This window comes from Heteronotia binoei, chromosome 17 (genome assembly GCF_032191835.1).
Source record: "Heteronotia binoei isolate CCM8104 ecotype False Entrance Well chromosome 17, APGP_CSIRO_Hbin_v1, whole genome shotgun sequence".
Taxonomy (NCBI): Eukaryota; Metazoa; Chordata; class Lepidosauria; order Squamata; family Gekkonidae; genus Heteronotia; species Heteronotia binoei.
This window is the reverse complement of record NC_083239.1, coordinates 55,343,751-55,482,944: the sequence shown is the minus strand read 5'-3', so window position 1 is coordinate 55,482,944 and position 139,194 is coordinate 55,343,751. Positions and strand designations below refer to the sequence as shown.

The 139,194-nt window shown below is 52.2% G+C and overlaps 4 protein-coding genes across 4 annotated transcripts; 2 read left to right on the top strand and 2 right to left on the bottom strand.

Annotated features, from left to right (window-relative positions):
- Positions 1-5,700: 5,700 nt before the first annotated feature.
- RTN2 (reticulon 2) lies at positions 5,701-37,251 on the bottom strand. Its single transcript, XM_060257856.1, has 10 exons — positions 37,194-37,251; positions 34,053-34,097; positions 31,233-31,709; positions 27,779-28,042; positions 14,538-14,745; positions 14,238-14,376; positions 10,206-10,275; positions 7,461-7,507; positions 6,359-6,417; positions 5,701-5,975 (listed from the first exon to the last, which is right to left on the bottom strand). The coding sequence occupies exons 1-10, from the start codon at positions 37,222-37,224 to the stop codon at positions 5,933-5,935; spliced, it is 1,383 nt and encodes a 460-aa protein (XP_060113839.1). The 5' UTR covers positions 37,225-37,251; the 3' UTR covers positions 5,701-5,932.
- Positions 37,252-55,274: 18,023 nt separating this feature from the next.
- Positions 55,275-69,015, top strand: LOC132586312 (4F2 cell-surface antigen heavy chain-like). The gene is made up of 8 exons (XM_060258337.1): positions 55,275-55,618; positions 56,586-56,733; positions 57,684-57,780; positions 58,768-58,845; positions 60,328-60,386; positions 61,324-61,498; positions 64,868-64,993; positions 68,664-69,015. The coding sequence occupies exons 1-8, from the start codon at positions 55,291-55,293 to the stop codon at positions 69,012-69,014; spliced, it is 1,362 nt and encodes a 453-aa protein (XP_060114320.1). The 5' UTR covers positions 55,275-55,290; the 3' UTR covers position 69,015.
- A 4,728-nt stretch (positions 69,016-73,743) lies between these two features.
- On the top strand, positions 73,744-118,264 carry VASP (vasodilator stimulated phosphoprotein). The gene is made up of 13 exons (XM_060258368.1): positions 73,744-73,794; positions 98,385-98,556; positions 98,849-99,017; positions 99,954-100,023; positions 104,269-104,330; positions 104,861-105,168; positions 105,985-106,082; positions 106,321-106,381; positions 108,117-108,150; positions 110,763-110,808; positions 112,633-112,717; positions 114,661-114,718; positions 118,137-118,264. The coding sequence occupies exons 1-13, from the start codon at positions 73,790-73,792 to the stop codon at positions 118,172-118,174; spliced, it is 1,206 nt and encodes a 401-aa protein (XP_060114351.1). The 5' UTR covers positions 73,744-73,789; the 3' UTR covers positions 118,175-118,264.
- Positions 118,265-126,029: 7,765 nt separating this feature from the next.
- On the bottom strand, positions 126,030-138,065 carry OPA3 (outer mitochondrial membrane lipid metabolism regulator OPA3). Its single transcript, XM_060258174.1, has 2 exons — positions 137,827-138,065; positions 126,030-126,605 (listed from the first exon to the last, which is right to left on the bottom strand). Exons 1-2 carry the CDS (start codon positions 137,966-137,968, stop codon positions 126,277-126,279), a joined length of 471 nt encoding a protein of 156 aa, XP_060114157.1. The 5' UTR covers positions 137,969-138,065; the 3' UTR covers positions 126,030-126,276.
- Positions 138,066-139,194: the final 1,129 nt, after the last annotated feature.

The following is a 139,194-nucleotide window of genomic DNA, read 5'->3' as shown; positions in this document are numbered from 1 at the left end:
AAGGGAAAGGAGATTCTGAGCCGCTCTGAGACTCTTCGGAGCGGAGGGTGGGATATAAATCCAGTATCTTCATCTACCTCACAGGGTGTCTGTTGAGGGGCGGGGGGAGGTAAAGGAGATTGTGAGCTGCTCTGAGACTCTTCGGTGGAGGACGGGATAGAAATCCAATATCTTCATCATCTTCTTCAGTTAACTCTGGGGACAGAAACTGGTTGGGCTCAGCTGTGATGGGCAAGTGCCAGGGCCATCACCAACCCTGCCCCCCCAGTTCCTTGCACTGCTGTTGTATTTAGGCAATTATTTCTTTTTTGAAAGGGCTCATACATCACTTCTGAGCTATTGCTATATGATGCACATACGCTCCTTTAACAAATTAAAAAAAAAAAACCATGACGGAAGAGCTGAAAATCAAGGCAGTCTCTAATGCACTGGGCTGAAAATTTAAACAGCATCTAATGTGCCGGTATATGTGTCTGGCAATGAGGGTAAAGAAGGCCAACTCCTTTTCCTGAGAGGATGACCCCAAAACAGACCCGTGGCACTGCGGGTTCTTGCTGCCTCTGCAGCTCCTGTTCCCGCCAGTGCTGCTGCGCTTTCCCAAAAACAGCCACACAATTTTTCTGGAACAGCCAAGAATTCTAACAGCTGAAAGAAAAGAGAGCAAGATCTTTTATTCCCTCTAATCAGGGCAGAAGCTGTGCAAAGCGAGGGAATTATTACTGGAAAATGAGGAACAGGGAACTGCCCAGAGGCAGGGCTGAAGCAGAGTGGCTGAGCCCCCACTCGGCCTACAGAAGGCCCAGCTTTGATTGGTGGCACTGCCATCCATCTTTGGTCCGTTTCCTGCCCGGGATTCTGGAGAGCGGCAGCAGGGTGGAATGGACGAGGGGTAATGGCTTGCTTTGGCACATGGCTCGGGGTAGGGGCCTGGCTTTATGCACCGTGGTCTGATCTTGGCGTCTCCCAAGATGGCTGGTGGCGGGTCTTGGCTCTGGAACTGCTGTACAGAATGGGAGTTCCGCTAGACAAATTGCACAAGGCTGTGAGGGTCATGAGGGCGGGGGGGACGACCAGCAAAAGCCAGCCGGGCTCTGGCACCCGGGCACTGGGAGAGTGGCATGGCCCAAGCAGCCGGGCTGTCTTTCGCAGAATCATGGAGATTGGTGGGTGCGCCTCTGAATTGTATTCTGCTTGAGCAGCGCCCAAAATAGACCATGGCCGGACAAACCTCCTGTGAGCCTTTCTGTCTTGGTCCCGAAGTCCTGGCTGGTGCCCAGGCCTGTAGCCCAGATTTCATGTTTGGTGGGGCCCAGCAAGAATTGTTGTTGAGGGGGGGGAGGACCCACCCAGTTTGATGAACCTGGCCTCTCCGCACTGTAAGCTGCCTTGAGTTCCACAAGCTAACCCCCCCCCCCCCTTTGCTCTGTACACTGTATGGGAAGAGGGGGAAAGCGCAAAAGACCAGCGGCAAGGCTATCAGGCACGCAGTCCTGGCTGGCTTGGCATAAGGGGGTGTGGGCTAATTTGCAAATGAGTTCCTACTGGGCTGCTTTGGCAGAAAAGATTGGTGCAAAATACTGGGGGTGTCAGGGGGTGTGGCCTAGTATTCAAATGAGTTCCTGCTGGGCTTCTGCAGAAAAGACCCGTGTGGGATATTGGTGGTCTCAGGAGTTGTGGCCTAATATGCAAATGAGTTCCTGCTGGGCTTCTTCTGGAGAAAAGATCTGTGCGGAATGCTGGTGGTGTCAGGGGGTGTGGCCTAATATGCAAATGAGTTCATGCTGGGCTTTTTCTGGAGAGAAGACCTGTGTGGAAAGCTGGTGGTGTCAGTGGGGGGACCTAATATGCAAATGAGTTCCTGCTGGGTTTCTTCTGCAGAAAAGACCTGTGTGGAATACTGGTGGTGTCAGGGGGTGTGGCCTAATATGCAAATAAGTTCCTGCTGGGCTTCTTCTGGAGAAAAGATTTGTGTAGAATGCTGTGTCAGGGGTGTGACCTAATATGCAAATGAGTTCCTGCTGGGCTTCTTCTGCAGAAAAGACCTGTGTGGAATACTGGTGGTGTCAGGGGGTGTGGCCTAATATGCAAATGAGTTCCTGCTGGGTTTCTTCTGCAGAAAAGACCTGTGTGGAATATTGGTGGTGTCAGGGGGTGTGACCTAATATGCAAATAAGTTCCTGCTGGGCTTCTTCTGGAGAAAAGATTTGTGTAGAATGCTGGTGTCAGGGGTGTGACCTAATATGCAAATGAGTTCCTGCTGGGCTTCTGCAGAAGAATACTGGTGGTGTCAGGGGGTGTGGCCTAATATGCATATTCTTGCTGGGCTTTTTCTGCAAAAAAAGACCTGAACCTACTTGTTCAGAGTGGTGGTGAGCAAAGGGGACAGATGGGGAGCCATACAGTTGGAAGGGGTGTGTGGAAAGATGGGCCTGCCCCCCCCCTGTAGCTACAGGCCTGCTGGCGCCATTTTAATCAAAGGTCCAACATCACCGTGTGTGTGTGTATATATATATAGAGAGAAAGAGACAGATAAAATAAAGCCACGTAACCCGCTGACATTTCTTTCAAAACATGTACTAAAATTTAATATTTGGATGGGAGTTCCCACTTTCCAGCTTGCTCGCTGGGGAGGTTGCAGTCTGCCGACCAGCCCCCAGCCGTTCTATGCTGCTTTGAGACCAGAGTCTTGCTATCGTTCCCCCCCCCCCCGCCCCAAAAATCCCAGGCCTCTGCAGGTGGCTGTGGAAAAGGCGGCTGCTTCTCTTCTCTCCAGAGCTTCAGGAAGGCCTCTCTCCCAGGGTCGCCCCACAGGGCCCAGTTCTGAGTCGCGTTGGCGGAGGAAGAGGTGGACCGGCTTCCATGTCACGGTGGTGCCCCTTGGCCGGTTGGGGGCTGCCAGTCCCTCAGTCTCCCCTCCATAGGCTTGCCAATCCCCAGGTCCAAGCAGGGGTTCTTCCGCTTTCCCGGGCTCCTTCCCGCCCCCACTCAGCTGACCCATGTGACTTTCCACCTCCGGAGGCTTCAGTCTCCCATTGGAAAGGCTTCCTCTTGGGATGCTGTGTCTGTTACTTTGAAGAAGCTGGCAGCAACTCGTGAGTAGAGAGGCCAATCCCTCACTTCAGAGTCGCCAGAAACGCCTGCTGAGCACTTCATTATTCCCTGTGTGGAGATCGATTCTCATAGGGTATAATGGGGAATTGATCTGGAGGTTTCGGGGGCTTTGGGGGAGTTGTTTTTTGAGGTAGAGGCACCAAATCTTCAGTATAGTATTTAGTGCCTCTCCCTAAAGTACCCCCCAAGTTTCAAAACGATTGGACCAGGGTTCAATTCTATGAGCCCCAAAAGAAGGTGGCCCTATCCTTCATTATTTCCTATGGAAGGAAGACATTTAAAAAGGTGTGCTGTCCCTTTAAATGTGATGGCCAGAACTCCCTTGGAGTTCAATTATGCTTGTCACACCCTTGTTCCTGGCTCCGCCCCCAAAGTCCCCAGATACTTCTTGAATTGGGCTTCGCAACCCTACCCCTCCACCACTTGGGCACACGGACGGGCCCTTCCCCCTCGTATCCTTCTCTTCCCCTCGGTGAGCTTGCGGAACCAAAGGAATCCTAGCTCTACTGCACAGCTCTGTGGAGCCCTCACCAGGCATTCCTCAGGGGGTGTGCAAGCCAGAGAGGGGGCCGGGAACCTTCAGACTCCCAGAAGGTCTGAGATCCTCAGCTTTTGATACAAGGGGGGGCGGGTAGCTGTGGGTTCTTTCCTCCCCCAATAAGCCGCGCCATGTCCCCCACACAAGTGGAGGAGCTGAGAGGCTGAGGGATGACTTTGTGTCTTGTCCTTTGCAACTTTTAAAAAATTCAAGTCTGAATCCAGCAAGGATCGAGTCTGGGGTTCTGCTACCATGCCAGCTGAGGCCCAAATGGGCCTGTGGAGGGAGGGGGGCAGCTAGATCAGTCCAAAAAGAGGGGTGGAGGGAGAGATCGGCCTCCAGTTTACAAGTGAGGAAGCAGAGCTCTTAAGGAAGGGCTGCCCATGCTGACCTCGGAACAGAAGAAGAAGACTGCAGATTTATACCCCGCCCTTCTCTCTGAATCGGAGACTCAGAGAGGCTTACAATCTCCTAGATCTTCCTCCCCCACAACAGACACCTTGTGAGTCAGGTGGGGCTGAGAGAGCTCTGACAGAAGCTGCCCTTTCAAGGGCAACTCCTGTGATAACTATAGCTGACCCGAGGCCATTCCAACAGGTGTGTGTGGAGGAGTGGGGGATCAAACCCGGTTCTCCCAGACAAGAGTTCGCACGCTTCACCACTACACCAAACTGGCTCTCAGAAGGGCGAGGGGCTTGCCAATACTGTCACGGCCAGCTGAATGCCATCCCTGGGCTCGGAGGGGGAGCCCTGGTTAGGAAGGGCCACCCAATATGCAGCTGGGCCAGACCATGACAAGGCCATCCTGGTCAGTTTGGTGTGGAGGGGCCAACCCCCAGCAGGCTCCGGCAGGGATAACTGGCAATTGCCACTGGCGTTGAACAGAAGGGAAATTAGTGGGAACACAAAGGGCCCCCTTGCTTTTTGTCCTCCCTGCTGAGGCGCTTTCTTTTCTACCCTCCCGGAGGCCGTCAGAGGTGGTGGGGGGTGCAAGTGACCAAATTCTAACCTGGGGTGGGGGACAAATGATGAAGGAGTTCTGTCCATGTACTGATGGCCACAGGGATAAACAGCTTGAAAAGGAGATTAAATGGAGAAGTCTATCAACACCTACTAGTCATGGTAGCTGAAGGGAACCTCCACTTCCAGAGGCACTAAACCTCTGAATTCCAGAGCCAGAGGCAGCATCAGGGGAAGGCCTCGGCCTCTCTGCCCTGTTGTTGGCCCTCCAGAGGAACTGAATGGCCTCTGTGTGAGACAGGAGGCTGGACTAGATGGACCCTCCCTGGTCTGACCCAGCAGGGCTCTTCTGATGCTCTTCTCAGGGGAAGGCCTCGGCCTCTCTGCCCTGTTGTTGGCGCTCCAGAGGAACTGGCTGGCTACTGTGTGAGGCAGGAGGCTGGACTAGATGGACCCTCCCTGGTCTGACCCAGCAGGGCTCTTCTGATGTTCTTCTCAGGGGAAGGCCACAGCCTCTCTGCCCTGCTGTGGACCCTCCAGAGGAACTGGCTGGCCACTGTGTGAGGCAGGAGGCTGGACTAGATGGACCCTCCCTGGTCTGACCCAGCAGGGCTCTTCTGATGTTCTTCACAGGGGAAGGCCTCAGCCTCTCTGCCCTATTGTTGGCCCTCCAGAGGAACTGGCTGGCCACTGTGTGAGACAGGAGGCTGGACTAGATGGACCCTCCCTGGTCTGATCCAGCAGGGCTCTTCTGATGCTCTTCTCAGGGGAAGGCCTCAGCCTCTCTGCCCTGTTGTTGGCCCTCCAGAGGAACTGAATGGCCTCTGTGTGAGACAGGAGGCTGGACTAGATGGACCCTCCCTGGTCTGATCCAGCAGGGCTCTTCTGATGCTCTTCTCAGGGGAAGGCCTCGGCCTCTCTGCCCTGTTGTTGGCCCTCCAGAGGAACTGGCTGGCCACTGTGTGAGACAGGAGGCTGGACTAGATGGACTCTCCCTGGTCTGATCCAGCAGGGCTCTTCTGAGGTTCTTCTCAGGGGAAGGCCTCAGCCTCTCTGCCCTGTTGTTGGCCTTCCAGAGGAACTGGTTGGCCATTGTGGGATACAGGAGGCTGGACTAGAAGGACCCTCCCTGGTCTGATCTGGCCGGGCTCTTCTGACATTCTTATGTCCATTTGCTGGGAAGGGGAAGGTGACCGTAGAGCTCTGTTTCTGGGTGAGGGGGGCTCTCTTGGAGGCAGACATGGGATGAGCAGGCAAATATGCAAAAGGAAGAAGGCTGAGAGAATGTGTATATGTGGGGGAGACAGAGAGGAGGGGTTCCATTCATTCTGCTTTTGCTTTGGCTGTCGGGAGCTTGGCCAGCATCCTAGAGAAAAAAAAAAGAGGGAAGAAATTAAGGCTGAAACACTTCAGTGGTCCCCAACCTCAGAAAGGATGACCACAGAGCACAATATTTATGCAGTAACTCACAACTTTAATGGCAGTAGCTCACAAAAGAGAATTTTGGCTCACAAGACTCTGCAGCTTTGAGGGAACATGGTTGGCCACACGTACCCACCACTGGGACAGGACCTCTTTGACCTTCCAACACTCCCACATTAACACCCTAAAGGTCACACAAGGCTGTGCAGAGAAATCAGGAGGAATTCCTTGCCAACAAATCAAGCTGCTTGCCCTCACAATGTGAGAACCCAGGCAAGAACCCCCCACCGCCCCGGGGCAGAAGGGAAGAAACACACACACACTTACTTTGCTCGGAGGTTACTCAACTGGTTCCTCACCAACCCTACGTACTGGTCGATCTGTGCCTAGAAGGAAAAAGGAAAAAAGTGACCTTTGGCCAATGGCAGACTGGGTCTAAAAATATTGGTTGCCAGGAGACGTAGGGGGCGTACCCACAACTATTAGGCTATCATTTAATTGGTGTAAGAAATAAACAAAAATTTCAAAAAAAAAAAAACGTGGGGAAAAAGTACAATTAAAACTTGTGAAATATGTATATGTAATTACAGTGTACATATATTGTACATATTACTGCCAGTATACAGTAGGTACTAAATGTCAATCCAGACTGCATTTCCTCTGGGGAAGCTGATCTCTGCCAGCTGGAGATCAGTTGTAAAAGCGGGAGATCCCCAGGCCCCACCTGGAGGCTGGCAGCCCTATATACAACGTCAGTTTTAGTTGCATTACAGTAATAATGCTGGAACCTGTTATATTTTCAAGCTACTAAAAGGTCGTTAACATTTTTAACATATTGCCTAAGGTTTAAGGGGGCCCACTGCCCTTGGCTAGAAAGGGCACCTTCTCAATTATTTGAAGCATGGCACAAACCCTGGTGGTTTTCTCCTTGCGTCTGTCATCTTCCCAATTCATTACAACTCTGGGAACTGGATCGGAGCTGGTTTGGTGGGGGTATCAGAGGCACCGCACTAGGGCTCCCTGTTTGGAGCACTGGGCACTTGGAGATTTGAAGGTGTGTTGGGGGCTGGGTGCATCTAAAGCAATGCCGTGTCACTCTTTTCTCCTTCCTTTGAGTAACAACCATCCAGAGGTCAGCTGCAGCCCCCTCCTTTCTTGTTTAGGAATCAAACTCTTTCTTAAACACACATGAAAACTGCTTTATACTGAATCAGAAAAGGTCAGTATAGTTTGCTTTGGCTGGCAGCTGCACCCCAGGGTCTCAGGCAGAGGTCTTTCACATCACCTGACTCTTTTAACTGGAGACGCCGGGGACTGAACCTGGGACCTTCTGCCTGCCAAGCAGAGGCCTCTCCGCAGAATCCTAGCCCCTCCCCAGTCTTCAAGAGAGCTTAGCAGCTCCTGTACCCTCCTCTTTCTAAACACCCACCTGATGTTGCCTGTACAGAAGAGGAAAGGTAAATGCACTTATAACTCCTGGGGAAAGAGAGAGAAATAGAGGTTCAGGCAATGATGTTGTACATTTCCACCCCAGTGTCCCTTACTAAGAACATAAGAGAAGCCATGTTGGATCAGGCCAGTGGCCCATCCAGTCCAACACTCTGGGGCACACAGTGGCCAAAGAAACCAGGTGCCATCAGGAGGTTCATCAGTGGGGCCAGGACACTAGAAGCTGTCCCACTGTTGCCCCCCCCCCCCACAAGCACCAAGAATACAGACCATCACTGCCCTAGACAGAGAGTTCCAACAATACGCTGTTGCTAATAGCCTCTGTTAATAATAATAATACATTTTATTTATATCCCGCCCTCCCCGCCGAAGCAGACTCAGAGCAGCTCACAACATGTAAATCTCGGTTTACAATAAAACATCAGTACAATTCAATAAATAATACATTAAATAAAAACCATCATTTAAAGCCAACATTTCTATTAAAATTAACATTTATGGTGCTACATCTCAGATCTTCAGTGAGTTTTGCAGCTGGAAACGTCTACAGCAGGTCTATCTTAGATCTATATTTACGCAAAGGCCATCTTAAAAAGAGTGGTCTTGCAGGCCCTGCGGAATTGATCAAGACTCCGCAGGGCCCGCACTTCATCCGGAAGTTGATTCCACCAGTGTGGAGCTGCGATTGAAAAGCGAAAAGGCCCATTCTCGTGTGCTCTTCAATTTGGCCTCCTTCAGCCCAGGGATTGTCAACCAATTCTTTCCTGCTGACCTCAGTACTCTCTGGGGCTCATATGGGGAAAGACGGCCCCTAAGGTAGGCAGGCCCTCAACCATATAGGGCTTTAAAGGTAACAACCAGCACTTTGTAGCATCTGCTCCAGATGTTTATCCAATCCTCTCTTGAAGCTGTCTATGCTTGTAGCTGCCGCCACCTCCTGTGGCAGTGAATTCCCTTTGGGGGAAGAAGGACTTCCTTTTATCCATTCTAATCCGACTGCTCAGCAATCCCATTGAATGTCCAAGATTTCTCGTATTATGAGAAAGAGAGAAAAGTACTTCTTTCTCTACCTTCTCTAACCCATGCATAATCTTTATTTAATGTATTTAATTAATTTAATCAGATTTATATCCCGCCCTCTTGTAAACCTCTATCATGCCACCCCGCAGTCGACGTTTCTCTAAACTAAAGAACCCCAAGCGTTTTAACCTTTCTTCACAGGGAAAGGGTTCCAACCCTTGACTCATTCTATAGTTGCCCTTTTCTGGACTTTTCCCAATGCTATGATATCTTTTTTAAGGTGCAGTGACCAGAATAGTGCACAGTATTCCCAATGAGGCCGCACCACTGGTACCTGACAAGAGAATATTAAGAGGAGGCACCATCCTCCCCAGGGTTTGTGCTTTAGAACTCATCAGAAATTCCGGACTCAGAAGTAAGGTTTTGCCAGCTTCCTTTACGTGCAAGCCAGCCTCACACAGCTACTGTTTCGTTTCACGCCACCCGGAAGAAACAGTTTTAAACTATGCTGGATCACCCATACCTGATTCTCATCCATAGTGCACGTTGTAAGAGGCATTTGAAGGAATAACATTCCCAGCCAGGGTAACACTTTTTAATCAAAACGGTTCCAGCAGAGCTCTTGTGCCCAGAACTGCGGGAATTCAACAGATACAACCTTTCCTCTGGCACAGCAATGCCACAAAGATTCACCTGCTGAGATTATAGTTGGGGGGGTGGTGGGGGTGGGAAGGAATACCTCTGTTGGTTTGCTACAAAGATTCACCTGCTGAGATTATAGTTTGGGGGAGGGGAGTGGGAAGGAATCTCTGTTGGTTTGCTGCGGCCCAAATAACCAAGAGTCCTGTGGTCCCATAAAAGCTGGGAAATTTATGTAGTGAGTCAGAACAAACTGTAAACCCAAGAAGCTGCCTTCTACTGAATCAGACCCTCCTTGGTCCATCACAGTCAGTATTGTCTACTCAGACTGGCAGCCGCTTTCCCGGGCCTCAGGCAGAAAAGGGTCTTTCACATCCCCTTCTGTCTGGTCCTTTTAGCTAGAGATGCAGGAATTGAACCAGGGACCTTCTGCAGGTCAAGAGAATGCTTTGCCACTGAGCCTTGGCCCTCCCGATGTCCCTTCATGCTGTTGAGGATGTGAATTCAGACGCCCTTGAAAATGTCAGCCACAATAAATGGGTCAGCCTTTAAGGCACCACCAGATTGGGGGAGGGAAAGACATTGGGGTTTGCTTGTTTATTTTAATCTTAATAGCAAATGGTTTTAACAATTACCAGGTCTTTTTTTTCCTGGAGGAACTTGGTGGAACAGAGTTACAGAACCTCTTTGTGGAAACAAAATTCTCCAAAAATGTTTAAAAGTTCATGAAGGGCACCTGTGTGTTTCTCCTTCATTTCCCTCTTGAGAGTTCCAGCACCACTTTTTTCCAGAAAAAAAGCTCTGACTATTGCTATAAGCTGCACTGAACAACAAGAAAAAGTGGGAAATAAGATTTTTAATGAACAGAACCAAAAAAAAAAAAAAGCTATTTTGGCTTCTGAATGGCTGCTTGCTGTGTGGCTCTTGAAGACACCCACCCCCAGAGATGCACCAGAAGAGAATAGTGGAAGCCTTTGGGGTGGCTTCCAGGCAGGCTTGGCCAGCAGCACTCAGAATCACTGGAACTAGCCAATCCATCCTGCACGCATGCAGACGTGTGCCTTACCCAGAATAAGCAGAGTCATCCCGTTGAACACTGCTCCCACATACGTGAGGATGTAGAACAAGAAAGCAAACTAGAGAAGAAGAAAGAAAGGAAGAAAGAAAGTGAGACGGGATCTTGCCTCTTGCTTGGAACTAAATCCAGAAAGTCCAGAGAGCGACCAGATAGCCAACAGCTGGCCACTGAAGGAGACGCCGCCCTCTTCTGGCAAGAATGCATCTCTGCGGAGGCCATAAGGGCCCTGTGGGATCTTTCACAATTCCGCAGGGCCTGTAAAACTGAACCATTTCGACAGGCCTTCAATATCTGAATCCAGGATAGAACCAGCTACGAATATCATGGGATCATCAACAGAAAAAGAAAGATCTCATCATATCAAAACGTATAGCACCACAAAATGTCTTAAATGTATTTTATTGGTTTTAAATGGTTTTAGATAATTGATTGAACAAAGCAGTAGACAAGCGGCACCTTTAAGACCAACTAAGTTTTATTCAGAATGTCAGCTTTCGTCCGCTCTAAGCAGACTTAATCTGCTGTCTTAGAGCATATGAAAGCTGACATTCTGAATAAACTTAGTTGTTAGGGTTTGTCGAATCTTTCGGGATCAAGTGCCGTGTTCTACTGGAGAAAGTTTTCCTTCCAGACGTTTCGTTCTCAGCTGCGTTTCCCTCCAGCCTATAAATAGCAGCTCTCCAGCAGCCCTGGCCCCACTCAATGCACAGCAGCCGAGAAGGTCTGAGCGCCTGCTCCGGCTGCAACGCCACTGAGGATGTTCTCCGCAGCTGAGAACGAAACGTCTGGAAGGAAAACTTTCTCCAATAGAACACGGCATTTGAGCCCGAAAGATTCGACAAACCCTAATGATGTTACCAGCCGTGAAAACCTGAATTCTTTGAAAACTTAGTTGGTCTTAAAGGTGACGCTTGTCTACGGCTTTGTTCTCTGGCTTCAGACCCACACGGCTGCCCGCTGGGATCTATATAATTGTGAGTCCGCTTGCAGAGAGGGCGGGATATAAATTTAAAGTAATGAATAATAAAGAGTAATAAATAAATAAATGTCCCCAGAGCCAGCCAGGGATCCCCAAAGCAACCACTGATTCCTTTTGCTTATTTCAAACCTTCATCGGCCACTTTTCACCACTGCAAACTCAAGGGACCACAAAAGTAAAATATTATTTAAAAACACAATAATTTTTTTTTTAAAAAAACAACAACCTTAAAAGTCACAGTTTAGCAACGCCAGTTAAGAAGGCTGCCAATAACAAAAGAGAAATCAATCAAATACTGTCCTAAATAAAATGGCTTTAAATAGCCTCCCTAAGGTTGGCATGAGGCGGCCAGGTGTCCCTGCCTGGGGAGGCTATTCTGTTACGGAGGGGCTGCCACTGAAAAGGCCCTCTCTCATACACCCACCAAATGAGCTTCGAATGATGGGACGGTCAGGAGGGCCTAGGGAAAAGATGCTCCTTCAGGTATCCAGGTCCTAGCCATGAACAGCTGTATTTGCTACGCTGAAGCTGAGTGGGTCTGCATCTGGAAGGGAGGCCGCTGGACTCTCTTTCCTTGGAGTTTTTTAAGCAGAGGCCACCTGACAGCAATGCTGATTCTGTGAACTTAGGCAGAGCATGAGAGGGAGGGCTGGAAGGGCTGCATGAGTGATTAGAATCATAGAATCATGGAGCTGGAAGGGACCTCCAGGATCATCTAGTCCAACCCACTGCACAATGCAGGAAACTCACAAATCCCTCCCCCTAAATTAACAGGATCTTCATTGCTGTCAGAAGGCCATCTACCCCTTGTTGTAAAACCTCCAAGGAAGGAGAGCCCACCACCTCCTGAAGAATCATAGAGTCCTAGAGTTGGAAGGGACCTCCAGGGCCATCTACTCCAACACCCTGCACAATGCAGGAAACTCACAAAATCCCTCCCCCTAAATACACAGGATCTTCATTGCTTTCAGATGGCCATCCAGCCTCTGTTGAAAAACCTCCAAGGAAGGAGAGCCCACCACCTCCTGAAAAATCCTAGAGTTGGAAAGGACCTCCAGGGTCATCTAGTCCAACCCCCTGCACAATGCAGGAAACTCACAAACACCTCCCCCTAAATTCACAGGATCTTCATTGCTGTCAGATGGCCATCTAGCCTCTGTTGAAAAACCTCCAAGGAAGGAGAGTCCACCACCTCCTGAAGAATCCTAGAATCCTAGAGTTGGAAGGGACCTCCAGGGTCATCTAGTCCAACATCCTGCACAATGCAGGAAACTCACAAACGCCTTCCCCTAAATTCACAGGATCAGCATTGCTGCCAGATGGCCATCTAGCCTCTGTTGAAAAACCTCCAAGGAAGGAGAGCCCACCACCTCCTGAAGAATCATAGAATCCTAGAGTTCGAAGGGACTCCAGGGTCATCTAGTCCAACTCCCTGCACAATGCAGGAAACTCACAAATACCTCCCCCTAAATTCACAGGATCTTCATTGCTGTCAGATGGCCATCTAGCCTCTGTTTAAAAACCTCCGAGAAGGGAGAGCCCACTACCTCCCGAAGAAGCCTGTTCCACTGAGGAATCGCTTTAGTGGTCAAGAAGTTCTTCCTAATGTTGAGCCGGAAACTCTTTTGATTTAATTTCAACCCATTGGTTCTGGTCCTACCTTCTGGGGCCACAGAAAACAATTCCACACCATCCTCTATATCAGGCGTGGCCAACGGTAGCTCTCCAGATAATTTTTGCCTACAACTCCCATCAGCCCCAGCCAGCATGGCCAATGGCTGGGGCTGATGGGAATCATAGGCAAAAAACATCTGGAGAGCTACCGTTGGCCACCCCTGTGTCTATATGACAGCCCTTCAAGTCCTTGAAGATGGCGATCCTATCACCTCTCAGCCGCCTCCTCTCTAGGCTGCTTAGGTCTTGTGGCCCTTTCTTACACACCCAGGGAAATGCTGATGGCCACTTTGGAAGTCAGGCAGTCATTTTTGTCCAGATCTGATTGGCAAGGGATCCTGGAGGGTTTTACCATCTTCTGGGCTTGGATGGGCAGGAGTTACTGTGTGGGGAGGGAAGATATTTGTGAGTTTCCTGCCTTGTGCAGGGGGTTGGACTAGATGACCCTGGAGGTCCCGTCTAACTCTGTGATTCTATGAACCCCTGCCCCCTTGTACGCTGCTTGAGCCCTCATGGCAGAAGAAAGGGTGGTGAATAAATAAAGATGATGATAGAAGATATTGGATTTATATCCCACCCTCCACTCCTAAGAGTCTCAGAGGGACTCAGAATCTCCTTTATCTCCCCCCCCCCACAACAGACACCCTATGGAAGATATTGGATTTATATCCCACCCTCCACTCTGAAGAGTCTCAGAGCGGCTCACAATCTCCTTTACCTCCCCCCCCCCACACCACAACAGGCACCCTGTGAGGTAGATGAAGATATTGGATTTATATCCTGCCCTCCACTCCGAAGAGTCTCAGAGCGGCTCACAATCTCCTTTACCTTCCTCCCCCACAACAGACACCCTGTGAGGTGGGTGGGGCTGAGAGGACTCTCACAGCAGCTGCCCTTTCAAGGACAACCTCTGCCAGAACTATGGCTGACCCAAGGCCATCTCAGCAGGTGCAAGTGGAGGAGGGGGGGAATCGAACCCTGTTCTCCCAGATAAAGAGTCCGCGCACTTCAGGACTACACCAAGCTGGCTCTAAAGTGCATAAACCTTAAAGGTCAAGGATTGCTTTGATGGGTCAGACCTAAGAAGCCCGCTTGCTCCAGCTGTGTCCAGGCAAACTCTGGATAACCTACAGGCAGGACCTGTGAGTGACAGTGTGGCCAAGATGTGCTGCCCGACTCATGAAAGGACCCCCACTTACAAGGGGCTCCCCATTTAAAAAAATCTGTTATGTATTTGGCCAATCAGGGGACGATGCTGGGTGAAAAGCCTTAGATATCCCTGCCTACTTTCTAAAGACATTTGGGTGGCAGGAAGGGGGCTGGCAGACAGCACGTTGGGAGACCCCTGGTCCAAACCAAGCTCTCACCTTAATGGACTCCACCAAGTCATCCACCAGGAAAAGGCGCTGTATGGACCGAGTGCCTGAGGTGGAGTAGAAGACAACCCGCTCCGTCAGACGCTCCAGCTGCTCTTTCGACAGCCCCAGGTCGGCATCCAGCTGAGCCCTGCCCAAAGGGGAAGGAGAGAGGAGGGGAAGGCCAGAGTCAGAAGACCTGCCAGCTCCACCACGCCAAGGAGGAGGCTCACCTGCACAAGCCCCTCGGAGGGGAAGAGGAACCCAGCTTTCCCTCCCCCCAACGCCTTGGGGCCCCCCCCCCATACTCACTGGAAGGGGTTGGCGCCCTCTCCCCGGTGGATGGCATGCAGCACTTTGCTGTAGACCCTGAGAGAGATGGTGACCGCCAGGACCGCCAAGGAGATGTAGGAGACGACGGTGACGATGCTGAAGTGCAGCAGGCACAAGAGCGCCACCATCAGGCTGGTGAAGACGAACGTCGACCTGCGGGTGTCCCGCCAGTACACCAAGTCCGCCACTGGAAAGAGAGGGGCAGTCAAGTTTCTAGTCCACAGGGTTGCGCCTGTGGAAGCGCCCGAGCGAAATACGCCACAAGGTGATTCCGACCGACGGGGCGATGTTTTCCCACGATCCCTGAACCGCAATCTAACATGGAAATGCCCTTGCCCTACTTGTGCCAAAGCACGTTTCCTGTCACCAGGGTGGCCCCGGCTAGCCCAGTCTCCTCAGATCTCCGACGCTAAGCAGGGTCAGCACCGATTAGTATGTGGATGGAAGGCCACCAAGGAAGTCCAGGCAGCTGAGGCTAGATGGCCACCTGACAGCAATGAGGATCCTGTGAATTTAGGGGGAGGTGTTTGTGAGTTTCCTGCATTGTGCAGGGGGTTGGACTAGATGATGCTGGAGGTCCCTTCCAACTCTATGATTCCTGACCCTTAGAGCGGTTCCTCAGTGGGACAGGCTTCCTCCTGGGGAGGTGGTGGGCTCTCCTTCCTTGGAGATTTTTAACAGAGGCTAGAGGGCCATCTGACAGCAATGAAGATCCTGTGAATGTAGGGGGAGGCGTTTGTGAGTTTCCTGCATTGTGCAGGGGGTTGGACTAGATGGCCCTGGAGGTCCCTTCCAACTCTAGGATTCTAGGATTCTAATATGTGCCCAGCTTAGCCGCCATTTATAATTAGTATGATCTGTCAAACTGTATTGTCCACATTGCTCTGGTTTTAACTGCTGTTTTTAGAATGCTGTTATCTGCCCTGAGCCCATGCTTGGGAAAGGGCAGACCATAAATTGTCTAAAATTAATTTAAAAAATAAATTAAACATTTCCCAGGCCAGCCTGATCTCATGTCTTGAAGGGTAAACAGGGTCAACCCTGGTTGGTATTTAGATGGGCAACCACCAAGGAACATATGAAGCTGCCTTTTACTGAATCAGACCCTCGGTCCATCAAAGTCAGTATTGCCTACTCAGACTGGCAGCGGCTCTCCAGGGTCACAAGCGGAGGTTTTTCACGCCTATTTTCCTGGACCCTTTTGAGTTGGAGATGCCGGGGATTGAACCTGGGACCTTCTGCTTGCCAAGCAGATTGCTCTGCCACTGAGCCACCGTCCCTCCCCAGGCAATGGCAAACCACCTCTGAGTGTCTCTTGCGCGGCAAACACGGAAATAATTCCGTTGGGACTTGTTGGCAGAGGTGGAGCCAGCCCCAAAATGGCCGTCGCCGCTTCCTTTCAGTCACGCGGTGAAGATCCTCGTGCTGTGATGACAGCTGCTACCAAAGCAACATTTCGAAAAAAATCTGTTCGGTTTTCGAAAGCCCCCAGCCCCACATGCACAACACTCTTCAGCTAGGCTATCGCTCCCAAAGATCTGGCCAATGTGTGAAACTTGACCCTCCTTGGCTCTCCAAAGCTCCTCTTTGAAGAAGGGCAAATGCCCCTTCAGATTTCATCCCCCGCCCCTCAAAAAAAAGATCCGTTCCCTCAGCCTCACAGCTTCAGAGGCCTCCATCGTCTCTCTTTCTGCCCATCCTGATTTTTTGTCCCTTCCAGAGCCACAGAAATGCTGTGAGGCCAAGGCAGCCGGGAGGTACGAGCAACCTTTTACAAAACACCACAGCCACTTTTAATCCTGAGAGGCATACGGCACCTATTTTTGCACAACATATTTCAACGTCGAAGCAGAATGGATCAGCGCCAGGGCCACAGCTATTCCCAGGCAGGAGGCCTCCGTTAAAATAAGCAAACCCAACGCCGAGAAGACGAATGTGAAAAACCCTCTTCTGAGACAGTGAAGCAGCCTCGGAGAAGCACCCAGCCTGTGCAAAAGACCCTTCCCCACGCAAGAGCCTCCCCCTTCTTGCAGCAGCTGCGACACTCTTGTTCTGCCGCCCAAGTAGCCCCTTGGTGGAACGCCGCCCCTGCGGAGAAGCCATGGCACTGCCATGTTAACTCTCTGGCCCCTCTCCAGGTTTCTTCAGCATGGGCGGGACGAAGCCAGTCCCATGATCCGATGAAAGGGAAAGGTGAGAGACCTCGGGGTTACCTTTGGTCAGCTTTCAAAACTGCGGCGCCCAAGAAGGCCCTGCCCAGAAAAATGCCAGTCTCAAAGGACAGATGCCAGGCTGCAAAAGCTGCCATCTAATCCCAGGTGGACTCAAGTCCGGGGATCAGATAAAGGCAGCTTCAACTCTTGAAAGTTCATCTCCGAAAATCTTGGTCTCTTAAAACTCGTCTATCCTGTACAAAACCTGTCTCTCCTTTTACAAGTTAATCTTCAAAACAAGAGCGCCTTAAAGACTAACAAGTCTTTACTTTCTTAATGTAATGTCATACTTTCTTAATGTAAGAGCCACATAGAATAAACATCATGTTTGAGAGCCACAAGACATGAACATCAGATGAGGAAGGAAGGAAGGAAGGAAGGAAGGAAGGAAGGAGAAGGAAGGAAGGAAGGAAGGAAGGAAGGAAGGAAGGAAGGAAGGAAGGAAGGAAGGAAGGAAGGAAGGAAGGAAGGAAGGAAGGAAGGAATATGGGGAGGGAGAGGTGCAAAGAAAGCAACTTTAACTTTTAATGCATTATCCAAGCTGCTGGCTGACTCAGCTTGGAGAAGTGATTTTAGGAGAGAAATACCTTCTCCAAACCAGCTGGTGGGGTGGGTTGGGCCTGAAGAGCCACACAATATGTGTGAAAGAGCCACATGTGGCTCCAAAGCCACAGTTTGGCCACCCCCTGGCCTTTAAGATGCTGCTGGTCTCTTGCTCTTTTCTCCCGCTACAGGCGGACTCACACGGCCACCCACCCGGATCCATCTTCAAAGCAAAATAGCTGGATTCAAACCCAGGAGCCTCTTACACACCAACAAGCTTTTCAGGGGGTGAGCCTCCAAAAACCAAAGCTCCCTTTTTGCCAGGAATCTGGTTCTTGAAGGATCATACCCCAAAAATCTTGTTGCTCTCTCAGGGACTGTCATGGTTGCCCTCCGACACTAATCCCAGATATGGTTTATTTGTGGGTACTTGGTGGCAACGAAAAGGTACTCTGCACCTGCCCAGAGGCATACTTGATCATTTCCTCCCCAAGTTCCACAGCAAAAACTCTGCATGGGGACCCACAGTCTCTGGGGCCACCTGAAGGTTTGCAGAAATCTGCGGCAGAGCTTTCGAGACGGATCTGAGCCCGGATCTCTCAGCCCATCCCTAACCACTAGATCGGGCTGTCCCAGGTCTCCCCACTTTGCAGGGGCCCTGCAGGCAGGCCCAGTCGCTTCTGGGGAAGAGGAGGGGCCAAACGAACGGGAGAGGCTGATTCCTTGCAGCTGTCGGCAGCCTGACACTGCCCCCGCCCCCACCTAGGCCCCATAACTGACCGTGGCAAATGCCAAGCTGGCGCTGCAATGAATCCATGGAAGCAAAAGCTTTTGGAATGGGGGGGGGGCACAGGCTGATTTGGGGAGGGGGGAGCCAGTCATCAATTGCCACCCCACACATCTCTCCCTCCCGGTCCCCTGCTAGGTCTCACACACACACACCCCTTTCCTGCCCAACACACGCCGAAGCTGCGACATCCTACTCTCCATGTCTGTTTCCCCCACTATTTGTGCCCCCTGCCCCCATGCAAGTAGCCCAAATCAAGGCCTTCCGTAGCCACTGGTCCCTGGGACAATCAAATTCACCCTCCTCTCTAAAAACTTCCCCTGAGTTTCTTCCAGCCATGACACTCCCGCCCGGAGGAGGGCGAGGGGGTCAAAAGGAGAAAAAAGGGAGTCCCACCTTTGCTAGCCATAGCAGCCCCCTTTTCCGACAAGGGTTCTTCAGGAACCTCGCTGCAAGCCAAGCGGGCAGGCGTCTGGCCAGAGGAAGAGCACTGAGTCTTGGGAGGGGGCCTAGGAAGAGCGTGGATGGGGGATGGGGGGGGGGAGAAGCTATTTATAGCTGGCAAATCCCAGCTGCTGCCTCCCATCATGGAATCCCCATCTCGCCTGGCTCCGGAGGCAGGAGGTTTGGACAGGGGGGCCCTCAAAGGGAGGGGGCAGCGCCAGCAGTTGCGGCTGTGGGTGGGGGAGATCCTCCCAGCTTGTTATGGAAGAAACCAGGAGCCCCAGAAAGGATGGAGTGTCCTGCTAGGGGAAAGTCAGGTTGCCACCTCTGGGTTGGGAAACTCCAGGAGATTTGGGGGGTGCAGCCTTGAGAAGGAGGGGTTTGGGGTGGGGGTCCACCCTCCGAAGCAGCCCCTTTTTGCCCCGAGGAAATTGATCTCTGTTGCCTGGATATCAGCTGTAATTCCGAGAGATCTCCAGCCACCCTCTGGAGATTTGGCGACCGCAGTGAGAGTTGCGGTAGAGTTTGCTGAAGGAATGTTGCGACTTTCTCAGTCACTCGTCCAATGCAGAATCCTGCAAAAATCGCAAGCAGCTCTTAGGACAACCTACATGGGTAAGATGGAAGATGCTCTCGGACGTGTCTTGGAATCACCTGCTTTGTAACCAGCATGATCCTTACAGTCAGCTGCAGAAATAATAAACAGAATGCTTAGAATCATAGAATCCCAGAATTGGAAGGGACCTCTAGGGTCATGTAGTCCAACCCCCTGCACAATGCAGGAAACTCACAAACACCTCCCCCTAAATTCATAGGATCTTCATCGCTGTCAGATGGCCATCTAGCCTCTGTTAAAAACCTGCAAGGAAAGAGAGCTCACCACCTCCTGAAGAATCATAGAATCCTAGAGTTGGAAGGGACCTCCAGGGTCATCTAGTCCAACCCCCTGCACAATGCAGGAAACTCACAAACGCCTCCCCCTAAATTCACAGGATCCTCATTGCTGTCAGATGGCCATCTAGCCTCTGTTGAAAAACCTCCAAGGAAGGAGAGCCCACCATCTCCCAAGGAGGAAGCCTGTTCCACTGAGGAACTGCTCTAATGATCAGGAATTATAGAGTTGGAAGGGACCTCCAGGGTCATCTAGTCCAACCCCCTGCACAATGCAGGAAACTCACAAACGCCTCCCCCTAAATTCACAGGATCCTCATTGCTGTCAGATGGCCATCTAGCCTCTGTTGAAAAACCTCCAAGGAAGGAGAGCCCGCCATCTCCCAAGAAAGCCTGTTCCACTGAGGAACCGCTCTAATGGTCAGGAAGTTCTTCCTCATGTTGAGCTGGAAACTCGTTTGATTTGATTTCAACCCATTGGTTCTGGTCCTACCTTCTGGGGCCACAGAAAACAATTCCGCACCCTCCTCTAGATGACAGCCCTTCAAGTCCTTGAAGATGGTGATTATATTGTTAGGGAATTCTGTTTGAAATTCTATTTCTTTATCTCAAATAGTGCGATGGATCACTGGATCAAATAATCATTGAGAGGGATTTAACATGAAAAAGCAAAAACATATTTCTACAGGGAAAGGGTACTGGGAGGTGAAAATAACAAACACTATAGAACAGGGTGGCCAATGGTAGCTCTCCAGATGTTTTTGCCTACAGCTCCCATCAGCCCCAGCCAGTATGGCCAATGGCTGGCGCTGATGGGAATTGTAGGCAAAAAACATCTGGAGAGCTACAGTTAGCCACCCTAGAAGATCATGTGCTTAATGGAGACTACTTCCTCCTTCTTCTTGAACTCTCTGCCTGAACAAAGGAAGTCACCTGACTAACTGACCAAAGAGACAAAACAGGTTTTCCTGCTTCTAGACCTTGATTGACAGCAGTCGGTATCTTCTTCCCAGGTCATGCAGACAATAGGGAATCAGGCACAGTGTTAACCCTATAATGACTGGAACTTTAGAACATTGCAAAGGACATACAGAACAGATACATATTTCCAACAGGTATCATCTCTCAGCTGCCTCCTCTCAGCTGCTAGAAGCCCTTCCACTTTGCCTCCCCTCTCCAAGCACCAAGAATACAGAACATCACTTGCCCCAGACAGAGAGTTCCAACATTAAGCTGTGGCTAATATTAAGAGCTTAACAACAGAAGGTCTTAGCAACTTCGAAGGCCGGACCAGAACCCACAGGTTGAAATGAAATCAAAAGAGTTTTCGGCAAACATTAGAAAGAATTTTCTGACAGTTAGAGCGGTTCCTCAGTGGAACAGGCTTCCTTGGGAGGTGGCGGGCTCTCCTTCTTTGGTGGTATTTTGCAGCAAAGACGAGATGGCCATCTGACAGCAATGCTGATTCTATGACTCACTGAATTTAGGCAGATTGTGAGAGGGATGCAGGAAGAGCTTTCGTGGCCCTTTCTTATAGGCCTGGGGGAATGCCAATCACCACCTTGGGGTCAGGATGGAATTTTCCTCCAGGAAAGATTGGCCCAGGGATCCTGGAGGGTTGTACACCTTCTTCTGGGCACAGAGCAGGGGTCTTGGGGGTGGGGGGGGGGAAGGCAGCTGTGAATTTCCTGCACTGTGCAGGGAGACGTACTAGATGACCCAGGGGATCTTCCCAGTTCTATGTTTCTAATACCTTCTTGAATAAGAATAGAAGAGAAGCCATGTTGGATCAGGCCGATGGCCCCTCCAGTCCCAACATTCTGGGGCACACGGTGGCCAAAAAACTCAGGTGCCATCAGGAGGTCCATCAGTGGGACCAGGACACTAGAAGCCCTCCCACTGTTGCACCCCCCCAAGCACCAAGAATACAGAGCATCACTGCCCCAGACAGAGTTCTATCATTACCCTGTGGTTAATAGCAACTTATGGACCTCTGCTTCAGATGCTTATCCAATCCCCTCTTGAAGATGTCTATGCTTGTAACTGCCACCACCTCCTGTGGCAGTGAATTCCACATGTTAATCACCCTTTGGCTGAAAAAGGACTTCCCTTTATCCATTCCAACCTGATTGCTCAGCAATTTTCATTGAGTGCCCACGAGTTCTCATATTGTGAGAAAGGGAGAAAAGGACTTCTTTCTCCACCTTCTCTATCCCATGCATAATCCTGTAAACCTCTATCATGTCCCCCCGCGGTCGACATTTCTCCAAGCTAAAGAGCCCCAAGCTTTTTAACCTTTCTTCATAGGGAAAGTGTTCCAACTCTTTAACCATTCTAGTTGCCCCTTTCTGCACTTTCTCCAATACAATGGCCGTTGTTTTGAGTCCCAGAGGAAAGCAACACGGGGGCAGTGGATTAATGTAAGAGCCCTTAGAGAGGTCTAATGACTCCCTGCGGCATCTCTAGGTGGGCTAGTGGGGGAGTTGGTGGGTTGGTTGGTTTTCCTTTCACTGCAGGACAGCCTGGCTCTTTTTTGGATGCAAGTTCTGCTAAGCATGTACAGAAATGGCTACTGGTGTTTGGTCTGCCTGCAAAGGAGAGCCAGTTTGGTGTAGTGGTTAAGTGTGCAGACTCTTATCTGGGAGGACCAGGTTTGATTCCCCACTCCTCCACTTGCACTTGCTAGGATGGCCTTGGGTCAGCCATAGCTCTGGCAGAGGTTGTCCTTCAAAGGGCAGCTGCTGTGAGAGCCCTCTCCAGCCCCACCCACCTCACAGGGTGTCTGTTGTGGGGGAGGAAGGGAAAGGAGATTGTGAGCCGCTCTGAGACTCTTCGGAGTGGAGGGCGGGATATAAATCCAATATCTTCTTCTTCTACCTCTTGTGCAGTTCAAGGATAATCTTAAGAGACCTTCCTTCCTTCCTTCCTTCCTTCCTTCCTTCCTTTTTTTCTTCCTTCCTTTTTTTCTTCCTTCCTTTTTTTCTTCCTTTCTTCCTTTCTTTCTTTCTTCCTTCTTCCTTTCTTCCTTTCTTTCTTTCTTTCTTTCTTTCTTTCTTTCTTTCTTTCTTTCTTTCTTTCTTTCTTTCTTTCTTTCTTTCTTTCTTTCTTTCTTTCCCAAATGTAGCCCCTGGTGATAATATTTCAAGGGGAGGGGGGGGGGGTTAACCTCTACACCCCCGGAGTACTTTTGCCCACACGGGGCCCAAGGTTTCCCTTCGCCAAGGAGAGTCTGGGGTGGCATATCAGGGTTAGAAAGCCCCTCTCCGTTCCCTGCCATTCTCTTAGGGTTGCCAGTCCTCAGGTGGTGAAAAACGTTAGGAGGCTGTGAAAAATTACTTGGTTCAGGAGAACCATTTTGCCTGTGTCAGTGTTGGAATTGATTTCCTTATAATGCTATGAGCCTCGGTTCTAGAGGCATCACGTGGTCAAAGAAGAAGATGTTCGAAACACACAAAGATAAGAAAAACTTAGGAAGCGTGTTACCATGTTATTGAATCTATATATGTGGACGATCCAAGAAAAACAATTTCTGATTCATTCTTCTAAGTCTACGCTTAATTCAAGGGCTGCTGTCTGTGTCGGTCGAGTATCCTGCAACCTTTGCATGTTGCATGCAGAAGTAATTGCTGTTCAAACCTGGCAAACCTTGTATGTTTTTCTTAGAAGTGTTGTGTTGATTGTGGTGTTTCCCCTTTAAACGCCGTTAACATAAATACAATATATTGCAGAGTGAGATTAAGCACTGATAATAATGTTTGTGGAGAGTGTGTCATTCTTGTATTAAGCTGTGTTACACGAGTTGCAATTGTTCCTTGCACAGTAATTTTTCACCGCCTCCTGCGTTTTTCTCAGCCTTGGCTGTGTTTCCCTTGTTTGGTTGCCAATCCCCAGGTGATAGCTGGAGATCTCCTGGGATAACAACTGATCTCCAGGCAACAGAGACCAGTTCACCTGGAGAAAATGGCTGCTTTGGCAGAACCCCCAGAGTGGCTGAAATCACTCTACTCTCATCCATTTTAACCTTGCAACAACACTGGGGTGTGTGCCAGGCTAAGAGTGTGTGACTGGTCCAGGGTCACCTGGCAAGCTTCTGTGGCATTAGAGCCCACGGACAGTCCCTTTCTCTCCCAAGCACCTGCCTTCCTCAGGCTCCACCTCCCAAATCTCCAGGTATTCCCCCCTGGAGTTGGCAACCCCAAAGTTCTCCCCTCCCCTGAAATAGCAGCCCCTGCAGCTTCATTCGAGGCAAGTAAAAAGCCTTTTAAAATGATCACAGAACCACCTCTAACACCGAATTCTGCTCCAGGTACATCTTTGTGTGAGGAACATAAGAGAAGCCATGTTGGATCAGGCCACTGGCCCATCCAGTCCAACACTCCGTGTCACACAGTGGCCAAAAAAACAGATGCCATCAGGAGGTCCATCAGTGGGACTGGGGCACTAGAAGCCCTCCCACTGTTAAGGACATAAGAGAAGCCCAGATGGATCAGGCCAATGGTCCCTCCAGTCCAACACTCTGTGTCACACAGTGGCCAAAGAACCAGGTGCCATCAGGAGGTCCACCAATGGGGCCAGGACACTAGAAGTCCTCACACTGTTGACCCTCCCAAACACCAAGGATACAGAGCATCACTGCCCCACACATAAGATCATAAGAGAAGCCATGTTGGTTCAGGCCAATGGCCCCTCCAGTCCAACATTATGTGTCACACAGTGGCCAAAAAGCCAGGTGCCATCAGGAGGTCCATCAGTGGGGCCAGGACACAAGAAGCCCTCCCTCCCACTGTGCCCCCCCTCAAGCACCAAGAATACAGAGCATCACTGCCCCACACAGAGAGTTCCAACAATAAGCTGTGGCAAATAGCCACTGATGGACCTCATAGAATCAAAGAGTTGGAAGGGACCTCCAGGGTCAACCTCTGCTCCAGATGTTTAGCGAAGCCCCTCTTGAAGCTGGCTATGCTTGTAGCCGCCGCCACCTCCTGTGGCAGAAAGAAGAAGTGTTCCTGCATAGGTGCTCTGGCCTGATGTGTGTGTGTGTGGGGGGGGAATCTGTGTGTAGGGGGAAAGCAAGCATCTCTCTGTGCTCCAGTTTGTGCTGTCCTCAGCACAGCAGCTATTTTTACCTGCTGACTCGGCTGAGCTGCAATTCTGCTCCGGGCGCCTTGCCAGGGGCCGTGAGTGGGACAATTCCTGGGTGAAGCAGGCCCTGCCAGGCCAGCAGAATGGAGCTGAGAGAGAAAGAAGAAAAGCACACGCATTCTGCATTTGGGAAAGAGGTGGCAGTAGGCGAGAAGCCCGGGTGCAGGGCACCCAAAGGACGACAGCCTCTCCACAAGAACTGAGAAAGCTTTCCTTCTTTCTTGCTAATAAGAAGAGGCAAGGTTCTAGTCCTCAGGGATGGAAAAAAGGGGAGGAAATGGCACGTTACCAGTGGGTTGGATCCTATCAATTATTTTTGCTGGGGAAAAGAAGAAATTAGCTCCAGGCATTTCAGTTTGTTCCTCATTTCTCAACCAAAATTCGTTTCCGACCTGACAGGGCCATACATTTTTCCAACAGTGGAGAAAGGCAGGTTGTTTCCAAATAACGGATTTACTAAATAGCGGCAATCTTATAGAAAAACAACAATGGAAAAAAAAATACGGGGGGAAATAATGTGGTTGCATTATTTACCGATAAAAAAAAATGTTAAACACTCCGTTAGTAAAGGAAACTATTAATCATCCAAGGTCAGAATTTGAACAACTTGTAATGGATATAAAAGATAATACTAGAGGATTACTGTCTAAAATATGTAAAATACTAATAAAAATATCTGAAGAGAACAGTCTCCCTTACCAAAGAATGGAACGGAGGCTGTCAGAAAGAATCTGAGAATGTAGAATGGAACACTATTTGGAGGTCTTATAGTAAGAATTCACAAGTCTTCAGTATAAAGCTTCAAGTTATTAACATTTTAATGAGATGGTTTTGGCCTCCTACTATTTGAACAAAATGAATAACAGTTTTGACTCTTTGTGTAGGAAGAACTGTGGGGGCAAGGCTACCTTTTCCTACTGCTGTTGGTGTTGTAAATATATCTGCACCTTTTAGCAGCAGGTGAGACAACAAATAAGAGAGGATGGGCCCCTTCTGACCCATAAGTATATCAGAAGAGCCCTGCTGGATCAGACCAGGGAAGGTCCATCTAGTCCAGCCTCCTGTCTCACACAATGGCCAACAACAGGGCAAAGAGGCCAAGGTCTTCCCCTCATAACAACATAAGAAAAGCCCTGCTGGATCAGACCAGTAGTCCATACAGTCCAACATCTCATCTCACACAGTGGCCTACCAGTTCCTCTGGAGGGCCAACAACAGGGCAAAGGGGCCGAGGTCTTCCCCTGAGAAGAACATCAGAAGAGCCTTGCTGGATCAGACCAGTGAGGGTCCATCTAGTCCAGCCTCCTGTCTCACTCAGTGGCCAGCCAGTTTCTCTGGAGGGACAACAACAGGGCAGAAAGGTCGAGGCCTTCATATGAACATCAGAAGAGTCCTGCTGGGTCACACCAGTGAGTTCATCCAGTACAGCATTCTATCTTCTCACACAGTGGCCAACCAGCTCCTCTGGAGGGCCAACAACAGGGCAGAGAGGCCAAGGCCTTCCCCTGAGAAGAACCTCAGAAGAGCCCTGCTGGGTCAGACCAGGGAGGGTCCATCTAGTCCAGCCTCCTGTCCCACACAGTGACCAGCCAGTTCCTCTGCAGAATCAACAACAGGGCAGAGAGGCTGAGGCCTTCCCTTGATGTTGCCTCCTGTCTCTGGGATTCAGAGGCTGACTACCTCTGAATGCGGGAGTCACCTTGAGTCTAGCAGCCACTGATAGGCCTGTCCTCCATGAATCTGTCCAATCCCCTTTTGGAGCCATCTGTGCCCTGACATGGAAAGTGCGGGGAGGGCGGAGCTCGGAAGCAAAGCAAGGTCAGCCCTGGTCAGTATGTGGATGGGAGACCTCCAGGGAATACCAAGTTCAGGCAACAGACGCAGCCAATGACAAACCACCTCTAAAACCTGTTTTGCCTTGAAAACTCTGCGGGGCCATCATAAATTAGCTGCCGCTCAAGAGCACTCCTCACCACCATGTCTGTGGCCATCAACACACCCCTTGGCAGCAAATTCCGCATACTGAGGATTGTGGGGCACACAGAGACAAAAAAAACCAGACAGGACAGGTGCTCCACTAACATCTCATGAAGTCTCTAAAGAGACAGGGAGCCATTCCCCACTAGCCTTTTGCCGCTCACACGCTCTTCTTCTCGGCAGGGCTTCCGTTGGATTTCACACTCTCTGCCCCGGGGCCGCAACTGGCTTCGCCTTTTTCGCATGGCAAACAGAAACTGGTTTCTAGAGGATCTTGTTTGCAGTGTGAAAAGAGGTGGAGTGAGCTGGAACTCTGGGGCAGATTGTGTGAAATCCCACGGAAGCCCTGAGGAGAAGGCTAGAAGAAGAAGATATTGGATTTATATCCCGCCCTCCACTCCAAAGAATCTCAGAGCGGCTCACAATCTCCTTTCCCTTCCTCCCCCACAACAGACACCCTGTGAGGTGGGTGGGGCTGGAGAGGGGTCTCACAGCAGCTGCCCTTTCAAGGACAGAGTCTCAGAGCGGCTCACAATCTCCTTTACCTTCCTCCCCCACAACAGACACCCTGTGAGGTGGGTGGGGCTGAGAGGGCTCTCACAGCAGCTGCCCTTTCAAGGACAGAGTCTCAGAGTGGCTCACAATCTCCTTTACCTTCCTCCTCCACAACAGACACCCTGTGAGGTGGGTGGGGCTGAGAGGGCTCTCACAGCAGCTGCCCTTTCAAGGACAGAGACTCAGAGCGGCCTACAATCTCCGTTATCTTCTCCCCCCTACAACAGACACCCTGTGAGGTGGGTGGGGCTGAGAGGGCTCTCAGAGCAGCTGCCCTTTCAAGGACAGAGTCTCAGAGTGGCTCACAATCTCCTTTCCCTTCCTCCCCCACAACAGACACCCTGTGAGGTGGGTGGGGCTGAGAGGGCTCTCACAGCAGCTGCCCTTTCAAGGACAACCTCTGCCAGAGCTCTGGCTGACCCAAGGCCATGCTAGCAGGTGCAAGTGGAGGAGTGGGGAATCAAACCCAGATTAGAGTCCACACAATTAACCACTCCACCAAACTGGCTAGTGGGGAATTGGTCAGGGTGTTTTTGGCAACCCTACGGACCCTGCCTGACTCCATAAAAGGTATCCCTCACTATTCTGGATTCTCCCCCAAATCCCACCCACCCAGCTCTTTCCATGAACTTGGGGACTTCTCCAAAGGACTTCTAGCATGTACTCACCCATTTCCAGAGAGTTCTCTGATTGGTCTGGTTCAACCTGGTGCTTTTCTGTGATTGGCTCCTGGCCTGCCTCCTCTTCCTCCTCCTTTTCTTCTCCCTCCTCTTCCTCTTCCTTCTCCATCTCTTCCTCCAGCACAAGACATTGGTGCAACTCCAGCGAGGTCAGCGTGTGGCGTTGGATGGCAGAACTCCCAAAGGAGGTGCCTTCTGCAGCAAGCGGAGGCGTTAAGGCGTCTGGTGGTGGGAGCTCCTCTGAGGAAAGATCTGGAAGGAAATTTCTAGTTCTCATGGGCAAGTCATAGAATCATAGAAACCTAGAGTTGGAAGGGACCTCCAGGGTCATCCAGTCCAACCCCCTGCGCAATGTAGGAAACTCACAACCGCCTCCCCCTAAATTCACGGGATAGAATCCTAGAATACAAGAGTTGGAAGGGACCACCAGGGCCATCTAGTCCAACCCCCTGCACAATGCAGGAAACTCACAAACACCTCCCCCTAAAATCACAGGATCTTCATTGCTGTCAGAGGGCCATCTAGCCTCTGTTGAAAAGCCTCCAAGGAAGAAGAGCCCACCACCTCCCAAGGAGGAAGCCTGTTCCACTGAGGAACCACTCTAATGGTCAGGAAGGTCTTCCTAATCCTAGAAACCTAGAGTTGGAAGGGACCTCCAGGGTCATCTAGTCCAACTCCCTACACAGGAAACTCACAAACTCCTCCCCGTAAATTCACAGGATCTTCATTGCTGTCAGAAGGCCATCCAGCCTCTGCTTAAAAACCTCCAAGGAAGGAGAGCCCACCACCTCCCAAGGAGGAAGCCTGTTAGAATCATAGAAGGGTTGGAAGGGATCCCCAGGGTCATCTAGTCCAACCCCCTGCACAATGCAGGAAACTCACAAACGTCTCCCCCTAAATTCACAGGATCCTCATTGCTGTCAGATGGCCATCTAGCCTCTGTTGAAAAACCTCCAAGGAAGGAGAGCCCACCACCTCCTGAAAAAATCATAGAGCCCTAGAGCTAGAAGGGACCTCCAGGGTCATCTAGTCCAACCCCCTGCACAATGCAGAAATCTCACATACACCTCCCCTTAAATTCACAGGATCTTCATTGCTGCCAGATGGCCATCTAGCCTCTGTTTTAAAACCTCCAAGGAAGTCCACAACTCTCTTTTTTCTTAGTCTTCTAAAATAGTTTTGACGCTGCCCCCATCGTCACCCTGGTTCTGCACTTGGCACGCCGCAGAATGAGGGAGCAGAATTCTGAGACAGTGGAATGGGCAGTACCATTTCAGACCGGGGATGGGTGGGTGGGTGTTATCCGCTTGATGGTCCCCCACATAAAAACTCCTTGTAAATTCAAATCAGTGCTTTGGGCAGGATGGTGCCAGGTTCACCCATCAAGCTAACTTTCCAGCTAGCAGAAAACTGTTTAATGTTGGGGCTCTTTGCAAAATGCACCTGGCAGTTTTAAGTGGTGTTGTCTGCACATGCTCAGAGAACACTTTTTTAATTCAGGGGGGGAATCAAACCCATGCAATGCATTTTTTTAAGGTTTCAGACTTTTCTGCGGACCTGGGGAGACTTCCAAGTTTGCAGAAAAAAAGTGTTTAGCATTAGGGTAGCCCCGATTCATGGATTTAGATATTCACAGATGGAGGCCACATGTCACTATTAGAGATATAGATCTGCATTACTTATTTTATTGCATTTGTACTCTGCCTTTATAGAGAGCCATTTTGGTGTAGTGGTTAAGTGTATGGACTCTTATCTGGGAGAACCAGTTTTGATTCCCCACTCCTCCACTTGACCTGCTGGCATGGCCTTGGGTCAGCCATAGCTCTCTCACAAAGGTTGTCCTTGAAAGGGCAGGTGTATGAGAGCTCTCTCAGCCCCACACATCTCACAGGGTGTCTGTTGTGGGGGAGGAAGATAAAGGAGATTGTCAGCCGTTCTGAGACTCTGAGATTCAGAGTGGAGGGTGGGATCATGTTGGATCAGGCCAATGGCCCATCCAGTCTAACACTCTGTGTCACATAAGAACATAAGAGAAGCCATGTTGGATCAGGCCAATGGCCCCTCCAGTCCAACACTCTGTGTCACATAAGAGAAGCCATGTTGGATCAGGCCAATGGCCCACCCAGTCCAACACTCTTTGTCACACAGTGGCCAATATATGTGTGTGTATACACACACACACACACACACACATGGCCCAAAAACCCAGGTGCCATCAGGAGGTCCATCAGTGGGGCCAGGACACTAGAAGCCCTCACACTGTGGCCCCCCGAGCACCAAGAATATACAGCATCACTGCCCCAGACACAACAACATAAGAGAAGCCATGTTGGATCAGGCCAGTGGCCCATTCAGTCCAACACGCTGTGTCACAGAAGAACATAAGAGAAGCCATGTTGGATCAGGCCAGTGGCCCATCCAGTCCAACACTCTGTGTCACATAAGAACATAAGAGAAGCCCTGTTGGATCAGGCCAGTGGCCCATCCAGTCCAACACTCTGTGTCACATAAGAACATAAGAGAAGCCCTGTTGGATCAGGCCAGTGGCCCATTCAGTCCAACACGCTGTGTCACAGAAGAACATAAGAGAAGCCATGTTGGATCAGGCCAGTGGCCCATTCAGTCCAACACGCTGTGTCACACAGAGTATAGGGCAGGATATAAATCCAGTCAATCCAATATCTTATTGTTTATTGCCTGTCCCATCCTGTCGACTGCACAGACTCAATCTGTGTAATTGAGCCCCAGTGAGAAAGGGTCACTACAATGATCAAGAGCCAGTTTTGCGTAGTACCTAGAGTGTCAGACGAGGATCTGGGGGAGCCAGGTTTGAATCCAGCTTCTTCTGCAGAAGCCTGCTGAGTGATCATGGGCCAATCACGCACTCTCAGCCTAACCCACCTCGCCGGGTTGTTGTGAGAGGAGAAGGACAAAAGAGAGCCAGTTTGGTGTAGTGGTTAAGTGTGTGGACTCTTATCTGGGAGAACTGGGTTTGATTCTCCACTCCTCCACTTGCACCTGCTGGAATGGCCTTGGGTCAGCCAGAGCTCTGGCAGAGGTTGTCCTTAAAAGGGCAGCTGCTGTGAGAGTCCTCTCAGCCCCACCCACCTCACAGGGTGTCTGTTGTGGAGGGAGAAGATATAGGAGATTGTAGGGTGCTCTCAGTCTCTGTCCTTGAAAGGGCAGCTGCTGTGCGAGCCCTCTCAGCCCCACCCATCTCACAGGGTGTTTGTTGTTGGGGGAGAAGATATAGGAGATTGTAAGCTGCTCTGAGTTTCTGATTCAGAGAGAAGGGCGGGGTATAAATCTGTAGTCTTTTTCTTTGGGTCCCCATTGGGAGAAAGGCAAGATATAAATAAGTGCAAATGAAAACATTAATAAATTTAGAAACAGATCAGATTTCTAAAAATCCCCACAGAGGTGCCTCCTGTTTTGTCTGTACCTGAAGACGACGTACTGCATTGTGCCCCCTCCGCAGTCTCTGTTGTGGGGCTGTGCTGTGGGGACAAATCCACCACTCCTCCTTCCGCTAGCCCTGGGTCGTCGATGTAGCCTGTATCGACATCCCAGCCTGAGAACGGGTCCAGTCCCGGGCAATGCCCAGGTGGTGATGCCCCCTCTCCTTCAGGGGATGGGCAGAGGCTGGGAATGTTCTCCAAACTGTCCCCCAGAGCCGGCACAAAAGTCTCACAAGTTTCTGTGCGGGGCAGCACAGGCCGCGTCCGGCGGGTCTGCGAGTCACGCCTGCTCCGAGAGCCGGGCTCCCCCGGGGTGGGGCTGCTGCTGGGGCCCCCCGCAATCGTGATGTAGGAGAAAGTCAGCTCCCGCGGGGTCCCCCACTCCACGGAGGCCTCTTCCTCATCCTCAGAGAACTCCCGCGCCGTCTGCAGCTCGGGGAAGTCGGACTCATCGTTGCCACCTGGAGCAGGGCCGGGAGCAAAAAAGAGCAAAAGTCAAGAGTGCGGGACTACGTCAACCCAGAATTACCTCCCCCTCTGCCCCTGTGGAAGAGCCCCGTGGCGCAGAGTGCTAAAGCTGCAGTACTGCAGTCCTAAGCTCTGCTCACGACCTGAGTTCGATCCCAGGCAGAAGCTGGGTTTTCAGGTAGCCGGCCCGAGGTTGACTCAGCCTTCCACCCTTCCGAGGTCGGTCAAATGAGTCCCCAGCTTGCTGGGGGGAAAGCGTTGAGGACTGGGGAAGGCAATGGCAAACCACCCCGTAAAAAGTCTGCCGTGAAAACATTGTGAAAGCAGCGTCACCCCAGAGTCGGAAACGACTGGTGCTTGCACAGGGGACTACCTTTAGCTTTAAGAGCCCCGTGGCGCAGAGTGTTAAAGCTGCAGTACTATTCAGATCAGAAAGTCAGAGGGCACGGGGCCGGGCTCTGAGCGCCCTCGCTGCCACACCTCCCTGACTTCGCCAAGGCTCAGGAAGCCTCAGGAAGCTCAGGAAGGCAGCGGGCACGGTGCGTAAGGAGAGGTGGCACCCTAAACAGCTGCCTACTTCCACGTGCCAGCCCTGATGGGCAGGGCTCTTGCTCAGCATGGCTGCTGATTCGGGACATTCCATTGGCTGTGCAGATGTTTTTAAAACGTTGCTCTGGCAGCAGCCTGCCTCCGCAGCTCAAAGTTCATCACCGTGCGGCGGAGGGTCAGCTGGGGCAGCCGCTGTGGGACTGGCTCTGCCTTCCAGAGCGGCCATTTTGGGGCTGCCACCCAACCTGCCATGTCAGCATCCCAAAGGCACCCGCAGGCTCAAAAAGGTGGGATTCCTTGCCCTGTGGAATCCAGGCAGGCTCCAAGAGAGAGAAAGTCCAAAGCGTGAGCTGCTCACGTCCAAGGTTTCAGCAGACCCTCGGGGTGGGTTTGCTCAGATCCGGCTGTCGGGGGGCAGGGCCTGCAGACAGAGGAGTCCTTGGCCATCCTCAGGGCCCAGATTTCCTTTCTCCGGCCTGGGTTTCCTGGGGGGGGGGGTGACACGGCAGAGAGCCCCTAAAACCAGGCCTAGACCAGCACACAAATTGACCAGCAGTTAACAGGGCTGGTTCTTTGGTTTGGGGCAGCATAAAGAGGAAGGGACTGATGCGCCTCACCTCTAGTGGCACAGGAGCGGCCAGCGTGCCCTCCTGGGTCTGCATCACCACCGGTGTTCCTTCTAAGCAAGGGTGTCAAACATGCGGCCCGGGGGGCTGAATCAGGCCCCCGAGCAACTGGCTGTCATCTGCTTCCTTCTCCCTATCTCTTGCTTCCTTCTGCATCACAGCTTGCTTTGCCAGGCTTGCTCAATCGCTACAGGAGCTACAGAGCAAAGCCTCTGTTTTCTCCATTGACTGAGGCTCCTCCTTTGGGGAGGAAGGGGGGGCGGGAGGCAGAGCTTGTTTTTCCAGGCTCTCTTAATTGCACAGCACAGCTACTGAGCCAAGCCTCTCTTCCTTCTATTGGCTGAGGCTCCCCCCACCCCGTCCCCTGGGGAAGGAAGGAAAGAGGTGGAGCTTCCTTTGCCCAGTTCCCTGGATCCCTTGGGAGAAATGCAAAGAAAGCACCTTTAAGACCAATAAGTGCTAATGTTTGAAGTTTAAAAAAAAATCTTTGGCTTTGTCTGTGTCCTTTATAACGTTTCTCTCTCTGCTATCGAATCTTAACTAGGTCCACACATGGCCCAGCCCAACAAGGTCTCATTTATGTCAGATCCGGCCTTCATAACAAATGAGTCTGATAACCTTGCTCTAAGCTGAGTTTGTGTGAGCTAGCTCACAGTTTTTTAGCCTCTGGCTCTGACATTTTTGTCTCAGCTCAGGAAAACTGGCCCCCGGAGCAAACTAATTTATGCAGTCGCTCACAACTTTAATGCCAGTAGCCAGGGCTTCTTTTGTAGAGAAAGCCCAGCAGGAATTCATTTGCATATTAGGCCACACCCCCTGTCAGCAACATTGTTTCGCGCAGGGTTTTTTGTAGAAAAAGCCCAGCAGGAACTCATTTGCCTATTAGGCCACACCCCCTGACATCACCATTGTTTCACACAAGGTTTTTTTTGTAGAAAAAGCCCAGCAGGAACTCATTTGCCTATTAGGCCATGCCCCCTGATGCCAAGCCAGCCGGAACTGTGTCCGTGTGGGTTCCTGCTCAAAAGAAGCCCTACCAGTAGCTCCCGAAGTAGAATGTTTGCTCACAAGACTCCAAGCTTAGAGTGCGCACTGCTCACCGCCACCAGGTCTAAGCCCCAGCCCTCACGACATGGGCAGAGGCCACGGTGGGTGACTCACCCTCTGTAGAATCAGGTGTGGTGGAGGCAGTCGAAGGAGATTCTTCTGCAAAAGGGGGGGAAATCCTATTAGAGAATCCACACCTTACCCCACCGCCTACCCCAGACCCGAGAATCCCTAAGAGAAAGGCTGCGCTGCCTGGATGGGCCAGACACATGGACGTGTGAAGCTGCCTGAGGCCCTCGTCCATCAGCCTCGTCTACTCAGACGGGCAGCAGATTCTTAAGGCCCAGTGCCTCCGACTGGTGCTGGCGGCAACTGAACTGGGAGTCCACGTGGAAAGCCGGCACATCACTTCTTGACTCAAAACATGGTGCAACCATTGCGTAGCAATGACTCCACTGATGGCATATGTTGTTAGTGCACATGCCCACTCGCTCTGAGCACTTGGAGACCTGCCGGCTCTACACACAGACCCTCCTAGCAGAGCCACAGAATCCAGCAAGGGGCCTCACTCTACCCTCCCCACAGCCCTCTAAGCATCTTCTCTCGTCGTTTTAGCTGCCCTCTTACTCGCCCTCTCTCCCTTTACCCTCACCCTCTCTCACATGGCCTTCCATGGAGATTACCCTGGCCCAATCCTCACATGGCCTTCCATGGAGATTACCCTTGCCCTCTCCTCACATGGCCTTCCATGGAGATTACCCTTGCCCTCTCCTCACATGGCCTTCCATGGAGATTACCCTTGCCCTCTCCTCACATGGCCTTCCATGGAGATTACCCTTGCCCTCTCCTCACATGGCCTTCCATGGAGATTACCCTCGCCCTATCCTCACATGGCCTTCCATGGAGATTACCGTCTCCCTCTTCTCACATGGCCTTCCATGGAGATTACCCTCTCCCTCTGCGCACATGGCCTTCCATGGAGATTACCCTGGCCCAATCCCACATGGCCTTCCATGGAGATTACCCTTGCCCTCTCCTCACATGGCCTTCCATGGAGATTACCCTTGCCCTCTCCTCACATGGCCTTCCATGGAGATTACCCTTGCCCTATCCTCACATGGCCTTCCATGGAGATTACCCTCGCCCTATCCTCACATGGCCTTCCATGGAGATTACCGTCTCCCTCTTCTCACATGGCCTTCCATGGAGATTACCCTCTCCCTCTGCGCACATGGCCTTCCATGGAGATTACCCTGGCCCAATCCTCACATGGCCTTCCATGGAGATTACCCTCGCCCTCTTCTCACATGGCCTTCCATGGAGATTACCCTCTCCCTCTGCGCACATGGCCTTCCATGGAGATTACCCTCTCCCTCTGCGCACATGGCCTTCCATGGAGATTACCCTCTCCACCCATGGCCTTCCATGGAGACACAGCTATCTACAGATCTGTCCTGTGGATCCACTTCCACACACGTGATGCCTGACAAGTTGGCCATTTTAAAAAAATGTGTACATTTTTTGTTGTGTGTGTGCACATGCATGCCTGGAAGTCTCATGGAAAAGAAGAGCTATCATGGATCAGGCCAGTGAGGGTCTCTCTAGTCTAGCAACCTGTCTCTCAGAGTGGCCAGTCAGTTCCCCTGAAGGGCCAACAACAGGGCAGAGAGGCCGAGGCCGAGGCCTTCCCCTGAGAAGAGCATCAGAAGAGCCCTGCTGGGTCAGACAAGGGAGGGTCCTTCTAGTCCAGCATCCCATCTCACAGAGGCACCAACCGGTTTGTCTGGAGGGCATAGAAGAAGACCCTGCCCTTCTCTCTGAATCAGACTCAGAGCGGCTTACAATCTCCTATATCTCTTCCGCCCACAGCAGACACCCTGTGAGGTGGATGGGACTGAGAGAGCTCTGGCAGAAACTGCTCTTTCAAGGACAGCTCTGGGAGAGCTCTGGCTGACCCAAGGCCATTCCAGCAGGTGCAAGTGGAGGAGTGGGGAATCAGACCCGGTTCTCCCAGATAAGAGAGCTCTGGCTGACCCAAGGCCATTTCAGCAGCTGCAAGTGGAGGAGTGGGGAATCAAACCCGGCTCTCCCAGATTCCATGCACTTCACCACTACACCAAAGCGGCTCTCCCAAGGCCTTCCCCTGAAGTTGCCTCCTGGTTCTGGGCTTCCCCTCAGTTCCCCTGGCTAGTAGCCGCTGGCGGACTTATCCTGCAGGAGGCAGAGAGAGGTCTTTCCCATCTGCCTGGGGATTGAACCTGGGACTTTCTGCCTGCCAAGCAGAAGCTCCGCCACTGAGAGACCCCTCCACACAGCCCCACCCTTTGCGTGTCCAGGAGAACGCATAAATTGCCCTCCCAGACTTGGGTTGCCAGTCTCCAGGTGGCAACTGGAGATCTCCAGGGCTGGCCCTGCCGCTAAGCAACTAGGCCACTGCGGAGGGCGCTGACCTTCTGAGGGCACCAAATTGGGTGACTGGGGGGGGGGCACCAGAAGTTAACCTTGCCTAGGGTGCCAGACAGTCTAGGTCACAAAGATCAATTTGGAGGTGGGGGGGGATGGATGCTTCAGAGGCTGGACTCTACAGCAGGGGTGGCCAACGGTAGCACTCCAGACGCTTTTTGCCTACAACTTCCATCAGCCCCAGCCAGCATGGCCAATGACTGGGGCTGATGGGAGTTGTAGGCAAAAAAACATCTGGAGAGCTACCGTTGGCCACCCCTGGTCTACAGCACTGTACCCCACTGAGCTCCCACCCCTCCCCAGAGTCCACCCCCAAATCTCCAGGTGGTTCCCAACCTGGAGCTGGCAACCCCCTGCCCCAGCGCTTCCTTGCCCCCACCTCCCGCCCCAAAGAACTGTCCGGTGGTGGGGAAGGTCACGCTTATCCCCGGAAGCTGCTTCTGCGCTGCGGGGGCTCCACCTTCAGAGTTTGCGCAGGACCCCTAGGGAGGAAAGCGCCTCTGAGGGCGAGCAGAGTGCCTTTGCCCCTGCGGTCATCCCCCTCTCCCCGGCCAGCCGGGGGGCACATTTGGCGCGCCGGTTTGTCAGCCCCCGGGGAGCGGGAGAGGGCGAGACGCCCGGCCTGCCCCACGAGCCAAGCAGCGAGCCCCCGGCGCCTCCTTCGCACCCTGCACCTCTGCGCGCCGCTCTCCTCCCGGGGGACCCAGCTCGTGCCTCCGATCCCGCCGCGCCCCGGCCTCGGCTCCTCTCCTTCCCCTCCCCTCCCCTCCCCTCCCCGCGGAGGATACCTACTGCAGTGGGCGAAGCCGAGCACCTGCCCCATGGTGGCCCCCGGCGGCCGCTGCCAGGGCCATGCTCGGTGGTGCGCTCATGGCCCCATCGCGCCCGGCCGCTGCGGCAAGGCAAGGCAAGGCAAGCAGGAGAGGAGAGAAGAGGGGCGCGGAGAGGAGAAAGGCGAAGAGAAGAGAGGAGAGGAAAGCAGAGGAGAAAGGCGAGGAGAGGCGCGGAGAGGAGACAGGCGAAGAGGAGAGGCGAGGCCGGCCCGAGCAGGCAGGCAGGCAGACAAAGCCAGCGGCGCGCGAGGATGCTGCTGCTGCTGCTGCTGCAGACAAAGGCGGGCAGGCGGCAGGGGAGGCCGCGGGTCTCTGTGGCCTTCGCCGGGGATGCAGCCGCGGCAGGAGAGGAGGGAGGCGCGCCCAGGCAGGCCGGGTGGGGTGGCCAGGCGAGGGGCAGCCGGCCACGCTCGCGCCCACGGGAGGCCCTCCGCCTTCCCGCGCCACCCACGCCCTGCTCCTGCGGGGAGCGCCGGCACCTGCGCTCAGGCGCGGCAACGCGCCGGCCCCCGGGAATCATAGACTCCTAGAATCATAGAGTTGGAAGGGACCGCCAGGGTCATCTAGTCCAACCCCCTGCACAGTGCAGGAAACTCACAAACCCCTCCCCCTAGATGCACAGGATCTTCATCGCTGTCAGGTGGCCATCCAGCCTCTGTTGAAAAACCTCGAAGGAAGGAGAGCCCACCACCTCCTGAAGAATCCTAAAGTTGGAAGAGACCTCCAGGGTCATCTAGTCCAACCCCCTGCACAATGCAGGAACCTCACAAGTACCTCCCCCTAAATTTTCAGGATCTTCATTGCTGTCAGATGGCCATCCAGCCTCTGCTTAAAAACCTCCAAGGAAGGAGAGCCCACCACCTCCCAAGGAGGAAGCCTGTTCCACTGAGGGAGGGGTGGGGAACTGTCGCTCTCCAGATGTTTTTTGCCTACAACTCCCATCAGCCCCAGCCATTGGCCATGCTAGCTGGGGCTGATGGGAGTTGTAGGCAAAAAACATCTGGAGAGCTACCACTGGCCACCCCTGCCTATATGACAACCATTCAAGTACTTGAAGATGGTGATCCTATCACCTCTCAGCTGCCTCCTCTCCAGGCTAAACATCCCCATCTCCTTCAACCTTTCCTCATAAGACTTGGTCTCCAGACCCCTCGCCATCTTCGTTGCCCTCCTCTGGACCCATTCCAGCTTGTCTATATTCTTTTTAAAATGTAGTGCCCAAAACTGAACACAAGACTCCAGGTGAGGTCTTACCAGAGCAGAGTAAAATGATACCATCACATCATGTGATCTGGACACTATACTTCTGTTGATACAGCCCAAAATTGCATTGGCCTTTTTAGCCACCGCATCACACCGTTGACTCATGTTCAGCATATGGTCCACTAAGACCCCTAGATCCTTTTCGCACAGACTACTGCTAAGGCAAGTCTCCCCCATCCTGTAACCACGCATGGGATTTTTCCTACCTAAATGCAGAACTCTACATTTATCCCTGTTAAAATTCATTCTGTTGGTTTTAGCCCAGTTTCCCAGCCTGTCAAGGTCATCCTGTATCCTGTTTCTGTCTTCTTCTGTGTTTGCAACCCCTCCCAATTTAGTATCACCTGCAAATTTAATAAGCGTTCCCTCTATTCCTTCATCCAAATGCGACTTCCTCCACCCACCCCTGGAGGGTCAGCAGGCCAGATGCTGGGATTGTGCAGCGGGACGACGGCAGGGGGGCTCAGGGCGTGGGTGGCCCCCACAGCGTTTGTGCAGGTGGGGATGAGGATGGCGCCCCTCCTCCTGCTGGACCGGGTGGCCTCTTGCAGCTGCCCCCAGCAATGGCCACAGCAGGGGCCCTAGGGGGCAGGACCGGATCGACACATTTTTTTGAGGGAGGGCAAAATTAAAAAAATGAATCCCCCTTGTGGGCCATTCTATCTTATGGTCCCGTAGAATACAATGGACTCCATACCCAATTTGGTGCCCCTTTCCCGTTGGAGCGCGGGGCAAGTACCCCCCTCTGCCCCACCATCTAGGTTCGGCCCTGCTAGGGGAGGGACATGGACAGATGGCACAGGCCTCCTTGGTAGGGTTGCCAATCCCCAGGTGGGGGAGGGGATCCCCAGTTTGGAGGCCCTCCCCCTGCTTCAGCATCATCAGAAAGCGCGGGGGGGGGGATGTCTGCTGGGTACTCCATTATTCCCTATAGAGACCGATTCCCAGAGGGTATAATGAAGAATTGATCTGCGGGTATCTGGGGGTATCTCTGTTGGGGGGGGCTGTGTTGAGGTAGAGGCACCAAATTTGTAGCATAGCATCCGATACCTCTCCTCAAAGACCCTCCATGTTTCAAAAAGATTGGACAAGGGGGTCCAATTCTACAAGCCCCCAAATAAGGTGCCCCCTTCATTATTTCCAATGGAGGAAAGGCACGCAGTTCCTTTAAACGTGATGAAGATGAAGAAGAAGATATTGGATTTATATCCTGCCCTCCACTCCGAAGAGTCTCAGAGCGGCTCACAATCTCCTTTCCCTTCCTCCCCCACAACAGACACCCTGTGAGGTGGGTGGGGCTGAGAGAGCTCTCCCAGCAGCTGCCCTTTCAAGGACAACCTCTGCCAGAGCTCTGGCTGACCCAAGGCCATCCCAGCAGGTGCAAGTGGAGGAGTGGGGAATCAAACCTGGTTCTCCCAGATAAGAGTCTGCACACTTAACCACTACACCAAACTGGCTCTCCAAAGGACTAGTCCTTTGGGTGAGGGAGAAGAAATCCCCTGACTCAAAGAGCCATCTCATCCCAACACTCTTTCTTGGCAGAGCACAGACTGAGGCCGGGCAAAATGCCCCCACCCACATCACTCCCCCCATCCCTCCCCCACCCACTCCCGCCCTCACCCTGATCTGTTTCTCTCCTGGGGCACCGGCAAACAAAGGCCATAAATGCAGCATTTGAGCCTCCCCACCCCAAAGCGATGCCAGTTCCCATCATTTCTAAAAGAAGAGGTGCCGGGGCTTGAGAATGGGCTATCTCCCAAAGACTGGGGCTGTGGATGCGAGATAGGGTTGCCAATCCCCAGGTGAGATAGTCAAATAGGAACCAGCAGTGTCTAGATTGGTAAAACAAGAAAAAACACCGCTTAACTATATGTTGCAATATAAGTGCACAAACACGCTTTGCTAAATGAACAAAGCAGGAGTCAAGTTGCACCTTGGGAGGGGAGGGACGGTGGCTCAGTGGTAGAGCATCTGCTCGGTAAGCAAAAGGTCCCAGGTTCAATCCCTGGCATCTCCAACTAAAAGGGTCCAGGCAAAATAGGTATGAAAAACCTTAGCTTGAGACCCTGGAGAGCCGCTGCCAGTCTGAGTAGACAATACTGACTTTGATGGACCGAGAGTCTGATTTGGTATAAGGCAGCTTCATATGTTCATATGTTCACCTTTAAGACCAACCCATTTTTATTTAGAACGTCAGCTTTCATGCGCTCTTAAGCCCACTTCATCAGACGAGGAATCCAGCACAGGGAGCAAAGCCATACAGAGCTGAGCAGAGCCAAACAGAGTTGGTAGGCAGTGGCCCAGAATGCAACATGGTACAGATTTAAGAACCAATGACAGTGAAGTCAAATTATCTGGTAGGCAGGGGTTGAGAATGTAAAATGGTACAATGGCAGAATAGTAAAATTAACAAATGGAGCAAACCTTTGATCTGAGTAGCATGAGCATGCGAAAGAAACAAAACAGCAATATGCAGTAAAATTAACAAATGGAGCAAACCCTTGATATGAGTAGCATGAGCTATGTATGGATGGCTCTGCTCAGCTCTGTATGGCTTTGCTCACTACGCTGGATTCCTCGTCTGATGAAGTGGGCTTAAGAGCACACAAAAGCTGACGTTCTCAATAAAAATGGGTTGGTCTTAAAGATGTGACTTGACTCCTGCTTTGTTCAACTGCTTCAGACCAACACGGCTGCCCGCTTGGATCTTTGCTAAATATTGTTACAAAATTATTTTGAATGTCTCTTAAAGCAGAACGCAGTCTACAGTTCACATCGAAACCTCGATTGTCGTCAGGTATACAGTCTTTACACCCTTCTGTCGACAGACGCAGATCAACCTGGTTACTCCTTTTTGTGAATGCAGTCAGTAATTCAACAAGTGCAGCGGCTACACGAGTCCTAGGTTTAATCCCCGTTTCATTTACGCTTCCACTGGCCGCTATTCTCTTACAATCCGGAACCTAACGTATGAAATATAACAAAAGAAATATAGACAGTACAAGACTTCATAGAAATACATTCATAGAATCATCAGTTACTTTTTTCCCTCAAAAGCAAACAGACATTCAGAAGTTTACCCCGTGCTAAGGCAACAGCTCACATAGCTTAATCACCTCATTAGTATGCAGAAAAACACAGTCCTCATTAGTATGAGGAAAAAAGTAACTGATGATTCCGTGAATGTATTTCTATGAAGCCTTATTTGTATATGTTAAGCTCCAGATTGTAAGAGAATAGCAGCCAGTGGAAGTGTAAATCAAGGTTTCGATGTGAACTGTAGACTGTGTTCTGCTTTAAGAGACATTCGAAATAATTTTGTAACAATATTTAGTAAAGAGTGTTTGTGCACTTATATTGCAACATATAGTTAAGTGGTGTTTTTTCTTGTTTTACAATCCCCAGGTGAGGGCAGAGGATCCCCAGGTTTGGAGGCCCCTCCACTCATCATCATCAGAAAGCAAGGGGAGGGGGAGGGAAATGTCTGCTGGACACTCCATTATTTCCTAGGGAGACTGATTCCCACAGGGTATAATGGAAAATTGATCTGCAGGTATCTAGGGCTCTGGGGGGCTGTCTTTTGAGGTAGTGGCGCCAAATTTGCAGCATAGCATCCAGTGCCTCTCCCCAAAACACCCTCCAAGTTTCAAAAAGATTGGACCAGGGCGTCCAATTCTATGAGCCCCCAAAGGAGGTTCTCCTATCCTTCATTATTTCCACCGGAGGGAAGGCATTTAAAAGGTGCACAGTTCCTTTCAATGTGATGGCCAGAACTCCCTTTGGAGTTCAATTCTGCTTGCCACAACCTTGCTGCTGGCTCCACCCCCAGTGTCTCCTGGCTCCACCTCCAAAGTCTCCAGATATTTCTTAAATTGGACTTGGCAACCCTAATAAGAGACGGTAAGCTCTGCACATGCTCAGAGGTTGCTGCCCACAAGCTCCTGGCAGTCTCAGGCGCAGACCAGACTGCTTCTACCTTTGCTGAGTGTGTGAAGGGGAGGCTGGAGGGGGAGGCAAGGAGCAAAGAGCCCCCACCCTGCAGGAGGGAATTCAGATTGCCACAAACCTGTTAATGGTTCACAAAGGCCTGGGAGAACCCCTCCCCCCAAAACGGGCGCTTCCCCCACCACCTCGGGCTGCAGAGCCTTGCAAAGGCCTCCCCCTTGCCCCCTCCGGTCTGTTCCCTGGGGGTGGGGCAGAGGGCAGAAGCCTCTCCTCCTCCTTTCTCTTCCACCCTGGCCAGTACTGCCCCCTTCTTCTGCTGGTCTTTCCAAGTGAGAGCTGCGCAGGAAGAAAAGGTAAGAGCTGTGACTTTCCAGGGAAAGAGATTTCCTTTATCTCCAGGGCTGGATTAACAATGAGGCCAAGTAGGCACTTGCCTAAGGGCCCCACGCCTTTAGGGCTCCGGCCACCCCACCCTCCCATTTCCCCCTGCTTGTAGCCCTCCCACCCTGCCTGTGCTGGCATCATCATCAAGTTTGCCTCTCCCCCGCAGCTTTTTCAAAGGGGCTTTGGAGAGGGTGCCTGTAGGCTGCAGTGGGGGCCGTGGGTGGCGGGGCGGACGTTCTGACTCTGAGATAATTTGCAGGGGCCCCCGAGATTTTGACTTCCTAGGGGCCTCCACAGGGTATAATCCGGCCCTGTTTATTTCCCCTCCTGATTACTGAGGATCCTGTATCCTTTTCTTGCAAACGATGCCTTGGTTGTCTTCACCACGGCGATTATCATTCACTCCGGCATTACAGGTGGGTCAGAGGGCAGATGCAGTTGTGGGATTCAAACCCAAGGGTACCTTGCCATACGAAGCAGAGGTCCATCAGTAGCTCAGCCACAGCGTATTGTTGGAACTCTCTGTCTGGGGCAAGTGATGCTCTGTATTCTTGGTGCTTGGGAGGGGCACAGTGGGAGGGCTTCTCGTGTCCTGGCCCCACTGGTGGACCTCTTGATGGGCCCTGGGTTTGGGCCACTTTGTGACACTGAGTGTTGGACTGGATGGGCCATTGGCCTGATCCAACATGGCTTCTCTTATGTCCTAATGTCTGGGGCAGTGATGCTCTTTATTCTTGGTGTTTGGGGGGGGGCACAGTGGGAGGGCTTCTAATGTCCCAGCCCCACTGATGGACCTCCTGATGGCACCTGTTTTTTGCCACTGTGTGATGGAGTGTTGGCCTGGATGGGCCATTGGCCTGATCCAACATGGCTTCTCTTATGTATAGCCACTACAGTGTGCTGGATCTCTGGAGCATCTTCGCTCCTTGTTTCTTTTTTATTTAATTATTGCAAACAAGGCACCAGTTTAAGAACCTCAGAAGAGCCCTGCTGGGCCAGTCCAGTGGGCCATCAGGTCCAGCCTCCTGTCTCACACAGGGGCCAGCCAGTTCCTCTGAAGGGCCCACAACAGGGCAGAGAGGCTGAGGCCTTCCTCCGAGGTTGCCTCCTAGCTCTGGGATTCAGAGGCTTTGTGCGTCTGAACGTAGAGGTTCCCCTCAGCCACCAGGACTAGTAGCCTTTGATAGGCTGATCCTCCATGAATCTATCTAACTCAGGGGTGGGGAACAGTGGCTCTCCAGGTGTTTTTTTGCCTACAACTCCCATGCTGGATGGGGCTGATGGGAGTTGTAGGCAAAAAACACCTGGAGAGCCACTGTTCCCCACCCCTGATCTAACCCTTCGAAAGCTGGCCATCACTACATCCTCCAGCAGCAAATTCCATGCTTTAAACTCTCTGAGTAAAGGAGGATTCCTTTTGTCCATCCTAAATCTGCTGCTCCATTGGATGCCCCCGAGTTCCAGTATTTGAGGACAGGGAGAACGAGTTCTCTTTCTCCACTCTCTACACTAGCCATAGTTTTACAAACCTCATTCATGTGCCCCCCCACCCCCGGCCCTGCCTTCATTTTCTCTTTTCTAAACAGAAAAATTCTTGACTCTTTTGCCTTTCCTCCTAGGGAAGGTACTCCAACCCCTGAAGCATCTTGGTTGCCCTCCTGTGGACTTTTCCCCAACTCTGACATAGGTCGGTCCAGGGCTGGATTAACAATTAGGCCTAGTAGGTACTGACCTATGGGCCCCCATGCCTTTAGGGGCCCTGGGCCGGCTCCCCCTCATTTGCCCCCCTTTTTGCAACCCTCCCAGCGTGCATACACAGCAGTAACTGAGCTGTTCTTTGCCTGCCTTGCCTGGTAACGGCTGCTGCTGGCGTTGTCACCAAGTTTGCCTCTCTCTGCCTCTCCCCCGCAGCTTTGTCCAAGGGGCTTTGGAGAGGGTGCCTCCATGCTGCAGCACGGGCTGTGGGTGATAGGGTGGGCGCTGAGATAATTTGCAAGGGGGCCCCCATGATTTGGACTGCCTAGGGGCCTCCACAGGGTTTAATCCGGCACTGGGTCAGTCTTTGTGGCTGAAACGATTGGGGCTACAGCTAGGCTTGCCAGTCCCCAGGTCCCAGTGGGGGTTCTCCAGCTTTCAAAGGCTCCTTCCCGCCCCAAGTCAGCTGGCCAGCGGGGAGGGGGGGAGGAAGCCCCGCCCCCACGTGCCTTTCCCCCTCCGGAGGCTCCAGTCTCCGATTGAAAGGCTTCCTCTTGGGATGGGGTGTCTGTGTTACTTGGAAGAAGTTGGCAGCAACTCGTGAGTAGAGAGGCCAATCCCTCACTTCGGAGTCGCCAGAAACCGGGGGGGGGGAGGGAAATGTCTGCTGGGCACTTCCTTATTCCCCATGTGCAGATCGATTCTCATAGGGAATAATGGGGAATTGATCTGGAGGTATCGGGGGCTATGGGGGGTGCTGTTTTTTGAGGTAGAGGCACCAAATTTTCAGCATAGCATCCAGTGGCTCTTCCCCAAAATACCCTCCAAGTTTCAAAGGATCAGACCAGGGGGTCTAATTCTATGAGCCCCCAAAGAAGGTGCCCCTGTCCTTCATAATTTCCTATGGAAGGAAGGCGTTTAAAAAGGTGTGCGGTCCTTTAAATTGTGATGGCCAGAACTCCCTTGGGAATTCAATGATGCTTGTCACACCCTTGCTCCTGGCTCCGCCCCCAATGCCTCCTGGCTCCGCCCCCAAAGTCCCCAGAGATTTCTTGGATTGGATTTGGCAATCCTAGCTACAGCGGCCTTCACTTCCAACAGCAACAAGTGTGTGCGTGGTGGTGGGGGGGGGGAAGTTTCCCTCTCTTGGAATTTCTTGCTCCCCACCAATGACTAAGAACGCAAGCTTAAGTACACCCAGAGAACAAGCCCCATATGCCGTGTTCCTCTGTAAGCACTGGGTTGCCAACCTCCAGAGGGGGCCTTTAGATCTCCCAGAATTACATCTGATCTCCAAGACTACAGAGATCAGTTTCCTGGGGGAAATGGCTGCTTTGGAGGAGGGACTTCATGGCCCGTCGACCTCCCTCCCTCCCTGCCCCTCCCCACACCCTGACTCTAGGCTCCATCCCCAAACCTGTAGGAATTTCCCAGCCTAGAGGTGGCAACCCTAGATAAATTCAAGGGCCATGGGGGGTGGAGGTTTAGAGCCCCAGCATCCCAAATTGTGCCACACCAACACAGGGGTGGTCAAAGGGGGTTGGTGTTTTATTCCTTTTACTCCCCACCCCCCAACTTAAGGGTATCTGACCTTTAAGGAGGCTGTGCTGTCTTGTAAATAACTGAATAGAATTTAAATGAATGTTTTCCTTTAAGAGCCTGATGAATTCTCTTGTTGAACACCCATCGCATGAAGCTGCCTCACACTTAAGCAGCCTTCTGGTCTATTGGGGTCAGTCTTGTCTACTCGGACTGCTGGGTCACTCTCCAGGGTCTCAGGCAGAAAAGGGACTCCTCCATCCCCTCCTGCCTGGTCCTTTTGAACTGGAGATGCCAGGGATTGAAACTGGGACCTCCTGCATGCCAAGCAGAGGCTCTTCTGCTGAGCTCCAGCCCCACTTCATGGCTCTCCAGGGTCTCAGGCTGAGGTCTTTCCCATCACCTCCTGCCTGGTCCTTTTGAACTAGAGATGCCAGGGATTGAACCTGGGACCTTCTGCATGCCAAGCAGAGGCTCTTCTGCTGAGCTACAGCCCCACTTCATGGCTCTCCAGGGACTCAGGCGGAGGTCTTTCCCATCCCCTCCGGCCTGGTCCTTTTCAACTGGAGATGTCAGGGATTGAAGCTGGGACCTTCTGCATGCCAAGCGGAGGCTCTGTCACTGAGCCGCAGCCTCTCCCCAAACATGAACACACATGAAGCTCCCTTATACTCAGTCAGTTCCCTTGATTATCAAGGTCATTCTTATCTACTCAGACTGGCAGCCAATTTCCAGGGTCTCAGGCAGAGGTCTTTCACGTCACCTCCTGCCTGGTCCATTTTAACTAGAGATGTCTGTGACTGAACCTGAGACGTTCTGCAGGCTGAGCAGAGGCTCTACCATGGAGTCATGGCCCCTTCAGCATATTTAACTAAAGCTGCTCACCTAAATCTGTTCTGCTGCTGCAAACACTTTGCTCCCCTCCATTCAGTTTGGTGTAGTGGAGAGCCAGTTCGGTGTAGTGGTTAAGTGTGCAGACACTTATCTGGGAGAACAGGGTTTGATTCCCCACTCCTCCACTTGCACCTGCTGGAATGGCCTTGGGTCAGCCATAGCTCTCTTCTCTGGGAGAACCGGGTCTGATTCCCCACTCCTCCGCTTGCAGCTGCTGGAATGGCCTTGGGTCAGCCGTAGCTCTCTTCTCTGGGAGAACCGGGTTTGATTCCCCACTCCTCCACTTGCAGCTGCTGGAATGGCCTTGGGTCAGCCATAGCTCTCGCAGAGTTGTCCTTGAAAAGGCAGCTGCTCTTTCAGCCCCACCCACCTCACAGGGTGTCTGTTGTGGGGGGGAGGAGAAGATATAGGAGATTCAGAGAGAAGGGCAGGGTATAAATCTGCAGTCTGCTTCTTCTTCTTCATTATCTGTGGGTTGATTATCACGTGGTTGTCTTGAAGGGAGACCCAGAGACTGGTGTGGAAAGAGCCCCTGAAAGAGCCTTAAATGGTTTAGGAGGCAGAAAGGGGTACCCCTTTCTATAGACCCCTGTCATGCAACTTGCCCACAAAGTATGACCTTCACCACCGGATGGTGTGGAGGCCTCTGGACTTAGACTTAGGAGTATCCTGGCCAGATAGGGTTGCCAGCTCCAAACTGGAAAATTCCTGGAGATTTGGGGGGTGGAGGCTGAGGAGGGCGGGGTTTGGGAAAGGGGAGACTTGGGGGGGGGGGGATAATGCCACAGAGTCCCAACTTTCAAAGCCGCCGTTTTCTCCAGGTGAACTGATCTGTCGTCACCTGGAGATCAGTTGTAAAATGGGAGATCTCCAGCCACCAATCAGGGGTTGGCAAACTGAACATGTGGTATCCAGGCAGAGCTTTTTTTGTAGCAAAAGCCCAGCAGGAACTTATTTGCATATTAGGCCACACCCCCTGATGCCAAGCCAGCCGGAACTGCGTTCCTGGGCCTTCCTGCTCCAAAAAAGCCCTGTAATCCAGGCAAGGGTGAACCCCAGCACCTCTTTGGAGCCCAGCAGAGGGGAGAGAAGGAAGGGTGCATTGATCCAGTCTTAGCAAATACCTGAGGAATGTCTCCGACTGGTGCCAGTTCTTCCTGATGGTAGAGAATTTGCAGTGAGGCCTCTAGATAGCTTGGAGAGCCAGATGAAGCCGGATTCATGAACAGCTTCGTTGCCCACATTGTGTCCCAAATAGGCCCAGTCGTCCCCCCACCCCAGGCAAAAAAGGCCCCAGCAGGTATGGAGACCCAGCCAGCTCTGGGATGAGGAAAACCTGGAGCTTTGTGGGGGGGGGGGTGGAGCCCAAGGAGGGCAGAGTTTACGCATGGGAGAGACCTCCATGGAGTAGAATGCTCAGGGCTTTTCTTGCAGAAAGAGCTCAGCAGGAACTCATTTGTATATTAGACCACACCCCATTGACATCACCATTATTTCACATAGGGCTTTTTTGTAGAGAAAGCTAGCATGAACTCATTTGCATATAAGGCAACACCCCTTGATAGCGACATTGTCACACACAGAGGGTTTTTTAAAAGAAAAAAGCCCAGCAGGAACTCATTTGCATATTAGGCCACACCCCATTGATGTCACCATTGTCTCACACAGGGCTTTTCTGTAGAAAAATCCCAGCAGGAACTCATTTGCATATTCGGGCACACCACTTGACATCACTATTTTCTCACACAGGGTTTTTCTGTAGGAAAAAAAACCAGCAGGAACACATTTGCATATTAGGCCACACCCCTTTGACACCACCATTGTCTCACTCAGGGCTTTTCTTTAGAAAACCCCCCAGCAGGAACTCATTTGCATATTATGCCACACCCCCTTGATGTCACCATTGTCTCACACAGGGCTTTTCTGTAGAGAAAGGCCAGTAGGAACTCATTTGCATATTAGGCCACACCTTCTGATGCCAAGCCAGCTGGAACTACATTCCTGCATGTTCCTGCTAAAAAAAAAAAAAGCCCTGATAATGGTACAACCCCGCCCCCCCTCCGAAGCAGCTGTTTTCTCCAGGGAAATGGGATCTCTGTTGTCTGGAGATTGGCAACCCTGCTACAGAATGATGAACTCTGACCCAGAGGCCTGCATGGATCTACACAGCTTTGAGAGGCATTATTGCTTCTTGAGAGATTTGGGGCCAAGATGGGCCAAGGTGCCGGATCTGGGGCAAGGGTGAAGGAGGCAAGGACCCCGGTGTTTTCTCAAGCATTTGTTTCATCACCTCGGAGCTGGAAAGGGGGGGGTGTTAACCAAACATCACCAGGGGATTCCTTCCCCTCCCCTGCATTTGGCGCACCCTCCCCTTCAGAGGATATGACAAAAGACACCATTTCACAACACGAAACTGGATGGAGGGGTGGCGGAGGGAAGAATGGAATACAGGGGAGGGGGAATAGAACAAAGTAGGAGTTCTAACACCTTTAAGACCAACAGCAAAAAAAGGGGGACAGGCATAAGAACACAAAGAGTTGCTGGTCCAGGAACTCCACTCTGCACATGCCCAGGGGCAGAGGTTAACTTCCCAATTCTGGAGGGCTGCTGGGGCTTGAGAGTCAGAGCATTTCCCTTTACATTCCCAAGTATGGGCAAGTGGGTGAGAGTAGAAGGCACTCTACATGTGCTCAGAGGCACTGTGTCATCCATAGGAATGGGCATGAACCGGTTCATAAACAAAAGTTCGTGATGAATTTTGGCCCGTTTGTGATTCACGAACTGAAGTTTGTGGCAGCTCACCTGGCACAAACTTTCCAGGAATGTCCAAGCAGTTCATGGTGGTTCATGAAAGGATACATTTCCAGACAGACCATCTCTGCTCAATCAAAATGTCTACCAAACTTCAAAGCAAGAGTGAGTGGGACAGATCCCCTGCAAACCAGAGACATCAACGTTTAAGGGAACCTCCCCTGGGTGCCCCTGTACCCGCCTTCCAAGTTGTCACTTTGAAGTTCTGCAAACATTTTGATTGAGTGGAGACAACCTCTCTTGAAATGTCTCTGCTCACAAACGGGCACTGGCACGAACCTCCATGAACAACTTGAAAAGTCATGGAAAATTCGTGCTGGTTTACCGGCCATAGGCTTGACTTGGCGAACCACGCACTGGCCAAAATTTTGTCACGGACTTTATTTATTTAATTTAGTATATCTCAATTCTGCCTATTCCTTGTAGGGCTGAGGGCGGAGTACAATGTATCATAGAACAATTAAATACAATTAAAACAGTTGTAGGTGGGTGGGGGTGGGCTCCCTCTGGGAATCCTACCCCCCAGGGAAAGTGCATGCGCAATACATAGCCTCTCCTCTCCCGGTGTAGTGAACGCCGCGTGGTCACTGTTTGGCTATGCCTGGCAGATGGTCACTGCAATGGCCTCTCCTGCATTACTGCATCCGTAGCAACACCTTCTCGCTGGTCCCCCCCGTTTTCACAGAGTTTGCTACGTCATGGTGCGACCGAATTGTCCGGCGGTATAACCGGATGGGCAGGCTGGGCCCACCAACTTCGCCAGCCTAAGAGAAGGAAAACTCTAACATCAAACCCGGGCAGATAGAGCTCGTTAATGTAACACCTACCACCTGGAGGACTCACTGCCGGCGTCCCGGCTTACTGGGCCATGGCAGATGACCCCCAGGTGAAAGGGTGGAGCCAGTACCGCGCACACTGCGCTTCACCTAAAAAATTCCTCTGCGCAGGCCTGAAGGGCATATCCACACACACAACCCACAACGCATCAAGTCCTGCAGCGATAGGCAAGGGGCGAAACGGCAGGTGGAAGGTGCCACTGGAAGCCGCAGTCCCGATCCTGCATGTAGGCGGTTCAGGATATTGGTCGCCTGATGCTAACCCGGAGACGAAAGCATCTTTCGGCAGCACCCTGAACGACCAAGCAGCCTTATCTAGGGACAGCACTGCTTGCTCCACACGGAGAGGGGCCTAGAAAAGGTGGCCTAAACAAAGCTCGTCTCCCCCACCCCAGTTGGCTAGCCGCGGTCAACGGGCATCCTTACTTGCGGTCGAAAAATAACAACAAAGAAAAGGCATGCACCTGCCTCACAAAGTGTGCAAAGACTAAAGCTTGCGTGTTGGAACATCAGAACCATGCTTGACACAGTAGACAGTGGTCGCCCTGAACGACGCTCTGCTCTAGTTGCCCACGAACTTCTCAGGTTGAATATCGACATAGCAGCTCTCAGTGAGGTCCGTTTCCCTGAGGAAGGTAGTCTTCAAGAACACGGTGCTGGCTATACCCTCTACTGGTCAGGTAAGTCAAAGGCTGAGAGCCGCCTTTCTGGCGTTGGCTTCATGGTCAGGAACTCCATTGCCTCCAAACTCGAAAACCTGCCAACAGGTCACTCAGATCGCATCATGTCTATGCGCCTCCCACTTCAAAACAAGCAGCATGCAACACTCTTCAGTGTGTATGCCCCAACCCTTCAAGCAGATCCTGCAGAAAAGAACAAGTTCTATGCTGATCTACGCAACCTCGTACGGAAGACCCCTACAGAGGACAAGGTGATCATCCTTGGCGACTTCAATGCCAGAGTAGGTAAAGACTCGGAAGCCTGGAAAGGAGTACTTGGCAAACACGGCATTGGCAACTGCAATGACAACGGGCGCCTCCTGCTAGAATTCTGCATGGAGCACCAGCTCACCATCACCAACACTATCTTCCAGCAGAAGAACAGTCTAAAGACAACCTGGATGCACCCACGGTCCAAGCATTGGCACCTTATCGACTACATTCTGGTGCGCCAGAGAGACCTTCGAGATGTCTTACACACCCGAGTAATGCCCAGCGCAGAATGTCATACGGATCATCGTCTTGTACGCTGCAATCTCCGTCTTCACTTTAAACCCACACCCAGGAGAGGAGGTATCCCTCGGAGGAAGTTTCAGGTTGGCAGCCTCCAGTCAGCCGAAGTTAAAGCTGCCTTCCAGGCAAAACTCCAGTCAAGAATTGAGGACCTCAGTTGCCCCACAGACCCTTCTCCAGAAGCACTCTGGGAACACCTAAAAACTACCGTCCTGCAGATCTCTGAAGAAGTCCTCGGGTTCTCCACAAGGAAGAACAAGGACTGGTTTGATGAGAACAATCAAGAGATCCAAGAATTATTGGCAAAAAAGAGATCTGCCTACCAAGCACATCTTGCTCAGCCCTCCTGTCCCGGGAAAAAAGCAACCTTTCGCGCTGCATGTAGCAACCTCCAGCGCAAGCTTCGAGACATTCAGAACGAGTGGTGGACCAAGCTTGCAGAGAGAACCCAGCTGTGTGCAGACACTGGTGATTTAAGAGGGTTCTACGAAGCCCTGAAGGCAGTATATGGTCCATCATATCAGGCTCAGAGTCCCTTGCATAGTGCAGACGGCCAAGTGCTCCTCACAGACAAGGCATCCATACTGAACCGGTGGTCGGAGTATTTTCAGGTTCTCTTCAGTGCCAACCGCGTAGTTCAAGATTCAGCAATCCACCTCACCCCACTTCAACCGGTGAAAACAGAGTTGGATGAGATCCCCACCCTAGAAGAGACTGTTAAAGCCATCAAGCAACTGAAAAGTGGCAAGGCAGCAGGAGTTGATGGAATTCCACCAGAGATCTGGAAGCATGGGGGCACAGTATTACATAGCTCACTTCACAAAGTACTTGTCACCTGCTGGGAACAAGGCAAATTACCACAGGACTTTCGCGATGCAATCATCATCACCCTATACAAGAACAAAGGGGAAAAGTCAGACTGCTCCAACTACCGGGGGATAACCCTGCTCTCCATCGCAGGCAAAATCCTTGCCAGAATACTCCTGAACAGACTGGTGCCCACCATTGCAGAAGAACTCCTCCCAGAGAGCCAGTGCGGCTTCAGAGCTAACAGGAGCACCACCGACATGGTATTTGTTCTCAGGCAGCTCCAAGAGAAATGCAGGGAACAGAACAAGGGTCTGTATGTGACTTTTGTCGACCTTACCAAAGCTTTCGATACCGTTAGCAGGAAAGGCCTGTGGCAAATCTTGGAACGTTTAGGATGTCCCCCAAGGTTCCTCAGCATGATCATCCAGCTACACGAAGACCAGCGAGGCCAAGTCAGACACTGCAACGACCTCTCGGAGCCCTTCCCAATAGGCACAGGTGTAAAGCAAGGCTGCGTTCTCGCGCCAACTCTCTTTACGATCTTCTTTAGCATGATGCTTCAAAGAGCCGCAGTAGATCTAGATGAGGACGATGGTGTCTACATCCGCTATCGCACCGATGGCAGCCTGTTCAACCTGAGGCGACTAAAGGCCCACTCCAAGACAATGGAAAAACTCATCCGAGAGCTACTGTTTGCTGATGATGCTGCACTCGTCTCCCACTCGGTATCAGCTCTGCAGCATATGACGTCCTGCTTTGCAGAGGCTGCCAAGCTATTCGGCCTAGAAGTTAGTCTGAAGAAGACAGAAGTTCTCCACCAGCCTGCACCCCAGGAAGATTATCACCCTCCCTGCATCACTGTGGGTGAATCAGTTCTGAAGACAGTCCAGCAGTTCAGCTACCTGGGGTGCATCATCTCCTCAGATGCCAAGATCGACAAGGAGATTGACAACAGGCTGGCAAAGGCAAACCGTGCATTTGGCCGCCTGCACAAAAGAGTGTGGAGCAACAAGCATCTGAAAAAAGGCACAAAGATCAATGTTTACAAAGCGGTTGTGATGACAACCCTCATCTATGGCTCCGAATCGTGGGTTTTATACCGTCATCACCTGCGACTCCTTGAGCGCTTTCATCAGCGCTGCCTTCGCACCATCCTCAACATCCACTGGAGTGACTTTGTGACCAACACTGAAGTCCTCAAGCGGGCCGAGGTTACCAGCATCGAGGCACTGCTGTTGAAGACGCAGCTGCGCTGGGCAGGGCATATTTCTAGGATGGAAAACCACCGCCTTCCCAAGATTGCCCTGTATGGCGAACTCTCCACCGGCCATCGAAATAGAGGGGCACCAAAGAAGAGGTACAAGGACTCCTTGAAGAAATCCCTTAGCACCTGTCACATCAACCATCACCAGTGGTCTGACCTAGCCTCAGATCGCAAAGCATGGAGGCACACCATCCACCAGGCTGTCTCTTCCTTTGAGAACACACGCATAGCTGGTCTTGAGGACAAAAGGAGATTGAGGAAGAATCGCACTGCTACAGGACCAACCCTAAATCAGACTTTTCCCTGCAGCCGCTGTGGCCGGACCTGCCTGTCCCACATTGGTCTTGTCAGCCACCAGCGAGCCTGCAGCAAACGTGGACTATTGCACCCTTCTTAAATCTTCGTTCGCGAAGCCAAGCCGAGAGAGAGGCAAAAAACAGCTGGAGGGCTACTGTTGGCCACCCCTGATTGCCCAGCCAGGCCATCTCACATCATGATAAGATGTTATCCCATAGAGATTGCAGACATTATTCCATTTTATAGCACAGGTGACCACGCCGACAGGGGAGGCCAACCAGATCAAGAAAAGACACCTGCAGCCTCAACTAAAAGCCTGGCGGAACAGCTCCGTTATACAGGCCCTACAGAAGGCTAATAAACCAGGTAGGCCCCCAATCTCTGTAGGGAGCTGATTCCACCGGGTTGGGGCCAGGACTGAAAAAGCCCCGGCCCTAGTTGAGGCAAGACGCCATCTCTTGGGCCAGAGACGGCCAACAGATGTTGGGAGGCCAAACGTAACAACCTCCCGGGCATATTTGGGAGGAGACAGTCCCACAAGTGTGTCGATGAACTTTAGTTCATCAGCCAGTTTGTGCCCATCCCTAGTTGGCGACCCTTGCTTGGTAGCAAATCGGTTACTAGTGTGATTGCCGTAGTATTGGGGTCACAGGCTCCCCACAGCTAGTCCTGAGCCGCAGTCATGAACCTATGAAGCTGCCTTATACTGAATCAGACCTTTGGTCCATCAAAGTCAGTCTTGTCTTCTCAGACTGGTAGCGGCTCTCCAGGGTCTCAAGCGGAGGTTTTTCACACCTCTTTGCCTGGACCCTTTTGAGTTGGAGATGCTGGGGATTGAACCTGGGACCTTCTGCTTCCCAAGCAGATGCTCTTCCACTGAGCCACAGCCCCATTCATGGCTCTCCAGGGTCTGCAGCTGAGGTTCTTCACGCCTATTTGCCTGGACCCTTTTTAGTTGGAGATGCCGGGGATTGAACCTGGGACCTTCCCAAGCAGATGCTCTACCACTGAGCCACCGTCCCTCCCCAAGTCCAGCTGCAGTGTTCTGTTTTCCTCCCCTACAGCTCCGGGAGAAAGGCCTGCAAGATGGGGAAGGCCGAAGCCGCCGTTGCCTGCCAGGTGCCCAGTGAGCGTCTGCCTCTGCTCTCTCAGCCCGCTCCCAGCAGCGCCGCCTACCTGAGCCAGGAGGAGGTGGTGCAGCAGGCGAGGGCGGCCCCCTGGCAAGGGCTACGGACTGCCCTGCTATGCCTCGTGGCAGCCCTCTTTGTCTGCATGCTGGCCACGGCCCTGGCGCTCCTGCTCACGATGCACCGGCCAGCCCCGCTTCTGAGCTGGTGGCAGAAAACATCCTTCTACCGCCTGCCACCCGCCTCCTTCCCCGACTCCGACGGCGACGGGCATGGAGACCTTGAAGGTGAGGGAGGGAGGGGAGGGTGGGTGGATGCGTGCCCCCTAGCAGTGGCCCGGAGGCTGCAGGGTGTGCAGTGGAAGACAGGCAAACCATCCCTGATCAGAACTGGTCAGCGTGCAAAGGCCGGGACCTGGTATGCTTCATAGACGCCGAACGCTGCTCCAGAGAGTGGAAAGTCATTTGAAGGCCAGAGGGAGAGACAAAGAGAAAGATCTTTCCCCTTCATCCCTCTGTTTCCTCAAGTGAAATACCTACCCAGTCTGTTAGCCAAAGGCAGCCATGGTGTGACTTGTCTTTTATTTCTGTTAATTTATATTCCGCCCTTTCCATAAGGGTTCAGGGTGGATTCCACCATGTCAAGCAGTTAAAACCAACAATACATCAATAAATAAGGAAAGGAAAGGTCCCCTGTGCAAGCACCAGTCGTTTCCGACTCTGGGGTGACGTTGCTTTCACAACGTTTTCACGGCAGACTTTTTACGGGGTGGTTTGCCATTGCCTTCCCCAGTCATCTACACTTCCCCCCCAGCAAGCTGGGGACTCCTTTTACCGACCTCGGAAGGATGGCTGAGTCAACCTCGAGCCGGCTACCTGATAACCCAGCTTCCGCCGGGGATCGAACTCAGGTCGTGAGCAGAGTTTAGGACTGCAGTACTGCAGCTTTAACACTCTGCGCCACGGGGCTCTTCCAATAAATAAACAGTAAAACGATGAAACAAAACATATTGAAAATTAAAACAGTTGAGCCAATGGCTCAGATTTAACTTAAGCTAAGGCAGCGTGGGTAAGGTAGACACTTAAGTTCACAGCTTAGGTATCCGATTTTCCTCCAGTCCTTCTGTGGTCTCCTTTTTTATAGGCTGCAGCGGAAAGCAGGTTTTAGGGGAAAGGGCTGCTCACTTGTGGCCTCTAATCCAGACCCTGCTCAACAGTGACAGCGTTTGTGCCTTGTTCTCCCCCCCCCCTCCAGGTGTGAGGCATCTCTTGGACCAACTTGTGGAACTCCCCGCCCAAGCGCTTGTGCTGGGCGGTGTCCTCAAGGGAGACGGCGCCAATTTGAGCAGTGTTCTCTCTACCCACGGCTCACTGGAACAACTGCAGCTGCTGGTGGCGGATGGCACAAGCAAGGTACGGAGGCTGGGCTGGCAGGTGATGGAGAGGGTGGCAAGAGTGGGGGGGGGCTGTGTGTGGAGTTACCGACCCATCTCATCGGGTGGTGGGGTTCTCCTGAAATCTCACCCAGTCTCCAGACTTTGAGGAGGTGGCAGCTTCAGAGAGTGGACTCTGTGGTATGCCATAGAGTCTAAGAGAAACTAAAGTCCTAGAGAGATATCACATCTCTTCTGAGCTCTGTTTCTTTCCCCTCTCCAAACTCTGCCTTTCCTGGCAGCATCCAGGAATTTCCCAGAATGGAGGCAAGCCAGGGATCACCTAAATAAGCTGGGGCAGAATCTTGGGGTGGGTGGGGGGACTGTATACCAGAGGTGTGCTGAAGTTTCAGTTTACCTGGAAGTTAGGCCTTTGGGGAGGGGGGCAGCGTTACTTCCACAGTCCAGACATGCAGAAATATGCTGCATTTACTCATCAGAGAGAAGAAGGCACTGTTCAAATGCTTTGAGGCTCTCTATCATGACGTTTTCACGGCACACTTTTTACGGGGTGGTTTGCCCTTGCCTTCCCCAGTCAGCTACACTTTCCCTCCAGCAAGCTGGGGACTCATTTTACCGACCTCAGAAGGATGGAAGGCTGAGTCAGTCTCAAGCTGGCTACCTGAACCCAGCTTCCGCCAGGATCAAACTCAGGTTGTGAGCAGAGAGCTTGGACTGCAGTACTGCAGCTGAGCACTCTGCTCCACGGGGCTCTTATTAAAAGGGAGGAAACCCCTTAGCAAAAAGCCTGGGTGAAGAAGAGAAATGTTTTGGCCTGTCCCTCAATGCAGGTGAGGGCAGTACCAAGCAAGCATCGGGCGGGGGCCAATCCACAGGTGAAGTGCCACCACTGACAAAACTCATTTAGAACAGGTTTGGGGACTGAGCTTTGGGGGCTCAAGCTAAGCACTTTTCTTCCTCCATCACTCAGGGATCCGAATCCTCCTTGAACTCCCAACCTGGGCGGAAGAGCCAGACCTTGCGGCTGAGAGGAACGAGACAGGATCGCAGCTGAAGGTAACGGCCCCTTCTTGCCTCTCTTTCTTCCCCCAACCACTGCTCTTCATTGCTTCTGTTTCCAGAAGCCTTGGCCTTGGGTCAGCCATAGCTCTGGCAGAGGTTGTCCTTGAAAGGGCAGCTGCTGCAAGAGCTCTCTCAGCCCCACCTGCCTCACAGGGTGTCTGTTGTGGCGAAGGAAGATAAAGGAGGTTGTAGGCTGCTCTGAGACTCTGTCCTTGAAAGGCCAGCATCTGGGAGAGCTCTCTAAGCCCCACCTATCTCACAGGGTGTCTGTTATGGCCCCAGAAGGTAGGACCAGAACCAATGGGTTGAAATTAAATCAAAAGAGCTTCCGGCTCAACATTAGGAAGAACCTCCTGACGGTTAGAGCGGTTACTCAGTGGAACAGGCTTCCTCGGGAGGTGGTGGGCTCTCCTTCCTTGGAGGTTTTTCAGCAGAGGCTAGGTGGCCATCTGACAGCAATGACGATCCTGTGAATTTAGGGGGAGGTGTTGGTGAGTTTCCTGCATTGTGCAGGGGTTGGACTAGATGACCCTGGAGGTCCCTTCCAACTCTAGGATTCTAGGATTCTTCAGGAGGTCGAGGGCTCTCCTTCCTTGGAGGTTTTTAAACAGAAGCTAGATGACCATCTGACAGCAATAAGGATCCTGTGAATTTAGGGGGAGGTGTTTGTGAGTTTCCTGCAGTGTGCAGGGGGTTGGACTAGATGACCCTAGAGGTCCCTCCCAGCTCTATGATTCTATGTGGGGGGAGGATAAAGGAGATTGTGAGCCACTCTGAGATTTGGAGTGGAAGGCGGGATATAAACCCAATATCTTATTATTATTATTGTGATTACTACATGGTAATATATAATGAAATAATTATACAACTCATGGCTCGGTTGCTAACAGGCCACGGACCAGGGGTTGGGGACCCCTACTCTAGATGAGTCTGGATTCTGTGGGTCTCACATCCCCTACCTCTTTTCTTCTTCTCCTGCAGGGGGCGCTGCAGTTCTGGCAGGCCCAAGGAGTGAGCGGCTTCCTGGTGGCCAAGGACCCCGCCTGGTGGCTAGATGCAGTGAGTGCACCGAGGCTATTGTACTTTGCCATAAGTTGGAAGCAACTGACAGCACTTAAGGCCATCATTCCCCCTAAGCCGTGGAGTCATATGAGTAAAAATTCTACTTAATGAGCTACTGGCATTAAAGCTATGAGTTACTGCATAAATTAGCTTGCTCTGGGGTCATTGTTCCTGAGCTAAGACAAAAATGTGTGAGTCGCAGGCTGAAAAACTGTGAGCTAGCTCATGCTAACTCAGCTTAAAGGGAACACTTCTTGAGACATACACACAATGGGGAGGATGGGGGTGGGGAGGGGTGGGGAGCAGTGTTCCGTCTAAGCTGAGTTAGCGTGAGCTGGCTCACAGTTTTTTAGCCTCCGGCTCACACATTTTTGTCTTAGGTCAGGAAAAGTTTTTTAGCCTCCGGCTCACACATTTTTGTCTTAGCTCAGGAAAAATGGACCCAGAACACACTCATTGATTCAGTAGATCACGAAGTGGAATTTTTGCTCACAAGACGCCACAGCTTAGAGGGAACATAAGTGGGGAGTATCCAAAACTACACTGCAGTTTCTCAAATGGGGCAACTTCGGCGTGGTGAGGGGGGGGGCAGCCATCTACTATCCACACCGCGATGGTGCTCTGAGCACAGCACCTTTGGTGGCGCTCAAGGCATAGGAGGATGCCCCCTTTAATGTGCATGTAGAGGGAAAAGGAGGGTTTTAATGCACATTCTTGATTGGGAATGTGTGAACCAGGCAGGAGTGGAATTCTAGCAGGAACTCCTTTGCATATTAGGCTGCACACCCCTGATGTAGCCAATCCTCCAAGAGCTTATGAAAAAGAGCCTTGTAAGCTCTTGGAGGATTGGCCGCATCAGGGGTGTATGGCCTAGTATGCAAAGGAGCTCCTGCTAGAATTCCACCCCTGGAACCAGGACAGATGTGTCTGTGGGGTTGCCAACCTCCAGGTGGGACCGGAGTCCCCCTGGAATCACAAGTGATCTCCAGGGATCAGTTTACCCGGAGAGAATGGAAGCATCAGAGGGCAGACTCTGTGCCATCACACCCCTGCGGAGTTCTCTCCCTTCCCAATGCTGCCTCCGGCGCACCTGGAATTTCCTGACTTGGTTTTGGCAACCCCGCATGACATGGATCTGGAACAGGGTCAGCAGCTCCCAGCAGGGGGCAGCACACCAGACCATTCTGAGCAGCAGCATTTAAGGCCAGTTCTCCATGCCAACCGCTGAGCCCAACCCAGAGATCCTTGCAGCGTGGTTTGGGAGAAGGACTGGGCCTGCCCTGTTCCGGGAGCACTGGGTGGGGTCTGCTTTGCTCCCTGTGTTGTCCAGCCAAACCCTCCTCGTGTCTTTGTCCCCTTCCTTTTGCTTGCTGACCCACCAGCGTCTTCCCAGGAAGGTGGAGAGTGTGAGTTTTGGCCCTCGGAGAGCCCCAAAAAGTTGCTTGCCCTTGACTTTTGAAGTGTGGAATGTGTTTGCAGGTCCTGAAGGCCTGGAGTGAGCTGGAAAGACAGAGAGGGACGGATCGGGGTGAGGAAAGGTGAGTTGTGTGGGATCTTTGTGGGATTGCTGAGAGAGGGGGACTGGAGGGGGGCCTGGAGCCTGTACTCACAAAATGCATTTTTAAAAAATATAGTCTGAATGGAGTTCTGCAGGGAAGCTGTGCGTGGTCTAGGGTTGCAAACAGTGTTCCCTCTAAGCTGATAGATCCAGGTGGGCTGGCGGGTTGGTCTAACGTTACAACAGACTCTTATTTATTGCACTTGACACTTAATGGCATAGACATTAACCTGCTATTCCGACTTATATTGCCTTCTTGTTGTTTCACCCCAGTCAACACAAACAATCACCAGACCCCCAACTTGTGCTTCTTTTATCTGCTAAAAAAAAATTTCCATGATTTTGCATACTAATTCAGTGCCCACTTTCTCTATATTCAGGACTGCTTGCCATCCCACCCTATTGTCTGATGAAGTGTGCTTCTAGCGCACGAAAGCTTACCTTCTGAATAAAACTTTAAAGGTCTTAAAGGTGCAACTGGACTCCTGCTTTGTTCCCTCTAAGCTGAGTTAGTGTGAGCAAGCCCGCAGTTTTCTTAGCCTCAGGCTCACGCATTTCTGTCTCAGCTCAGGAAAAAGGGCCCCAGAGCCTATTCGTGCAGAGCTCACAACTTTAATGCCAGTTGCTCACAAAGTAGAATTTCTGCTCGCAAGACTCCGCAGCTTAGAGAGAGCATTGGTTGCAAATCCAGGTAGCATTTGGAGATCTCCCACCATTTACAACCTCCAGATGACCAAAATCAGTTCCCCGGAGAAAACGGCTGCTTTGGAAGGTGGGCTGAGTGGCCTTAGACCCTTCTGAGGCTCCTCCCCTCCCCAAACTCCCACTCGCCAAACTTCCTAGGCTCCGCCCCCCAAATCTCCAGACCTTTCCCAACCCAGAGTGGGCAGCCCTGTGTTTGTGCCACTCTCTCACAGAGTCCTGATGGTCTGGGACCAGAGTGAAACCTGCAATATTTCCTGCCGGGTTCCAAGCAGGGTCATCCTCACCTGCAACCTGCCAAGAAGCGAGAGGGATCTGAAGGCCAGTGCCCTGACCCAGAGGGTGGAGGCGGCCCTGAAGTACCCTGGGGGGCCGTGGCCCGGCTGGACGGTGAGCAGAAAGGGCCCGGGCAGCTCTGTAGCACTGCCCTCCAAGGAGGGTTGCCAATCCCTCCTTGGAGGGATTGGAGGGGAGGGACGGTGGCTCAGGGGTAGAGCATCTGCTTGGGAAGCAGAAGGTCCCAGGTTCAATCCCCAGCATCTCCAAAAAGGGTCCAGGCAAGTAGGCGTGAAAATCCTTAGCTTGAGACCCTGGAGGGCCGCTGCCAGTCTGAGAAGACAAGACTGACTTTGATGGACTGAGGGTCTGATTCAGTAGAAGGTTGCTTCATATGTTTGTACCTGTTCACAGGTCTAAGGGAAGGGATGGTGGCGCAGTGGTAGAGCATCTGCTTGGTAAGCAGAAGGTCCCAGGTTCAATCCCTGGCATCTCCAAAAAGGGTCCAGGCAAGTAGGCATGAAAATCCTCAGCTTGAGACCCTGGAGAGCCGCTGCCAGTCTGAGAAGACAAGACTGACTTTGATGGACCAAGGGTCTGATGCAGTATAAGGCAGCTTCATATGTTCATATGTTCAATCCCCAGGTGGGGCAGGGAAAAGGCGAGAACCTCTGCGAATAACCAGCCTCAAAAAAATACAAAAATAGTAAATACTTTATAAACAAAAAAATATGTATCAGCATAGAATAATAGAGTTGGATGGGGCCTCCAGGGTCATCTAGTCCAACCCTCTGCACCAGGCAGGAAACTCACAAACACCTCCCCCTAAATTCACAGGATCTTCATTGCTGTCAGATGGCCGCCTAGCCTCTGCTTCAAAACCTCCAAGGAAGGAGAGCCCACCACCTCCTGAAGAATCCTAGAATCCTAGAGCTGGAAGGGACCTCCAGGGTCATCTAGTCCAACCTCCTGCACCATGCAGGAAACTCACAAACACCTCCTCCTAAATTCACAGGATCTTCATTTCTGTCAGATGGCCATCTAGCCTCTGTTTTAAAACTTTCAAGGAGGGACAGCCCACCAGCTTCTGAAAAATCCTAGAGTACGAAGGGACCTCCAGGGTCATCTAGTCCAACCCCTGCACTTTGCAGGAAACTCACAAACCCCTCCCCCAACATTCACAGGATCTTCATCACTGTCAGATGGCCATCTAGCCTCTGCTTCAAAACCTCCAAGGAAGGAGAGCCCACCACCTCCCCAGGAGGAAGCATGTTCCATTTTGGAATTGCTCTAACGGCCAGGAAGTCCTTCCTAATGTTGAGCCGGAGACTCTTTTGATTTAATCTCAAGCCGTTGGTTCTGGTCCTACCTTCCAAGGCCACAGAAAACAATTCCACCCCATCCTCTCTAGGACAGCCCTTCAGGTACTTGAAGATGGTGATCCTAGCACCTCTCAGCCGCCTCCTCTCCAGGCTAAACATCCCCAGCGTGAAGTGAAATTAAACACAACTGAGGATAAAGCCACACCTACCGCACAATGTCAAAAAGACGAATCAATGTCCGCAAATACTGCGGAGAAGTCCGGGTTCTGGCAGAGGTGAAATTTTCAAAAGAATCGAAAGCTCCAAGTCGTCTTCATGGAAGGAATAGTCCTGTGCAGCACATACAACGCTACAGGGTTGCACTAAATTTCCTGTTTCACAAGAGAGCTTCGACAAGCTTCATAGTACCATAAGACATTTTTCTAGAGAGAAAAACTTCAAAATTCTAAGCTTAGTGAATAAGTATAAGTGATTATGAAGACAACTTGGACTCTCTTGAAAATTTCACCTCTGCCAGAACCCGGACTTCTCCCCTGTATTTGCAGACGTTGAGTCATCTTTTTTGAAATTGTGGTGTGGGTGTGGCTTTCCTCCTCAGTTGTGGTCCATTTTGTCACGGGCTGGGGCCGGGTCAGGCAGAGTCCAGGGGCAGTCCAAGGTCTGTAGCCGGTGAGCAAAGAGGGTCCAAGGCGCCAAAACCGAATCACAGTCCAGGTATCGCAGGTCAGAGGTTCAGAAGCCGAAGTCAGGGGGTCCAGAAGCCAAAGTCAGACGCCGAAGTGGATGCTAGAACATCAGGTAAGTGACTAGTTGCTTCCACAAAGCCTCCTCCCAAAGCCCACAGCTATATAGCCCTCTGCTGTCTGTTGCCCATTTGGGCTAATTGCTGGCTCAGAGAGGCAGCCAGGATCCTGCTGAGACTCAAGCATCCTCACTCCAGAAGGGCCAGAATCCTTTCAAAACTCAGCGCTCAGGGAGCGTCTTGCTCGTGAGCGTGCCGCCCTCCTCCGATCCCTGAGGTCGTGACGAAAGCGGTCACGCTCACGAGCCACCCGAGAGGGCGAGGCAGGGGGGCTTCTCCAGCAGGAGGCAGGGGCACTGGTGCAGGTGGCAGGGGCACAGTTTCTTCCGCAGGCTCAGCTTCTTCTGCAGGGTCCCCAGTACCCATGACACATTTCACTTCACGCTAATACGTATTTTTTGTTTATGAAGTATTTACTATATTTGTAATTTTTTTTTGAGGCTGGTTATTTGTGGAGGTTCTCACCTTTTTCCTGCTCCATTTTCCTGCATTTCTCTTTTTTGGTTACCTTATAATCCCCAGGTGGGGGCAGGGAATCCCCTGGTTTGGAGGCCCTCCCGCTGCTGGGCACCTTCCATTATTCCCTATGGAGACCGATTTCCATAGGGTATAATGGAGAATTGATCTGTGGGTATCTGGGCCTGGGGGGGGGGGGTTGGTCTGTTTTTTGAGATAAAGGCACCAAATCTTCAGCAAAGCATCCAGTGCCTCTCCTCAAAACAGCCTCCAAGTTTCAAAAGGATTGGGCCACGGGATCCAATTCTGTGTGCCCCCAAAGAAGGTGCCCCTCTCCATCGTTATTTCCAATGGAGGGAAGGCATTTGAAAGGTGTGCAGTCCCTTTAAATGGGATGGCCAGAACTCCCTTTGGAGTTCAATTACGCTTGTCACAGCCTTGATCTTGGTGCCACCCCAACGTCTCCTGGCTCCACCCCCAAAGTCTCCTAGCTCCACCCCAAAGTCTCCTGGCTCCACCCCCAAAGTCTCCTGGCTCCACCCCCAAACCCCCAGGTATTTCTTGAATTAGACCTGGCAACCCTACCTGCTCTGTAGTGGAACAAACCAGTTAGCATCTGGGGGCTTGTGCAGCGGGGCGGGGGCATATTTATGTGAGTCGGAGGCCACAGAGAGTACAGGACCAATAGAGGAGGAAGATCTGGAAGGGGGGGGTGCGGTTTCCCCTGACCCCAGTAAGAAGAGCCGCTGGGACTTTCCGGTAGCCTTCAGGATGCAAGAAGCAGAATGCAGCTTCAGAACCAAAGAATGAGAAACTTTTGCACAGAGAAGCTGCACGCTTTCAGGGCAGAAGCAGAAGTGGCTGCCTCCCGTGCCCATTTGGCTCCTCCCTTTGCTCTCCCAGGTGGCCGAGGGGTCCCCGCTGACTTCAGACTTGGAGGCGACACTCGGGGTTCTCCTGTTCAGCCTTCCCGGGACTCCTCTCTTGCAAGGTGGGGCGGGATCCCCAGTTCCGCTGGGCAGCACCATGGTGAGCATTTTTTAAGTTAAGCCATCTATATACCCCTCGTTTCTCCGCGACGGGGACCCATCATTCCCCTCTCCTGCACTTCATTCTCACAACAACCCAGTGAGGTAGGATGGAACGAGAACATGCAACTGGCCCAGGGTCACCCAGCAAGCTTGCTGTGGCAGAGTGGGGATTCACAGAATCCTAGAGTTTGAAGGGACCTCCCGGGTCATCTCATCCAACCCCCTGCACAATGCAGGAAACTCACAAACACCAGGGGGCGTCCTTGGCCACCAGGAAGCCGCTCACTCCTTGGGCCTGCCAGAACTGCAGAGCCCCCTGCAGGAGAAAAAGAAAAGAGGTAGGGGATGTAAGACCCACAGAATCCAGACTGATCTAGAGGAGGGGTCCCCAACCCCTGGTCCGTGGCCTGTTAGCAACCGGGCCGTGAGTTGTGTAATTATTTCATTACATATTACCATGTAGTAATCATAATAATAATAAGATATTGGATTTATATTCTGCCTTCCACTCCAAATCTCAGAGTGGCTCACAATCTCCTTTATCCTCCTCCCCCATAGAATCATAGAGCTGGAAGGGACCTCTAGGGTCATCTAGCCCAATCCCCTGTACAATGCAGGACACTCACAAACACCTCCCCCTAAATTCACAGGATCTTCATTGCTGTCAGATGGCCATCCAGCCTCTCTTTAAAAACCTCCAAGGAAGGAGAGCCCACTACCTCCTGAAGAATCCTAGAGTTGGAAGGGACCTCCAGGGTCATCTAGTCCAACCCCCTGCACACTGCAGGAAACTCACAGACACCTCCCCCTAAATTCACAGGATCTTCATTGCTGTCAGATGCCCATCTAGCCTCTGTTGAAAAACCTCCAAGGAAGGAGAGCCCACCACCTCCTGAGGAGGAAGCCTGTTCCACTAAGGAACTGCTCTAACGGTCAGGAAGTTCTTCCTCATGTTGAGCCAGAAACTCTTCTGATTTAATTTCAACCCATTGGTTCTGGTCCGACCTTCTGGGGCCACAGAAAGCAATTCCACCCCAGCCTCTATAGGACAGCCCTTCAAGTACTTGAAGACGGGGTCTCTAAGATGCTGGTCCCACACTGCAACCACCACTTCCCACTGGCTCTCTCCATTTTCGCCCCAGGAGGCATAGTTGGAGTGCTGTGAAGGGCCACATTCTGGGATCGATGGCATATGAACCTGATTGCCATAAAAACTCAGTTTCCTTTAATTTTGTTTGCCTCTTCTTAATTTAGCCGACTGGGTTTGAGGCAGACAAAAGCAAATGCTTCTTGGCTCACTGAGTAATCAAGTGACACAACTTGCCAGTGCTTTAGTTGGCTTTGAAAGGGGTCCAGACATCCTGAGAGAATGCGGGGGCAACGGGGCTGCTGGCCACTTATGACTGCATACACGGCTTTTTTTGAGTAGGAATGCAGTTCCGGCTGGTTTGGTGTCAGGAGGTGCGGCAGAATAGGCACATGAGTTTAGAGGGAGGAGTTTGTGAGTTTCCTGCATTGTGCAGGGGGTTGGACTAGATGACCCTGGAGGTCCCTTACAACTCTAGGATTCTGTGAATCCCGATGGTGCGGTCTCATTTGGAATACTGTGTGCAATTCTGGTCACTGCACCTCAAAAAGGATATTATAGCATTGGGAAAAGTCCAGAAAAGGGCAACGAATGATTAAAGGGTTGGAACACTTTCCCTATGAAGAAAGGTTAAAACTCTTGGGGCTCTTTAGCTTGGAGAAACGTCGACTGCGGGGTGACATGATAGAGGTTGACAAGATGATGCGTGGGATGGAGAAAGTAGAGAAAGAAGTACTTTTCTCCCTTTCTCACAATACGAGAACTCGTGGGCATGCAATGAAATTGCGGAGCAGTCAGGTTAGAACGGATAAAAGGAAGTCCTTCTTCACCCAAAGGGTGATTAACATGTGGAATTCACTGCCACAGGAGATGGCGGCGGCTAAAAGGTCCCCTGTGCAAGCACCAGTCGTTTCCCACTCTGGGGTGACGTTGCTTTCATAATGTTTTCATGGCAGACTTTTTACAGGGTGATTTGCCATTGCCTTCCCCAGTCCTCTACACTTTCCCCCCAGCAAGCTGGGTACTAATTTTACCTTCCTCGGAAGGATGGAAGGCTGAGTCAACCTGGAGCTGGCTATCTGAAAACCCAGCTTCTGCCGGGGATCGAACTCAGGTCGCGAGCAGAGGTTAGGACTGCAGTACTGCAGCTTTAACACTCTGCGCCATGGGGCTCCTTTTGTACAAAAAAATCCCTTTTCAAATCAGTGGTGATGTCATGGGGGTGTGGCCTAATATGCAAATGAGTCCGTGCTGGGCTTTTTTTACAAGAAAAGCACTGACTAAAGGGAAGTTCCATGTTCAGGGGTTGGAGGCCTCCGGATACCAGTGCGGGAGGGGGAATGGAGGGAGACTTTGCCTGCCATGCTCAGCTTTTGAGGTATTCTAGGAGGATTCAGTTGGCCCCTGAGCGGGCTGTGGGTCTGATCCAGCACAACTGCTCTTAGGATTCAGTCCTTGAATTCAGACTCTCTGCCACACAACAGGTACAACCCACGGGGAAGCTTCCCTCTGCCATCTCCATTGTAATGAATGGGGCTGGTTTTTGCCCACCTCCTTTGCACAGATGTCAGTCAAAGATTTCCCTGGTGATGCAGTTTGGTGTAGTGGTGAGGTGTGCAGACTCTTATCTGGGAGAACCGGGTTTGATTCCCCCCTCCTCCCCTTGCAGCTGCTGGAATGGCCTTGAGTCAGCCAGAGCTCTCTTATCTGGGAGATCCGGGTTTGATTCCCCACTCCTCCACTTGCAGCTGCTGGAATGGCCTTGGGTCAGCCATAACTCTCTTATCTGGGAGAACCGGGTTTGACCCCCCCGCTCCTGCACTTGCAGCTGCTGGAATGGCCTTGGGTCAGCCATAGCTCTGGCAGAGCTTGTTCTTGAAAGGGCAACTGCTGTAAGAGCTCTCTCAGCCCCACGTATCTCACAGGGTGTCTGTTGTAGGGGGTGGGGAAGGTAAAGGAGATTGTGAGCCGCTCTGAGACTCTGAGATTCAGAGTATAGGGCAGAATATAAATCCAATATCATCATCATCTTCTTCTTCTTAAGTATGCAGATTCTTATATGGGAGAACTGGGTTTGATTCCCCACTCCTCCGCTTGCAGCTGCTGGCATGGCCTTGGGTCAGCCATAGTTCTGGCAGGAGTTGTCCTTGAAAGGGCAGTTGCTGGGAGAGCCCTCTCAGCCCCACCCACCTCACAGGGTGTCTGTTGTGGCGGGGGAAGGTAAAGGAGATTGTGAGCCACTCTGAGACTCTGATTCAGAGAGAAGGGCGGGGTATAAACCTTCAGTCTTCTTCTAAGTGCCTGGACTCTTATCTGGGAGAACCAGGTTTGATTCCCCACTCCTCCACTTGCAGCTGCTGGAATGGTCTTGGATCAGCCATAGCTCTCGCAGGAGTTGTCCTTGAAAGGGCGGCTGCTGTGAGAGCCCTCTCAGCCCCACCCACTTCACAGGCTGTCTGTTGGGGGGAAGAAGATAAAGGAGATTGTGAGCCACTCTGAGACTCTGATGCAGAGAGAAAGGCGGGGTATAAATCTATGGTCTTCTTTTTCTTCCTTCCCCACATGCGATTCTCTCTTGCAGAAGCCGGACACAAATGGGCACCCTCTGACTGCCATCTACCGATCTCTTCTGCCACTCCGTGCAAATTCCTTTGCGCTTCAGGGAGCCAGCTTTACCCCATTGCCCTTCACCAATCGCTCTGAGGACATCTTTGCTTTTCTCCGCCCGGGCCCCTGCTCTGGCATTGTGGTGGTCCTGAACTTTGACTCTCAGCCCTGCCATCTCAACCTGAGCCAAACCAGCTTCCCAAGCCATGCCAGGGTCCTCTTGAGCACCCGCCCGGAGCCCCAGAGCGAAGTCAAGATGGAGGAAGTCCGGCTGGCCGCGCACCAAGCACTCCTTCTCAGGGTGCCCTCCAAGACAGGGCCCTGATTGGCCGGTCTGCCGGGGAAGAAAAGAAGGGACTCTTATGGATTACTGTGCTGCTTTGTGATTGGCCAGCATAGGAGACGCTCATAGCTCATTGGCTGTCATGGACTCTTCATTCTTTCTATGGATCTGTATGGTGTCTGAAAAAGCTTGCCCCCAGAATTAAACTTTGTTGGTCTTAAAGAGCCCATTGGACTCAAACTTTTTTCTATGGTTCAAAAAGTAAAGGGATTCTGACGGATCCCAGAGGGATGGGCCAGGGAGGGAGTGGGGAAGTAGACCATGGATTGGGGCCATCTCTAACCACGGGAGAAGTTTGGCTCATTGGATCAAAATGAAGGGGAAGGATTTCAGACCAGGTGGCCTTTTAACTCTCGCCAAGAGCCAACTCCCAGGGCAGACCCAACTTCCCCTCCCACAACACAAACAGTGGAGGCGGGGTGGAGCCTCTCTGGGCAGGCCTTCCCCATCCCGGGTGCGGAGTCTCGCCCTCTGGTACTTTCAGGCTTTCTAGCGTGTGGTTCCTGCTGGAGATGGGTGCCTCAAGTAAATTCAAGTAAAAACACCGGCGGGGGTCATGGAAAGGGGGGGAGGGGAGGAAGAAAATGTAATGTATTAATTTCGTATTAACTTGTTTTATGAATATTATTCAATATATTACAGAATAATAAAATTGGTAAAAAGAGGACTAGCAGCTTATGTTTTCTTTTAACTGAAGGCCGAGCTCTTCTCTTAGATACCGAAGTGTGGGCTTCACTTTGGGTTCTGTGTGCACAGATGCCCCCCAGTTGCCAAATTAGGACTCACCAGGAGACAAAAGAAAGAAAGGGGGGGACACACATGGTGGTAACATCTGTCCCACTTCCCCTCCCCACAAAGGGGCAGCGTAATTGCTAAAACAAGGAAGGTTGTTTTTGGAGATAATGTAACCGGATCTCCTTGATAATGGGATTTAATAAAGAAAAGAAAACACAGCTTCTTTATTTTGTTTTGCAGCCCTGAGGTTTTTTTTTTTTTTTAATTTCAAGAGGAGTCACATTTGGACATTTCAGAGATGTGTTGGGGTGGGAAGAGAAGGATGAGCTACAAGTTTGAGAATCCTAGAATCATAGAGTTGGAAGGGACCTCCAGGATCATCTAGTTCAACCACCTGCACAATGCAGGAAACTCAAAAAATACCTCCTCCTAAATTCACAGGATCCTCATTGCTGTCAGATGGCCATCTAGCCTCTGTTTAAAAACCTCCAAGGAAGGAGAGCCCACTGCCTCCCAAGGAAGCCTATTCCACAGAGGAACTGCTCTAACGGTCAGGAAGTTCTTCCTAATGTTGAGCCGGAAGCTCTTTTGATTTAATTTCAACCCGTTGGTTCTGGTCCTACCTTCCGGGGCTGCAGAAACAATTCTACATGACAGCCCTTCAAGGACTTGAAGCTAGTGATCCTATCACCTCTCAGCCGCCTCCTCTCCAGGCTAAACATCTCCAGCTCCCTCAACCTTTCTTCACAGGACTTGGTCTCCAGACCCCTCAAACATCTTCGTCGCCCTCCTCTGGACCCGTTCCAGCTTGTCTAGATCCTTCTTAAAATGCGGATCCTGTGAATTTAGGGGGAGGTGTTTGTGGATTTCCTGCATTGTGCAGGGGGTTGGACTAGATGACCCTGAAGGTCCTTTCCAACTCTATGATCCCTGAAAATTTGGGCGGGGGGGTGGAGCCTCGGGAGGGCAGTGGGGGGGCGGTCTTTGACAAGGTATAATATTATACTCCATCCTCCAAAACACCCATTTTCTCCAGGTGAACTGATATATGCCCTCTGGAGATCAGTTGCAGAAAGAGCCAAGAGCCCAGGAACACCTTTAAGCAAGGGTGTCAAAAATGTGGCCTGGGGGCCGAATCAGGCCTCCGGAGAGCTCCCATCAGGCTCCCGAGCAACTGGCTGTCCTCTGCTTCCTTCTGCCTCTCTCTTGCTTCCTTCTGTGTAACAGCTTATTTTGCAAGGCTTGCTCAATTGCACAGGAGCTACAGAGCAAAGCCTCTATTTTCTTCATTGGCTGAGGCTCCTCTCTTGGGAAGCAAGGGGTGGGGAGGAAGAGCTTGCTTTGCCAGCCTATCACAATCGCACAACAGAGCTACTGAGCCAAGCCTTTCTTCCTTCTATTGGCTGAGGCTCCTCCCTCTTCTGGTCCCCCGGGGAAGGAAGGAAAGAGCCAGAGCTTCCTTTGTGCAGTTCCCATGGGAGAAATACAAACAAAGCACCTTTAAGATCAATGAGTGCTAATGTTTTATGCATGTTTTTAAGTTTAAAAAAAATCTTTAATTGTGTTTGTGTCCTTTATAAAGTTTATACCTCTGCTATCTAATCTTAAATAGGTATACACACGGCCTGGCCCAACAAGGTCTCGCTTATGTCAGATCCGGCCTGAGACGCCCCTGCCTTAAAGACTAACAAAATTTGTGGCAGCTTCTGTGAGTCACGGCTCACTTCTGAAGACTTAGGAAATCTCCTGCCCTGCCACAAAGGTTGTCAGTCTTGAAGGCTCTCCTGGACTCTGGCTCTTCTCTCTTGCTACAGACAGACTCACTCGGCAACCCATCTTGATCTAACAGGAGAGCAAACCTAGGATCCGGGAGACCAGAGTTTGAATCCCCACTCTGGTGATCTTGGGCCTGACACTTGGCTTGCCCCACCTTGCAGGGTTGCTGTGAAGGAAACAGAGAAGAATTACGTTGGGAATATTGCTGGGTATTTGGGAGTCTGGGAAAGGCCCTCAGGAGGGTCTAATGCAGGGGTGGCCAAACTGTGGCTTCGGAGCCACACATGGCTCTTTTACACGTCGTGTGGCTTATGAAGGCCCCACCACCTTGTCAGCTGGCTTGGAGAAGGCCTTTCTCTCTTTAAATCGCTTCACCAAGCCAAGCCAGCCAGCGGACTGGGGAATGCATTTAAAATTGCTTTCTTTTCACCTCTCCCCCCAATCTATTTGTTTGCCTGCCTACTTTCCTTCCTTGTGGCTCTCAAACCATGTAGCATTCATGTCTTGTGGCTCTCAAACACCGGATGTTTATTCTGTGCGGCTCTTATGTTAAGCAAGTTCAGTCACCCCTGGTCTAGTGCAAGGGCAGCCAAACTTGCTTAAGGTAAGAGCCACACAGAGTAAACATCAGATGTTTGAGAGAAGAAGGAAGGAGGGAAGGAAGGAGGGAAGGAAGGAAGGAGGGAAGGAAGGAGGGAAGGAAGGAAGGAAGGAAGGAAGGAAGGAAGGAAGGAAGGAAGGAAGGAAGGAAGGAAGGAAGGAAGGAAGGGAGGGAGGGAGGGAGGGAGGGAAGGAAGGAAGGAAGGAGGGAAGGAAGGAAGGAGGGAAGGAAGGAAGGAAGGAAGGAAGGAAGGGAGGGAGGGAGGGAGGAGGGAAGGAAGGAAGGAAGGAAGGAGGGAGGGAAGGAAGGGAGGGAGGGAGGGAGGGAGGGAAGGAAGGAAGGAAGGAAGGAAGGAAGGAAGGAAGGAAGGAAGGAAGGGGAAAGATGATAGATAAACAAAGCAGGAGTCAAGTGGCACCTTTAAGACCAACCAATTTTTATTTTGAATGTAAGCTTTTGTGTGCTCTTAAGCACACTTCATCACAAGAAAGCTTTCGTTCTAAATAAAAATTGCTTTGTTCAACTGCTTTGGATCTATCTGTCTAGATAGATAGATAGATAGATAGATAGATAGATAGATAGATAGATAGATAGATAGATAGATAGATGATAGATAGATGATAGATAGATAGATAGATAGATAGATAGATAGATGATAGATAGATAGATGATAGATAGATAGATAGATAGATAGATGATAGATAGATAGATAGATAGATAGATAGATAGATAGATAGATAGATAGATGATAGATAGATAGATAGATAGATAGATAGATAGATAGATAGATAGATAGATAGATAGAGAGAGAGAGAGAGAGAGAGAGAAGGGAGAGGGGCAGTGGCTCAGTGGTAGAGCATCTGCTTGGTAAGCAGAAGGTCCCAGGTTCAATCCCCGGCATCTCCAACTGAAAAGGGTCCAGGTGAACAGGTGTGAAAAACTTCAGCCAGAGACCCTGGAGAGCCGCCGCCAGTCTGAGTAGACAAGACTGACTTTGATGGGCCAAAGAGGGTCGATTCAGTAGAAGGCAGCTTCATATGTTCATATGAGATAAGGGAGGAAGGAAAAGAAACAACTTCAAATGCCTTCTGCAGCCGATGGGGTGGTGGGAGCTTCCAGATGTGGCTCCCGAGCCCGAGTGAGTTCGGGCACCCCTTGGAGCCGTCCCTCCCGGAGATTCGCTCTCTGCAGCCTGGCTCCCGCTTGCCATTCCGGGAGGATCCCCAGGTCCCGCCGGGAGCTTGGGAAGCCCGCGCGCCCAGGCAGCCTCGCCGGGCCAGAGAGCCTCGGGCCGGGAGGAGGGGGCCTGCGGGGTGGGGCGGCCCGTGCCCCCCTTCTAAGGCGCGCCCCTGGGAGAGGCGTCGGGGCGGGGCAGGGCAGGGCAGGCCGAGGCAGCCGCCCGGCGGGGCGGGCGGAGGCGAGGCCAGGGCGGGCAAGGCAGGCAGGCAGGAAGGAGGCGGCGGTGGCGGCGGCGGTGGCGGCGGCGCGCGGCGGCCGGGCGGCTGGAGGAGAGCGCGCGCGGAGCCCCAGCAGGCGAGCCGAGCCGAGCCGAGCCCCGGAGCAGCAGCAGCGGTAGCGGCAGCCCGCCGGCCCCGCCCGGCCCGGCCCAGCGGCGGCTGCAGCGGCGCGCACAAAGCCGGCAGACATGAGGTCAGTCCCAGCCCCGGCCCGGGCGCCGCCCCCGCCGGGCCTTTGTTGGAGAGCCGAGCCGAGGGGAGGGGAGGGGAGGGGAGGGGAGCCGGGCCAGGCCCAGCGGAGCCCCCCCCAAGAGGACGGGCGGGGGGCTGCACGTGGCGCCAGCGGCCCCCTGCCCGCCCCACCGCCCCTCGCCGCGGGGCGCCTCTTGCCGGCCGTGGGAAGCAAACTTCAGCTCGCCCCCCCCCCTCGGGGAAACGCGAAAGTCTTCCTCCCCCCCCCCCGAGAATGAGAGGAGCTGCTGGGGGGTCTCTGGACGCCTGGGGGGGAGCTCTGTCCCTTGGCACGTTGCCCCCCCCCCGCCCTCCAGCAAGGGGAAGGGGCTCTGCGGGACTTTCGAGGGGCCCGGGGGGGGGGTTTCTCTTTCTAAGGGTGGGCTTGCCTCGGCCTCTTCCGGCTCTTCCTGGCATGGGGGGTGGGGTTGGGTGGGGAGAGAAAATGGGGTTGGTGCCGCCCCCCCCATAGGTGGGGAGGGGGCTGAGCTTAGCACCGCCGACTTTCCTGAATCCTGGGGGGGGGGGGGGGTTGCCTGGCAGCTCCTGCATTTGCTGTACATAATGACCTCCCCCCCCCCCCCAAATACCACCTCTGTGTGCCAACAGCCAGGTGCCCTCCCAAAATCTCTGTGCCACCCTCTCCAAAGAGGATTGCTTGGGGACTCTGTACAAACTTCCTTTCTTAGTTTTGGGGGGCTGCCCCTCCCAACACAGCCAGACCGCAGCGAAGTCTGGGAGCTCACACCCTCGCCGTGGTCTGAGATGAACTTGACCACCCCAGAGAACACCCCTTCTCCAACTCCTCACCCTCTCCCCCATCCCTTAAACCTTCTGTGCCAGCAGGATTTAAGGGGGAGCCCGATTTAAGCCCCAGAACCTGTTTCTGGTTCCTGAGCGTGTGCAAAGTGTTTTCAGCTTATCGCCAGTTTCATTCAAGTCGCTGTTTGGGGGGGGGAATTTGCGGGGCGCTGACTCACCTCTGCCCCACCCCTGCTCTTCCCTGTCACCTTCCTCTTTCCCCACACCCCCTCCCCAAATAGTGCTGCCTGCACTTCCCCCATCTCTGGGATTTCCTAAAAACTAGGACTGACAGAATTTGAGAGTCATTGCAGTTCAAAGCGTCTGTGCAGGATCAGGGAGGCCCAGGTTCAAATCACCCCTTGGAGAGGGCAGCTCGCTGGATGACATGGGCACCCTCTCCGCCGGCCCTCCCTCGCCCTCTCTGCCTGGCCCGCCTTACAGGGCTGTTGTGAGGGGACAGTGGAGGAGAAGAGACGGATGGGAGCTGCATAGGGGAAGTAGAAATAAAATAAAATATAGATTTTAAAATGAGGTTCAGTGTTAGGGTGGAGTCCACCCAGGGTTTCAGTTAGCAATTAATAAATGAAACTCATTATTTATACAGCCACTGAGGTACTAGGTAATAAATAAGATGGGAAGAGCAATCCCAGTTCTCAGGGTCCCAATCCTAAGAAGCTGCTGAATTCAGGGCAGGTTTCCCAAGTTTGGGTTGGGAAGAAGAGCCCCGTTGGCCTCTTGAGCTGAAGCGTGCTGTGGTGCCCCTCAGGCTGACCGGCTTCCACAGGCAGAAGACGCTTCCTCGAGCTATTGGGTATATGTGGCATTAAATGAGGCTGGCCGTGGGATGCCGTTGGCCACCCCACAGAACACCCCAAAGAAAGGCCAAGAGGGCTCCAGTTGGAAGACTTTTGCAGCGAACCCGCTCTTCACTCCACCTGCCCAGCCAAGTCCTAATCAAGAGACATGTAACTGTCCCTCCTTGCAGCCCATCCACCATTTCTTATTTATTTAATTTATATCCCGCCCTCCCCACCAGAGGCAGGCACAGGGCGGCTCACAGAATGAGACAAAGAATTACCTTTGCTCTCCTCTCACTAGATCCACACTTTCATTTTGATTGTAGGCTCCCTGGGGCAGGGGCTTGTCACTTTGGCTTACACTGTTAGCTCCCCATGGTGTGCATAAGCTCAGCAAAACTGGATTCCCAGAGATGGGGGTCCCCCACTCAGGAAGCCCTGGAAAGCCCTGAAGTTTGGGCAGGGGGTCAATGCATTTTCTGCCCCTCCTCAAAAAGCAGGGAGGTGACCCACAAATGAGCGTGAGCTTGCCTGTAGAGGGGCGCAGCACCTTGAGAGCCTCACGGGATCAGGCCCGAGGGTCCATCTTGTCCAGCTTTTTGCAGTGACCAGGTGGAAACTTTGGGAAGTCTGTTAGCAGGGCAAGAAGGCCAAAGGTTAACTAACAGATGCGATTGAGAAATATGCAGCCTCTGAACCTTCAGGTTTCACTTAGGCCCCGGAGCTGTTAATAGATCTTGAATTTGTTACAACCTCCCCTTTGAAAGCTGTCTAAACCAGAGGCCGGTGCTATGCCTGATGGGGAGTTCCATTGTTTCGGGAACCACTTCCCTGAACCGGCTGCCTGTTAGTTTTGTTCGGTGACTGCTACAAGTCTGGTCTGTGCAGCGGGTAGGCCTGCTGTGTTAGCAGTGCCTCCTAACGAGTATTTGGGGTGGTTTTGGTCAAAAAGGTGCTTGGAAGTCCTACTGTGTGATGCCTCCCAGGTCTCCCCTACCTCTTGCTCCTCTGCATTCCCAAAGAATTTTAAAAAATTGGTGAGGGAGATTCCCGCATAGAAGCCAGACTGATTTGTACTCACAAAGCCTATCTTTCTCTATCAAAGACTTTAACTTAATACTTGGCACAGTGGGAGGGCTTCTGGAGTCCTGGCCCCACTGATGGACCTCCGGATGGCACTTTGGCTGCTGTGTGACACAGAGTGTTGGACTGGATGGGCCATTGGCCTGAACCAACATGGCTTCTCTTAGGTTCTTATGTCTGGGGCAGTGATGCTCTGTATTCTTGGTGCTTGTGGGGGCTACAGTGGGAGGGCTTCTGAAGTTCTGGCCCCATTTGTGGACCTCCTGCTGGCACCTGGGTTTTTTTGGCCCCTGTGTGACACAGAGTGTTGGATTGGATGGGCATTGGCCTGATCCAACATGGCTTCTCTTATGTTCTTCTGTGACACAGAGTGTTGGCCTGGATGGGCCATTGACCTGATCCAACATGGCTTTTCTTATGTTCTTCTGTGACACAGAGTGTTGGACTGGGTGGACCATTGGCCTGATCTAACATGGCTTCTCTTATGTTCTTATGTGACACAGAGTGTTGGACTGGATGGGCCATTGGCTTGATCCAACATGGCTTCTCTTATGTTCTTCTGTGACACAGAGTGTTGGACTGGGTGGACCATTGGCCTGATCCAACATGGCTTCTCTTATGTTCTTTGACACAGAGTGTTGGATTGGATGGGCCACTGGCCTGATCCAACATGGCTTCTCTTATGTTCTTCTGTAATAAGTTTATTTTTTATAATAATAATAGTAATAATATAATAATAATAAGTTTATTTTTATATCCCACCCTCCCCCGCCACAGGCAGGCTCAGAGCGGCTCACAGAGTATGACACAGAGTGTTGGACTGGGTGGGCCACTGGCCTGATCCAACATGGCTTCTCTTATGTTCTTCTGTGACACAGAGTGTTGGATTGGATGGGCCATTGGCCTGATCCAACATGGCTTCTCTTATGTTCTTATGTGACACAGAGTGTTGGACTGGGTGGACCATTGGCCTGATCCAACATGGCTTCTCTTATGTTCTTTGACACAGAGTGTTGGATTGGATGGGCCACTGGCCTGATCCAACATGGCTTCTCTTATGTTCTTCTGTAATAAGTTTATTTTTTATAATAATAATAATAGTAATAATATAATAATAATAAGTTTATTTTTATATCCCACCCTCCCCCGCCACAGGCAGGCTCAGAGCGGCTCACGGAGTATGACACAGAGTGTTGGACTGGGTGGGCCACTGGCCTGATCCAACATGGCTTCTCTTATGTTCTTCTGTGACACAGAGTGTTGGACTGGATGGGCCATTGGCCTGATCCAACATGGCTTCTCTTATGTTCTTATGTGACACAGAGTGTTGGACTGGAGGGGCCATTGGCCTGATCCAACATGGCTTCTCTTATGTTCTGTGACACAGAGTGTTGGACTGGATGGGCCATTGGCCTGATCCAACATGGCTTCTCTTATGTTCTGTGACACAGAGTGTTGGACTGGATGGGCCACTGGCCTGATCCAACATGGCTTCTCTTATGTTCTTATGTGACACAGAGTGTTGGACTGGAGGGGCCATTGGCCTGATCCAACATGGCTTCTCTTATGTTCTGTGACACAGAGTGTTGGACTGGATGGGCCACTGGCCTGATCCAACATGGCTTCTCTTATGTTCTTATGTGACACAGAGTGTTGGACTGGATGGGCCATTGGCCTAATCCAACAGGGCTTCTCTTATGTTCTTATGTACAGAGTGTTGGACTGGATGGGCCACTGGCCTGATCCAACATGGCTTCTCTTATGTTCTTATGTGACACAGAGTGTTGGACTGGAGGGGCCATTGGCCTGATCCAACATGGCTTCTCTTATGTTCTGTGACACAGAGTGTTGGACTGGATGGGCCACTGGCCTGATCCAACATGGCTTCTCTTATGTTCTTATGTGACACAGAGTGTTGGACTGGATGGGCCATTGGCCTGATCCAACAGGGCTTCTCTTATGTTCTTATGTGACACAGAGTGTTGGACTGGATGGGCCATTGGCCTGATCTAACATGACTTCTCTCATGTTCTTAATACTTGTTGTATCTACTAGTTTACTTGGAAAAGGGCAAAGTCAGAGGCCAGGGGCACCTTTTAAGACCAACAAAGTCTCATTCTGGGGATAAGCTTTTATGTGTAGGCACACTTTTTTCAGATGGGGGGTTATTTTGGAGTGACGGTGGCTCAGTGGTAGAGCATCTGCTTGGTAAGCAGAAGGTCCCAGGCTCAATCCCCGGCATCTCCAACTAAAAGGGTCCAGGCAAAGAGGTGCTGGAGACCCTGGAGAGCCGCTGCCCGTCTGAGTAGACAAGACGGACTTTGATGGACTCAGGGGGGTCTGATTCAGTAGAAGGCAGCTTCACATGTTCATATAGCTTCCTATACGTTCATATTCCACAGATGCTAACTGGATCCTTTTGAAAAAAACTGATATCACATTGTCCGTCTTCCAGTCCTCTTGCTAAGGCGACTGAATTTTCATGATGTGCTGTACGTCTCTGTTAAAAAGCGCTGTATTATTACAGTTTGAGTGTTTCAATCTCAGCTGTCCTTAAAGAATTTCCATGTGGCTTGGTGGCAGAGCCTCTGCTTGGCGTGTAGAAGGTCCCAGGTTCAATCCCTGACATCTCCAGCTAAAAGCGCCAATTAGCAAGTGACGGGAAAGACCCTTTCCTACCTGAGACCCAGGAGAGCTGCTGCCAGTCTGAGTAGACAAGACTGACTTTGAGGGGCCCAGGGTCTGGTTCTGTAGCAGGCAACTTCACGTGTGTTCACAATATCGTCTCTCTCCCCCGCCTCCAAGATGGGCCTGTGTGTGGAAATCTGACTAGGGCATTGCTCTGAGAGGTTCAGCCATGGAGTTGGCTTTGGGGGGCTATTCTTGGCGGTATTGGGGGAGAGCAGGGGGTGGCTGGAATCTACAGGGCTGGGGTAAAAGTCCGACCCTGCAAGGTGGTTTCTTCTTTGTCTCTGGCTGTGGGGTTGTGCTGGCGTTCCCCACACTGGGCGGGTGTTTTTTGGTTCCCCTTGTGCAGGTGAACTTCTGCTCTAGGGGCTGATCCTCCACCCACGGGGGGTGGGGCGGGGGCTTTGTTTTCTGGTTTTTGAAATGTGCTGGCTTCGTAAGCAGGGCGAGAATGTGGGAGTTCGGCAGCTCCCCCCTGACCTCCTTTCTCGAGCAGGAGATAGTTTTGTGTGCATCAGACAGGCTGGCAGTGCAGCTGTGGGGGTGGAGGAGGGTGACCATTCGAACCTGCAGGAACTCAGCTCTTGGCTAAGCAAATATTTTCACACCTCTGCTTCAGCCAGGGAAGTTGTGGGTATGAGCAATCTCACGCTATCTCACCCTGGTCAGCCTCTTCACCGCCAGAACTCCCGGTTCTTTTTTTTTTTTTTTAAACCCCTTTATTTAGCGCTGCCCGGTAGCCCAGGGGTGTGTGGGAGGCGGCAGGGTGAGAGAGTAGGTTCAGTAGCTGCCGGGAGGATTGGGGGCGGTAATAAGCTCCCCCATGCTGTTTGCTGCTTTGGGTTTCTCTCCGGCATCTCTCAACAACTGCAGGCCGTCCAGCTGTCTGAGAGAGGGGAAAGAGGGGGGCTCCTTTGTACGTTTTGACACCCTTTGTGGTTGTTGGGGCTTTGTGGTGTCACAGGTGTGGTTCGGGGTGGGGGGGCAAATGAATGTGGCCGATGCTGTGGGATGGGGGAAGATGAGAAAGTCTAGCAGCTGCGGGGTTTGTGTGTTAAATTCCGTTCAGTCATATACGTAACATCCGTAGAACTGTTTCCTAACCTGATCTTTGTAATGGGACTTCTGCTGTATCCGTTGATGCAATTTTAAATGTGCGGCGATTTTTGTATGCAAAAGAAGCCTTTGTTTTTTAGAGGTTGAACTCCTTCCCCATTTTCTCCTGCCTCAGTTTCCTAGCTGTCAAAACGGAGAAATGCTGCCCAGCCGGGGATCTAAGTGGTTTCTCAGCTGCTTGAATTTTTGCAGTGTCGACTGTGAATTCTTCTCCGCTGGCTGTGGGTCTTTAAAAGGAGGGACTAGGCCAGGCCAAGCTTCCCTCTTCCACTGTGTATTCGGTGTGGCAGTCTGTGTGGCTGTTAACCCTTGCACTGCTGTAGCCCTTATCCGAAGCTCTCCAAGGATAGCCATGGATCTAGAGTTCCAAGAGGTAGAGTCATAAGAATATCAAAACAGCTCTGCTGGATTAGACCCATGGTCCATCTAGACAAGCATCCTGTTTGGATAAACATCTGGAGCAGACGTCTATCAGTGGCTATTAGCCACAGCATATTGTTGGAACTCTCTGTCTGGGGGAAGTGATGCTCTGTATTCTTGGTGCTTGGGAGGGGCAACAGGGTGAGGACTTATGGTGTCCTGGCCCCACTGATGGATCTCCTGATGGCACCTGGTTTTTTTTGGCCACTGAGTGACACAGAGTGTTAGACTGGATGGGCCATTGGCCTGATCCAACATGGCTTCTCTTATGTTCTTCTCACACTATAGCCAACCAGTTTCTCTGGAGGGCCAACAACAGAGCAGATAGGCTGAGGACTTCCCATGAGCAGAACATCAGAAGAGCCCTATCAGATCAGACCAGTGAAGAACCATCTAGTCCAACATCCTGCCTCACACAGTGGCCAGCCAGTTCCTCTGGAGGACCAACAACAGGGCAGAGAGGCCAAGGCCTTCCCCTGAGAAGAGCATCAGAAGAGCCCTGCTGGATCAGACAAGTGAGGGTCCATCTAGTCCAGCCTCCTGCCTCACACAGTGGCCAGCCAGTTCCTCTGGAGGGCCAACAACAGGGCAGAGAGGCTGAGGCCTTCATAAGAACATCAGAAGAGCCTGCTGTGTCAGACCAGGGAGGGTCCATCTAGTCCAGCCTCCTGTCTCACACAGAGGTCAACCAGTTCCTCTGGAGGGACAATAACAGGGCAGAGAGGCTGAGGCCTTCCCCTGAGAAGGACATGAGAAGAGCCCTGCTGGATCAGACCAAGGAGGGTCCATCTGGTCCAGCCTCCTGGTGAGGGGTCTGGAGACCAAGTCCTACGAAGAAAGGTTGAAGGAGCTGGGCATATTTAGCCTGGAAAGGAGGCGGCTGAGAGGTGATAGGATCACCATCTTCAAATACTTTGAAGGGGTGTCATATAGAAGATGGTGTGGAATTGTTTTCTGTGGCCCCAAAAGGTAGGACCAGAACCAACGGGTTGAAATTAAATCAAAAGAGTTTCTGGCTCAACATGAAGAAGAACTTCTTGACCATTTGAGCGGTTCCTCAGTGGAACAGGCTTCCTCCTCGGGAGGTGGTGGGCTCTCCTTCCTTGGAGGTTTTTCAACAGAGGCTGGATGGCCATCTGACAGCAATGAAGATCTTGTGAATTTCGGGGGAGGTGTTTGTGAGTTCCCTGCATTGTGCAGGGGGTTGGACTCATTGACCCTGGAGGTCCCTTCCAACTCTAGGATTATAAGATGTGGAGGTGGCCAGGAGATTGAAGGGTGTGCAGAAGAGGACCGCAGAGTTCGAACGACACCTCAGAGAGACCAGTGGAGCCTTCCTGTTCAGAAGCAGTCTACCTTAGAGGTGCTGTATTCTGGTGGAAGGGGCTCCTTCATGCCCTCTTTGTGAATTTCCCAAAGGTTCCGGGCTGTTCTGGAAAAAAGAGGATGCCAAATCCAGTGTGGTGCGTGGTGTGAGATACCCAAGGCATGTTTTGTTTGTGATGTACTGCTGGGGATTTTGGGCTCCAGAAGCAGTGATCAAAGAGCCAGATCTCCTTTTCCTCTCCAGAATTAGCTGTGGGGGGCGGTTTTGCAAGCCCCAAGGCTTCTTGTTCTGGAAGCAAAGGGCTGAGGGGTTGTGGGGCACCCCAGTAGTTGCCATGCCACCTTGGTTGTGCTGTTGCATCCTGGGAGTCTGGGCAATTCCCATAAAAGTGGCCCTTAGCGCTGGAGTTCTGTCGGGAGGTTCTGAGTGGCTTGGATTGTGACCTCGGCTGGCACCACCTTCCGTTGGGGTCCCGGGAGATTTCCAGGGCTGGGAAGGCAGGACTGGGACCCGGCGGGACTCTGCTGGTTCCTGAGCTTCCCCTGGCGACTCCACCATGGCCTTTCTCAAAAGTAGCCTCTCTGAAAGGTTTGGGGGGGGGGCTTGCCCCAGCCAGCAAAGCAGTGGGGGATGAACAAAACCCCGGGTGTGCAGCAGGGCGGGTGTCCAGGGCCGTTTCCCCCCCTGCTCTTCGGCTCTGGCGTTCCCGGCTGTGCAAAAGCAGCTTTTCCTGCGGGCCTGCACGGCTCCTTGGCCTCACCCCCTTTTCCCGACGATGTCCTGAACAGGACTCAGCCGGAGAAGCAGGAAGCAAGTGACTCAGCGTGCGCTCTCTTGCGCCCTGGGGGGGAGGGGCAGGGTTGGGACTCAGCCATGCACCCCCCCCCTCCCACACACACACCCTGTTCAAGCCCCTTTTTTGGCCTCTTGTAGTGGGCATCACCAGGATCCTGGGGTGGTCTTGATCCCCTGAGATTTTGCCCCAAGGGGAGAAGTAAGTGTGTTTCTCCTTCCTCCCCCCCCCCCCTTTGGCAGATCCGGGAGTAAGAAGGCTCCTCCAGACACCAAGCCCAAGGAAGGAAGGAGTTCACTGACAATCAGGTGTGGTAGTGGCGGTGGGGGGGGGGGCTGCCTGTGGCTGGTCCCGGAAGAACTAGCTGTGCCCCCCTCCCCTTGATGGAAGTAGGGCTGGTCCGAACTCTGCCTCCCCACTGCCTTTTGCATTCCTGCAGACAGAGAGACTCAGTGCAAGGGGTCTCTAGTCCTGGAGGGGCCCCTGCCTTTCCCAGAAGGTGTTCCTGTCTGAAAACAGCCAGGGAGGCATGAGGGTTTGTAATGTGTAGACCCATTGGCTGTGACTCTGAAATGGGACCCACCCGCAGACCCCTCCCCCCCCCCAGATGTGGTGCCTCAGAGTGCCCCCCCTCAATTTCCTGACTGTTTTCCCTTTGGCAGGCTGGGACGTTCCTCTAAGTCTCCAGAGCCCCCCAAGCAGAAAGAAGAAAAATGTCCGGAGAAAAGCAGGTGTGCGCGTGGGGGAGGGAGGGTGTTGTCAGAGCCTGCCCTGGGGGGGTCTTGGTGACATGGCCCCCCATGGCACAAGCCCTGGCCTGACTTGGTAGAACTTACTGATTTAGTTTGTTTACACCCCGCTTTTCTCCCAGTGGGGGCTCAAAGTGGCTTCCATCCTTTGCCTCTTCTCTGTTTCACCCTCACAACACCCCTGCGAGGTAGGGCAGGCCGAGGTCACCCAGCAGACCTTCCATGGCAGACTGGGGAGATTTGAACCTGCGTTCCCCAGATCCTGTTAGCGACACTCTAACCACCAAGAACATCAGAGAAGCCATGTTGGATCAGGCCAGTGGCCCATTCAGCGGCCCAAAAACCCAGGTGCCATCAGGAGCTCCATCAGTGAGGCCAGGACACTAGAAGCCCTCCCACTGTGCCCCCCCGCAAAGCACCAGAATACAGAGCATCACTTGCCCCAGACAAGAGCCACTGATGGACCTCTGCTCCAGATGTTTATCCAGTCCCCTCTTGAAGCTGGCTATGCTTGTAGCCGCCACCACCTCCTGGGGCAGTGAATTCCACATGTTAATCACCCTTTGGGTGAAGGAGGACTTCCCTTTATCCGTTCTAACCTGTCTGCTCAGCAATTTCATCGAATGCCCACGAGTTCTTGTATTGTGAGAAAGGGAGGAAAATTCTTCTTTCTCTACCTTCCCTATCCCATGCATAATCTTGTAAACCTCTTATCATGTCACCCCGCAGTTGACGTTTCTCCAAGCTAAAGAGCACCAAGCATTTTAACCTTTCTTCATAGGGAAAGGGTTCCAACCCTTTAATCCTATCGCTTTAATCATAACCACTGTGCCGCTGCAGCTTTTAACTTTTCCTTCTACGCAGCTGCTTTTCTGGGGTGGGAGAGCCGACATTCTTACTCTGCTCTTGACAGTTTGGATCAGGCTCTTGGGTGTGTCCCCCTCCCCAACTGTGATTGGTTGGTAGCTGGAACGACCCCCCCCCTCCCCAAATTCCCTGGACATCCTCAAAGCCCCTTCCTCCTTTGGAGGCATGAATTGCATCTCTCTGACGGGATGGCCCGCCTTCCCTGGTTCCCTGGAGGAAGTGCTGATGCAAATGGGGAGGGGACTGTGGAAAGGCTGCTTTGTGTATTCCCTCTGATGCCCTTTGGCCCCACTTCTCTCCAGAGCCAGCTGCATGTCTGCGGCTGGGCCCAAAATATCCCCATTTTGATCAGACAAGCCGTTCCCCTGGAAATTGCTTCCGTGGGCATCTCTACCAAACTGGGGGATTTCCCCCTCCCGTCCCGCCCCGCATCTGGGAGCCGCGGCTCTCCCTTGCCCGCCCTGCCTCTGCCAGGCCCATTGGCAGCGGGTGGCACAGCCCAACTGTCTCCCTCCCCCCCCCCCCTGCAACTTTGCAATGCTGTTCCGGAAAAGAAAAAGTTACATGGGAGGAGCCTGAGTCGCGGTCGTACCTGTTTGTCAGCTCTCTGTTCCCCCCCCCTCCTTCCCCCAGATAAACTGCTTCTAGCGCACTCCCCTGTGGGGTGGGAACGGAAGGTGCTGGGGGGGCATGCCTCTGCTGGCCCTCCCCACCAACTGTCTTGCATTTCCCCCGTTCTCTGCCGATCCTTAAAAACGCCCCTTATATGGGCAGAGGCCACAGTGTTCTCCCGCTGCCGCTGCTCCTTCCGGCTTTTCAGCCCTCCCAGGTGCCGCTGGAGGTTCCCAGCCGTCGGGAAGAGGGAAGGGCCCAGGCCTGGCTGGCCTGCCTTGGAGAGACGGGTCAGCGGGGCAAGTGTGTCCTGACTCTCAACAGCTCTGCTTTGGGGCAGCCTCTGTGTCCGAGGAGAGACCTCGTGGCCTCTCTCCTGTTCCCTTGGGATCTGGGCACTGCATGGCAACGATTTGGAAGTTTAAAGGGTCCTGCAGCCCCCCCCCCTCCGGGCACTGTGCCCGCTTCTTTCAGCCGCCACTCTGGAGAACTCCCCTCTTTTCATTTTTTTTGCCATCACGGCAGAAACTAATCTCTGCTCAAGTCAGAGTTTCTTTGACAAAAGGAGTGAAGGAGCCAAGGTCAGCAGGGCTGCCAACTTCCGGTTGGAGGTTGCGGTTGGTGCCCGGGGGGGGGGGGATTTGGGGAGGGGGCCACAGAGCTCCCCCTCCCGCGCTGCCCTTTGCTGCAGGGGGCCTGGTCTCTGCCGTCTGGAGGTCAGCTGCAGTTCTGGGAGATCTCCAGGCCCCACCTGGAGGCTGTTGGGACCAGGCTGAAGAGGGCTCTCCCCAAGCGAGCCACTAGCGATAAGACCCAGAAGTGCACGTCCCCCCCTCCCCCACATTGAAGTTACGAAAGCAAGGTAGCTGATGCTGCAATTGTGCGTCTCCGGATTGTTGGTCAATTGTTTCAAAATCGCATGCAACCTGTTTTTCTTCGGTTTGCACACACCGCACCATTTTTGTGTGCGCGAAAGAGAGACAAAGGCTTGCTGTGTGCCTCCTGGGGCTCCAAACAGCATTTTGCAGGGAAGTGGGGGGGCACAGTGGGGCTGGCTGGTAGAAAGGCTAGCAGCCCTGGGGTAGTTATGTGGGGCAGTGGCTGACGTCAGGGTCAGATGTCTCTCGAGGGATTCTAGGAAACTGGGCCCCTTGGCCAGAATACTTGGCTGGGTTTCTTTTGGGGGGGGGATTGGTTTCCCACTGGTGTAAATGACACACTCCATTGCATTGCCACTGAAGAGCCAGTGTGGCGTAGTAGCTGGAAAGCCAGAGTAGAAGAAGAAGAAGACATTGGATTTATATTCTGCCCTTCACTCAAGAGTCTCAGAGTGGCTCACAATCTCCTTTATCTCCCTCCCCCACAACAGACACCCTGGGAGGTGGGTGGGGCTGAGAGAGCTCTCCCAGCAGCTGCCCTTTCAAGGACAACCTCTGCCAGAGCTCTGGCTGACCCAAGGCCATTCCAGCAGCTGCAAGTGGAGGAGTGGGGAATCCAACCCAGTTCTCCCAGATAAGAGAGCTACGGCTGACCCATGGCCATTCCAGCAGCTGCAAGTGGAGGAGTGGGGAATCAAACCTGGTTCTCCCAGATAAGAGTCCACACACTTAACCACTACACCAAACTGGCTCTCTCAAGAACAGGGTCTGAGAGTGGTTCAGATTCCCACTCCTGCAGTGGAAGCTCACTGGGTGACCTTGGGCCAGTCTTAGGCCCTTAGCCTACCTTGCAGGGTGTTTGTGAGCATCAAATGGAGGCGAGAAGGATGGTGCAAGCCACTTGGGGTCCCCACATAGGGGGAGAAGAGGGGGGAGGATAAATCAACTGAGTGAGCCTCTGTTTTGAGCCAGGCAGCTCTGATTGGTCTGGGAAGGGCAGCTTCATGTGGGTTTTGGCCACGTTGGAAAGTTCTCTTGTGTCTCCTCTGTGATGGTTGGGCTGGAAGGGGGCAGAGGGAAGCCAGAGGTCTCGGGCAGGCTCTTGGTGGGGACGGAGGGCTGCAGAAGGGCCTTCGTAGGCTCAAGGGAATCGTGGGGTGGAGAAAGGTGGCCTGAGGCCATGTATCTGTGAGTGAATGTGAAAAAGAAAGAGAAGTTCTATCAAGTCCCTTATGACCTATGGCAGGGGCGGCCAACGGTAGCTCTCCAGATGTTTTTTGCCTACAATTCCCATCAGCCCCAGCCAGCAAGGCTGATGGCTGGGGCTGATGGGAGTTGTAGGCAAAAAAACATCTGGAGAGCTACCGTTGGCCATCCCTGACATATGGTGATCCAAAATGTCTTCTGTGTACAGTTCTGGTCACCGCACCTCAAAAAGGATATTATAGCATTGGGAAAAGTCCAGAAAAGGGCAACTAGGAATGATTCAAGGGGTGGAACACTTTCCCTATGAAGAAAGTTTAAAACACTTGGGGCTCTTTAGCTTGGAGAAACGTCGACTGAGGGCGACATGATAGAGGTTGACACGATTGGAATAGAGAAGGTAGAAAAAGAAGTACTTTTCTCCTTTTCTCACGATATGAGAACTGTTGGACTTAATGAAATTGCTGAGCAGTCGGGTTAGAATGGATAAAAGGAAGTCCTTCTTCACCCAAAGGGTGATTAACATGTGGAATTCACTGCCACAGGAGGTGGTGGCGGCTGCAAGCATAGCCAGCTTCAAGAGGGGATTGGATAAAGATGTGGAGCAGAGGTCCATCAGCGGCGATTAGCCACAGCTTATTGATGGAACTCTCTATGTGGGGCAGTGATGCTCTGTCTTCTTGGTGCTTGAGGGGGGCAACAGTGGGAAGTTTCTAGTGTCCACTGGTGGACCTCCTTATGGTGCCTGGTGTGTTTGGTTTTTTTTGCCACTGGGTTGTAGACACAGAGTGTTGGACTGGATGGGCCATTGGCCTGATCCAACATGGCTTCTCTTATGTTCTTATGTGACCAGATGGAAGGGTATGGACCAGAGTGTTGGACTGGATGGGGCCATTGGCCTGATCCACAGGGCTTCTCTTATGTTCTTCTGTGACACAGAGTGTTGGACTGGATGGGCCATTGGCCTGATCCAACAGGGCTTCTCTTATGTGACACAGAGTGTTGGACTGGATGGGCCATTGGCCTGATCCAACATGGCTTCTCTTATGGTTCTTATGTGACACAGAGTGATTGGACTGGATGGGCCATTGGCCTGATCCCAACAGGGCTTCTCTTATGTTCTTCTGTGACACAGAGTGTTGGACTGGATGGGCCATTGGCCAGATCCAACATGGCTTCTCTTATGTTCTTATGTGACACAGAGTGTCGGACTGGATGGGCCATTGGCCTGATCCAACAGGGCTTCTCTTATGTTCTTCTGTGACACAGAGTGTTGGACTGGATGGGCATTGGCCTGATCCAACAGGAGCTTCTCTTATGTTCTTCTGTGACACAGAGTGTTGGACTGGATGGGCCATTGGCCAGATCCAACATGGCTTCTTATGTTCTTATGTGACACAGAGTGTTGGACTGGATGGGCCATTGCCTGATCCAACAGGGCTTCTCTTATGTTCTTCTGTGACACAGAGTGTTGGACTGGATGGGCTCATTGGCCTGATCCAACAGGGCTTCTCTTATGTTCCTGCTGTGACACAGAGTTTGGACTGGAGGGGCAGTGGCCAGATTCCAACATGGCTTCTCTTATGTTCTTCTGATTACACAGAGTGTTGGACGGATGGGCCATTGGCCGAGACCAAATGCTTCTCTTATGTTCTTATGTGACACAGAGTGTTGGACTGATGGGCCATTGGCCTGATCATCAGGGCTTCTGCTTATGTGTCTGTCTGAACTGACCACACCTGATCCAACATGGCTTCTCTTACGTTCTCACTCACAGCCTGGCTGAGGCCTTGCAAACGGAAGGCCCTCGTGACTTTTTTGGTGGAGTCTGTCTATCTCCTGTCAGGTTTTCCTCTTTTTCTGCTGCCGTCCCCTTTCCCCAGCAGGATTCTTTTCTCCAGGGACTCTTATGTTCTTACAATGTGATGAGACTTGCCCGTAGAACAATGTTCGAGTTCCATTGTGTGAGCACATGAAAGCTTCCACCCAGAATTAAACGCTGTTGGTCTTCAAGGAGCCCTTGGACTCCCGCTTTCTTCTGTTGCTGCTTCAGACCAACACAGCAACCCACCTGAAAGTCTCTCCCTCTGTCGTTGTCGTTGGTGCTCAGAACCTGCCATTCCTATAGATGGAAGAGGCCAGGGCTGCGTGCCGAGAGGGGAAGGGCTGCGGTAGACAAGAGAATGTTTTGTTGCTGATATGGGGCTTGAAATGTGATTGTCTCTTCTCTGCCTTCCCCAACGCCCCACAGTGCAAGAGGTGGCAGTTGCCCCCGTTGTACCGAAGGGCACAAGAGAGGCTGAAGGGGGAACAGCTGCAAAGCAGTATTTCTGAGCATGTCTTTGGGGCCATGAGAGCTGGAACCTTGTGGCGTGTTTTAAACAGAAGAGAAAAAAGAAGCTGAAGTTCTCTGGAACTCAAATTCCTGCCCCAGTGTTGCATGGTTGAAGTTCTCTGGAACCTGAGGTTTGGTTCCTGGAGCTACCTCCAGCTCTTGTTGTGTTCATGGACAGTGTTGGCCTAGGAGCTGAGAAGTGACCTGGCTGCAAATCCCGACACTTCTGAAAAGTTTGCAGGCTGGATTGTGGGCCTGGTTGAGGAAGGGAAGGATGAGACAGTAGCAGAGGGAAGCCTGCTGCACTACTTCTTTGCAGCAATGCCCCGCCCCCCCAAACCCCCCATTTTGCTCCATCTCTGGACTGCTGGCATGCGGGTGGGTGGGGAGCTTTTCCAGAGAGCCAGTTTGGTGTAGTGGTTAAGTGTGCGGACTCTTATCTGGGAGAACCGGGTTTGATTCCCCACTCCTCCACTTGCACCTGCTAGCATGGCCTTGGGTCAGCCATAGCTCTTGCAGAGTTGTACTTGAAAGGACAGCTTCTCTGAGAGCTCTCTCAGGGAGTCTGTTGTGGGGGAGGAAGGTAAAGAGAGGAAGGAAAGGGAAGAGAGCCAGTGTGGTGTAGTGGTTAAGTGTGTGGATTCTTATCTAGGAGAACCAGGTTTGATTCTCCACACCTCCACTTGCAGCTGCTGGAATGGCCTTGGGTCAGCCATAGCTCTCACAGAGGTTGTCCTTGAAAGGGCAGCTTCTCTGAGAGCTCTCTCAGGGTGTCTGTTGTGGAGGAGGAAGATAAAGAGAGGAAGGGAAGGGAAGAGAGCCAGTGTGGTGTGGTTAAGTGCGCGGACTCTTATCTAGGAGAACCAGGTTTGATTCCCCACTCCTCCACTTGCAGCTGCTGGAATGGCCTTGGGTCAGCCATAGCTCTGGCAGAGGTTGTCCCTTAAATGGCAGCTGCTGTGAGAGCCCTCTCCGGCCCCACCCACCTCACAGGGAGTTTGTTGTGGGGGGAGAAGATATAGGAGATTGTAAGCCGCTCTGATTCAGAGAGGGCGGGGTATAAATCTGCAGTCTTCTTCTTCCTAGGGTTGCACTTCTGGTCTGTGGGGAGGGGCTGCCTCCTTGGGAGAACTCCCCTCCCCAGACCACTCCCTTCCTTCCTTGCCGCAGCAGCTGGGCTGGGCTCTGCCTCAACCTGCAAGCAGCCCGAGCAGGAATTCCTGGCCCGCCACTCCCTGTTTAGACGGAGGGAGTGGCCTCAAGTTTCCTCTTCACCCCTTGGTGCCTGGAGAGGCGGGCGCAGAAGGCAGCGGGCCTCTCTCTCCCCTGCTGCTGCTTTCTCCAGGACAAAGGCTGGGCTTCCCAGTGTCCTTTGGAGATGAGGGAGCCCAGAACAGCTGTGCTGGGGGGCACTCAGGAGGGACCTCCTCTCCCTTAAAAGGTGCCCCCCCCAGTGGGCACACCGTCTTCTCCCTGCTCTCCTGGGTTGCTCTGCCCCATGGCTTGGCCAGCTCTTCTTTGCAAGCGTGTACACTCTCTGGGGCTGCCTCCCAGCCGCCTCGCTTTTCCAGTTTTGCCAGATGTTGCAATGGTTTGAGCACCCTTGTTCGGAAAGAGGGGAGGAGGGCGAGGAACCCTGCAGGGACTGGCTTGGCTGCTTTGGCGGGGTAGCTGAAGAGGTGGGGGGAGATGGGACTAGGCTGGGCTGAGCTGAGAGGTGGTCTGCCTATCTGTCCATGGCTCCTGAGGCTGAATTTGGCTCCCTGAGAAATCCGGACATCCATTCTCCCTCCCTACCCCTTCCTCGATCAAGGTTCTAGTCCTCTGTGCTTAGGGGGGCTCAGGCCTGGGAACTTGAGACCCAGTTTGGTGTCGCGGTGAAGTATGCAGACTCTTATCTGGGAGAACCGGGTTTGATTCCCCACTCCCTCACTTGCAGCTGCCGGAATGGCCTTGGGTCAGCTGTAGCTCTCACAGGCGTTGTCCTTGAAAGGGCAGCTTCAGTTAGATATCTCTCAGCCCCACCCAGCTCACAAGGTGTCTGTTGTGGGGGAGGAAGATAAAGGAGATTGTGAGCCACTCTGAGACTCTGAAATTCAGAGTGGAGGGCGGGGTATAAATCCAATATCCTCCTCATCTGCCCCTCCTCTCCCCTCAGCTTCCGTCCCTTCCTTCCTATTCCAGTGGGGTGTGTGTTTTAAGGGCTTTCACGTCACTTCATCCTTACGGCGCCCCTACAAATTCATCTCCTTCAAAATGCCCTCTTGTTAACAGCCTTGCTCGGGTCCTGCAAACCAAGGACCTTTGTGGCTTTCTGAATGGAGACCGTCCATCTCATGCTTGAAGGAGCACTGAATCAGACACCCTCAGTCTTGTCTACTCAAGCTTGCAGCAGCTCTCCAGGGTCTCGGGCCTGAGGTCTTTCCCATCTCCTCCTGCCTGGTCCTTTTAACGGGAGATTCCGGGGATTGAACCAGGGACCTTCTGCATGCCAAGCAGAGGTTCTTCTGCTGAGCTACAGCTCCACTTCATGGCTCTCCAGGGTCTCAGGCTGAGGCCTTTCCCATCTCCTCCTGCCTGGTCCTTTGAACTGGAGATGACAGGGATTGAACCTGGACCTTCTGCATGCCAGGCAGAGGCTCTGCCACTGAACCACAGCCTCACTTCATGGCTCCAGGGTCTCAGGCTGAGGTCTTTCCCATCCCCTCCTGTCCGGTTCTTTGAACTGGAGATGCCGGGATTGAAGCTGGGACCTTCTGCATGCCAGGCAGATGCTTTACCACTCAGCTACAGCCCCACTTCATGGCTCTCCAGGGCCTCAGGCCTGAGGTCTTTCCCATCCCCTCCTACCTGGTCCTTTGAACTGGAGATCCGGGGATTGAACGTGGGACCTTCTTCATGCCAAGCAGAGGCTCTTCCGCTGAGCCACCAGGGCCCTCTGCAAGCATGAACACACCTGAAGCTGCCTCATACTGAATCAGACCATTGGTCCATCAGAGCTGGTATCGTCTTCTCAGACTGGTGGCGGCTCTCCAGAGTCTCAGGTAGAGAATGGTCTTTCCCATCCCTCCTACCTGGTCCTTGAATTGGAGATGCCAGAGATTGAACCTGGGACCTTCTGCAGGCCAAGCAGAGGCCTTTCCTGCTGCCTTCAACTTTTCCTAGCATAGTTATCTTCTCCAGTGACTCTTTTCTAACAAAGTGGCCTAAGTATGATGGTTGATGTTTGCTGTTTAGCTTCTAGTGAGAGTTTGGGCTTGATCGGATCTAGAATCCACTGACTTGTCTTCTGGGTGTTCCGCAGCACCCAGGCTAAATCAGGCAGGTATGCCCCTTGAATTCTTGCAAGATTTCCAAGTACTTCTTCCCTAGAGAGCTGGTTTGGTGTAGTGCTTAAGTACGTGGACTCTTACCTGGGAGAACTGGGTTTGATTCCCCACTCCTCCACTTGCAACTGCTGGAATGGCCATGGATCAGCCATAGCTCTCGCAGGAGTTGTCCTTGAAAGGGCAGCTTCTGGGAGAGCTCTCTCAGCCCCACCCACCTCACAGGATGTCTGTTGTAGGGGGAGAAGATATAGGAGATTGTAAGCCGCTCTGAGTCTCTGATTCAGAGAGAAGGACAGGGTATAAATCTGCAGTCTTCTTCTTCTGAGCCAGTTTGGTATAGTGGTTAAGTACATGGACTCTTATCTGGGAGAACCGGGTTTGATTCCCCACTCCTCCACTTGCACCTGCTGGAATGGCTTTGGGTCAGCCAGAGCTCTCTTATCTGGGAGAACCGGGTCTGATTCCCCCCTCCTCCTCTTGCAGCTGCTGGAATGGTCTTGGGTCAGCCAGAGCACTCTTATCTGGGAGAACCGGGTTTGATTCCCCACTCCTCCACTTGCACCTGCTGGAATGGCCTTGGGTCAGCCAGAGCTCTGGCAGAGTTGTCCTTGAAAGCCCCACCCACCTCACAGGGTGTCTGTTGTGGGGGAAGAAGATAAAGGAGATTGTGAGCTGCTCTGAGACTGATTCAGAGAGAAGGGCGGGGTATAAATCTGCAGTCGGCTTCTTTTTTCTTCTTTCCTTGCAATTTAATACCTGTTGTCCTCCATCTGCCAACCGTTTCTGGTGTCCTCATGAACTGCAGAATGACTGAGTGCTACTTCACACTCTCCCCTCCAAGAAGCCTTTTTCCAGAGGGGGGGGGGAGGCTGAAGCTGTCTGTAAGAGTGGCCAGAGGAGGGGTCGGGTCTCCTAGACAAAGAGGGGCTGGGGCCTGCCGTTCTCTGCTAAATGCTTCCGGCTTCCTCCCTGGGGTTGCAGTCCATTTAAGTCAGCAGGGCTGAGTTCCTGTGTGTGGCAGTGCCTGTGTTCCTGTGGCTTCCTCTTGAGGAAACCCCTGAGCTTGGTGATAACTGTGCGGATCCTGTGGGGCGGGGAAGCCTTCTGGGTCTGCTGTGCTGGTGTCTCTGTCCCTTGCTGGGCGAAGTGAAGGCAGAGTATTCTGGAAAGAGAGTTGTAGGCTCTCTTGTAAGGGGCGGGGGGATGTGGTCAGTGACCATGGAGTGACCTCAGGGCTGTGTTGCTGTTGTGCACTTGAACGATATTCTCCAGGTCAGGAAAGATAATATGGGGAACCCGAGGGTGCATCTGTATGACAAACTGGATGGGCAGTCCCACGAGAAGACAGAAGAGCTATGAAACCAGGTTGTAGTGCTGAGACCTTCTCTGTGTTCAGAATGTAAGCTTTCATATGAAGAAGATGATGGTATTGGATTCATATCTTGCCCTGTACTCTGAATCTCAGAGTCTCAGATCGGCTCACCATCTCCTTTACCTTCCCACAGACACCCACGACAGACACCCTGTGAGGTGGGTGGGGCTGAGAGAGCTCTTGCAGCAGCTGCCCTTTCAAGGTCTGGCTGACCCAAGGCCATTCCAGCAGCTGCAATTAGAGTAGAGTTTCCGGCTCAACGTGAGGAAGAACTTCCTGACCGTTAGAGCGGTTCCTCAGTGGAACAGGCTTCCTCCTTGGGAGTTGGTGGGCTCTCCTTCCTTGGAGGTTTTTGAACAGAGGCTAGGTGGCCATCTGACAGCAATGCGGATCCTGTGAATTTAGGGGGAGGGGTTTGTGAGTTTCCTGCATTGTGCAGGGGGTTGGACTAGATGACCCTAGAGGTCCCTTCCAACTCTAGGATTCTATTAGGAAGAACTTCCTGACCGTTAGAGCGGTTCCTCAGTGAAACAGGCTTCCTCCTCGGAAGGTGGTGGGCTCTCCTTCCTTGGAGGTTTTTAAACAGAGGCTAGATGGCCACCTGACAGCAATGAGGATCCCGTGAACTTAGGGGGAGGTGTTTGTGTGTTTCCTGCGTTGTGCAGGGGGTTGGACTAGATGATCCTAGAGGTCCCTTCCAACTCTGTGATTCTATGAGGAGTGGGGAATCAAACCTGGCTCTCGCACATAAGTCCTTACACTTCACTACTACACCAAACTGGCATGCATACTTCATCAGACAATGCATACGAAAGCTTACGTTCTGAGCAAAACTTGGTTGGTCTTAAAGTTTCCACTGGATTCCAACTTTGTTTTATTGCTTCAGACCAACATGTCTGCCCACCTGGCTCTCTCTGTGTGCAGTTGTGGGGGGTTTTTGCTGAGGCTGAGCCACAGTTTTGGGCATGGAATAAGCTGAAACCTCAAATCAAGCCCCATATTCAAATCTTGCCCCCCTCCACTAAAAGTTGGATGATCCTAACGGCTTCCTTTTTTCCCCTTAGGTTTTGCATGTGCTTTTTCTTTTTGATCCCACTGTGAGCTCCTGGCAAGTTTTCCTCCTGCCGCTGTGTCAGGGTTGCCCCCTCTCTCCTGGCAGAAGGACCTGGCCAACAGGCAGCAATCCCACTGGTGCAGCTGCCTCACTTTTCTGCCCGCACCTTCTGAACTTCTGTTCTGTGGCTATTAAGGGCACTAGAATATGAGCGGCTGAGACAGAATAGGATGGGGAGCAGGCAGACTGATGTGGCCAGATTTCCAGGTTCCCTAAGAGGGGCAGGAAGTGGATTCCAACCCCCCCTTATAAGGCCTGGCCTCTGGGGAATCTAGGCCGAGGGACTGGAAAGATTGTCCCCTTTGCCAAGGTACATTTCTCTTGCCTGTTGTTTGAGCTCCTGTGACATGACGCTTTGCAGAGCTTTCTTTCCAGATGTCCGCTGTGCAGCAGCTGAGGTGTATGTGTTGGTGCCAACTGCAGTGGATGCAAGAGGACGGGGGTGGGGGGTGTTGTCTGAAAGGGCAGCCAGAAGGGAGATCTAGGGTGCACGGCCCCTTCCCGGCTTCTCCTCCAGCTTTGACCTCTGGGAGATGGGAAAAACTTTGTCTGCTGAGCAATGTTCCCTCTAAGCTGCAGAGTCTTGTGAGCAAAAATTCTACTTTGTGAGCTACTGCATGAATTATCGTGCTCTGGGGTCATCCTTCCTGAGCTAAGACACAAACGTGTGAGCTGGAGGCTAAAAATCTGTGCGCTGGCTCACGCTAACTCAGCTTCGAGGGGAACGCTGGTGCTGAGGTCTGCGTGCTGAAATGGAGCAGGGCCATTTTCGATAAATGAAAAGTAGCAAGCTCAGCTCTGGAATTTCAAGAGTTGGTTATATTGCATGGTCGCCACCCCACCCCATGGTTCTCAAGTGCTGAAAATTTCAACTCATATCATTTTTTAAAAATTAATACGAACATATACAACAGGGGTGGCCAACGGTGGCTCTCCAGATGTTTTTTTTGCCTACAACTCCCATCAGCCCCAGCCATTGGCTATGCTGGTTGGGGCTGATGGGAGTTGTAGGCAAAAAACATCTGGAGAGCTACCGTTGGCCACCCCGATATACAACATGAAAGTCTCTTGCTGAGTGACGTGTCCATAGAATCGTATCCAGTCTCAGTTAAATAAATGAGTCGTGCCATATCAATGTTTAGTGTCTGAAATTCGCGAAACAAAGAGGATATTAATAAAATAGAAGCCTTGTCAACTGTTCCTTCAGTGAGTCAAGCAGAATATAAATTGTTGCGTTATGAGCCAACTATTTCCCTAATTGAAAATGCAGTGTACATATTGTTAACATAATCTCAAATGGGTTATAACGATGTATAGCCTGTATCTAAACTTTTAAGTAACGCTCATATTGTCAAAAGATGCTCCTTTGAGAGAGGGCCTTTTTGGTGGCAGCCCCACGACTATGGAAGAATCTCCCTAGGGAGTTGTGCCTGGCCTCTTTCACTTTTTGAACTTTAGGAGGCAGCTGAAGACTGTTTTATTTAGAAGCGCATTGAATTAAAACTGTACTCAGCTTGCTGGGGGGAAAGCGTAGAGGAATGGGGAAGGCAATGGCAAACCACCCTGTCAAAAGTCTGCTGTGAAAACACCATGATGTGATGTCGCCCCAGAGTCAGGAATGACTGCTGCTTGCACAGGGGACTACCTTGACCTTTTTTTAAACTGAGTTTTGGTTTTAATGTTTAAAAATATATTTTATTATTATTTTGGGGAGGGACGGTGGCTCAGTGGTAGAGCATCTGCTTGGCAAGCAGAAGGTCCCAGGTTCAATCCCCGGCATCTCCAAAAAAGGGTCCAGGCAAATAGGTGTGAAAAACCTCAGCTTGAGACCCTGGAGAGCCGCTGCCAGTCTGAGTAGACAATACTGACTTTGATGGACCAAAGGGCTGATTCAGTATAAGGCAGCTTCATATGTTCATATGTTCAATATTGTAAGTCACTTTGAACTCCACAGAAAGAAAGGCAGCTAATGAAATCTTTCAAATAATAACTGAAACAAGTTATTACTCAGAGAAGACATAATACAAGATTGCTTATCCTTTATTTAGCCTTTTGTTCCAAAAATTGGTTTAAAACAAGAGTGGCCAAAGTATGGCTCGGGAGCCACATGTGGTTCTTTTGCACATATTGTGTGGCTCTTGAAGTCCGCACTACCCTGTCGGCCGGCTCAGAGAAGGCGTTTGTCTCTTTAAATCGCTTCTCCAAACCCAGCCAGCTGGTGGCTTGAACAATGCATTTAAAGTTAAAGTTGCTTTCTTTCCACCTCTCCCTCCCTCCTCCATCTCCCATCTATTTGCCTTCCTTCCTTCCTTGCGGCTCTCAAATATCTGACACTCATGTCTTGTGGCTCTCAAACATCTGACATTTATTCTATGTGGCTCTTACACTATGCCAGTTTGGCCACCCCTGGTTTAAAATATCCAACAAGGTTCTTAAAATTTCTTTGAGGATAAATTAACTCGATAAGAAAAACAATGTTCCAAACTGAGCCACGCCAGACATTTTGGGCTGCTGGGAATCTCCCCCCACCACCACCAATCTAGCCACGATATCTAATTTAGCTGCCACTAAAAAACACAATGCAAGTTCTAAATCTGAAAAAGACATGCTGTCTTGTATGTAAAGTGGCGTGTGTGATCGTTGTGATTCACCAGGTGGATTGGTACCTACCCTGTCTACCTATAAAATAGATGACAAAATTCCCCCAAACCTGGATTTTTGTACAATTCCAAAAGATACGAACAAAAATCCGCTTGAGATTTCTTTTAGGAGAATGAAATAAAATTGCACATTTCTGTGCCAAAGTATGAGCTCTTCAGGGGAGGTGCAGCTGTTTGCAGAGTTGTATTATGTCATCTGCACAGTGTTAATGCAACTTAGGCTTTCTCCTTACTGGTAAAACGTCAGAAATGCAGGGGCAAGGAATGTCTTGTGCATACGGAAGTATCGCTAGGCTTTCCAGGTGAGGGGCGGTGCGTTTTGAATAGTGCCCTGCCCCCTTTGTGGGTGGGGGATCTCTGTCTTGTGCCTAACCCCCTCCTCTTGTCCCCCCCCCCCCTCCCCAGTGAGACGGTAATTTGCACCACCCGAGCGACTGTGATGCTGTATGACGACGTCAACAAGAAATGGATGCCGGCAGGGAGTGGACCCCAGGTCTTCAGCCGCATCCAGATCTACCAAAACCCCACCACCAACACTTTCCGGGTGGTGGGGCGCAAGATGCAGCCGGACCAACAGGTACGCCCCAAAACAGGCTTCTGGAGGCAGGGTGGGAGGGGGTGGCTGACGGGGTGGGCCTTGCCGCTTGTCGTAGGGACGGAAGAGAAGGAATTCCCTGGCCAGGAAGGGGGCATAGCATGGGGCATCCCGCCTGGAGCAGTGGGACGTAGGTTGTGCCCCTCTGCTGCTCCCCTGCAACACAGGCCTTGCTGGGTGGGCTAACTCTTCCCCCCCACCACACAGCTTCTATGTTCTGCTCACCTGTTCAGTTCACCCCCCCCCCTCCCCGCTTCTCTCCTGCTGCCCCAAGGTGGTGATCAACAGTTCAATCATCAAAGGGCTGAAATACAACCAAGCCACCCCCAATTTCCACCAGTGGCGTGATGCCCGCCAGGTTTGGGGGCTCAACTTTAGCACCAAAGAGGAGGCGGGGCAGTTTGCCAGTGGAATGTTACATGCGCTGGAGTCGCTGGATTCAGGTGAGTTGGGGGTAGGGGCGGGAGAGCCCTTTGGGAGGGCAGGGTGAGGCCCCCAGGTCAGGGCACCCCTGGGTGGGAGAACGACACCCTGTGTCATGAAAGGCTAGCTCTGCACTGGGAAGGAACGGAAGAGGGGCCCTGGGGTAAGAAACGGAGGTTGCTTTGCTTTGCATTCTAGAGTAAATGAAATTGCTTCAGTTAGCCCACAACCCACATCTCTCTGTGATTCACTCTTGTGAACCCACTTCCTGCTGGGAAGCAAGCTGACACAGTAACATGCAGAGATGCACCAGGCAACCTCTTCTGAGGGCTGGTGGTTTATGCTGGCAGCGGATTGATTAATTCAGTCATGGGTCATACGGAGATGCCAAAGAATCACTTCTTTGGAGAGGCTGATTAAAAGGAGGCAAAACTGCTGTAGTGAACGCACAGGGGTGCAACAGGCAGCCTCTTCCATTGTTTCATTAACGTCTGGCATTTGTTTGTTTGGATGAAATTCTCTGGCAGGCCACGGCTTGGGAATTTCTGCAGCAGAAGACGGTGGACTGGCTAAGCCTAGGGGTTTGGCTGGCTAGAAGGGCCTGCTTCATAAAATGTTTGGATTTATAAATGTCACAAGAAAGAGAAGAGCTCAGAAGTATCTCAGATTTCATCCCCAAGCCCTTGGCAGCCATTCTTGCTCACAAAAATACCCTTGCCTCAGTTTTGGTGTTTGTCAAAAATGGGCAGATCTGGTGCGCAAACTCTTTTTTTTTCTGGGAGCTTCAGAAGCCCGGAGGCAGGGAACAAAATTGGGAAATTTGTATTTAACTTAAGAGGAGGGAGGAGGGAAGGGGGTGGCGTGAATACTTCCCTCTTCACACTCGAACACCCCCCCCCTCCCACACGAGAGCCGTGAGGATGCCAAACTCAAGGGGGTCTTTTTCCCCACCCCAGGAAACTCTGCCCCGCCTCGGCCCACCCAGAACGGCCCCTCAGTGGACGAAGCGGCTGAGCAGCAGAAAAGGTATTTGGACCCTCAGACGGGTCTCTTTTCCGGGGGAGGGGGGAGATTTTGCTTTATTTGACTTTGCTTGTGGAGTTCGGCTTGGTGTATTGGCTGGCTTGTTCTTCTGCCCCCAAACCATGCTCCGTGGGGCTTGAAATATTCCTCCTCAGCACCAGGGACGTGTCAGGAGAAGATGATATTGGATTTATATCCCACCCTGTACCCTAAATCTCAGTGGTCACAGTCTCCTTTATCTTCCCCCTCCACACACACACATACACACAACAGACACCCTGTGAGGTGGGTGGGGCTGAGAGGGCTCTCACAGCAGCTGTCCTTTCAAAGACAGAGTCTCAGAGCAGCCTACAATCTCCTTCCCCTTCCTCCTTACCCCACAACAGACACCCTGTGAGGCAGGTGGGGCTGAGAGACTTCTTCCCAGAAGCTGCCCTTTCAAGGACAGAGTCTCAGAGTGGCCTACAATCTCCTTTATCTTCCTCCCCCACAACAGACATCCTGTGAGGCAGGTGGTGCTGAGAGAGCTCTCCCCAGAAGCCGCCCTTTCAAGGACAGAGTCTCAGAGTGGCCTACACTCTCCTTTCCCTTCCTCCCCCACAACAGACACCCTGTGAGGTGGGTGGGGCTGAGAGGGCTCTCCCAGAAGCTGCCCTTTCAAGGACAGACTCTCAGAGTGGCTCACAATCTCCTTTCCCTTCCTCCTCCACAACAGGCACCCTGTGAGGTGGGTGCGGCTGAGAGGGCTCTTCCCAGTCTCAAGTGTCACTCCATCTTGTTCCTCTTTGGCTTGAATCATAATGGTCAAGGCAAAGGTTTATAAGTTGGGAGAACTGGCGGGCTTGTCAGTTCTGACAATGCGTGTGTATGCCCATGAAGCTGAAATAAAGATCTTGAACTCTACGTCTTTTCCTTGGCTCTGGGTCTGACACCCAAAAGCTGCCCTTTCAAGGACAGACTCTCAGAGCGGTTCACAATCTCCTTCCCCTTCCTCCCCCACAAAAACAGCCTGTGAGGTGGGTGGGGCTGAGGGAGCTCTCCCAGAAGCTGCCCTTTCAAGGACAGAGTCTCAGAGTGGCTCACAATCTTCTTCCCCTTCCTCCCCCACAACAGTCACCCTGTGAGGCGGGTGGGGCTGAGAAAGCTCTCCCCAGAAGCTGCCCTTTCAAGGGCAGACTCTCAGAGCAGCCTACAATCTCCTATATCTTCTCCTCCCACAACAGACACCTTGTGAGGTGGGTGGGACTGAGAGAGCTCTCCCAGAAGCTGCCTTTTCAAGGACAATCCTTGAGAGCTCTGGCTGACCCAAGGCCATTCCAGCAGCTGCAAGTGGAGGAGTGGGGAATCAAACCCTGTTCTCCCAGATAAGAGAGCTCTGGCTAACCCAAGGCCATTCCAGCAGGTGCAAGTGGAGGAGTGGGGAATCAAACCCAGTTCTCCCAGAGAAGAGAGCTCTGGCTGACCCAAGGCCATTCCAGCAGCTGCAAGTGGAGGAGTGGGGAATCAAACCTGGTTCTCCCAGAGAAGAGAGCTCTGGCTAACCCAAGGCCATTCCAGCAGCTGCAAGTGGAGGAGTGGGGAATCAAACCCAGTTCTCCCAGAGAAGAGAGCTCTGGCTGACCCAAGGCCATTCCAGCAGCTGCAAGTGGAGGAGTGGGGAATCAAACCTGGTTCTCCCAGATAAGAGAGCTCTGGCTGACCCAAGGCCATTCCAGCAGCTGCAAGTGGAGGAGTGGGGAATCAAACCCGGTTCTCCCAGAGAAGAGAGCTCTGGCTAACCCAAGGCCATTCCAGCAGGTGCAAGTGGAGGAGTGGAGAATCAAACCCAGTTCTGCCAGAGAAGAGAGCTCTGGCTGACCCAAGGCCATTCCAGCAGCTGCAAGTGGAGGAGTGGGGAATCAAACCTGGTTCTCCCAGATAAGAGAGCTATGGCTGACCCAAGGCCATTTCAGCAGGTGTAAGTGGAGGAGTGGGGAATCAAACCCGGTTTTCCCAGATAAGAGAGCTCTGGCTGCCCCAAGGCCATTCCAGCAGGTGTAAGTGGAGGAGTGGGGAATCACACCCGGTTCTCCCACATAAGAGAGCTCTGGCTGACCCAAGGCCATTCCAGCAGGTGTAAGTGGAGGAGTGGGGAATCTAACCCGGTTTTCCCAGATAAGAGAGCTCTGGCTGCCCCAAGGCCATTTCAGCAGGTGTAAGTGGAGGAGTGGGGAATCAAACCCGGTTTTCCCAGATAAGAGAGCTCTGGCTGCCCCAAGGCCATTTCAGCAGGTGTAAGTGGAGGAGTGGGGAATCACACCCGGTTCTCCCACATAAGAGAGCTCTGGCTGACCCAAGGCCATTCCAGCAGCTGCAAGTGGAGGAGTGGGGAATCTAACCCAGTTCTCCCAGATAAGAGTCGTGCACTTAACCACTGCACCAAACTGGCTCTGCAGGAATTGCCCCTGTAGCTGAAGGGCAGATTCGGACCAGCCATCCTGTTCAGGCCTGAGGCTCAGGCGAGCCAGCACAGGGGTCATGGTTAAGAATGTCGAACTAGGCTCTGGGGAATCCAGGTTTGTATCTCCCCCCTCTGCCACGGAAGCTTGCTGGGCGACCCCGGGGGCAGTCACACCCTCTCCACCTCACCTACCTCACAGGGTTGGTGTGAGGATAAAACAGAGGAGAAGGATGTGATCTGCTTTGGGACCTCGTTGGGGAGAAAGGCAGGATTAAATAAAGTAAATAAAATCAGATGCAGACCTTCCCTTCAGTCACCGCGGCCTGGTGGGAGGGACAGGCAGTTCCTTCCTTTGCTTCCACCACCGCCCTGTTTTCTTGCTTGTCTTGGAAGGAGCTCACGAATGAGAGAAAGATCCAGGTGTTGGTCTGAAGCAGTAGGACAAAGCAGGAGCCCAGTTGCACCTTTAAGGCCAACAAAGTTTTATTCAGAACGCAAGCTTTCGTGCGCCACGAGCGCGCTTCGTCAGACAAAAGTATGGAACGGCCAGCAGTCCTAAATATAGAGCAAGTGGGCTGTGAGTCAGCCCGAAGAGTCACGGAAATGTTTTTTCGCAGATTAGGAGAGTCCCAAGTTGGGGTCTGGTGTTTGTTAGTTTGTGCGAACTGGGCTGAAAGAACAACAATTACCGTATTTTTCGCTCCATAAGACGCACCTGAGCATAAGACGCACCTAGTTTTTAGAGCTGTTTGTGTGAATTTAGAGGCATTTGTGTGAATTTTTTGCAGTATTCGCTCCTTAAGACGCACACACTTTTCCCTCCACATTTTTTTGGGGAAAAAGTGAGTCTTATGGTGCAAAAAATACGGTAAGTTGGAATAGCAGGCTGATGGCCGGGTGCTAAAACCCATTACGGATCCTGGGTGTGAAGTGCAGTAAATGAGAGTCTGTTTCAATGTTAGCTCTGGGTTAAAATGAGGGCACGGGTTTCTCAGAGGTTTGATTGAAACATGTAACACGCATATAAGCATCATTCTCGTTTGCCATTAGAAAAAAGAATACATTAAAATATAGTGGAAGATGGGTTAGTATATGTAATGAGAGAAAGAGAGTCTGGCAGGATCCGGGGGTCTCCCAGGTGTGTCCTGGGTTCCCCCGTTGGGTTGAGCGCTCGGCTAGAACACCTCTGTGACCTGGCCACCACGTGAGGCAGGCCGCTTCCAGCCCCATGACACAGAGGTGGGGAAGTGGGGGCCAGATGGGAAGAAACATGTTGGGGAGGCGGGATCCGAATGCAGCCCCTGAATTCCTGCAGGTGCTGTGGTCTGCCTGCTGTGAATCCACCCGCCCCCCTTCCTCCAGTCCTTGGGGCAAATGACATCTCCCTTTGAACTCCACTTGGCTTAAGAGGCACCTGGCCAGTGTGGGAGGCTGCTGACCGGTGGGCCCCCCCAGCCGCTGAGGGCGGGGACCGTCAGCTTAGCTGCTAATCGGATTGTGGGGTCAGCCGGGTTGGATCCAGGCGTCTTTGCCCGCTGCCTCCATTCCAGTTTCCCAGGGCTTGGGCGCGAGCACACCCCACTCACTCGGGGAGTCCTCCAGCTTGGTTGCCCCCTCCCTCCGGCACCATGTGTGGCTTTGCCGTTTCAGGGATTTTGCCCGAGCCCCCTCCCCGCAGGTGAGTGGTGTGGAGGGACTTGGGCACCTGAGCACAGCTCTTTGGTGTTGGGGGGGGGGGAGAGCCTGGGGTGGTAACTGTTATCCTTCTGGGGGGGATTGACAGCTGTTCCTCTCGTCCCTCCTTGCAGGCAACAGCTGGAGCGGGAGCAGCAGGAGCTAGCCGAAAGAGAGCGCAGGGGGCCGATCTCAGGTGGGTTTCTGAAGGGGGGGTGCAAAGTAGCAGCTCTGGCTCCTCCCCTTCCTTTGTGTTCTCTGTCTCAGGTGTTTTGGAGGGCTCAGAGCTTGCAAAGAGTTGTTCTGTGTCTGCTGATCCAAGCGGGCAGATCTCTCCCAAATCTCTGGCCGCTTTGGGGGTCAGGCAGCTGGTTTTCTCTAGACCAGTTTGGCCCAGGATCCTGGAGGGTTGGGGGGGAGGAGTGGGCGGGGAGATATTTGTGTAATTGCCAGCGTTGTGCAGGGGGGGTGGACTGGTTGACCCCGGAGGTCCCCTTCCAACTCATGTGATTCTGCTGGCCCGGTGGCGAGTGGGGCTGAACCCATTCCCAGGAGGTGGCCGGAGAGTATTTGGAGGAGGAACAATTGGTTTAGCAGGGATTAATGCTGCGGAGGAGGGGGGAGGAATTCTGCTCACCAGGGTCAGCGAAGAAGCCAGCTGGGCTTGCAACCCCGTTCCCCCCCCTCCCCAGTTTTCCTGGCACTGAATTCTCCTTCTTGTCTCAGCCTCCCCTGTGACCCCATCAGGAGGAGGCCCCCCGCCGCCCCCAGGACCACCGCCGGCACCGCCATGCCTCCCTCCGGGACCAACGATGGGACCTCCGGGGCCGCCGCCGGGAGCTCCGCCGGGGCCACCCCCGCCGCCAGGGCCGCCCCCACCCCCGGGCCCGCCCCCCTGCTCTGCCCCCTCGGGAGGGGGGCCGCCCCCAGCGCCTCCTCTCCCCCCTCCCCAGGCCCCAGGCGGAGGGGCTGCGGGGCCCCCCAGCGGGTTGGCGGCCGCCCTTGCAGGGGCGAAGCTCAAGAAGGTGGGCAAGGTGAGTTTGGGGGGGGTTGAGGTGGGCCTTACAGGTGCAGCAGAACCGTCAGGTTGCAGAGCATAACCGCTTCAGTGACCCAGCTCAGCTCTCCAGCTGCAGTGCAGACCTCCCGGCACTTCTCAGAGAGCCAGCCTGGTGTCGTGGTGAAGTGTGCGGACTCTTATCTCGGAGAACCGGGTTAGATTCCCCACTCCTCCACTTGCACCTGCTGGGATGGCCTTGGGTCAGCCAGAGCTCTGGCAGAGGTTGTCCATGAAACGGCAGCTGCTGGGAGAGCCCTCTCAGCCCCACCCACCTCACAGGTTGTCTGTTGTGGGGGAAGAAGATATAGGAGATGGTGAGCCGCTCTGAGTCTCTGATTCAGAGAGAAGAGTGGGGTATAAATCTGCAGTTGTCTTCCCCACTCCTCAACTTGCAGCTGCTGGCATGGCCTTGGGTCAGCCATAGCTCTCGCAGGACTTGAAAGGGCAGCTGCTGGGAGAGCCCTCTCAGCCCCACCCACTTCACAGGGTATCTGTTGTGGGGGGAGAAGAGATAGGAGATTGTGAGCCGCTCTGAGTCTCTGATCCAGACAGAAGGGCGGGGTATAAATCTGCAGCTTCTTTTTCCTTGGCCGCTTTTCCCCCTGGAGTAGCAGCTTCGCTGTGTCCTCCAGTCCCTGCTTGTAGACACTCCAACTGAAGGCTCCTGGGCGGGGAGGGGGCGGGGTGTCAGGGTGCCCACGGGCTCCGGAACGCTGGCCCTGTAGAGATCCTCGTGTTCCTTTGGCCTTCAGAGGAGCTGACCCTTCCCTGCCTTTTTCCCGCCCTGCAGGAGGAGGGACCAAAGGCCACACCCGCTGCTGCCGCCCCTCCCGGTGGTCCTGGCGGGGGAGGGCTCATGGAAGAAATGAGCGCCATGCTGGCCCGGCGGTGAGTGGGACTGAACCCCAGGGCGGTTGTTGAGGGGAGGAACAGTATGGGTTCTCCACAGCCCTAGTCAAGAGCTGTTTGAGGAAGGGCGATTTGGCCCTTGGAAGCTCCGAATCCTGCAAAAACAGCTCTGCTAGCAGAACGGATGAAGGCACACTGCTTCTGGTGCCCACCGTTGTCCGGGGTGCTCGGGGCCGGCTGCTACAAGCCCTCCTTAACCGCCTCCTTCCTTCCATAGAAGGAAAGTTGCGGAGCAGGGTGAGAAACCGATTCCAAAGAAAGAGGAAGGCCCCGCGCAGGTGAGATTGGCAGCGGAAACCCTGCTTGCCCGGAGGCCACTGGGGGGTGGGGAGGGGGGGGCTTGGTCGCTTGCCACAGCTGGAAACTGTTGCTGCATTCTTCCTTCCCCAAGGTGGCCACAGTTGCTCTTTGCGTTCAGGTGCTTTCTGATGTGCCCCTTGCGCATTTCTTGCCCATTTCAGCCGGGCTTTGCGCAGGGGGGGCCTCTTGGAGGGGATTGGGCCCCTCGATGAGTTCAACCTGTGTGTCTATCACTAAGGCTGATTGTGCCCCCCAAACCCTCCAACCCCGGGCACCCACCTCTTCCCCCTTCTCTGTGGCTCTGGGTGGGCATTTCTGAGAGTTAAAATCAAAACAAGGAAAAGCTCGACACTAGACAAATTATGAAAATTTAATATTGAATAATGAGTCCCACGCTGTAATCTGTCTCAGCCCAAAAGTCCATACGAAGACCCCGGGTTTTATTAACTTTGTTTCAGTTATTTCAGTCTTCCGTAGTGGTGTGGGATTCATTCAAGTAATTCCAGACGTATGGAGAATTGAACGTTAGCTTGATTACGTGGTAAAGTAAATTGTATTGGAAAATTGGAATAATCAGGAAGTTGATAAAAATAAACGCTTATGAATTAAATTGATTGGCTTTGACGTCTGGAATTACTTGATTGAATCCCACACCACTGTGGAAGATTGAAATAATTGAAACAAAGTTAATAAAACCTGGGGTCATCGTGTGGACTTTTGGCTGAGACAGATTACAGTGTGGGACATTATTATTATTATTATTATTATTATTATTATTATTATTATTATTCTGCCCATTCCCCCATAGAGGCTCAGAGTGGAGTACATCAGTATAAGTAATAATAAAATCACAGTAACATCACAATAAAAGTCACAATCTTTAATAAAAGTACAACAGGATGATCCAGCAAGATGGTATAGCAGAATGGTACAGCAGAATGATACGGTAGGGGAGGCCAACCGATCTAATTGATAGATGCCCACCGCCTCATCCAAAAGCCTGGGAGAACAGCTCTGTTTTACAGGCCTTACGAAAGGCTAACAAGCCGGGTGGGGCCCGGATCTCCATAGGGAGCTGATTCCACCAGGTAGAAGCAAGACGGGCATCTCTTGTACCGGGGATGGTCAAAAGATCTTGGGAGGCCGAACGAAGCAACCTCCAGGGCATATATGGGAAGAGAAATTAATTTTCATAATTTGCCTGGTGTCGGGGTTTTCCTTGTTTCGATTGACACAGCCATTTCTGAGAGTTCTCAGATGTGTTGCTTGAGCATCTAATTATCCCTGGGGAGGGACGGTGGCTTAGTGGTAGAGCATCTGCTTGGGAAGCAGAAAGTCCCAGGTTCAATCCGTGGCATCTCCAAAAAAGGGTCCAGGCAAATAGGCATGAAAAAACCTCCGCTTGAGACCCTGGAGAGCTGCTGCCAGTCTGAGTAGATAAGACTGACTTTGATGGACCGAGGGTCTGATTCAGTATAAGGCAGCTTCATATGTTCACCCGCTGGACAGAATCTGGCCCGTGCCACTGAACTGGCATCTCTGCTTTTGCCAGTGTGCCATGATACCCAGACGCTTTTCTCTGCCCCACCCCCCTGGCTGCTTGCTTTTCTGCACCAAAGTGGGTTGGAAGGATGCTGGGGTGGGGGCAAAGCGGACAGCCTTTCTGTTGCTGAGTGTTTCCCCCTCCCCCCCCCAATTTTGTTCCCACCGCAGGAAGACGTGGAAGCCGCAGGTGCCAAGACCACAGGTGGGTGTGAACGGTGGCAATGCCGGCGAGAGAGTGGGCACGGGTCTCTCTGGCTTTGAAGGGGGGGTGTGCCTGGCCCACCCCTCCCCTGAGGAAACAGGATGCCGAGTTGTGGCAGGAGAAAGATGGATGGCCAGCAGTGTTCTCTTTAAAGAAGAGCCAGTTTGGTGTCATGGTGAAGTGTGCGGACTCTTATCTGGGAGAACCGGGTTTGATTCCCCCACTCCTCCACTTGCAGCTGCTGGAATGGCCTTGGGCCAGCCATAGTGGTTAAGTGCGTGGACTCTTATCTGCGTTTGATTCCCCCACTCCTCCACTTGCAGCTGCAAAATGGCCTTGGGTCAGCCAGAGCTCTCTTATCTGGGAGAACCGGGTTGGATTCCCCCACTCCTCCACTTGCAGCTGCTGGAATGGCCTTGGGTCAGCCATAGCTCTGGCAGAGTGGTCCTTGAAAGGGCAGCTTCTGGGAAAGCTCTCTCAGCCCCACCCACCTCACAGGGTGTCTGTCATGGGGGAAGGAGATAAAGGAGATCGTGAGCCACTCTGAGACTCTGATTCAGAGAAAAGGAAGGGGTATAAATCAGTTTGGTGTAGTGGTTAAGTGCCTGGACTCTTATCTGGGAGAACCAGGTTTGATTCCCCACTCCTCCACTTGCAACTGCTGGAATGGCCTTGGGTCAGCCACAGCACTCACAGGTGTTGTCCTTGAAAGGGCAGCTGCTGTGAGAGCCCTCTCAGCCCCACCCACCTCACAGGGTGTCTGTTGTGGGGGGAGGATATATAGGAGATTGTGAGCCGCTCTGGGTCTCTGATTCAGAGAGAAGGGTGGGGTATAAATCTGCAGTCGTCGTCTTCTTTGATTCCCCACTCCTCCACTTGCAGCTGCTGGAATGGCTTGGGGTTAGCCATAGCTCTTGTAGGAGTTGTCCTTGAAAGGGCAGCTGCTGGGAGAGCCCTCTCAGGCCCACCCACCTCACAGGGTGTCTGTTGTGGGGGGAGAAGATAAAGGACATTGTGAGCCGCTCTTGAGTCTCTGATTCAGGGAGAAGGGCGGGGTATAAATCTGCAATTCTTCTAAGCTGAGTTGGCGTGAGCTAGCTCACAGTTTTTTAGCTGCTGGCTCAAACATTTTCCTCTTAGCTCAGGAAGGATGGCCCGAAGCAAACTAATTTATGCAGTTGCCAAATCTCCTGCTCACAACTTTTGTAGCTCACAAAGTAGAATTTTTGCTCACAAGACTCCACAGCTTAGAGGGAGTGTTGCTGGCCCCGCCTGCAGTTTCTGGGGATTGCAGAGAGCCGGTGTGGTTGGAGTGCCAGGTCAGGATTGGAGAGAGATTTAGAATCCCCCTTCCACTGTGGCAGCTTGCTGGGTGACCCTGGGTCAGTCACACACACTCTGCCTAACCTACCTCACTGGGTTGTCGTGGGGATAAAGCAGAGGAGAGAGAATCGTGTGAGCCGCTTTTGGGTCCTTGTTGGGGAGAACAGGGCAGAAAAGAAGTAGACCAGGGGTCCCCAACCCCTGGGCCATGGACCGGTCCCGATCCGTGGCCTGTTAGCAACAGGCTGTGAGTTGCATCATTTCATTATATTATTACAATGTAGTCATAACAATAAGACGACGACATTGGATTTATATCCTGCCCTCCACTCTGAATCTCAGAGCGGCTCACAATCTCCTTTATCTCCCTCCCCCACAACAGACACCCTTTGAGATGGGTGGGGCTGAGAGAGCTCTCTCAGAAAGTGCCCTTTCAAGGACATCCTCTGCCAGAGCTATGGCTGACCCAAGGCCATTCCAGCAGCTGCAAGTGGAGGAGTGGGGGATCAAACCTGGTTCTCCCAGATAAGAGTCCATGCACTTCACCACACCACCAAAATAAAGTGCACAATTATAGCATCCCAAAACCATCCCCCAGTCCGTGGAAAAATTGCCTTCCACAAAACCGGTCCCTGGTGCCAAAAAGGTTGGGGACCACTGAAGTAGACAAATACCAGGCTGGGAATGGACATCCAAAAGAGGGTGGTGGTGGGCCGGCCGGGCCTTTTGTCCCTTGGCTCTTTTGTGCTGGGATCGGGGGAGGGAATGACGATTTGTTCCAGGCATGCGGTGAAAAAATCACCTGAACTGACTACGCAAAATGCAGCCTGTTCAGCTCCCAGCAGATGTAAACTGACCCTGTTGCAAAAGTTGTTGCTGTTGCGTCTTTTCCTTGGGAGTCTGGTATCCAGTACCAGTTAGAGAGAGAGGCTCCTAAAACGCCAAGGTACCAAAATGCCCCTCAGTCCACTCCAGTCACAGGCTGGCCTGCATCAGCAAAGAGGGGAGGAGCCCTGCAGCCCTGGTACATAATCACAGACAACTCGAGCAAGCGAGCCCAGCTGTATCTTTGGGACAAATTGTGTACATTGCCTTGGCTGCATGCTCCGAAAGTTCTGGAGTCCGGAATGGGCCGAATAAGACTTCTAGGCAGCTGAACCCTTCCCTGTGCGTGGCTGGCACCCCCAGAAACGGTGGTGCTGATGTCTGTGTGCCAGTTTTCCATCCTGTGAGATTGGATTGGGGAGATGGGCATTCATGAGGCTCTCTGGGGCCTGCTCTCTTTCTAGACGCCTTCCGAAGACCTTGGGAGAAGACCAGCACGACGCTGCCCAGGTAAGAGCTACTGGCCTTGAGCCCCATGACAAGGGTGCTGGGGGCCTCTGCCTTCCCTCAGCACCCCCCCCCCCCCCCGGTCTCTGGTGGTTGCATTTCTTGCTTCCTTCCCAGGCAGAATGGGGCCCCACACCTCAGGAGAACCTGGGGGCCCCTACGATGCTCCCTCTGGAGCCGTGGCAGGAGTAGCCAGCGAAGGGTTAGGGTTCCTTTCTCCCCCTCTTCCACCCCGTGTCTCAGTCTTTCTCTTCCCCCCCCCCCCCCCCATCAGGAAGAGCGTGGTTCCGAAGAGCTTCACAGTCCCGGCTCCGGCCCGGACTCCCGTCGGCCATTTTAGGTATCGAGCAGAAAGGCCGGCGAAAAGTAGGACGCTAAGTGCACGCTAGAGAGGGTAGTCTCTTTATCTGGAGGTGCTCAGTGAGTAAAGGGCGTTTCCGTTCCATGGCGCCAGCCCGAAAAGAAAGGGGCTTCCCCGGCCGTCTTGCCAACGTGGCCCGAGCGTGGAGAGTTGAGGGACGGGGGACGACGGACCGCCTCTCGCACTGTGCTTGCAGTCCAACGGGGCGGGGGGGGGAGCTGGATTTGGAGGGAGTGTTTCAGGGGGCAGACAGAAGGCAGCTGGTGGTGTCTTGGACTGGGCCTTGTCCTATAAAGAAGCCCCCACCCAGCTGGGAAAGACCCACCCTCCCAGAAGCCAGTGGAACCAGCTGAGGCTGCTTGGCGGGCTTGTCTGCTTAGTGCAGCTACCTGCTCTAAAATAGTTCCAGTTCTCTATCCCTCACTCCCTCTCAGGGGCTGCTGAATAAGAGGCAGGGCCCTCTGCCTCACTTCTGTCAAACTCAGGTGAATTCTCAGACTGAATTCTGTCGCAGAACCCCGGGCTCTCGTTTGTGTGGGGATGGGAGCGTGAGCCATTGGGGGCTTTTGCTCCCCCTTCTCCAATCCTGGCAGAGCCTTCTTGGACCCTCCCTCAGCCGTTCTCAGGCAGGGAAAGGACCTCAGAGTCCCAGGCTAGCTTTTCCCTACCCCAGGAATGGAGCTTCTGCGGGGCGTCGGCTCTCTGAGTGAGTCCCTGTTCTCAGGCGGAAGATCTCGGGCTCCATCCCCAACACCTCCAGTTTGGTTTGAGGATTTTGGGGCTCAGGGGATCATGACTTGGATCCCGGTGAGCTGCTGTTAGCCAGAGCAGGCAGTCTCTGCCTCCCGAGACCTTCTCTGCCCACCTGGGTGGAAGCGTAAAGCCCCGAACCAAAGCCACACTTTATAGGAAAGGGTAAGGTTGGCCCTTTTTGCTGGTGGCCAGTTTTGGAGAGAGGCCACCTGTGTCCATCTTCGTTGTGCCTGTGGACTGCCCAGGTGTGCATTCTGAAAAATAACCCCCTTCACCCTGTGTGCCCTTCCATCGTTCCTACAAATACCATGCTTCTCTGCCCTTTCTCTGAGTGGACTCTGGGATGCCGAATGCTCCGGCTTAGAATGCATAAGGGGTAGTCATGACTGCAAAGAAGCTCATATGCCAGATTTTTGGGGGAAGTTGGAAGCTGGAGGGGAGTGCAAGAGAAGCCAACCCCCCCCCCCCCGCCCCACCCCAGTGCATCCTTAAGGGAGAAGGGTGTTCTCAGCCCTTCCCTCAAACATGAATTTGTGCTGTGTTTCTATCAGTTGTATATCTGCTGTTGGAAAGCCACAGGCTCGGACGTAGAGAAGCTCTGAGGAACTCAGTCCTTTGGGCGTCTCTGGTGGGTGTATGACGTTCCGTGGGGCCCAGCTTTTTGGTTGGGAGGCTGATCCAGTGGCCGATTCTGAATTCTGCCCTTTTCCCAGGATGAAATCTGCCGGGGCCATCAGTGGCTCCGAACCCACGAGCGGCGGTGCAGGGGACGAATCCGAGCTGGAACGGGTGAAACAGGTATGCGCTCACTTCTTTTCCATGTGCTTTAAGACGTCTCTCCTTTCCCTGACAGCGTCTCCAGCAGCTGCTGTTGTGCCTCTCCTTCCTGCAGCTGCGCCCAGCTGGGGCCCGTTTCTGGCCTCCCCTCTGATGGCACGGCTGCTGCTGCTTTGTGGGGCTTTGGGCGAAGGGAGCGGGTTCAACTGTGCCAACAGGGTGGCACATGGATGGCCATTCTGCTGGTGGTTGCCAGCTGTGATCATGGTAAAGAGTGAAATCCCCAGGTGTAGAGGCAAAGTGTCACCGTTCTGTAGCTGCTGAGGCCAAACGGGATTATTCTGGATGGCTTTTTGCACAGGTAAAGAGGACTGTGGTGGAAAGGGCCATCAAGTCACAGCTAAGATTGTGAGCCGCTCTGAGATTCAGAGTGAAGGGCGGGATATAAATCCAATTTCCTCTTCTTCTTCCTCCTCTTCTTTATTTATTTATTTCAGTTTAAGAACATAAGAGAAGCCATGTTGGATCAGGCCAATGGCCTATCCAGTCCAACACTCTGTATCACACAGTGGCCAATATGTATACACACACACACAAACTGGCTAATAGCCACTGATGGACCTCTGCTCCATATTTTTATCCAGTCCCCTCTTGAAGCTGGCTATGCTTGTAGCCACCACCACCTCCTGGGACAGTGAATTCCACATGTTAATCTCCCTTTGGGTGAAGAAGTACTTCCTTCCATCCGTTCTAACCTGACTGCTCAGCAATTTAAATTTATAGCCCACCCTTTCCCAAATGGGCTCTGGGCGGGTAACAACAGTCAGTAATACCAGGTTAAAATCAGATACATATAATAAAACAATATACAATCTAAAAGCAATATAGCAGTCTAAAAACAAACCCCCAATTCTGCAGTTGGTGGTATCAGTTGCCTCCACTCCACATTCTTTTATCCAGTCCCCTCTTGAAACTGTCTATGCTTGCAGCGGCTGCCACCTCCTGTGGCAGTGAGTTCCATGTGTGAATCGCCTTTTAGGCGAAGAAGTTTGAGTGTGGCGGGCACCTTGAAGACCAACGAAGTTTCATTCTGGGCATCGGCTTTTAGTGTGAGTGCCCAGTTCATATGAACATATGAAGCTGCCTTATACTGAATCAGACCCTTGGTCCCTCAAAGTCAGTCTTGTCTTCTCAGACTGGCAGCGGCTCTCCAGGGTCTCAAGCTGAGGTTTTTCACACCATTTTGCCTGGACCCTTTTTTGGAGATGCCAGGGATTGAACCTGGGACCTTCTGCTTCCCAAGCAGATGCTCTAAACACTGAGCCACCGTCCCTCCCCTGCTCTCCAGGGTCTCAAGCTGAGGTTTTTCACACCATTTTTGCCTGGACCCTTTTTTGGAGATGCCGGGGATTGAACCTGGGACCTTCTGCTTCCCAAGCAGATGCTCTACCACTGAGCCACCATCCCTCTCCAAACATATGAACATATGAAGCTGCCTTACACTGAATCAGACCCTCGGTCCATCAAAGTCAGTCTTGTCTTCTCAGACTGGCAGCGGCTCTCCAGGGTCTCAAGCTGAGGTTTTTTTCACACCATTTTGCCTGGACCCTTTTTTGGAGATGCGGGGGATTGATACAGATACCTGAAGGTCTCTTCTACTCAGAATCAAACTTGTCGGTCTCCACGGTGTCACCGCGTTCAAACTTTGTTCCGCTGCTTCAGGCCAACACGGCAACCCGCCTGGCTAAAATAAAACAGAACGGCGCTATTCTCCACAACCCCTTGACTGACTATCCAAATACTGGGTGGCCGAAAAGACTGACGGTCTGAGCTGGGCAAGGGCCGCATCCTTTGGAAATGCCGAATGGATCTCCAAAAGTGAGAGGCTGGCAGCAGAGTTTGCAGGGGGGAGAGCGCCGTGAAGATCCCCTCAACTTCCCCCTTAACATGTGCCTCTTCCGTAGGAATTACTGCAGGAAGTCCGAAAGGAGCTCCAGAAGGTGAAAGAGGAGATCATACAAGGTGAGTGAGTGGGTTGGGGGCTGGGGAGGGGGATAGGGAGAGGCTGCAAGGAAGGAGGCCTTTGGGACCAAGCAGAGCCCAAGAGTGGTCTTCAAGGGACCCCAAGGACACCCCTCAGTGGCTTCACAACCCTATCAGGGTTGTGAAAGAGAGAATCTTACCTGTACCCTTGAAAATGGACGTGGGGGGGCACAAGAAAGGCATGTGTGGCGGGGGGGGGGGTAGATTTGTGTTTTAATACCTTGCATTTGTTTTTCTTTCTTAACCCCTATTGTGATTTTTGCCCCACCCCTTTTTTTTAAGGTTAAAATAAATAAACTTTATTGAATGTTTATCAATACAGCGATGATATGTCCCTAGCTTTTACAAAGACAGGATCGGTCCGACGTTAATTGATAACGACAAGGTCTCGCAGTCGGTATAGCAGAAATAAACCAAATTAGTTCAAGATCAAAAATAAGTCAGTTTCCTGCAAAATAAATTCTGAGGTACAATATTATGGTCCATTAAATAAGAAATCAAAAGGCAACCGAACAGATACAACACACTCTTCGTGGTGTTCTAAAGATAATTCGAATGAGTTACATGCAGTTTTGTTAATTATAAACAGTTCCCGTAATCTCTGAAACCAGTTTTCTAAGGAAGGTGGAGAGGAGTTTACCCAGCTAGCCGCTATAGGAAGTCTGGCAGCTGCAATTAGGATATTTATTAAAATACAAGTGCATTTCCTAAGCGAGAGATCTTTTCGATGGCGTAGTAGAAAAACGTCGGGTTTTAAAGGCAAGCGGCAGCCAATAATCGGGTCTTATTTGGGTTTGAATTTGTTGCCAAAATGTAGAAATGTGTTTACAGTTCCACCAAACGTATATATAAGTAGCTAATTCTCCACAATTTTTTGTACAAGTAGGTGCAATACCACCCTCCCGTAGGGGCGAGCAAAGCTATTTGCTCCTGCCCAGCAAATGCAGCCCCAGATAACAAAACAGCTTGTGTAGTTAAAATGCATCTTCATACTGAACCAGACCTTCCATTCTGCGTGCAGCGTTTCTGCTTTAAACCACTCAGGAATATGAGCCTGCCTGGGGGCTGTGTTGTCTGTTCTGGTTGGATGACGCCCCTGTCAGTCACACCTGAAATTCTGTCTCCCTGGCTATCTCTACCATTTCTGGGCAATGAACGTTCCTACTAGTTACCAAACATGGAAAATTACTAAAGCTGCCTAAAGAATGAGCATGATTTAGACCAGCGTTAAGCATCCCCTTTGCTCCAGTGTTGGTAGAATTGGATGAATATAGAGCAGTAGTCCCCAACATTTTTGGCACCAGGGACCAGTTTTGTGGATGACAATTTTTTCACGGACTGGGGCGGGGGGGGGGGGGGCAATGGTTTTGGGGTGATACAATTGTGCATTTTATTTTGGTGTGGTGGTTAAGTGCATGGACTCTTATCTGGGAGAACCGGGTTTGATTCCCCCCCTCCTCCACTTGCACTTGCTGGAACAGCCTTGGGTCAGCCATAGCTCTCGCAGAGGTTGTCCTTGAAAGGGCAGCTGCTGTAAAAGCTCTCTCAGCCCCACCTACCTCACAAGGGTGTCTGTTGCGGGGGAGGAGGACAAAGGAGATCGTGAGCCACTCTGAGATTTGGAGTGGAGAGCAGGATATAAATCCAGTATCTTTTTCTTCTTATTATTATTACTTCATTTTAACGTATAATGAAGTAGTTATACAACTCATGGCCCAGTTGCTACAGACCAGTATCAGTCCACAGACTGGGGTTTGGGGACCTCTGATGTAGAGGACAGAGCTGTGAAGAAGAAGAATTGCAGATTTATACCCTGCCCTTCTCTCTGAATCAGACTCAGAGCGGCTTACAATCTCCTTTATCTTCTCCCTCCACAACAGACACCCTGTGAGGTGGGTGGGGCTTATAAGAGGGCTCTAACAGCAGCTGCCCTTTCAAGGACAGCTCTGCGAGAGTAGATGATGATTTTGGATTTATATCCCGCCCTCCACTCCATCTCAGAGCGGCTCACAATCTCCTTTATCTTCCTCCCCCACGACAAACACCATGTGAGATGGGTGGGGTTGAGAGAGCTCTCACAGCAGCTGCCCTTTCAAGGACAGAGTCTTAGAGCGGCCTACAATCGCCTTTATCTTCCTCCCCCACAACAGACACCCTGTGAGGCAGGTGGGGCTGAGAGAGCTCTCCCAGAAGCTGCCCTTTCAAGGACAGAGTCTTAGAGCGGCCTACAATCTCCTTTATCTTCTCCCTCCACAACAGACACCCTGTGAGGTGGGTGGGGCTTATAAGAGGGCTCTAACAGCAGCTGCCCTTTCAAGGACAGCTCTGCGAGAGTAGATGATGATTTTGGATTTATATCCCGCCCTCCACTCCATCTCAGAGCGGCTCACAATCTCCTTATCTTCCTCCCCCACGACAAACACCATGTGAGATGGTGGGGTTGAGAGAGCTCTCACAGCAGCTGCCCTTTCAAGGACAGAGTCTTAGAGCGGCCTACAATCGCCTTTATCTTCCTCCCCACAACAGACACCCTGTGAGGCAGGTGGGGCTGAGAGAGCTCTCCCAGAAGCTGCCCTTTCAAGGACAGAGTCTTAGAGCGGCCTACAATCTCCTTTATCTTCTCCCTCCACAACAGACACCCTGTGAGGTGGGTGGGACTTAAGAGGGCTCTAACAGCAGCTGCCCTTTCAAGGACAGCTCTGCGAGAGTAGATGATGATTTTGGATTTATATCCCGCCCTCCACTCCATCTCAGAGCGGCTCACAATCTCCTTTATCTTCCTCCCCCACGACAAACACCATGTGAGATGGGTGGGGTTGAGAGAGCTCTCACAGCAGCTGCCCTTTCAAGGACAGAGTCTTAGAGCGGCCTACAATCGCCTTTATCTTCCTCCCCCACAACAGACACCCTGTGAGGCAGGTGGGCTGAGAGAGCTCTCCCAGAAGCTGCCCTTTCAAGGACAGAGTCTTAGAGCGGCCTACAATCTCCTTTATCTTCTCCCCCCACAACAAAAACCCTGTGAGGTGGGTGAATCTGAGAGAGCTCTCACAGCAGCTGCCCCTTCAAGGACAACTCCTGCGAGAGTTCTGGCTGACCCAAGGCCATTCCAGCAGTTGCAAGTGGAGGAGTGGGGAATCAAACCTGGTTCTCCCAGATAAGAGTCGGCGCACTTAACCACTACACCGTCGTGGCTCTCTCTGTGAAATGTTGCACAGGTCATTCAGACAGGAAGGGAAAAAAAGATCCCAGAAGTGCTTGGCTGTAGAGTAGCAACAGAGAGCAAATGCTATGAAATGACAGGCATAAAAGCCATTGCACATTTTGCTTTTGGAGGGGCATTCTACGTAAGTTTAACTGCCATCTCTCTCTCTCTCTCTCTCCCCCCCCCCCCCTCTAGCATTCGTCACAGAGCTGCGGAAGCGGGGCTCCCCTTAGCCCCCCCACGCCGCCACCTTCAGCCGCTTCCCAGTGCCGCCTGGAGTCAGCCGTTGAACTCCCAAATATGCAGACACAAAAGAATAAAAACAGACAAGAAAAGAGAGAGAGGAAAGCGCCACCCCCACCTTCTCCTTCCCCCCTCCAAGAGATCCTCACACCCCTGACCTTTCGGCTCCCGGGCCTCCGGACCCCCACTGTGCAATTTCAGGGTGGGGGGGAGGGGCACAGTCTGTGGCAGCCTCTCCCCCTGGAAGGGCAGGAGCCCCCACCGTGCCTTACCCACAGCAATAGCGACACCCCCTCTTCTCCCTGCCCCCAGAGGCTGTTTCCGTGGGAGGGAGGGGGGACTGGATCCTCCCCCCTCCCCTGTGCCATTCCAGAGGCTCTGCTTTTTCGAGGAGGGGGAGGGGGGCTTGGGCAGCCAGGCCAGAGGGGGAGGGGTCCTGGGAAGAAGGAGGAGCCAAGAGCTGAGCTCTTGTGCTGGGTGGGGGGAGCGGGAATCCCACCGGCTGTGGACACTGGAGTAGAGAGGTCTCGGTTCCCCCCCTTCTGCTGGGGGCACCTCTGCAGAGGAGAGGGGCCAAGAAGGCAGCTGGCATCTCAGAGGTGGGCTTCGGGGGGGGGGGCGTTTTCCTGCTGGTGACCATCCTTGGGGCCCTGCCTACCCCACAACGCATGCCCTCTCCTCCCCACCCACCCCCCAGGGCAGCCTCTGCATCCCCTGCCCCCCTTGGCCTCATTTCACTCACACACACACTGCTGGTTTCTCTTGTTTTATATATATATATTTTTTACACCGAGATGGGGGAGACCGCTTTTAAAATATTTTATCTCGACCCCAATCCTCACCTCTCTGGATAACATTTTTTTTTTGACATTTTCACCCCTCTCCCCTCTGCAGGGAGGGAGAGAGAGACACTGGCAAGGTTCGTGCGTTTTTCTACCGAGCTGTAATTTTTTTGACTTTTTGTGTTTTGTTCTTTTTTGTTGAGCCGGATGGGATATTATATTTTGATTTCTTTTTTAAAAGAAAAAGAGGCATTTGTTTTGACTGATCGCTGGGGTATTTCTGCCCGGTTTCTACGCACTCTCCTGCCCCCACCCTGGGCACCCGCTCTCACCCGCAGATGGGCACCAGGATCTCGGGCTCACGCACCCAGCTTCTCTAGGAATAAATAAATTTCCCCCCCTTTTTTGTAAAACTGCAAACTGTTGTGTGTCCTTTTCACTGGGCGATGGGGCTGGAATGGGGGCTCAGGAACGGGGGCGGCTTTATTCCCTGCACACACACAGCAACAAAGGGGGCGGGGGGGATCCTTCAAGTGGCATTGAGTCCCGCTACAGACCCTTGCTGCTGTACTGGCTACAAGCCTTTGGGTGCAGGCAGGGGGGTTGTGTGTGTTAAATGGGGGGGGGGCATGCACCCTCTTCAGGTGCGGTGGTTAAAATTCATTGCAACTACAGCCCCTACAAGATTATGCATGGGATAGAGAAGGTAGAGAAGTACTTTTCTCCCTTTCTCACAATACGAGAAATTGTGGGCACTCCATGAAATTGCTGAGCAGTCGAGTTAGAATGGATACAAGGAAGTCCTTCACCCAAAGGGTGATTAACAGGTGGAATTCACTGCCACAGGAGGTGGCGGCGGCGGCTACAAGCATAGCCAGCTTCAAGAGGGGATTGGATCAACATCTGGAGCAGAGGTCCATTGGTGGCTATGAGCCACAGCCTATTGTTGGAACTCTCAGTCTGGGGCAGTGATGCTCTGTATTCCTGGTGCTTGGTGAGGGGCAAAGTGGGAGGGCTTTTAGCCCCACTGGTGGACCTCCTGATGGCACTTGGTTTTGGTTTGTTTGTTTTTTAGCCACTGTGTGACACAGTGTTGGACTGGATGGGCCATTGGCCTGATCCAACACGGCTTCTCTTATGTTCTTATGTGACACAGAGTGTTGGACTGGAGGGGCCACTGGCCTGATCCAACATGGCTTCTCTTATGTTCTTATGTGACACAGAGTGTTGGACTGGATGGGCCACTGGCCTGATCCAACATGGCTTCTCTTATGTTCTTCTGTGACACAGAGTGTTGGACTGGATGGGCCATTGGCCTGATCCAACATGGCTTCTCTTATGTTCCACAGTGGGGGTAAATACATGAGGGAGGAGAGAGAGATCCACATTGACCAGAGACGAACTAGTGCGATTTTAAGCAAAGTTACTTGTGTCTCGGTGGGGTTATGGTGGAGTGACTCTGCTAAGGACTTCACTGTAGATTGGAGGGGAGGGGGGGCTTAGGCTGTAACTGCACTCTGCATTGCTTTCTGGGGGGATGATTGCCCTTAAAGAGGTTCTTGCCACTGAGAGGGGCTATATAACTCCTCCCCACCTTATGCCTTTCTCATCCTGACAGCTCTTTCCTCCCTCCTTGTGGAAATTGGCTTTTGATTGGTGGTGGAAGTGATTACTGGGGAGGGTCTGACACACTTTGGCCCTCCTGCCCTAGTCTGCCTTTAAAACAAACACACACACACACACACACCACTGTGGCAAAGTAGAATTCTGCCCCTTACAGAACAAACTTTGGGTCCAGTAGCACCTTTTAAGATCAACTTGAGTTTTATTTTTGGTACAAGCTTATGTGTGCATGCACACTCTTTCAGATACAGTGAGACAGAAGTCCCCAGCCATTGGATATAGGTAGAGGATGGGTAGAGTAAAGGTAAAGATGCATAAGTAACTGGACAATCAATAAAGATTAGATGAAGGCAATTGGCATAAGAGAACATGAAGACATAAGAGAAGCCATGTTGGATCAGGCAAGTGGCCCATCCAGTCCAACACTCTGTGTCACACAGTGGCCAAAAAAAACCAGGTGCCATCAGGATGTCTACCAATGGGGCCAGGACATTAGAAGCCCTCCCACTGTGCCCGCACCCAAGCACCAAGAATACAGAGCATCACTGCCCCAGACATAAGGACATAAGAGAAGCCATGTTGGATCAGGCAATGGCCCATCCAGTCCAACATTGTGTCACACAGTGGCCAAAAAACCAGGTGCCATCAGGAGGTCCATCAGTGGGGCCAGGACACTAGAAGCCTTCCCACTTGTTTACAAACAAGATGCAAAAACTGGGTATAAGCTTTCATGTGTATGCACACTTCATCTGAAGAAGTGTGCCTGCATGCAAAAGCTTATACTGGGATGGCCAAACTGGCTCTTTCATATATATTGTGTGGCTCTTTAAGCCCTCACTGCCCCATAGGCTGGCTTGGAGAAGGCATTTGTCAAATCATTTCTCCAAGCCAAGCTGGCTTCAAGAATGCGTTTCAGGTTGCTTCCTTTCCACCTCTCCCCATTTTCCTTCCTGTCTTGAGGCTCTCAAACATCTGACATTTACGTTAAGCAAAAGAGCTTCTTGGTGCAGAGTGTTAAAGCTGCAGTCCTAAGCTCTGCTCAGAGTTTGATCCCTGGCGGAAGCTGGGTTTTCAGGTAGCCAGCTCGAGGTTGACTCAGCCTTCCATCCTTCCGAGGTCGGTAAAATGAGGACCCAGCTTGCTGGGGCGGGGGGAGTGTAAAAGACTGGGGAAGGCAAAGACAAACCACCCCAGTAAAAGCCTGCCGTGAAAACATTGTGAAAGCAACATCACCCCAGAGTCGGAAACGACTGGTGCTTGCACAGGGGACCTTTCCTTTCCTATGTTAAGCAAATTTGGCTGCAGCTGACTTATACTTTGACTCAGCAAAACTTTGTTGGTCTTAAGAACTCAAACTTTGTCCCGCTGCTTCAGACCAAGATGTGGCTACCCACCTGGATCTGTTTGTCCCTTACATTTAGCTTTAAGCAAGGCTGAGGGCAAGGGGAGAAGAGGGGCTGCCCCCCCCCCCATGTGTAAAGGTTTTTACATGGCAGAAAAATGGACTGCTGATGGGTGGAGGGGTCAAAGGGTGTAGGTTAGCCCCTCTTAGGACAATGGCGCCATCTGCTGGTCACTGCATCACAGGGCTCTGTGGTCGGTCTGCTAGATTTTGCCACGGGATAAAATAAAGGGGGGGGGGGTTGAAAATGGAAATTGTCTGCATTGTTTTAAGCAAAGGCAAGCCTTGGCAATGCAGGCAGAAACATTCTCAACTACAAACAAAAACCCTCAAATTTTTAGATGGCAAGCCTTTGCAAACAAGAATTTCATAGACATCAGAGTTAAAGGAGCTAGCTTCGAGCTCAGTAGCACCTTGGACACAAAGAGTAATATTGGGGGTGGGGGGGGGCAGGGGAGGCTTTCAAAAGTCAAAGCTCTCTTTACCATATCTGGTTAGGTTAGGCTGGGAGTGCAAGACTGTCCTGTGGTCACCCAGCAAGCTTCCGAGGCAGAAGGGAGAGATTCGAATCTGGGTCTCAGCTAAACGTTTAAATAAAGTTTCTTGCCCTTGTCTGAAAGATCTTTTTGCCTTTGCTTCTGGACTTCCCTTTGGAGCATCCGCAAAGGAGAGGTTTGTACGAATGGAAGACATTTCTGGATTCCTTTGAGGATGGATGTATATTGAAATATTCTGCAGTTTGTCCCTGTGTTTGAGGCAGCCCTGAAGTGAAAGGCGAAGGCCGTCGGCTCTGATAGGGCAGACAGAAGATGCCTGCCGGAGCCAGCCCAAATAGCTGCCCACAGTCTACAGGTGGAAGTATTTTCCCCAGCATCCAAGTGAAAAGGAATGTGGCATCTTTAGTAATCCATGCAAAAGCAGGTTCAATGCAGTGTTCCCTCTAAGCTGAGTTAGTGTGAGCTGACTCACAGATTTTTAGCCTCCAGCTCACAGATTTTTGTCTTAGTTCAGGAAGGATGACCCCCAGAGAAAAATAATGTATGCAGTAGCTCACAACTTTAATGCCAGTAGCTCACAAAGTAGAATTTTTGCTCACAAGACTCTGAACCTTAGAGGGAACATTGGTTCAACGCTGGACTTGCTGGTATGACTCTCAATGCCATCTTAAGATCTACCGATTTTTATGGCTGTGTAATTGGCTATAAAAATAACTGGCCAAAGAGAGAGAGAGAAGTACTGCAGAAAGCGCTCTACAAATCCATTATATTTCCAAGGGGGGAAATCTTCATTCCCGATTGTTTCTCTTTTCTCCCCTTCCATGCATTCAACCCTGTGGTCTGGCCCCTTCTAATTTCAGTGCATGGCAAAAAACATGGAGACATGATTAAAGGTTTGGAACACTTCCCCTATGAAGAAAGGTTAAAGCATTTGGAGCTCTTTAGCTTGGAAAAATGTTGACTGCGGGGTGACATGATAGAGGTTTGCAAGATTATGCATGGGATGGAGAAAGCAGAGAAAAGTGCTTTTTTCCCCTTTCTCACAATACAAGAACTCGTGGGCATTCAATGAAATTGCTGAGCAGTCAGGTTAAAACGGATAAAAGGAAGTCCTTCTTCACCCAAAGGGTGATTAACATGTGGAATTCACTGCCACAGGAGGTGGTGACGGCTACAAGCATAGCCAGCTTCAAGAGGGGATTGGATAAGCATATGGAGCAGAGGTCCCCCAGTGGCCATTAGCCACAGCGTATTGATGGAACTCTCTGTCTGGGGCAGTGATGCTCTGTATTTTTGGTGCTTGGGGGTGCAAGACTGGGAGGGCTTCTAGTGTCCTGGCCCCACTGGTGGAGCTCCTGATGGTACCTGGGTTTCTTTGGCCACTGTGACACAGAGTGTTGGACTGGATGAGCCATTGGCCTGATCCAACAGGGCTTCTCTTATGTTCTTCTGTGACACAGAGTGTTGGACTGGAGGGGCCACTGGCCTGATCCAACAGGGCTTCTCTTATGTTCTTCTGTGACACAGAGTGTTGGACTGGAGGGGCCACTGGCCTGATCCAACAGGGCTTCTCTTATGTTCTTCTGTGACACAGAGTGCTGGACTGGAGGGGCCATTGGCCTGATCCAACATGGCTTCTCTTATGTTCTTAGACGCTTCAACTCTTCTATCTGGAATTCCTTGATAAGAGGAAGATTTGGAAGGGTGGGAAACAGAGGCGAGGGCAAGTTCAGGCCAGTGGCAGCTCCCAATTCAGCCATCTCCCACAGAAGACAGATTCTTGGAGGAGTTGGAACACACATGGCCACCCTCCATTTTGTTCTCGCTGCAGAACAGAGAAGACTCTGCAACCTGGTGCTGTGTGCCTATTCACCCAAGCCAGAGGAGCTGCTGAGATCCAACCCCACCTCCCTCCCCAAAGAAAAGCTCCCTCCTCCGCTTAGATGCTGATCTTTTCAGGGTTGGTGCACTCATTTTACCAGAGACTTAGCAGCCCAGGTAATCCTAATCTAAAAACAAGGATTAAGGGAGACCTTTTGAGTCGGCCAATCTCACATCCGAGGCGATCTTTGATGGTCAAAACGGGGGTAGGAAAAATGTCCCTGATCTTCAACCGGCCCCATGCCATGATGACTCTGCGGGTTTCCCCCTCTGCGTTCTGGTCTTGCGAAATGCAGTCGATACAAAAGGCTTTTAGAGAAGTTAATTATTTAAGCAGTTAGTCAGCAGAGCGCCGGGGGCTATGGAACATGGAGTCCGGAGCCATTTGGACGGGCTCTTCGCTAGTCTGGGGCCTTTCCAGGTAAGGGCATATAGAACACTCTCTCTCTCTCTCTGTAAAATGCCCTCAAGTTGCTGGTGACTTATGACCTCAGCAAGAGGCTTCCAAGGCAAAGGAGAAGCAGAGGTGGTCTGCCCTTGCCTTCCTCTGCAGAGCCTTCCTTGGGGGTCTCCCTTCCAAGTACCGACCCTGCTGAGCTTCCAACTTATGGCCACCCCAGCAAGGGGCTTCCAAGGCAAGGGAGAAGCAGAGCTGGTCTGCCCTTGCCTTCCTCTGCAGAGCCTTCCTTGGTGGTCTCCCTTCCAAGTACTGACTCTGCTGAGCTTCCAACTTATGGCCACCCCAGCAAGGGGCTTTCAAGGCAAGGGAGAAGCGGAGGTGGTCTGCCCTTGCCTTCCTCTGCAGAGCCTTCCTTGGGGGTCTCCCTTCCAAGTACCGACCCTGCTGAGCTTCCAACCTATGGCCACCCCAGCAAGGGGCTTTCAAGGCAAGGGAGAAGCGGAGGTGGTCTGCCCTTGCCTTCCTCTGCAGAGCCTTCCTTGGGGGTCTCCCTTCCAAGTACCGACCCGTTTAGCTTCCAGCTTATGGCCACCCCAGCAGGGGGCGTTAAAGGCAAGGGAGAAGCAGAGATGGTTGGCCCTCGCCTTCTTCTGCAGAGCCTTTCTTGGTGGTCTCTCTGCCAAGTACTGACCCTGTTGAGCTTCCAACTTACGGCCACCCCAGCAAGGGCCTTTCAAGGCAAACGGGAAGCAGAGGTGGTCGGCCATTGCCTCCCCCTGCAGAGCCTTCCTTGGTGTTCTCTCATCCAAGTACCAACCCTGCTTAGCTTCCAAGGTGCGCTCCCTTCCAAACACTGATCCAGTTAGCCTCCAAGACCTAACAAAACTGGACTATACCATCCTGCTGTCCCTCAAGTCAAGATAACAAGAGGCTTTGCTGACCTCCCCTGCAAAAAAACACTGCAGCAGGAGAGGCTGATAACTCAGCGCCTCTCTTTCTGTGCTCGGGGAGGGCTGACCCAGAGAGGCAGGCTGGAAGGAAAACATCTCAAGCCTCCCTTAATCCAAAATCCATACAGGGGCACCAGCCAGCTGCCACGTCCAAGTGCTAGAACTGCTCCCACACCCCTTCATATTTAAGTGCCTACATTTGCAAGCCTTTTTATTTTTTGGCGGGGGGAGGGCAGTCGTGCCCGCGGTGCCCGGTTCTCTCCCAGGCCTTCCCCCTCCCCCAGAACAAAAGGCTCCAGCCACACTGAGAGCTCTTTCCAGGACCAGCCGCCTGAACAATCACTTTTTAATGATTCCTTATTTGCACGGCAGTCAGAGGTCAGGTAATCCAGCGGCGGGGGTGGGAGCGAAGCACGACGACGCCCCCGCAAACCTGCTGCGTATAACGAGGCCGACACCCCACCGCATCCCGTTAATGATCCACGCGGGGCGAGACTCTCCTCCGTCACGCCTGAGACGGCAGTTCCAGGAAGTGTCGTCTTCCCCAGGGGGGCCAGTCATTTCTTGGGGGAGGCCGAGACGGCCACGAGCGCCCGGTTGACCTCGCGCAATTGCGTGTCCAGGGTTTCCACAGTCAAGGTCAGCTCCGCCAGCTGCTCCTGCAGGCCCAGGAGGGTGCTGTTCAGCTCATCCTCTTTCTTCTTGGAGTTGGCGCTCTGACGGGCGTACTCCAAGAAGATGCACAGGCCCCCCACCCCGAAGATGATGCCCTCCCCCAGCAGTTCTGCGCCCAGCTCGGCGGCCGCCTCCTCGTTCAGCGGCTTGATGGCGGCGCCGCGGAAGCCCATGATCCGCATCTTGGTGCGCATCTCGATCCAGTGATAGACTGCGGGGAGAGAGGGAGAGGTGAGGAAGGGGCTGGGGATCATAGAGGCCATCTAGTCTAACCCCCTGCTCCATGCAGAAGCAACCCAGAGCAGGGGTGGCCAAACTTGCTTAAGGTAAGAGCCACGTGGAACGAACATCAGACGTTTTGAGAGCCGCAGCACATGAATTTCAGATGGTTGAGAGCAGGAAGGAAGGAAAGAATGGTGGAAAGAAAGAAAACAGATGGGGGAGGGAGAGGTGGAAAGAAAGCAACTTTAACTTTAAATTCATTCTCTAAGCTGCCGGTTAGCTCAGTTAGAAGAAGTTTTAACAGGGATAAATGTAAAGTTCTGCATTTAGGTAGGAAAAATCCAATGCATGGTTATAGGATGGGGGAGACTTATCTTAGCAGTAGTCTGGGCGAAAAGGATCTAGGGGTCTTAGTAGACCATACGCTGAACATGAGTCAACAGTGTGATGCAGTGGCTAAAAAGGCAAATGCAATTTTGGGCTGTATCAACAGAAATGTAGTGTCCAGATCACGTGATGTGATGGTATCACTTTACTCTGCTCTGGTAAGACCTCACCTGGAGTCTTGTGTTCAGTTTTGGGCACCACATTTTAAGAAGGATCTAGACAAGCTGGAACTGGTCCAGAGGAGGGCGACAAAGATAGTGAGGGGTCTGGAGACCAAGTCCTATGAGGAAAGGTTGAAGGAGCTGGGGATAGTATGTGACCTGCTACATACCTGGTCACAAGAGGAAAGAGAACTCGCCTTTGCTCTGGGCATTTTTGAAGGCAACAGAAACCAGATGGTTCAACTGTCAACTGGATGTTGCAATCACACACCCCTCCCCATCTGCTCTTTCCACACAAGCTCTGGGCTCCAGAGAAGAAGAAGAACTGCAGATTTATACCCCGCCCTTCTCTCTGAATCAGAGACTCAGAGCAGCTTACAATCTCCTAGATCTTCTCCCCCCACAGCAGACACCCCGTGAGGTGGGTGGGGCTGAGACGGCTCTCTGTGATAACTATGGCTGACCCAAGGCCATTCCAACAGGTGCAAGTGGAGAAGTGGGGAATCAAACCCGGTTCTCCCAGATAAGAGTCCGCGCACTTCACCACACCACCAAACTGGCTCTCAGTTGGCTAGGCCCAATCCCTCTGGGGGGAAGGGGAACACAGGTGTTCCAAGAAAAAATATTGATTCGTGAGTCTCCACTGCACCTTTTCCTGGACCTTTAAGAAAAAACTAGACTATGCCAGGGTGGCCAAACTGTGGCTCGGAAGCCACATGTGGCTCTTTCACACATATCGTGCGGCTCTCAAAGCCCCCACCACCCTGTTGGCCAGCTTGGAGAAGGCATTTCTCTCTTTAAATCACTCTGTCAAGCCAGCTGGTGGCTTGGAGAATGCATTAAAAGTTAAAGTTGCTTTCTTTCCCCCTCCATTTCCTTCCTTCCTTCTTCCCGTTTTGCAGATCTCAAACGTCTGATGTTCTTTCTATGTAGCTCTTACATTAAGCAAGTTTGGCCAACCCTGGTGTGTACTATAAGCCAGCCTCTAGACCCCACATTGGGGGTGGGAGGGTTGAGCAACAATAGTCTCCCTATCATCACACAAACCACAGCAGCCTAGGGTTGCCAGTCTCCAGGTGGGGCCTGGAGACCTCCCAGAATTACAACTCATCTCCAGACGACAGAAATTCTGCCTCCAACAGGGCTGTCCTAAAAGGAATGACAGCGTTGCCCACTGCAAACAATGGGAGAGGCTTCAAGTAAGGTTGCCAAGTCCAATTCAAGAAATATCTGGGGACTTTGGGGGTGGAGCCAGGAGACTTTGGGGGTGAAGCCAGGAGACATTGGGGGTGGAGCCAAGATCAAGGCTGCGACAAGCATAATTGAACTCCAAAGGGAGTTCTGGCCCTCACATTTAAAGGGACGGCACACCTTTTCAATTCCTTCCTTCCATAGGAAATAGTGAAGGATAGGGACACCTTCTTTTGGGGCTCATAGAATTGGACCCCCTGGTCCAATCTTTTTGAAACTTGGGGGGTATTTTGGGGAGAGGCACTAGATGCTATACTGAAAATTTGGTGCCTCTACCCCCAAAAACAGCCCACCCCCAGAGCCCCAGATACCCACAGATCAATTCTCCATGATTTTCTATGGGAATAAATCTCCATAGGGAATAACAAGAGTTCCCAGTAGACATTTCCCTCCCCTCCCCCTGCTTTCTGACGACCCTGAAGCGGGGGGAGGGTCTCCAAACCAGGGGATCCTCTGCCCCCACCTGGGGACTGGCAACCCTAGCTCCAAGGCCCATTAGAGATAACGGAAGCCAGGAATGCCAACTGACTTGGATGGGCTCCAGCGAAATGCATTACAATACTAAAAAAAGCTGCACGGAAAATGCAGAATGGATTTCCAGTGAAGGTCCTTGGCTCCTGGTCGACGCCTCTGGGACTGGAATCACAGCCCGCCTGCCCCCCCCCCGGGGGGCGCAACAGCAATCTCCAGAAACAGAATTAGTGCTCTGGGACTGGAATGAGAATCCTCCAACTGGAACAACAGCTCTGGAAGTGTTTTAGGATAGAGACGGCAGGACCCAGAGTACAATGACAGCCCCTGAGAGTCGTAGAAGTGCTCTGTTTTACTCTGAGAAGTGCTTCCTCTTGGGATTGGGGGTCTGTGTTAATTGGAAGAAGTTGGCAGCAACTTGTGAGTAGAGAGGCCAATCCCTCACTTCGGAGTCGCCAGAAATTGGGGGGAAGTGAAATGTCTGCTGGGCACTTCCTTATTCCCTAGGTGGAGATCGATTCTAATAAGGTATAATGGGGAATTGATCTGGAGGTATCTGGGGGGCCTGTTTTTTGAGATAGAGGCACCAAATTTTCTGTATAGCATCTAGTGCCTCTCCCCAAAGTACCCCCCAAGTTTCAAAACGATTGGACCAGGGGGTCCAGTTCTATGAGCCCCCAAAGAAGGTGCCCCTATCCTTCATTATTTCGTACAGGAGGAAGGAATTGAAAAAGGCGTGTGGTCCCTTTCAATGGGATGGCCAGCACTCACTCCCTTCAACGATGCTTGTCACACCCTTGCTCCTGGCTCCGCCCCCCAATACCTCCTGGCTCTGCCCCCAAAGTCTCCTGGCTCCGCCCCCCAAAGTCCCCAGAGATTTCTTGAATTGGACTTGGCAACCTTAGTCGGCCCTGGTCGGCACTTGGAAGGGAGACTGCCAACGAAGTCCAGGGTTGCTACGCAGAGGCACTCAAAGGCAGAGCACCTCTGCTTGTAGGGTTGCCAAGTCCAAGAAATATCTGGGGACTTTGGGGGTGGAGCCAGGAGACTTTGGGGATGGAGCCAGGAGACTTCGGGGGTGGAGCCAGGAACAAGGTTGTGACAAGTGTGACTGAACTCCAAAGGGAGTTCTGGCCATCTCATTTCAAGGGACTGCACACCTTTTAGATGCCTTCCCTCCATTAGAAACAATGAAGGATAGGGGCACCTTCTTTGGGGGCTCATAGAATTGGACCCCCTGGTCCGATCCTTTTGAAATGTGAAGGGTGTTTTGAGGAGAGGTGCTGGATGCCATGCTGAAAATCTGGTGCTTCTACCTCAAAAAAACAGCCCTCCAGCACCCCAGATAGCCACGGATCAGTTCTCCATGATACCCTGGCCTATGGGAATCGGTCTCCATAGGGAATAATGAAGTGCCCATCAGACATTCCCCACCCCTGTCCCTACATTCTGATGACCCTGAAGTGGGAGGAGGGCCTCCAAACTGGGGGAACCCTGCCCCCACCTGGGGATTGGCAACCCTATCTGTTTGTCTCTTATCAGTTAGCTGCGAGTTGGCAGCATGTTACACACAAAGAGAGGGGAAAAGAGCACCACGAACTAACAATAAGTTCAGTTGCTGGGCATGTTATTTGCAATGCTTGCAGGATTAGAATCATAGAGTTTGGAAGAGACCTCCAGAGACATCCAAGTCCGACCCCCTGTACAATGCAGGAAATTCACAAATACCTCTCCCCCTACCCGGCACACATCCCCAGTGAGCCCTGCTCCTCCAAGCCCAGAAGATGGCAAAAAACCCTCAAACCTCTAGGATCCCTGGCCAAACTGGTCTAGAGAAAAATAGCTGCCTGACTCCAAAGTGGCCATCAGCATCTCCCTGGGTGTGTCAGAAAGGGCCACGAGAACGAAGCCCTGATACAGCCCTCCCTCTCATGGTCTGCTCAATTCACAGAATTAGCATTGTGGTCAGATGGCCATCTAGCCTCTGCTTCAAAACCTCCAAGCAAACTCTAGTTTGCTGTGATGTCTGAATACAGCAGCCTCTGCTACCATCCCCAGTTTGCCCCTGCAGGCAGAACCTTCATTCAAAGGTCTGAAACCAGGAAGGCTTCAACGTAGCTGCTCACGCAAGAGGAAGGAGAAGTGCTGGAGGACATGGATTTTTAATACGACAGTTACGTTTTTGGTGGTGATAAGAGCCAGGAAGCCACAGCTAATTCATGGTGGCTGTGTGGGGGTTTCGAAGGAAGAGATGACAAGTGGTTTGCTGTTGCAACTTCTTTGGGAGACAAAGGTCCATCAAGTAGGTTTCTCCCAGAAAGGGAAAGTCTCTCCTCACGTTTTCCAAGTAAGTTTCACCCAAAAAGGTAAGGTCTATCGTGGCATCTTCTCATGTCCAGATTCTAACTGTTCCTGTTTTTCTACTCTCTAGTTCATCTTCTCAAGTACTTCTTCTAAATTTACTTTAAGTCCTTGAATCAACTGGACAACAGAATTCCTGCCTATTGGGAAGGAAGAAAGGTGGAAAGAAAGCAAATAGATGGGAGGGGGGAGGGGGGAGAGAGGAAGGAAGAGAGAGAGGGAGGGAGAGAAGGAGGGAGGGAGGGGAGAGAGAGAGGGAGGGAGGGAGAGAGGGTGGAAGAGAAGGAGGGAAGGAGAGAGGGAGAGAGAGGAAGGGTGAGAGGGAGGGAGGGGAGAGAAGGAGGGAGGGAGAGAGGGAGGGAGAGAGAAGAGAGGAAGGGAGAGGAAGGGAGAGAGGGTGGAAGAGAAGGAGGGAAGGAGAGAGGGAGAGAGAGAAAGGGTGAGAGGGAGGGAGGGGAGAGAAGGAGGGAGGGAGAGAGAAGAGAGGAAGGGAGAGGAAGGGAGAGAGGGTGGAAGAGAGGGAGGGAAGGAGAGAGGGAGAGAGAAGAGAGGAAGGGAGGGAGGGAGAGAGAGAGGAAGAGAGGGAGGTGCATTTGGCTCGGATGAGCCTATATAATGTCTCTGTGGAATTATTTACGCTCTCCAGAAGCTGAGTCAGATTCTTCGATCTGATTCGGCTTCAGAAAAGATATCACCATATAGAAGTTGAATAGATTCGGCTTCTACACGTTGATATCTTTTCAGAAGCCAAATCGGGGAGGGAGGAAGGAAGGGAGGGAGGGAGAGAGGGAGGGAGGGAGGAAGGAAGGAAGGAAGGAAGGAAGGAAGGAAGGAAGGAAGGAAGGAAGGAAGGAAGGAAGGAAGGAAGGAAGGAAGGAAGGAAGGAAGGAAGGAAGGAAGGAAGGAAGGAAGGAAGGAAGGAAGGAAAATCTCTTCTATTGTAGCTTGAGCTCGTGCTTTCAGGCATCAGATGTGCCCTATCGAGCCTCTTCCTCAATATCTGAGAGGCTGAAATGAGGGTTGTGGTCACCGGCACAAAACTGCCATCGTCTGAATGCCTTGTCTTCTTGGCCGTCAACTTGAGACACAGATAATTTAGAGAACTCTTTCCACAACTGTTTAATTTGTTTGTCTTGGTCCTTCTCAGAGAACAGATCCTGGAAGCCGACGTTACGGGTGCCGACATCTGCGTCCTTCCTCCGTTCGAACTCTAGAGGAGAAAGACCGGGCTCAGGGCTCAAGCTACTTGCATCGCCGTTCTCAAGGGAGCTTTGAGAAGATGAATCGTCTGCATCCATCGCAGATGCCTTTCTGTTGTCTGGTTTGCTCTTCAGTATCCTACTTTGAGTCAAAGACGCTTCTGACCTTTTCTGGTCAGCGTGTTCCGTTGCAGGAACTGGCCCGCCCTCCGTTTGGAAGGATTCTTGGAAAGCCGTGACAGAGTCACCCATCCGGGGCAATATAGTGCTAGTATCTTTCTTTAGGTCTGATGGGATCAGAGCTGGGACAGAATCCGCCGATTCCCCAAAGGGAGAGATTGTCCTCACAGTAACCGACTGAGGCGCCTGGAATGCATTTATTCGGGAAACTTCTAATGAGACGCTCCCCGCTGTGGGTGAGAATATTTCCGTCACTTTCCGCCCGCTGATATAAACAGCATATCCCGTCACCTTGACCCCATTGGATGATCCTTCCGGGTGAATGGTTTCTGGCATCCAGCTAATAACCAGAATGTCTGCAGAAGAACTGGCGTCGACCCGGACGTCGAGGGGAGCGTGAGGCGGTCCAGCCGACAGAGTAGTAAATGTCATTTCTGTCGCTTTCTGGGACAGCCCCCTCTGAGAACATCCCACGGCTTCAGAAAGCGCGAGGGGTTCCACTTTGACACCGTAGTTGGCGCAGGGCTTGAGGTTTCGGAAAGTATAACAGCAGATCCCCGCTTTGGTCTCGTCGTATCTCTTCTTGTTAAGGTACACCAGGTGACTATAGTTATCGTTGCTTGGAAACCAGGTGATTTGTGCGGACGTGGCAGTGATGTCCCGAAGGGTCAGGAGACTCAGATTTTGGGCATCAGGTGCCGCAGCCCGGATTTCACGTGATGTTGCTCCAGGTCCGTCGGACGGGCAGCAGCTTTTTTCTTGACCGGAGCTTTGGCAGGGGAAACAAGGTTCATGGAACGAACCCCAGAAAACGTCACTTTGCTCTGAAGGGATAAAACTTATTAGATCGTTCCCAGCAACTTCCTCCACTAAGTTTGAGGGTACGAACCCTCGCCTGCCATCCATCAGCTCGCCTTCGTAGAAACCGTCCTCGTCCATTTCTCCCCAAATGTAAACATATTCTCCAGCTGTTAGAGGAAGTTCTGCTTCCGGATTCTTATTAGGACCGCTGAAAGGATTGTAGCTGTTTCGTGCTAAAAAGACACGAAGCCTGAAAGGATCCTGATTAGCCCAGTCTGCACGACTGGGATACAGATGTTGTAACTCTTTAACTTCCGTTTCAGCGCACTGCCTGTCTTTGCGATGTTCCCTCGCTACTTCTGTTGGAACTTGCTGCAGTGCTTCTTTTGCGTCTTTCTCGCAGCGGCTTTTGCACTGCTTCTGTTTTCCAACCAGCTGCTGTTCTGAAACCTGCAAATGATTCTTCGAATCTCTTCTTAAACTGCTGTTTTTATAGCCCTGAGTCTCATCGTCGAAGGTCAGCTCTTGAGACTCTTCATCCTTCTTCGATACGGTCGGAGTTCTGGGTTTCTTCTTTGCTAAAGAAGAGGCCTTTAAACCCCCGTGGGTGGTTGACAGTGCTTCCTGTACGATAGCTGATGGAGGAGAACCATCGGCATCCACAACGGAGGTCAGAAGAGAAGTCCTCCGGGACTTGAGTGGTGCCTTTCTTTGTAATCGAAGCATTTCCCTCTGCAAGGCTTCTGCTTGCTGGTCCTCCCCCTGCAGACCACAGAGGTCAAACTCCGAGAGTTTCTTGGCGATGTCGGCCAGCTGAGCGCTTTTCTGCTTCAGTATTTTGACTCTGCCTTGCACGTGGGGGCAGCTGTTTCCCTTCAGCAGCGTGTTCTCTTCTTCAAGGCAACGACACTTCTCCTGCAGAGCCTCCAGGGCGTTCAAAAGGCTGGCATTCTCCTTCTTCAGCCGGTCGCCTGACCCTCCACCTTCCTGAGGGGGACTTTCGCCAGCAGCCCCCTGACTGCCTTGCCTGTCTGGGCAGCCGTTTTCCCTCAACAGTGCAGTCTCTTCTTTAAGATGGCGGCACTTTTTCTCCAGAGCCTTCAGGGCGTTCAAAAGGCTTGCGTTGTCCTTCATCGGCTGGTCAGTGGACACCCTGCCTGGCTGGGCCCAGCCTTCCTGAGGACCACTTTCGCCAGCAGCCCCCCGACTGTTGACTTTGCCTTCCCGGGGAGAGGAGGCCTGCGTGCAACTGCTCCAGGAGCCAGCAAGCACAGGTTCCCCGTCGGAAACCTCTAAAATATACTTCAAAAACAGCTGCCTTTCTAGCTTGAGCTCAGCCTCCAGCTCGCGGATCTGGGCGGTCTCGCGGCCATCGATCTCACACCGGAGCTTCCCCACGACTTTGAGCCTGGCGTGGCACTCAGCGCCACGGCTGCCGCTGCCGTGCGCGGTGAGTTGTTTGGCCAGCTCCTGCTGCAGAGTTCGGGCCTGCTGCAAGGCGGTGTCGCGCTGCTTCCGCAGGAACTCTTGCGACTCGTGCAGCTCGGCTTCTTTCCAGCGCAGAAGCTGCCGGATCTCGGCCTCTCGCTGCCTTTTGGTCTCTTCTCGCAGCTTCTGGAGCTCCTGCACCTGCTGCAGCTCCCATTTGGAGCGCAGCTTGTCGGCCAGAAGTTGCTGGTCGCGCTTGGCCATCTCGCGGAGCTCCCGGATCTCGGCAGAAAATTTGCGGTGGGCCTCTTCAAGTTCCACCCTCAAGGTGTCCCGCTCCTGTCGGAGGTTTTCATGGAAAGACGGCGAAGGCCGGCAGCCGTTGCTGCTTCCCCTGCTGTTAATATTTATTCGTATGCACTGTGGAGGGGCGCGCAGGGACGTAGCCCCCTTGCCCCCCCTTAAAAGACTGTCCCTTCGCATGGTTGTCATACTAACTCATTCGCAAAGATTTGGAAAAAATCATTTAGGTTTTCCTGAGCTGAGCAAGTATTAAGCAGCTGCTCACAAGGACTCGAATAAAATGAGTCGCTATTTCTTGAGCACTTCACTCCCTTTCTCTTACATCACTCCTCTTATTTCTCTTACATCACACAGAAACCTCTTTTTCTTGTTGCCCAGGGCAACCCACTGCCTCTCAGTCACACCCCCACCTCGACACACACATCAGCCTACATTATACAGCTATTTTTATGGGTTATAATAACAGACGGTGTGATTTGAAAACTTAAAGCACCATACAAATGTCAACCTTGCCGTGAGATCGTGCCTCAGAATATCAAAGCACCATCTAAGCTCACAGAGAAAAAGGTGCTGTACTAAAATTAATGACAGGACTGCCCACTGGAAACAGTGGGAGAGGCTAGAAGGCCCACTGGAGATAAGGGAGCCTTGAAATCCCAATTGTCTTCCAAGGCCCTTGGAGTGGAATCGCCAGGCCTGGCAATAGAATCAGTGCTCTGCTAGTGGAATGACAGGGTGCAGAGGGGAGTGACAGTCCCTAGGAAGAGAACCAGTGCTCTTGGACTGTTATGACAGTCCCCAGAGTGGAATGACAGCCCTTGGGGGAAGCAGAAACATTCTGGGACTGGAATGACAGCCTCTGGGAATAGAATTTGGACTGGAATGATAGGTTGCAGAGTGGAATGACAGCCCCCAGTGTGGAATGACAGTCCCAAGCAATAGAAGCTGTGCCCTGGGCCTGGAATGACAGGGTGCAGAATGGCATGAAGGTCCCTAGGAAGAGAACCAGTGCTCTTGGACTGAAATGAGCTGAGGTCCAACAGTGTATTGTTGGAACTCTCTGTCTGGGGCAGTGATGCTTTGTTTTCCTGGTGCTTGGGGGGAGCACAGTGGGAGGGCTTCTGGAGTTCTGGCCCCACTGATGGACCTCCTGATGGCACCTAGTTTTTTTGGCCACTGTGTGCCACAGAGTGTTGGACTGGATGGGCCACTGGCCTGATCCAGCATGGCTTCTCTTATGTTCTTATGACAGCCCCAGAGTGGAATGACAGCTCCCGGGAGCGGAATCAGTGCTCTGGAACTGGAGTCACAAATCGTAGAGTGGAATGAAACACCTTATATTTTAATTAATATTCCTGGAAAGTGTGTAGTTATCCCCAAATCAACTCCACGTCAATGAGTATCCTGCCCGTCAGCTCTTCAAGAGGTTGATGTCAGCCACCTCCTCTGTTGTCAAGTGTAAACTGTGCCCTTGTCACCCTTCCGGTTCCAGAGGCCAGATCTGCTGCCTGTCAAGACGTTCCCCGACATAAGTACTTCCATGTTGGTTCAGAATTGTAACAATGCTTCAGTGCTTGTAGAGGCAGCTGACAGTTTAATCACACTTCTTGAGTCCGTGAAACTTACAAGTATCATTTCTCACCCGGAGATCTTTTGTACGCCGGAGCTGTCAAGGTCGTACTTTCAGAGACTATAAGGGAAGCTGGAATGCTAAGGGGTTGAGATGCTGCGGCACTGGGAGAGACAAAAGGTGCTTTTTACTCAAAGTAAGAGTCTGAACCAACCTATATATCTGATTGTTTCCATTTCTGCTACTCCCAGGGAGTGTTGCTCCGCTCAGGGGCCTATCATTCCATTCCCAGACTGCTTCTGCTACTCCCAAGGATTATCATTCTGGTCTGGGGGCTGCCGTTCCAGTCTCAGGGGCTGTCTTTCAGCTCGGTGACCTGGTCATTCTAGTCCCAGGGCACAGGTTCTATTGCTAGAGACCGTCATTCCAGTCTGGGGGCTGTCCTTCCAGTGTACAGTGGTCTATTTGGGCTCAGAGACCTTAATTTGGGAATCCACCTTGCACTTTCTTTGCCACTGCTTTTGTGCTGCAGTGTATCTCAATGTATCCTTATGGACTTTTCAGCGGAATATGATACTTACCTACTTGGAACTTTAAATGGATATGAGTTAAAGACTCTTGAACTGCTTCGTCTGGAATCTGATTACCCCCCCTGACTGTTTATCTACACACTTTTAGTAAAGTTGTTGTTTGCCTTTAAGTTTGTATTTGATTGTTTTTAATCTTAAAATATTATTGAAATTTGAAAGTTTTTTGCCAGTTTCTTTTTGGGCATGGATTCTACTGCGTTCTGCTGTTATAGGATTCTTCTTTTTCGTACAGCTGCTCCAACAGCGGGGAAGCCACAGGTAGACTGCCCTGACACACGGAGGCGCCAATGAGCGCTTCCCACACCCCTCCATTCATACCCCTAGCCCCGCCCCCAACCAGACCACGTGTCACCTCGCAATGTCACCTCTCCCTTTCCCCTCACAGGTCCATCCTCACTCGCCGCGCTCCTATTGGTCGCCTCTCTGTTGTGGCCCGCCCCCCTCGCGCTCCCATTGGCCCACACTCGCGGAGCCTTCCGGCGTCCGGCTTTCTTCCTCCTCGACTCACCCTGGGCGGGAGGCCCGCAGATGTACTGCCGGAAGAAGGGGCTGGCGCGCGCCCCGGCCTTGATGCGCGCGGCCAGGGGCTTCGAGAGCTGCCGGACGCCCAAGTACATCAGCTTGGCCAGCGGGAAGGCGCCGGCCACCATCCTCGCGGACGCCTCCGACGTCAGCACGCTAACGCCCGCGACGTCACCGCGTGCCCAACGCGCCCTCCTGGGAATGCGCCCTCGAGGGGGAGCTTCCGCCATAGAGAAGGTGGCGCCTAGAAGGGCAAGACGGAAGTTGGAGCGACCCGCGCCGTTCGTCCCCTCCGTTCCATGACAGCATCTTGTCCCAACGGTCCTTTTCGCTCGCAGCCGTTGAGGCGGTTGGTGACGGGCGTTGTGCCTCAGGAGATTTGAAATGAGGGCAGGAGGCGAAAGGGAAAGGGGCGTGCCAACCTCCAGGTGGGGCCTGGAGATGAATCACCTCCACGCTACAGAAATAGGCTCCCCTGCAGAAAATGGCAGCTTTGGAAGGTGGTCTCTGTGGCACCAGGTTCCACTGACGTCACCGTCCTCCCCAGACTCTGTCCAGGCTTTTTTGGCCACTGTGTGACGCAGAGTGTTGGACTGGAGGGGCCATTGGCCTGATCCAACATGGCTTCTCTTATGTTCTTCTGTGACGCAGAGTGTTGGACTGGATGGGCCATTGGCCTGATCCAACATGGCTTCTCTTATGTTCTTCTGTGACGCAGAGTGTTGGGCTGGAGGGGCCAGTGGCCTGATCCAACATGGCTTCTCTTATGTTCTTCTGTGACGCAGAGTGTTGGGCTGGAGGGGCCAGTGGCCTGATCCAACAGCGCTTCTCTTATGTTCTTCTGTGACACAGAGTGTTGGACTGGAGGGGCCACTGGCCTGATCCAACATGGCTTCTCTTATGTTCTTCTGTGACGCAGAGTGTTGGGCTGGAGGGGCCAGTGGCCTGATCCAACAGCGCTTCTCTTATGTTCTTCTGTGACACAGAGTGTTGGACTGGAGGGGCCACTGGCCTGATCCAACATGGCTTCTCTTATGTTCTTCTGTGACACAGAGTGTTGGACTGGAGGGGCCACTGGCCTGATCCAACATGGCTTCTCTTATGTTCTTCTGTGACGCAGAGTGTTGGACTGGATGGGCCATTGGCCTGATCCAACATGGCTTCTCTTATGTTCTTCTGTGACGCAGAGTGTTGGACTGGAGGGGCCATTGGCCTGATCCAACATGGCTTCTCTTATGTTCTTCTGTGACGCAGAGTGTTGGACTGGATGGGCCATTGGCCTGATCCAACATGGCTTCTCTTATGTTCTTCTGTGACGCAGAGTGTTGGACTGGATGGGCCATTGGCCTGATCC

What these genes read in the sequence shown, in the direction of transcription:
- OPA3 (XM_060258174.1), bottom strand. Translation starts at nt 137,968, where the DNA reads ATGGTGGCCGGCGCCTTCCCGCTGGCCAAGCTGATGTACTTGGGCGTC. An exon ending in CTGCGGGCCTCCCGCCCAGG is followed by an intron (nt 126,606 to 137,826) that starts GTGAGTCGAGGA and finishes CTCTCCCCGCAG; the next exon opens with TCTATCACTGGATCGAGATG.
- LOC132586312 (XM_060258337.1), top strand. Translation starts at nt 55,291, where the DNA reads ATGGGGAAGGCCGAAGCCGCCGTTGCCTGCCAGGTGCCCAGTGAGCGT. An exon ending in CAGCTGCTGGTGGCGGATGG is followed by an intron (nt 56,734 to 57,683) that starts CACAAGCAAGGT and finishes ACTTTTCTTCCT; the next exon opens with CCATCACTCAGGGATCCGAA. An exon ending in TTCCGCTGGGCAGCACCATG is followed by an intron (nt 64,994 to 68,663) that starts GTGAGCATTTTT and finishes TCTCTCTTGCAG; the next exon opens with AAGCCGGACACAAATGGGCA.
- RTN2 (XM_060257856.1), bottom strand. Translation starts at nt 37,224, where the DNA reads ATGGGGCAGGTGCTCGGCTTCGCCCACTGCA. An exon ending in GCTCGGCTTCGCCCACTGCA is followed by an intron (nt 34,098 to 37,193) that starts GTAGGTATCCTC and finishes CCCCTTTTGCAG; the next exon opens with AAGAATCTCCTTCGACTGCC. An exon ending in GATGACTCTGCTTATTCTGG is followed by an intron (nt 7,508 to 10,205) that starts GTAAGGCACACG and finishes CTCTTTCCCCAG; the next exon opens with GAGTTATAAGTGCATTTACC.
- VASP (XM_060258368.1), top strand. An exon ending in AAGAGGAAGGCCCCGCGCAG is followed by an intron (nt 106,382 to 108,116) that starts GTGAGATTGGCA and finishes TTCCCACCGCAG; the next exon opens with GAAGACGTGGAAGCCGCAGG. An exon ending in CGCAGGTGCCAAGACCACAG is followed by an intron (nt 108,151 to 110,762) that starts GTGGGTGTGAAC and finishes CTCTCTTTCTAG; the next exon opens with ACGCCTTCCGAAGACCTTGG.